This window comes from Gossypium raimondii, chromosome 12, assembly GCF_025698545.1.
Source record: "Gossypium raimondii isolate GPD5lz chromosome 12, ASM2569854v1, whole genome shotgun sequence".
In the NCBI taxonomy this organism is placed as follows: domain Eukaryota; kingdom Viridiplantae; phylum Streptophyta; class Magnoliopsida; order Malvales; family Malvaceae; genus Gossypium; species Gossypium raimondii.
In genome coordinates this window covers 47310656-47454834 of record NC_068576.1, presented here as the reverse complement: position 1 = coordinate 47454834, position 144179 = coordinate 47310656, and the positions used below count along the sequence as shown (strand labels likewise).

At 33.3% G+C, this 144179-nt stretch overlaps 10 protein-coding genes across 11 annotated transcripts; 6 read left to right on the top strand and 4 right to left on the bottom strand.

Moving 5' to 3' along the window:
* The first annotated feature begins 2952 nt into the window (after positions 1-2952).
* Positions 2953-4104, top strand: LOC105764584 (protein MIZU-KUSSEI 1). Its single transcript, XM_012583219.2, has one exon. The coding sequence runs from the start codon at positions 3033-3035 to the stop codon at positions 3828-3830; it is 798 nt and encodes a 265-aa protein (XP_012438673.1). The 5' UTR covers positions 2953-3032; the 3' UTR covers positions 3831-4104.
* Positions 4105-30746: 26642 nt separating this feature from the next.
* Positions 30747-33479, bottom strand: LOC105764583 (piriformospora indica-insensitive protein 2). Its single transcript, XM_012583218.2, has 2 exons — positions 32593-33479; positions 30747-32240 (listed from the first exon to the last, which is right to left on the bottom strand). Exons 1-2 carry the CDS (start codon positions 32800-32802, stop codon positions 31020-31022), a joined length of 1431 nt encoding a protein of 476 aa, XP_012438672.1. The 5' UTR covers positions 32803-33479; the 3' UTR covers positions 30747-31019.
* Positions 33480-34553: 1074 nt separating this feature from the next.
* On the bottom strand, positions 34554-42276 carry LOC105764582 (nuclear matrix constituent protein 1). Its single transcript, XM_012583217.2, has 8 exons — positions 41787-42276; positions 40554-40763; positions 40151-40404; positions 39759-40029; positions 39589-39672; positions 36630-38704; positions 35164-35443; positions 34554-35069 (listed from the first exon to the last, which is right to left on the bottom strand). Exons 1-8 carry the CDS (start codon positions 42105-42107, stop codon positions 34848-34850), a joined length of 3717 nt encoding a protein of 1238 aa, XP_012438671.1. The 5' UTR covers positions 42108-42276; the 3' UTR covers positions 34554-34847.
* Positions 42277-56343: 14067 nt separating this feature from the next.
* On the top strand, positions 56344-60563 carry LOC105764580 (protein decapping 5). Of its 2 annotated transcripts, none has more exons than XR_008191980.1 (8): positions 56344-56595; positions 56783-56883; positions 57044-57115; positions 57189-58124; positions 59366-59437; positions 59729-59923; positions 60071-60125; positions 60214-60307. XR_008191980.1 is itself a non-coding variant. In XM_012583213.2 (8 exons), the coding sequence occupies exons 1-8, from the start codon at positions 56445-56447 to the stop codon at positions 60343-60345; spliced, it is 1770 nt and encodes a 589-aa protein (XP_012438667.1). In that variant the 5' UTR covers positions 56345-56444; the 3' UTR covers positions 60346-60563. The 2 variants fall into 2 exon arrangements, 1 of the variants encoding a protein (XP_012438667.1); XM_012583213.2 differs by having other exon boundaries at positions 56345-56595; positions 60015-60125; positions 60214-60563.
* Positions 60564-61742: 1179 nt separating this feature from the next.
* On the bottom strand, positions 61743-63328 carry LOC105764581 (clavaminate synthase-like protein At3g21360). The gene is made up of 3 exons (XM_012583216.2): positions 62907-63328; positions 62231-62484; positions 61743-62088 (listed from the first exon to the last, which is right to left on the bottom strand). Exons 1-3 carry the CDS (start codon positions 63270-63272, stop codon positions 61743-61745), a joined length of 966 nt encoding a protein of 321 aa, XP_012438670.1. The 5' UTR covers positions 63273-63328.
* A 2572-nt stretch (positions 63329-65900) lies between these two features.
* On the top strand, positions 65901-67722 carry LOC105764578 (probable transmembrane ascorbate ferrireductase 4). The gene is made up of 4 exons (XM_012583212.2): positions 65901-66234; positions 66322-66373; positions 66446-66642; positions 67232-67722. The coding sequence occupies exons 1-4, from the start codon at positions 66061-66063 to the stop codon at positions 67556-67558; spliced, it is 750 nt and encodes a 249-aa protein (XP_012438666.1). The 5' UTR covers positions 65901-66060; the 3' UTR covers positions 67559-67722.
* A 26546-nt stretch (positions 67723-94268) lies between these two features.
* LOC105764577 (uncharacterized) lies at positions 94269-98388 on the top strand. The gene is made up of 11 exons (XM_012583210.2): positions 94269-94858; positions 94947-95033; positions 95179-95349; positions 95558-95673; positions 95768-95856; positions 95971-96074; positions 96186-96279; positions 96362-96437; positions 96553-96667; positions 97474-98005; positions 98086-98388. The coding sequence occupies exons 1-11, from the start codon at positions 94579-94581 to the stop codon at positions 98177-98179; spliced, it is 1758 nt and encodes a 585-aa protein (XP_012438664.1). The 5' UTR covers positions 94269-94578; the 3' UTR covers positions 98180-98388.
* A 1810-nt stretch (positions 98389-100198) lies between these two features.
* On the top strand, positions 100199-105271 carry LOC105764576 (protein CHUP1, chloroplastic). Its single transcript, XM_012583205.2, has 9 exons — positions 100199-100586; positions 100779-100867; positions 101023-101772; positions 101901-103232; positions 103338-103469; positions 103809-103990; positions 104168-104279; positions 104714-104857; positions 104988-105271. The coding sequence occupies exons 3-9, from the start codon at positions 101386-101388 to the stop codon at positions 105084-105086; spliced, it is 2388 nt and encodes a 795-aa protein (XP_012438659.2). The 5' UTR covers positions 100199-100586; positions 100779-100867; positions 101023-101385; the 3' UTR covers positions 105087-105271.
* A 1146-nt stretch (positions 105272-106417) lies between these two features.
* Positions 106418-109193, top strand: LOC105764575 (uncharacterized). The gene is made up of 7 exons (XM_012583203.2): positions 106418-106514; positions 107027-107089; positions 107215-107294; positions 107626-107734; positions 107902-108061; positions 108359-108522; positions 108608-109193. The coding sequence occupies exons 1-7, from the start codon at positions 106512-106514 to the stop codon at positions 108956-108958; spliced, it is 930 nt and encodes a 309-aa protein (XP_012438657.1). The 5' UTR covers positions 106418-106511; the 3' UTR covers positions 108959-109193.
* A 17314-nt stretch (positions 109194-126507) lies between these two features.
* LOC105764573 (transcription factor TCP12) lies at positions 126508-128698 on the bottom strand. The gene has a single exon (XM_012583201.2). It carries the CDS (start codon positions 128220-128222, stop codon positions 126717-126719), a length of 1506 nt encoding a protein of 501 aa, XP_012438655.1. The 5' UTR covers positions 128223-128698; the 3' UTR covers positions 126508-126716.
* Positions 128699-144179: the final 15481 nt, after the last annotated feature.

The window sequence follows — 144179 nt, the reverse complement described above, 5'->3', positions numbered from 1 at the left end:
AATTTATCTTTAAATCGGATTTGTGGTTACGAAACCACTATTCCGATAACTTTGAATTTGGGCCATTACAGCCTTCCACGTAATGGGTCTCCAAAACTTCATCCTCACCTATACACCCATCAATAATGTCCACCCTCAAGCACAACCTCAAACGCAACAAATCCATTTTGAACAACCTAAAGACATCATTTCTCACCCCTTTTCGACCTCAAATTACAGTTGTTGACCCAACTTGAATATGACAGTTGTTAATATTGAAAAAATGAAAATGTTGAATATGCGCAAGTCTTCTTCATGGTTTGTTTTCCCTTAAATTATTTTATTTATAAGATTATGATTTTATTTATAAAATTGTTATTTTAATAAATAAATTTCATGTTAGAAAATGAGAAAAGCAATATTTATTTATAAATATTTTTATAATTTTGTATTTATTTTACAAAATCTTATATATTTTATCACAAAGATTTCAAATTTGCAAAACAAACTCCAAGTTTTCTTGCAAAATTATCCTTCAAAAAGTAAAATTAAAATCCTTTCAAAAATTTAATACAATTAATATATAAATATTTAATATCACAATAAAAACATAAGACTTGTACAACGGAGATTATTTGACACACTACTACTAGAGTTTTTATATTTCACAAGTAAGATAAGGGATTGACAATGTCCTATAAGAGTATAGTAAAATATTAAAATATAAATGTTTAAATGAAAAGAAAAACATGCTAATTTTTAAGATTACTTGTGAAATATAAAAAAAACATATCGCCAATATACCAAATACTCATCGTTGTATAATATTATAATGTTTACTTTTTGTTTGGAATGAATAATATTAATTTAATAATTAATATAAATATACATTCATTAAAAATTGAAGAAAAGAATTTAACTAATATATATTAATATCAATGAGGGTTATACCAAAAATTTTATCAAATATATAAGGTTATTATTTAAGATGATTAAATTTTAAATATAATTCAAAGAACACTTATAATGATTTAACTCGAGTTTGTGGAATTTTTTTTCCACTAATAATGCACTAAATATAATATCAAATTTCCTATTTCATAATGTAACTTAGGATATTTAAAAAAAAATTTGAGAGGCCGCCAATTATACATTTGATTATTTCTTAGGTAATTGAATTGGATGTACATATTAAGGTAAGCATTATAAATTTCGAATTCACTAATTGGAGCAGCTGATTAGGACCCGGTCAGCCCATCTGGCTTCCGTCTCTGCTGAACGTTTTACATCTTTGGCTAGTGACCTATTTTCTCCTGCTTTGATTGATAAATTATCCTCATGGCTTATGCTCAAGACCTTTTGGTTGGTCATCTATCCACATAGGTCTCTGTTTTTTTTTCTTTTCTTTTTTTTGTATTGTTAATTTATACTACATTTAATGCATTATTTGTTGCTTAAACTTTGACTTCCTAAGCTGTTGAGTAAGATCATTTTATATATATCTAAATAAAGTGGTTAGGGGTGGTACAGGAAAAACCTTCATACTTCAGATTTAATTAGGTCAACTTCAACTTAAGGATCTTGATGGGATCCTGGTTAGTTGGTCCGTGAATTAGGTCGGTCCCATAAATTAGAAAAAAAAGGTTAAACAAGCCATTTTCTAACAATTTGCATGTGGATGGGACTTAATCATGGTGATCCAAAATTCAACCGGTCTTGACCCTAACCTAAGGACTGTCTGTGGCTATAGTGGAGAGAGACAACCCTAAATCAGTTTTTTAAGCTCAAATTTCAAACATATGTACCAAAAAAAGATGGTTGCCTTGGTTGTAACCTATCTTATTCTTAGCTCATTCTTTTGCATGAAATTTATTGGCTCAATGGTCACAATAGTCATTATGAGTAGGTTCAAACTTTTTTGACATTTGATACTCCACCATACAACTTAACAAATCATAGGAGCTTCCTTTCGTTTGCTTTCTGGAGACCTGATATCTGCTAATTTGCTAGTGGGTGATGGTTTGGCAGCATTACATCAAGTTCCATATTCTACCTTTTTCAATATTTTTATATTAAACAACAAAATAGAATTATAATATTCGTAGTATTAGTTCTGTTCTGTGGAGTATTATATACACTATTTTTTATTTCCAGATGGTATTGAAAATTTGAAAGGAAGGAATAATTGTAATGATATGTGGACTGAGAATTAAAAGGTAAAAGAAGAGTTAGCTTTAACCTAGACAGAGCGTAGACAATGCTGAATCGATAAAGACCATGCGCCAGCTGCTTTATTTGAAACAGCGAGTCGGGCTAATCATTTTTTCAAATTCAGAAAAAGACATTAAAGGATGCAAAACACGGAGTCTGGCTGGATCATAAGTTATAGGTGGTAGCATTAGCATAGAATAGAAGGGGGATTGAGGTTGGGGCTACGGCGGGCTACTGTTGTATTGCAATTGCAAATGAAGACAGGAGCTGAAAGAACCCAAAGGTGGAATACTGGAGATGGTGGGTAAGGTTGGTGTGGTTTTACCTATCCTTTTAACACTTTCCAATGCAAGTCAGAGTAGACAGTCAATTCTCCTTTTCACTCTCTGGTCTTTACCCCACACTGCCCTTATTTTCAGCCTATTCTTCCCCCACATGAAAAAGAAATCACACTCAGCTATTGTCTCCTCAGATTCCCGCTATTCTCCTCTACTTGTTTTCAAGTCTCTTTCTCTCTCTATTAGCTTCTCCATCTTCTTTTATATATATATATATATATATATATATATATATATATTTTTTTTTTTACTACTGTTACAGTTAGGTGGGGCTGCTCAACCTCCCTTGTCAGGATTTCCTTGCAAGTCCCCCCTCAATCCTACAATGCTGACAAAAAAGGCATTAAGACGCAAAGAATAAATCCACCCCACAACTACTGAAAAGTTAATAGATACATAGTCACACTCTTTTATTTATATATACCTGTTTCTCTCTTTACTCACCGAAACTTGACTATCAAAGGCTCTAGGAGTTGCTTAGTTCCTTCTTTCTTTCCTTCCCATATGAAGACAATCACAGCCAAGAGCCCCCACGATTCTTCTTTCTCCTTCTCCAGGAGATATTTCAACTGGAAAAAGAAGGTGGAAGATGATGATGACAACGAGGAAGAAATCCTAACCTTCAGCTCCTCCTCGCATTTTTGTGAGGAAGCTAAGGAAGCAGAGGAGCTCCGAATCCCAGTGGCCAGTCGAGTTTCTTTAGTTCCACCACCAAGAAAGAAGCTTCCAATTGTGTCAGTTTCCAGACTTCGGTCGGCTCTCAGTGTGTTTGGGAAGAATACATCAGCATATCGTTCAGGTTTAGGCACCAGAGTGGTAGGAACCCTGTTTGGATATCGGCGTGGTCACGTCCACTTTGCATTTCAAGAAGAAGCAAAAGTAAGTCCAGCATTTTTAATCCAACTTGCAACACCGACTAGTGTTTTAGTTCGGGAAATGGCTTCTGGATTGGTTCGAATTGCCTTAGAGTGTGAAAAGACGATGGGGAAGAAAGGGGTGAAGTTGCTGAATGAGCCTGTTTGGAGGACTTACTGCAATGGAAAGAAATGTGGGTTCGCAATGAGGCGCGAGTGCGGAGCCGAAGAGTGGAAAGTGTTAAAGGCGGTGGAGCCAATTTCAATGGGTGCGGGTGTGCTACCAGGAAACTGCAATGACAATGGAGCTGGGTCCGAAGGTGAGCTGATGTACATGAGAGCCAAGTTCGAGAGGGTTGTTGGGTCTAAAGACTCGGAAGCCTTTTACATGATGAATCCTGATGGTTCCGGAGGCCCTGAGCTCAGTGTTTACCTGCTTAGAGTTTAGTTATGCGTTTTTGGAAAAAGGAAAGGATCTTTTGTTTTGGTCCACAACTGCGCTTTAGATTTTGTTGTTAAGCTATGAAGACGTGCGTACAGTGGAGGTTCGGTTTTCCTTTCCATGTAATTTGCCCACATTAATGGAAATGGGGAGCATGTTTTGGTATCATGCTAATTTATATTATATAAATCAACCTCTGTGGCTATGGTGGGGGTTATATCCATGTATGTATGTATAGCTTCTTTCTCTCTTCTGGGAAGTGGAACCAAAGTTGCAAGTATCTCTCCTCTTTTAAGTTATTTGGTCTCTGTTTCCATTGCGAAATATTCTTTCATGAACATTATGTATGTATGTATGTTTGCTGAATTTCGAATTTAAAACCAGGAGAAGCGAAACGTTGTTGATTACAGCTGGCAAAAGCAAAGCCGATACCCCATCGGGACCAGAGAGATTGATATTTGAGTCGCAGTTTTCATACAGAAAGAGACGAATGACGATCATGCTTTTGCTATATTCTCCAATATATGGCTATATACGTAGGACTATATTTTACGATTTGGTGCATTAATTTGTCTTATTTACAAACCATTTTGTTTCACATGTTGGGAGATTTGAGTTCTCCCAAGCCCATCGTATCAATGCAACTTCCCCTTCCAAGGCAGAATGCTTTTATCTCTTATTTTATATTTAAACCAAAATATTCCTCCAAACATTCTTTTCTTCATCTTTTTTTTATTTTTGTTTCAAGAATTCGGAACAGAACAATGCGACGTACTCTTAAGGAAAATTTTATAAGTATGCAAGATAAAATATATTTATACTAAATCAAAATCCAAAATATCAAACATCTCTAGAAAACTTTAAATCTCTCTAAATTATGATCGTATATTAAATATTTATATTATCATTCTTCCGAAAGTTACGAGTGATGAATACTTTTGGGGAAGCATATTTTAATATCTTCAAGAGTTCCAACAATAATCTTAGTAAACTTTGATCATGATCCTCTATACATGCTAAAGTTGGATTATAATCTTACTTTAACTATTATTCACTAAGTCGAATTTATCACATATGTTCAAATCAATTTAATTCATATAAATATTTACTCAAATGTATCAAATAATTTCACGAGAATTTCTATATACTTCCAGGTGTTCTAAATCCTTCAAGGAGTTTAATATAAACTTCCACTATATAGTGATTCGCATAAATATTGTAACAACAATCATAAGACCCATGTCAAATATTTCATAATTTGCTAGACTTAATAATATATATATATATAAGTTATTGCATCAACCACAAAAGAATATTATATCTTCTCATAATTTGAACCCCACTAACTTTCTACATTTAAATGTTTGGACTACTGGTCCACAAACTTCACAAATTTAATACTACATGAATTGCGTTTTTGTTTTTTGTTTTTTTTTTTGGCCAATCTACACATGTCTATGTTTCTTGACAATTTTATTCAAGATCCCCCTCATTGTCTCAACAATAATATTGCATCTCCTCATTGTCTCAACAATAATATTGCATGCAAAATCATTATCGACAATTTTCTATTTTCCACGATTCTATACTTTCTCGTATTGACATAACTTATTGAGATCTCTTTTTTTTTCATTGTTTTCATATTTAGATTTTAAATAATTAGTTATGTCTTGAGTCTCTTCAGGAGCACCCGCCTCCATTATTAACCATATTGATTTTTTTTTTGCAAGAATTTTCATATTTGAAACCAATAGGTTTACCATACTTCAAGCGTGCATTATTTTCAATTATTCTAGCAGATTGTTCTAATGAGACTTTGGTTCAAATAAAAACATTTGTTGGTATATAACACTTGATTATTCTCATCAGGTCAATAAATTCATCTAACGGTTAACTTGCTATAAAATGAATTATCCTTTTAAACTTCTAGTTCAAATTACTTTCTACGAGAATCTATATAATGATAATTCTTTCCAAGTAATTATTTCATCCACTATTATTTCGCTCTCCTTGATATTAAAAAATTGTCAAATCAAAATAGTAATAAACTCGTATCATAATTAAATCTCTAATTCATTCATAACATCTAATAATACAAGAAGATATATAATTAATATATATTCCCAACATTCTTTAAATACTTATTTGCGCATTGTAGTGGAGCAACTTAAACATATACGCACATTAAAAACTTCTAATTTTAAAATGGGTTATATTTGGATCTTCACCAAAAGCCAATTGTAATGGGGAGTTTTTAGCATAATTTATTGGCATGATACGTACAAGTGACGCTTCATGTAAAATATCATATCCTTATTTATATACAAAAGTTTTGTTCTCAAAAGATATGATTTAGTTACTAGTTAGAGACATTTACTTCATAAATTTTGCTAAACCATACGTATAAACAACAGATCTTTTGCGATTGTTACTCGCACTAAAAATCTAACATTCAATAATCATTGAAAGCCTGAGAAATAAACTTACCAACGTTAGCAAAAATTATCTCGATTGCATTTCTTAAAGTTTTGTTCTTAAACAAACCATTAAACAAGTAATCTCGCAAACTACAAGTTGCAAGTTAATAACTCACATGAGATTAACTTGTATATGCATCTACCAAAATTATGTCAAAACATCCACTTATTAGATAAATGAGCCCATATTTCTTTCAGAAATACTAGAGATTCAATCTCAACTTTTATTAGAGAGGTTCTAATAATTCATGTTCTTTGAGAAAAAACAACACTTGAAAATCTTTAAAACAAAGAATCTTGAGTTCCTTAATAAACTTTCATCTAAATTCTTATTTTGGCGTATCATTATTTATTGAGATGGTCTAACCGATCATGTCAATTAATTAGTATATTTGGACTAATAATAACTTTGATTTACTATGCACGTGATTCAACAATACTAAGATAAACTTCTAGTTTACCATTACATGTGATTTGACCATACAAGTAGATATACTAGTATTGTATTGAAGAAAACACCAAATTAATAAGTTGAGAGGTAATTATAAATTTTGTCTTTGAAGCATCCAAATATAAAACATTAAACTCAATACAATAAAATCATAGCCTAAACCATGTGCATTTATATTGCAAATGAAATCTATCAATTTTCAAAATTCGCACAAACAAATTTTCATTTGTATATATATGTGCAAAATTAAGCAAAGCTGTAGTATAAACATATCATAAATGAACAACAATTAAAAGTTGGAATATAGGATGAAACCACTAAACTTAATTTTAGCAGAATCTTATTATCAGTCTCCACATTATCTTCATTTTCTAGTCCTAGTGGTGAGAAGAATTATTATGGCCATCTTTTTACGATTATTATAAAACCACTTACCATTTCCACTTCAAAGATTGCATCTTTATATATTGCTACATTCACTTCATAAAATGGAGCATATCTAATACAACAGCTTAATGTTTTCATTTAATAACTCGTTATTTAAATCAATCATAAGTAAACATGACATTAATTCATAATATATCTTTAAACATTTTATTTTCATGGTATCGCTAATGTAGGAGCACATTTGAGCACGAGCAGTTGAAAAGGTTTTCTCTAATAAGTTCTCAATAGTAATATTATTCCAACATAATTGAGAACTCATCATAAATACTTAAAAGTTATACCCACTTACAAATTTAAAATATTGTAACTTCAAGTACATCCAATCATAACGAGCTTTAGATAAATTTATCATATTTCGATGGTTATATATTTCTCTTAAATTAATCCACAGTTCAAGTGGATCTTTGACAATCAAAACTCAATATTTCTCTATCATTTTCAAAATAAAGATAGGTATCCAAGTATCGTGCATAATATAATTCAATAACTTAATCTTTCTCTATCAAAAGATGTAGATATTTATAGCAAGAGTGATTCATACTAAATATTTTTTCTCATTCACAATCTCAATATAAGATACAATCTCAATTTGAGATCCATCAATGAGAATATATTTTAAAACAAAATAATTTTTTGAGACCGACTAGAACATGATACATTAACCATTATTTTGTTTGTTCGGATAACAACGTATTAACTCTTCTAGAGCCTTGAATTAATTTTGTAATACATAATATTAACGTGTTTCATTGCCTTATTGAACATAGGGTAACATTATATTAGCTCTTCCAAGCTTTAAATTAATTTTGTACTACTAAAGTTTAGTTTGTTTCATTACGGAACAATAAAAATGTTTTTTTATCCTTAAAATAGTATGCATTGTTGTATTGTCTACGAGACATATGTTCGTTCTTTTTAAGGAATAGGATTAAATATAAAATTGGTTCCCAAACTTGTCCACTTCTGTCATATTGGTACTTATGATTTTTTTTGTCCCAAATTGGTACTCGAACTTTTTTTCCATTCACTATATTGGTACTTGAGCCTAACGCCGTTACTTTTTTACTAACGTGGCAACGCTGACCATTCGCATGTCGCCACGTGTCACCTATTTGCACCTTTTTTTATTCTTTTTCATTTTCCCTTTTTCTTCTTTTGTTTTTTTCTTCCCTTTTTTTTTCTTTTTCTTTTCCTACCCTAGTCATCTGCTTCTACACTACTTCTAGGCCATTGTTTAGCCTCCTCCGGTGAGCTAACGACAACACCGGATGACTCATTTCCTCCCTCTTTAGTTTTCTTCTAAGTTTTACGTTTCATTCATTTTGGATGTGAAGCTTTAAATGTGAAATCATTAAAAATTAAAGCTGGTGCTTACAAGAGGAAGGAAATGAGTATTTTGCTATCATTGTTGGTCGAAGAGCTTACCAGAGTAAAAAAGTCTTATAAGCTTGCTCCCTCTGCCAAATCTGAAGTTTTGGTGTCAGATTCCGCTACTTTCAACGTCCTCGACGGTTCTTTGACTCCAAAACATGGTTGAAGGCATCCTCTTAAGGCTAAACCATGAGCGAGAAAGGGAAGAGGAGTCAAAGCCAGAGACAGAAGGAGAACGATGACCTCTCATTGGCTTCGCCATTAGCAGAATCCAAAGAGAGAAACGACAAAGAGAGAATGGCGGCCTCTTGTCAACTTCGTTCTCCTAGATTTTTTTAGATTTTTATTTGCTTTGTGGCTCTTGCCACTGCTATGGCGGCTGAGGCATTGTTGCCTCCATGTCAGTGTTATTGCTTGAATTGAAAGTTGTTATTGATTTTACAATGCTTGTTAGACATTGCGGCTAGGGTAGGAAAAAGTAAAAGAAGAAAAGAAAATAGAGGGAAAATGAAAAAAAATAAAAAGGAAAAAGTACAAACAGGGTGACACATTGCGGTGTGCGAATGGTTAGCGCTGCCACGTCAGTAAAAAGTAATGGAATTAGGCTCAGGTACCAATATAGTGGACGAAAATAAACTCTAGTTTGAAAGAAACTGTGAAGTAATTTTTTTTCATAAAACAATTTACCAAAAAAAATAGGAAAGAAAACATACCAGATAAGATGAATTGGTTTTTATAAATTTCTTGGCACCAAAAATTTAAAAATCTTTGAGTGCTTGAATGTTAAAAAAGTTAATAGGTGTTACTAGTGGCTACACGTTTGATTTTGTAACAGCCCGTTTTTAGTAAAATCAGAATAGTGGTTTTGGGGCCACAAATCCGAGGTCGGAAGAAAATTTATTTTAATATTATTTTATGGTCTATAGTATGATAGGAATATTGTAGGAAAATTTTGTAAAGAAATTTTACTGATTTCATGTCTAATCTGATAAAAAAAGACCAAATTGCATAAAAATGCAAAAGTTGAGTTCTAATAGCTATAGGTGTCAAATAGCTATGGAATTCAAAATTTGAGGTCCTTATATGGCAAATAGACCATTAGGAGGAGTTAGTAGATAAGTATGATGATTCATCCTTGGAAAATTAAATAAAGAAAAGGACTAAATTGGAAAGTAAATAAAAAAAGATGATAAATAAAATAAAAATCTAATATCATTATTTTATATCATCTTTCTCAAATAAAAGACATGGAAACCCTAGTTAGAAGAGCTTGAAGTTAGCAAGCTTATTTGGCTCAATTGGGTTACTATTCTTGTCTCGTTTTTAATGATTTTTATATTTCTGATATCGTAATAGCTTAATCTAGCTATCTCGGGGATAATTTGCAAAGCTATCAAAGTACTAGGGCTTTTCCATGAATGAATATAGTTGAATTATGAAGTTTTATGGTAGAAATTGAAAGGTTGTTGATAGATAAACAACTTTTGTAAAGGGAATTTTGATGAAATTATGATTTAGGGACTAAATCAAAAAGATGTAAAATTTATGAAAAATTCTAAATTTTGTGAAATACATGGGATGTTAATGTTATATGTAAAAATTGGCTAGGCTTGGAATAAGGATTAGATTGCATGAATTTCATTTTTTCGAGCCTAGGACGAAATTGTAATTAAATAAAAATATAGGGGCAAAATGGTAATTTTTCCAAAGATGTGGATTGAATTGAATTGAATATAAATTGATGTTAAAATTCATTCGTATAGATCCGGATGGACCTAATACAGAGCTAGATTGAGGTAAAGAAAAAGTATTGGATTAATAGCTTACAAGTTCACGAATATTGTCGAGGTAAGTTTGTGTAACTAAATTGTATAATTATATGTTTAAATTGAATGTTATGTATGTGAATTATGTAATTTTCATATATGAAAATCAATCACATATCCGACAATGTCTGACAAGAATTAAGTTCCGTTTGTACAAATGAAATTCGATGGATACAGGGTTCCTAAATTGGTTGTGGTCCTGCATGTGTTGTGGACACACCATAGCTCTTACGAGTGTCTCGATATTTGGCTTTCACGAGTTTCTCGTTAATAGCTCTTCGGAGCATCCTAATTGGTTGTGATCCTGCATATGTTGTGGACATACCACAACTCTTATGAGCGTCCTGATATATGGCTCTCCAAAGCTACCCCTTATATGGTTCTTACGAGATTCCCGTTTATGGCTCTTATGAGCTTTTTGATAATTAGCTCTTCAAAGCATCCCGATAACTGGCTCTCATGAACTTCCCGATTAATGGCTCTCCGGAGCTTCTCGATATTGGCTCGCTTGAACTTCCCGTTAATGGCTCTCCAGAGCTTTCCGTTACACGACTCACTTGAGCTTCCCATTATATGGCTCGAAAGAGCTTCTCGTTTATGTGCTTGTATGAGCATTCCCGAATATGAATTGACGGATTTCAGATTTGTACACTTCATGTGTACTACCCGTGTATCCATCGATATTTTAAATGATTCAACGGGTAAAATCCTTATATGAGAAAATATATGAATTCAAAGTGAATCATTATCTATATATACACAGAATACATGGAAATTTGATATTTGATGAGCTCATACATGTTTCTTGATATTCATGTGAAATAAATGACTAACATATTTGATGAAGTTATGTGTTTGGGCTATTAGCCAATTTACTTTGGATGTATTTTGTATACTTAAATGTAAATGAATGGTAAGTTAATTTCCCGTTATACAAACTTACTAAGCATTAAATGTTTACTCTGTTTTATTTCCTCTATTTTATAGTACTTTAAAAGCTCGTTGGGTTGGAAGCTTGGCGGAGATATCTCACACTATCCATCAGCCCATTTCGGTATATATAGAAAACTAATTTTGGTTATAATGGCATGTATAGGGTAATTTGGCCAATTTTGGCTTTAAAATATTTTGTTGTTAAATAGCCATTAGAATGGCTTGAGTTGGACATATTTTGATATGTAAATATGTGTGTCCTTATCATGTTAGTTGTGTTTGATATGGTTAAGAATGGATAATTTATGGGTATATTGATGAATGGTTTGAGATAACATGATTGGAGAAATATGCATATATATTTATATGGTCATCTAGGTAAGATTGAATACTTGGACATATGGGGTGTTATGATATGTGTTAAACTTGGTTTTGACTTGAGTTAAATGTCTTGCATTGGATGGTGAAAGTGTTGAAGTGTTAATGTAGGTAAAAGACAAATTGGGTGAGAAAAGTGGCCTTAGAAATGACCTATTTTCGTCCACATGGGCAGAGACATGGGCGTGTGTCTCAGCTATTTGTGACATTCAAAATAAGGGCACACGGCCGTGTGTCTCACACGGTCAAGAGAAACGCATGTGTCTCAGGCCGTGTGGACATTCGAAATAGGGGCACACGGTTGTGTCCCAGCCCGTGTCCAAATTAGGGTGCTTACTGACTTGGGTCACACGGTCAAGCCACATGCCCATGTCCAAATTAGGGTGCTTACTGACTTGGGTCACACGGCCAAGTCACACGCTCATGTGCTAAGCCGTGTGTCCCGTGCATCTTTAAAATTTCAAAACAGAATACCCAAAATTTTTCACATGGCCTAGCACACGGGTGTGTGACTTGGCCGTGTGACCCCTGCACCTATTTATTGCAAGTTAGTATGCTCACACGGCCTAGCACACAGGCGTGTGGCTTGGCCGTGTAACCCAAGTCAGTAAGCACCCTAATTTGGACACGGGCTGGGACACGGCCATGTGCCCCTATTTTGAATGTCCACACGGCCTGAGACACAGACGTGTCTCTTGACTGTGTGAGACACACAGCCGTGTGCCCCTATTTCGAATGTCCACATGGCTTGAGACACAGGCGTGTCTCTTGACCATGTGAGACACACGGCCTGACCACACGGGCATGTGTCCCCTGTACCTTAAAATTTTTTTTGATATTTGGTGAAAAATTCTTTGAGTACCCGATTTAGTCTCGACTTGTTTCTAATACATATTTTGGGCCTCGAGGGCTCATATAAGGGACAATATGATTGATTATGATTAGATTCTGATATGAATATTTAAATGATATTAAATGACTAAAATTGATCTGTAAATTTTGGTAATGCTCGTAACCCTGTTCTGGCAAAGGATATGGGTTAGGGGTATTACAGATTCCCTTGTATAGCGATCTTTCTTTCTTTTCTTCTCTGACAGCAATTGATTTTATAAGTTTCTTAAAATAAACTAGTAATGGTTCGTGCGTAGATAAGTGGTTAAACGACCATGGAGACTTGGGACCTAAGCTCAACTCTCTTTAGTAACAGTAGGTTTCTTTTCCCTGACAAATTTTGACAAAAAATCTCAAACGACTAACGCTTAAAGAAGCTAAAAAAGTTTTTTCTCGTGGGCGAGTTTTTAGACAGTATTTTTTTTATCGAGTATCGTGATGATAATATGTTATGAAATAAATAATGAATAGAGAACAAGAAATAGGAGTGCAAAAGAGAACGATTTTTATTGATCAATAAGTTATTTACAATGTTTCTCTAAAGTCTATATTTATAAATGTAAGAAATATAAATAAAATAAAATTCTACTTCTAATGAATATTAGAGTCCTAAAGTACACTAAGCTTATATTGATCTTGATGGACATCCACTTAATAATAAGATATTCATAACAAATGACCTAATACATATTTATCCCCAAAATAATTTTAATGACACAAGTGGTTAAAAATTAATCATTCGCAGTCATTTTTTTTATAAAATATTAAGGTAAGGGATGAGGGTAACACGACTCAAACCCGTACCAAATAGGTGTTTCACAAAAGTTTTAACAACCGCTCCATAAAAATTATCTCATGCATTTAGATAACTTTTATTTAAGTATACAAATATATATTATATGCATTAATTTAACTTCTAAGTTTATAAATTTAGAATCAAAATGAATTACTATGTAAGATAGATATGAAGTATGCAATATATGATATACCGACACAAATACACAATTTAATTTTCTAAATTGAACTAACATAATAAATTATGCAAAATATAAAATAAATTAAAACACAATATATAAAACTAAAAATAATAACTATAACATAATAATTACAATAATACTTCGCTTACTCTCAAAAATACTCAAGTAAAGAAATTAAAAATAAAAATCCTTGTGGTTAGCATCTGCCTTCTTAATAAGCCTATAAAATATGAAGTATTAGTTATTAGGCTCACTCCGATGGATACCTCTAATGACGTACCTGAGCAGTAATTAAATTCCTTTTTTGAAATCTGGTTGAGCAGTGTTAATGTAATCTTCTCCCCTAATTTTTAACATATATAACAAAATAATTTTTTATAATAAAACTTTTAACTTACAAAGAAAGAATGGAAAACTTTATCTGTTAACTACCCTTTCAATCATATTTCCCCACTGCTTAGCTGCTTAATCAAACACCCTCAAATCAAAATTCCGAAATTCTATTGGTTTAGGAGATGGCTTTTAGTTAAGGTATAGATATCCTGCTAGTAGGTGCCATCTTAGTAGTTTCGTCTACGAAATCTAAAATATTTATTAACATTCACATTAGCCTTTCCAGATCATCAATGGTATTAAAGCATAATTAGTTAGAACAAGTACATCATTGGTTAATTTCACCTAATAATCATTGTATCATTAGGAAGTACTTATCTAAACAAACATCAGTTATCGATTGAGTTTTAATTTGATTAGTATGAGTATAGTTGTCAATGTAAGAAGACGTGGGTTTGAGTGCGTTGAAACGAGTTATCTTCCTATTTATAGGTTGAGAAGGGACTATGAATAATTCTAGACATTATGTTAAAAAGATTAGATATAATTAAAATCTATAATAAAATTATTGAAAAAATAATAATAAACCGCAGTTAACTCCAATCCCAAGCAAAATCAATCATTATTGTCCAAGTACATAGTGTTATGAAAATATTGCAACTCTGATAAGATAACTTTCATACATAATAAGCCAGTAGCACATTATTATCTTATACAAAGTTCTTGAAAAGTCAGATTAACATGCATGTGACTCTAAACTTACTATTATTTTAGTTAGAGGCCCAGACCGACACCCAAAGGAAACAATTAAAATACCCAACTTCCGTATGACCGAGTCAAGCCCCTTGGGCCCTTAGAACTCACAAAAACAAAATGGAGTAAAGCCCACTCAAACAGAAACTATGATGATGGACAGACGTCCAAACCACAAAACAACCACTACTCCCCAAGTCCCACAACACTACCGCAGCAAGATATCAACACAGCATCACGTCCCTTACCTATCTATCCATCTCTCCATCCATTTACGTGTGAATTTTAATATTATTAATTCTTTTTTAATAACATTAAGAGGTGATTGGATATTCTAAAAATATTTTTAAATCTATAATTAAAATTATAGAAAATTTTAAAAGTTTTGGAATTCAAAATAGAAATTTATAAAAATGATAAAATTAATCAAAAATGTTGAAAGTTATAGAATATATAAAAAATATTTTAAAATATATATAAAATCATAAAATTTTAAAATTTTAAAACTTATTTTAATTTTTTAAATGAAGAAAAATGTAAAAGAATATTGAAAAGTGCATAATCATAATTAACCTGAACAAATGGACACCTAAGTTCATCTCCTCAAAATTCAAAAAATTTTATAAGGTGAGAGTTTATTTGAAATTATTATTTTATAAAATTATAAAAATATATATATAAAATTATTTAAAATATCGCGTTTAAAATTAATCTAGATAAATGATTATTTAGACTTGGATGAACTTGAACGTTCATTTGTCCAAGTTCATTATAAACATGCATTCATAAAAAATTTTTAATTTTTATATAATTCTTTCTTTAGAAAAGCATGTAATTATGTGACACTATTTTAAAATGTCACATTATCATCACTTAAACGATATAAAAAAAAAAGATTAAATTGTTATTGGAACCATTTCTTACAACTCCTCTCTCCGTTGGATCATTCTTTCATTACTTACTAGGAGATGTACATGCCTATAACGACTATTTTGTACGCCTATGGTCATGAAGGTGATGAGATCACAAGCTTTAATCCTTGACTACTAGGATTCTTTGCAAGAAGGGTATTGATGTGAGCCTAATTCTATGTATGGGCTAGAATTGTAAATATGGGTCATTAAAGGCAATATTGGGTTAACATTGTAAAGTCATTTATAAAACCCTAATTTTTTCCAAAATCGGAAAAAGATCGATTTTGAATCGAAATTATGAATTGAGCTATTCTTGAATGAGCCTTAGGTTGAGTTGTGAGTCAAGTAGTAAATATTTAGTGCATTTATTATGTTTTAATTGATATTAATTAGTGGGTAGTGAAGTGAGGACTTGATCACAAGGGTTGTAAAATTCTTTGGGTCAATATCTAAATTCATTTAAATTAGATTTAGAGCTTTATAAGGGTTTATATAAGAATTAGATTAGGGAATAAATAGAAATTGGCCCATTAGTCTAGAGTGGTTGGAGGGAACAATATAACATTTCTCATTTCACCATTCAAATTATTTTCTCATAAACAAGACTTCAAGGATGCAAGCTTTGTTGAGTAGATTTCTATCCAAACATTTTAACATTTTATCTTTTGAAAATCATATTTTCCAAAAAAAAAAATTCTAACTTTCGTGTAAAATTCTCCGTTGAAGGAAAAAGTTGATTCTTGAGTTTTCTTGGATCCAAGCATTGATGTTTAGCAAGGTAATACGATTTTCAAACCTTATTAATTGACTTTAGCTTTGAAAGATTTGATTTAAGCATTTACCCTCTTTTCTCTTTATTTACGTTATTTTTTCTATAATGAGAGTAGGCTTGATTCAATGGTTTTTGGTTGTTTTCAAGTTAGATTCTTGATGTTCTTTAGTTTAGAATACCTTTAGAATGTCAAATCTCAAGTTTGATTGAAGTCTTAGGTGCGTTGTCAAGTTTTGTCATTGTTGAAAGGAATGTGTTGTAATCTTGAGTTCTCAGTATAGGTTTTAGTGTTCTAAACTTAGTTTTAGGTTCTTAAAGTATGAATTTAAGGTTAGATTTAAGTTTCGGATAAAGTTATCTAGAGAGGAATTTAGAAGTGAGAAGGAGTTTCGCTTGATTGCAACGCATGCTTTTTTTTAGCGACTTTGATTTTTGTTTATTGTTATGCTAACTTGTTATGTTGATAATGATTTTGAAGCAAAAGAGGTCGATGAAAATTCAAAATCGAAGGGAAGGAGAAAATCACAGAAGCTTGAGCGATTTCGATTTGTGCAATTTAATTTCCAATTTATTTTATGTTATTATCTAAATTGAAATGCTTAGAATTTGTTCCTACGTTATGTATGGTTGATGATGGTATAATGATGTGATCATATACTTAGTATTATGTTTGATGGAGTGAATGTTCGTGTTAATGACTAAATTCTACTTAAAGGAAAATGGTTACTGGAATTATGATGCTGCTCATTCATGTGCTATAAGTGACTAGATTGTAAATGTCAAATTATGTTTAATATGATAACAACCCATTTAAACGACTTTAGATAGTTTTTGGTATAGTTGGCATGTCATAGGATGTATGTTTGAGTCATTGATATTGTGTTTCAGGTTAGCATTTGTGCATTCATGAGATTTGTTTTGTAGTGTTTTATGCAACCTCAAGATTTTGGTTGGTAATTTATGTTCAACATGTATCGAAGTTTTGTTATTGTGTACCTCTTTATACTTATGCACTATCTTTTCGAAGAATTGGATGAATATCCATATATTCATTTATGAGCTTAATTTCGATTAATTGAGCATTAGAGTTTAGAGTTTAGGACGATCTTGTGATATGATTTCAAACATGTTAATGTTAGTTTTGCTATGAAAATTATATAATTATTAATTAATGTACTTTTAATATGTAATAATGTCATCTTGTGTTCTTATTTGAAGCATGATTAATAGAGTCTGATAATATTTAACTTTAATATTGTTTTAGTATGCTTTACAATATAGTATTAGCATATAATATATTTGGAGATATGTTTTGCACCACTGAACATTGTTTTCGTGCGCAGGTATTGAGGATTCGTATCTTGTGAGGCTCAAGCAACCTTAGCAAAGGGGTACATTCGACTATACTCTGATATGTAATAAGTTTTAGCAGTTTTCTTTTTAGTTTGGGCATGTACAAGGATCTTAGTTGGATTTTATATCGACACTTTTCATTAGTTTGGTCTCTTGACGCTTATATGTCATGTTGTCACAATGATTTGTTTTTATTTGAACTTTTGGATCAAATTTAGAGGTATGTAAAATGATGTGCATGCAAATTTTACTTGGGTGCCTAGATTTTGATTAAGCAGGAATTTTTGTGTTTCAGACATGGATTGATATGTTAATTTGTCTGTATTGTAATAGTTTATTTTTCAGTGATATCGGAAATAGTGATTTTAGAATCTCATTTTCGATATTCGATTCTATAAATATTATTAATTAATATTTGTAAAGTTAATATAATATTTAATTAAAATTTGATCCCTTAATTTTATCAGTTGAATAGCTAATTAAAGTTAATCATTATAGAATTTTAATTAACCGAAAGATCAATTAACCAATTGAACCCTTCTAAATGTATCAAACGATGGTGGTTGACGTCACAATCCACTATGTTTAATTAATTTAGATTGATGTTTAGTTAATTATAATTTAATTCAATAAATTGTAATTAATTAAAGTTAATGAAAGTATATATATTAAATTAAAAGAAAAATAAGACATTCTTGCTCATCTTTTCATTTTCACGAAAAAAAATGGGGTTGAAGCTTTCAAACTTTGGTTCCTTGTTTGATAAACAATTTTAGTTTTTTAAAATTTTATATTTTTGAAATTGTGGGAGTTTGATTTACTTAGTCCGTATATCAATTTGTAAAACTGTTAAAGTTTTAAAAATTATTGAAATTTTGATACTAAATTATTAAATTTTAAGCATACTAAAAAATTAGAGTAAGTCTCTATTTGTATGGTATGAATACTAACCTTCGTACAATTAAAAAAAAAATTGAACACTCATCATTACATACAATAATAGAAAAGGAAGGTGTGGAAATTTCTTCGTTTAGAGATTTGGATTTTATTGCGCGTGGAAACCGCTTAATCCTGTTCTTTAAAGAAGAGCTAAAATCTAGGGGATAGCTTATGGTCAGTCTAAATGCAATTCTGGATACTCTACTATGCATTCTCATGTTTGATTTTAGATTTGGAACAAGTCTGGCAACAGCTTGCTCACCATTCATGTGTATACTGACTTCATTGCCTATTTCCTTTGCTATAAAATTGTCAGGCCCGCCTGTAAATAGCACTAAAATATATCACTAGAGAGCTAGTTACAGAATCTGATAGCTGTTTTTGGAGCTTTGCCAGACAACCAATCCGGCCATTGCAAAAACAGGGGATGATCTTGTACTTGCAGCAGCATCAAGAGTTTTGAACTAAAACGTTTTCAATATGACCGTGCGATACCTATGCCTATATATGCATGAATTTAGAACTTTGGACCCACCAATTAACTAAAATTTAATCCCAAAAGTGAAGTCTGAGATGCTATATATTCCTGCCTATATTTAGCCGCCTACTCAAACCAAACCCATTTCTCATCTCTATTCTTTACGGTTTACAATACTATCATAGCTCCAACTTGTTTAGCATGAAATTATTAGAGAAGTTTTAGTTCAAATTATGCAAATTTGAGTAACGTTGAAATCAAGTGAAAAAAGATAGAATAATTATATCTACCAAATTAGCTTAATTAAACTCTAGAAAAGAATTTAATATATAATTACATGAAGATAAATCGGTCCACATCATTTTAAAATGAAGTAAAAGTCAAGGGATATATTTCCATTCTTTTAGTATAACCACAAGTATTTTTATTCATTCTAAACTTTAAGTCTAATCTTGTTCGGATAAGAGGTAGTATTCAGATAAAACACTCTTAATATTAATGACTTCAGATTCAAACTTAATCCAATTACTTGAAAAGAAGTTCACCTCTGTTTTCTCCAATAATTTATTGATTAACTCACTGTAATTAACCTTTAAAAATTAGTAAGAGTGGTTGAAAATGTCTCCAAAATTTAAGCAAGTATATGCCATGATCCATCAACATGAAGGTTCAGATCTTACCTGTCCCCATGAATTAAGGTCAAGGTGGCATTTCCGTACTATTATTATTTTAATTTTGTATAAATCCTCCTTAATTTAATATATATGTATCTTAGATGGTCAAACGTGACAAATATGAAAAGCAAAATTCTTATAGCTGCATGAGGTTCACGGTTACATCTAAAATATTATTTAGGCTTATACTATCATCCTCCTTTCGCAATTTTCAATGAAAATGCCCGAAATCAGAATTCATGAAGTTTCGCCAATTTGCCTTCCACGTGGGGAAGAAATTTGCCATCAACCTCCACTTTTTCCAATACACAGCTTTTGGTCTAAATAAGCAACACACTCAACGTAATTAACAACGTCTGGGGGCGCACACAAGGCCTCATAAAATCTATTTATTCATATCGTAACCTAAATAAACTAGGACAATACTTCTTGATGTTTGTATAAAGAAATAGTGAATATAAAACAAGGCTCCTTTATATTCCTCATTGAATGTACGACCCCAATTAAGTGGGCCAAGAAGGCGCCCAACTCTATAGTCTATACCAATACCAAACGCAACCATTGGAGCTTTCTCCCCTACTGCAATGAAAGTAGATCCCATAGCTGGCTTTTCTTCACAATCTAAAGTCAAAACCAAAAACAGAGAGAGGGAGATAACCATATACTGTCCCTGTTTAGTACAAAGAATATGCAAAAAAAAAAAAAAGCATTTGATTCATTATAATTCATCACAAAATTGAATTCATTTCGACCAAGTGTACATACAGCTGCAATTTTTTTTTTTAATATTGAAACGAATACCAGTAGAAAATTTCAACAAACAAATCATAATTTCTATACAGTATATCTAAGTAAAAATCTCAAAAAGCCTGAAAGGGGTGAGCTCTGTTTTTGACCCGATTTCATTGGGCTTCACATTCAATCACCCCCCCCCCTAAAACAAGCCCTTCGCTGCAAACAATCCTAACAGCTATATTAAGAAAGAAAAAAAACTGAGGAAAGATGAAAAAAGAAGCTTTGAGAGTTGAGACTACAGAAAAAAGGACTGCCTACTCAGTTTCGAGTAGAATCGACTACAGAGTTGTGTCTTTTAGAAGGACCAGAAGGTGGTATAGGGATCCCTTTGGGGAAGAAGTTGAACATCTGTCCTTGGTATCGAAAGCCCGTCTCGTACTTTCTCGGGAACACGGTCATGGAAACTGTATCGTCCACAATTATGGTTTTGCCAGGCCTAGTGGCAGGCCTGGCAAAACTAGAGCCAGCAAGAAGTGTAATCAGAAACACGACATATATGATATTGGAAAGCTGCTGCCTTGTGCATGAAATCTTCTTGGATTGCAAAGGAAGTGCCAATGATAAAGGAGCCATTTGAAAAAGAAGAGAAAACAAATCGCTTTTGATATTTGGGAAGTGGGAGTAGGGTTTTAGAAGAAGAGCTTTTAAAGGTTTGTAGTTTTTTACTGGTATAAGGGGAGACAAGTTAGCATATAAGGTGAAAGATTTTGTTTATATATAACAAGTATAATTATGGCATGGTGATTGGAGGAGGAAAAAACAAAGGTGGCAAATGGGGAAGCAAGGAGGAGGAAATTAAAGAGAGTGAAACGCACGCTAATGAACTGTGGAAATTTTGATTTAAGATTTGTCAACGCTTTGGAAATTTATTTTTGAAAGTCTTTTCATTTTTGGAGTCATGAATTATTGTAAGTATTTGGTGCCGGCATAGACTTTTAGTTTATGATATTTTATTTTTTATTTTTCTCATCTTGTTTAAATTTCTGGTTTCTTGATCTGAAAGTTACTTGGCAGTACGATTTTGTGATTTTAAGCAGGAGAGGCAGAAATTCCTAGAAATTTCTATCACTTCTGCGTGGCTAATTGAAATGTAAACAAGTGGAAGATGAAGCCATTTAAAAAGAAATAACAACATGACCCATTTTTTATAATTATACTGTACAAACTGGTCCACTCTAATCCAAAGCCTGCGATATATGGTGTACCTAACCATTCTGTTTGTTTGGCAGAGAGGAAAGTCTTATATGATTTCTTTTTCTTTTTTTTTTTCAATGTTACTTGTATAAGTTGTATTAATTTTGTTGACAAAAGATAACCTAGTAGCGCACGCAGATAAAGAAAAAAAAAATGGGATTTCATAGACGGTAAGAATGAACATATATGTGTGCATGTATGTAGATGGGCTTTATGACATGCATGATTTGATGGGGAAAGAATGGCTTAAAAAGATAGCAGTCGTGCCAACTCTAGTGAAGGGTACGTTATGGCTGCGTCTAATTTCTAAAAATGAATGCCTCTGTGCTTTGCCTTTGCCTTGTGAAAACGACAGGAGGAGCAATTGTTACTGCTATCTCTTTTGCCTTTTCCAACACTCGAAACTCAAAAGCATGATTTTGTGTATATATGGTCCATTATGTATGAACTTGACCATTCAAAGCTGATGATTAATATGAAGAACAATCTTTTTAGAGGCATAATTTTGAAAGGTTCCTAGAGCTTTCTAACCCAGAATTTAATTTATTTTCATTAGCAGTATAAAGGAATTATGGTCATAGAAATATATTGTGTGGATATAAATAAATCCTTTTTTTAAAGATGAAAATAGTGTGCAGTAGGCGATCATTTGCGTAGGAAGGTCTTATAAGAAAGAAATCAAAGCTACAAATTCAAGCTGACATTGATAGACATCTGTATTCGGCATACAATTCCCAGTAGAAATATATTCAAATCAATAGAAACTTACAAGAAACTCTCTTATCTTAATCTCATGGACAGCCACCGGCTGCATAACGAAATTCCTCAACTGCAACTTTGTCAACTTAACTTGGCTGCATTACATAATCAAGGGAATAAAAACTATTGGAAAAGTCCATGTCATGACTTTGAACTAGCCTAGCCTTGCGCCTTGGGGAATTGAACATGTGCCAAGTGGGTAGGTGCCCATTTCAAGATGTGTCAATTGTCAAATGTCAACGTGCTTTGCGTTCGACTTTAATCCGGGAGCAAAAATTAGGCAAAAATATTAGGATATCATCAACACCCAATGAGACCGACATTCACATCCCACAGCTACAGCCACAGGGCCTAATACCGGAGATCAAGGAAATAGTTTTTATAATTATCACACTCTTCCTGAGCGCTTATTATAAAACTCCTCATTGTCAACTTTGAGGTTTGCCTGAGAGCATGAAATACACGACGGTTTTTGGCTATGTTGACACTTGAAGCAATACATTGCCATATGGCACGACTTTGTTGTGGAACAGATAACTTAAAAAAAATAACTAAATGACCTTTTTTCCCCTTATGTGGCCCTTACACTAGTTGTATAGTTAAATGATCGTCCATTTCACCAACCCAAGCTGATCCCAGATCGAGGATGACTCAGGGTCAAGGTGGCACTTTCTGGTCTCTGTCAGCTTTGCCCTGTCAAAACTACAAAGCAGTTTTCTCATGCCGTGCTTCTAAAATTTCCAAAAGGGACTTGGTTTATGATTTTTTTTTCTTCACTGCCAGCCAATATCAATCTCATATTTTAGTTTACCTTAGTCCTCATTCCTTGAGCTAAAATGTTGTAGTTCATTACAAAAGTTAATCAAATAGAGCAGCTGTGCAAGGAAGGAAGAGCCAACAATCTAACCAACTGCTTTCATACATGGTAGCTCAGGGAGCAGCCAAGTAATATTTTTTCCTACCAAATACACATATAATTAGGAAATTGGTTGTCACAAATGTCAAAGATTAGCTTAGGGAGCAGCTAAATAATAGCTTGGTTTTGTTTTTTTTCTTCCTTTGATGTAAGCTTGAATTGATGTTATTCTAAATTACAGGTTCAATTATTGCGTTTTAACCTATAATCCTCTTTCTTTCCTTCAACAAATTACTATTTCAACTGTCTAACCTGATGTGATAGTATTTGAAAATTTAGTACATGTTTCATTAGTGGGCAGCCTTAGGAATTTTTATAACCTGTTGCAGCAGGGTAGCTATTATAAAGATGAACTGTTATCTATGGTTAGGCTAATATTTCATAGTAGAACACCCGTAATACTTGATTGTTGCGTTTGTGATGTCTGTAATAAAATGCGAATGGAACACTTTCTGTACTTTAATGGATAAGGTTTGCTCCATTAGAGCTTTCATGCATTATTGGGCTTCAGTCTTGTCATGTGAATCCATCTATACCAATTATTATTCGGTTATCCACCTATAAACATGAGAGCAGGTTTGAAAAAAAAATTCAGGCTTACTTTTCAGGTTGAATCAAGTTTGAGCAAATATAAAGTGTATTAATATCATGCTTAAATCTGTATCGAACTCAGCCGGTCCATGAACACCTCTAGTGATATATCTAGGGATATAAATTGGACGAGGCAGGTGCGAGGGGAGCATCCCTGCCCCACCACCCACGTGGATCCCCAAACCCACCTAATTCCTGCTATACCCGCGACCCACTTCATATAATATATTCACAAGTAACGGTGAAATAAATATAAACCAATTTTTTTATGAAAAAAGTATGAAATATCTGTCCTTCGAACTCCCACCACATATGTAACATTATTTCAAATGTCACCATTTAAAAAAAAAAGTCGCGACCCTTTAATTGGTAAATAAAATATCAATATAAGTTTAAAAAATTCAGAAAATAAAGTCGTTACATAATATCCAAATACAAACAATATCTCAAATACATCATAAATGTCTTCAAATGCAACACAAGTGCAAAAATTCCAAATATTAATCAATACATGTCACTCCCATTACTTCTATATCAGATTCATCTTCTAATTCTTCTATCAATTGTGAGCATTGTATCTCTTTAACTTCGCTTGAACCTCCATATAAGAAACTGTGTTGAGTACTCTCTTTTTTTTAAAAATCTGGTGAGAAATTGTGGAGTGCGTTCCTTTTTTTCTAAAATAAATAGCAGTGAATATTAATTGAGTATTGTTATCAAAATTAAATTTTTATAAATGTTTATTTTTTAAATATGCTTATTATATTATGTAGGGCGAGCGGGGATAAGATGGGTACGAGGTCATACCCACGCCTGCCATGCTACCCACGACGGGTCTAATTTTTGTCCCTATCCTTGCCCCACCACTCGTGAAATTTGTACTCATCCTCGCCCAATTGGGTGCGAAGCGGGGCGAGATCCTACGAAACCCGCCCCATTGACGCCCTTAGATATATCATTCGAAAAAAGGATACAATAATTTTACACGAAAATAATGTAACATGTATGTCGAAGCCATTTTTAGTTTGCAAAAAAGGGGGCCGACCTTTAAAGCGAAATTGGGAGTCGCCACCAATCTTTTATTGAAGTGTGATTGGATCACCTAAAAAATGATTTTGGTCTGCGAGTTTTAGAAAAACGGGTTCGGGAGTCAGTTACGTACGAGGAAGGATTAGCACCCTCGTAACGCCCAAAATTGGTACCGAATTAATTATTTAATGTCTTAAGGTCGAATGAAAAAGATTAAAAAATGATTCTCCTTTTAAAATATTTATTGAAATTTATTAATTTGAAAACTAAAAAAAAGTTTGGTCATCTTGTTTCTATGAAGAAATCGAAACATCGTAAGTAACTGACTCCCAAACTCGTTTTTGGGCGTTACGAGGGTGCTAATCCTTCGTATCTGGGTGTACGGAGAAAATATATATAGCTTATAATAAATAATATATAGATGAAATTTAAAATAAAACTTGAATTAAAACCAATAATATATGGATATATAAAATGAATAATAATTTAATATAGTTTAAAATGCATAATATATAAAAAAAAACTAATGTAAATAATAATAGAACAATTTAAAATAAATAATCGGCGAAAATAAATTGAAGTATAACTGGTTTGGGACTAAATCGGGACAAAAAATGAAATTAAAGGGTAAAAATCATAAATAAATAAATAAAGAGGACTAAAGTCAAATGGCGCGCAAGGTTGAGGACAAAATGGGCAAATAGCCCAATTCCTTGGACACATGTCCCTTCTAGCGAGCCAGGGACTAAATTGAAACACGCAAAAGTTTAGTGGCCAAATCAATAAAAAAAGAATAAAGGACTAAATTAAAATAAACCAAAAAAGCGGAAGGACCGAAAGGGTGAATAACCTAAATTTCAAAAACACGCGAATCCTACCCCTGGGTCGGGTCACCACATTGGTCAAGTGCCTGAAACTGCGCCGTTTTTGGCTCTTAAACCCCAAAGTAAAACAACGTCGTTTTGCTTCTCTATATAAATCAAAAGGGTTTTTTTCTTCATTTTCTCATTTCTTCTTCAAAAAACACAAAAAAAAACTCTCAACATTTCTCCCCTCCTCCCAATTTCCGGTCAGGGATTCGGCCATTGGCCACCGTGGCGGCCGCCGGTCACCAGCGACGGTGCCACCGTCCGCGGTGGGCGAAAAATTTTAAAAATGTTTTTTTCGACTCTCGGAACCCAAGAACGCCGATTTTCATCAGAATCGGCACCTCTTTCACAATAAAGGTACAATTTTTACCCTTTTTACTTTCGGTTTCTTTAAAACAAACAAAAATAAATATAAATAAATAAATAAGCCGAAAAATATAAAAAAAAAACTACCTTTGAGAATGACTGATATTTAAATTGCTTTTTTTCTGATTTCTTTTGATTCATTCGTGTGTGTAAAATACATAAATTCGGGCTTTTTATAGCCCGAAATTTCCTATTTTCCCTACTTTTACACTGTTTTTGTTGCTATTGGACTCTCTTAGTCCTTTTACAGGTACGAACGTGGAGGTGCGGCGCGCAAGGCGTGGCGCGCGTGGAGGAGGGCTGGTTTAGAGTCATGCGGCGACTAGATGCTGTGCTGGAGGCTGCTAGATTTTAGGGTTTCGTTGAATTAGGTATATGGGTTATTGGGCCTTAGGTTTAGCGGGCTAGTTTTGATATTACTTGGGTTTGTAAAAACTAGACTGTGGGCATTAGGTTAAATAGTTTATTTTTGGTTTGTGCGGGCGCGGGCTAATTGGACTTGTTACAATGTATAACTCAATTAAAAGTGAGTAACCAAAACTCAATTTAATTAAAATTTTGAAAACATTTTTTTTGAGTTAATTGATTCGAGCTATTAAGTTTTTTGAATAAACTTAAATAAGTAATTCAACTTTTTGAGTTTAAGTCAAATCTAATTTTTACAACACAAAAACTCGAATAAAGAAAAACTAAGTAACTTTTCAAAAATAATTACAAAATAATCCTTAGATTTTCTAAAAAGAAAAAGAAAGAAAGGAGATGAAATTAGAAAAAATTCTATAAGAAAGTTAAAATACGAAAAAATATGCGTTTTTAAAATGATAAATTTAAGGTTTTAATCAACTGAGTTATTAAGTTTTTTTCATTTATTTTATTTTAAAATGTTTTCAAATGTATATGATGTTAAATCTATGGGATCTAGTTAGAATTTAGTCATGCCAACAAAGTTTAAGTTTAGGGGTAAAGTAATATTTAATCTTTGAACTTGAAAACTTTTCCAACCTGGTCTTTAAATCTTTTCTGGTCCCTATTAATCTTGACAAATTTTCTCAATTTGATTCCTAAACTTGGATTGCGTTAAGGTGTAATGATATGGCACTCTTGAAATTTTAAAAATATATTAAATAATTATAAAATTTTCAAGTGGTGAAAAAATCTTATTGAACTATGCCATCACACTTTACCAAATTAAAAAAGCTGTCATGTTTTAGGGAAAAAAAAAGGTCTAGATACTCGTGTGGGAAAGTAACCAAGTTCAAGATCAAATAGTGCATTAACTTTTTAATTTCACATATTTACTTTTTTTAATTTAAATTAAACATAATTATTCAACTTAATTTGGCTCAAACTTCATTTTACTATATTGGATCAAAATTTTTTTAAATTAAATTAGGATCATCATCAATTTAAATAACTTAAAAATTTTCACTAAAGGTTTACCTCTTATTAAAAAAGGGTGCATATATAATGAAATATCTTTCCTCAAAAATTTGGTTGCACTCAGGACCTTTAGAAGGAAGGAGATAATTTGATGGGTATCAAGAGATGTTGTCACGGAAGAGCAAACATGGGCTGTATTCCTTTTTTGCATAGCAGAGGTTTGTCCCATCATTTAATTATGAATATCCAGATAAATAATTTTACTATTACTAATTTAAAATTTTATAAATTATAAAGAGTCTAAATAAAAAATTTCTCATTTTAGGGGAGCCAAGACCCTGCTAATCTCCTGACTCCGCCACTGAGTAAATCATTCATTTATATCTTTTCTTATTTGTCATTATTATTATTATTATTATTATTATTATTATTATTATTATTATTATATTTTATGATTTATATTCAATTTTATAACTTTTAAGGTAAACTATATAAATAATCACTTAATTATAAAAAATTTATTTTAGACATTCAAGCTAAAAAGTTTATAATTTAAGCACACATGCTACATAATTTGATCATTTTAGTCATTCCCGTTCATAATTTGATCATTTTAGTCATTCCCGTTAAAATCAAAAACAGTAAGCTGATGCTAGTTAAAAAATTGGTACGATAATAAATTTATCCCTCAACTTTTACATATTATATCAATTTAATAATAATTTTTAAAAAAATACTCCCAAATTTTACAAATGGTCTCAATTTGATATTAATTCTAAAAAATTCTAAGAAATATATAAAAATAAAAAAATATTTTCAAAACAATATAAAAATAATTTTAATTTTATATTAATATTAAATAAATAAAAATCCCCCACCCTAACCTCTCTCCCTCTCCTCCTCCGGGCCTCCCCCACCACCGTCTCTGTCGCCCCTCCCCCCACCCCCATCATCGATCTTTGGTTATATTTTTTAACAATGGCCCCCATTTGCTCCTCCAAAAGGGTAGGATTATACTCATCACAATTCCACAACCCAAAGTTTCCAGCACAAAAACTCAAATACATCATTTCTTTCCTTGTTTATTTGTAAAATAAAAGGGAAAAATAATGGTAGATAAAACTAATCAGGATCTGAAGGTCCTGATCCAACACTGCAACACACGACCAGGTTGTTGTCCCTGTCTGTATTTAGCAACCTAAGACCAATGCTCAGTGGTTGCAGATTCTAGTTCCTTAGAACCTACGTTTTTTTTCCTTGTGTTTTTTATGTCACCGAGAAATGACTTAAACGTATAATGAGAGGCTGAAATTTGCATGACGATGGCATTTGAAGTTTGCATGGAAAGATGGGGGAGGGGGACGAGGGTGGGGAGTGGGGAGTGGGGGATTCTTATTTTATTTAATAGTATATAATTATATTTATTTAATATTAATATTAATATTATATATAATTTAATTTTATTATATTTTTATGAAAATATTTATGTATTTTTATATATTTCTTTAAACTTTTTAGAATTAGAATAAATTGAAATTAATTGTAAATTTTGAGGATTAATTTTTAAAATTATAACTAAATTCATATAATGTAATAGGATTAAATTTATTATTATATCAATTTTTAACTATAATGCTGTTTATTATCATTATTCTTTTAGTTTGTAACAAAGTAAAATTTTGCATAATTCTTTTCCACCCGAGTGTGTGAATATATCAAATTTCATTGTAAAAATGTAATCAATTCATGCATGTGAGGTTTGAATCTCTACCTTTATAAAACTGAGATTTGGAAAATAAGCTTAGGTTAAGAGTCCTGATATCGTGAAATAAAAAAAGGCTAAAAGTAGAAGAGGAGGGTCCATGGAACTAAAGAGGTGGAGTAAGGTTGGGTTTAGGGTTAAGAGATTGAGATCAGAATGCTGTCTGCCTCTCTCCATAGTCTATAGGCAGAAGAAGAAAGGAAGCAGAACAGATAACGGTCTCAGCTGGCAGAAGGTTTGCATTATTATATGTGGATGTTTTAAGAGTAAAATGTAGTCTGGTCCCAACTCTCGTATCATCGTTAAAAATAACAACGTAGGATAGAGCACTGCAACTCTACCCACACTAGCCTTTGCTCACCCTACACTTTCCCCCTTACTTCACTTTCAATCTATTAAAGCTCCTAACCGCCCCATGCCTTGGAATACCAATTACTTTTCAGTTTCTCTATCAACAACCAAAATCAGACTTTCTGGTTATCATTCACAATTAATTTTCTTTTTCATGCTTTTGGTTAATAGTCACTTACTTGATTTAATCCATATATTCAGTCTTGTTACAAGAAACAATATATTCAATTTATCCAATTCTAGTAAACTAAACATATATCACCTACAAACAACTAATGGTTGACATGAGGGGCAACTGGTTTTGGGTTCAACTCCAAACACTTCCAACCAATATAACCGAGTTTTAGTTCGATTGGCATAAGCATTGTCCTCCCCATTTATGGTTGTTATAGGAAAAGGATTTATCCCTCCAATCATTTTGTTAATAAAAGAATCAATAATTAGTGGGCCAATTTATTTCGTTAACAAAAGGGAAAGGTTTTTTTTTAGCAAAAAAAAAAGACAAATTCATAAACTAAATTGACTGATCCATTTGGTGTATTTTATAACAAAAGGGATATCAAATAACTTATCGTTCTAAGCCAATGATTGAGTAAGCTCTTTTGCATAATCTGACAAATAAAATGAAAAGCCTAATTTTGAATTTTAAAAACTATTTATATCCATTTGATTAACAAGTCACAATAATAAATTGTTGTTTCGATTAATAACTACGTAATTAAATTCACCAATAACTTCTAGTGATTAATAACTTGAAAATTAAATTACGTTATAACTAACAATAAAACATTAAAATGGACACAATAACATTGCAAATACTCCAATCCTACACCACGATATTTAATATCGTTATTATATCACACGAGGAAAAAGAATGTTGCAAAATTTAATTGTTGGATTAAAAAATGATTAAAATCTAAATCAATAAATTAGTTGGTTATAATTGGAATTTGTTAATTAAATGACATATCTATAAAATAAAAATCGACTTACCTGATCTCATTTACAAATTAAAACGAAAGTATATATATATACTTCCCAAAAGAAAATGACCTTACTTGAGAATGAAGACATGGGCATTAGGGCTTTCTAGCAAGTATGGAGGGTGAAACGATATCAGCTTGATGTTTGGATTACAAGATGGGAAAAAGAAAAAGAAGCATGTGAAAAGGTGAATGATGAGGCCTACCTAGCTTCTCTTTTTCAAAATAGGGATCTATAGGAAAAGATTCAATAGTAGTACTGTTATCGATGTATCTACCCAAATTAACTGCCGCAGCCCATCAATGCCATTGCTTGAGAATCCCAATGAGGCGACGAAATGGGAATTGTTGTTCAAGTTTCCATCCCCCAACTTAGCCCCAGAATTAGGGTCGAGCAAAGTCACACCTCGTTGGCATGGCTTTACTCCATATGGACCATTCCTTGTTGTCATTGACCCAATTGGATAGCAGAGTTCTGGATTATTCCAAGCCCCAAAACGCTTTCCCATTTTCCCATAAAATATTTCAGAGAATTTAAGCACTCCTGTCAGATTGTTCCCATTTAGATACAGTGCGTTAAGATTAGGCAAAGATGCTAGCTTTGCTGGGGGATTGCCCGCCAGATTGTTGTTACCAAGTCCCAGATACCTCAGTCTCTTCAATCCAGATAGGGATTCAGGAATTTCACCTTTCAATCCTACATTACTGAGATCCAACACCACAAGACTTTGTAAACTTTGCCAATCTAGCCTCATAATATCTCCACCTAATGGGTTGCAAGACAGCATCAACTCTTCCAAAGAATGCATGTCTAGAATTGGCTGGTTTAACCCACCTGAGAACTTGTTGTTTCTCACATCTAAAAGGGTCAAATTCTTCAGATATGCATTACGTGCAAACAGCTTCCCCTTCAATTGATTGTTACTCAAATCAAACTTCAAGAGTGATGCCAGACCACCAAGACCTAGAGGTAAATGGCCGGAGAGTGAATTTCTACTTAAATCCAAGATTAACAGCTTCTTTAACCTTCCGAAACTATCTGGGATTCGACCTGTAAACCTGTTTCCAGCCAGGACTAGTCGATTCAGGTTGGTTAAGTTGCCGATATTAGTTGGTACTTGTCCTGTTAACCCATTTTCTAGTAAGACTAAAGATTGGAGCTTTTTGAGGTAACCAAAGCTAGTAGGAACTTGGCCAATGAGACCTGGATTGGACCGAAACTCTATTGACTGCAAGCTGCCAGCAAGTTTTTCCCATTTATCACCAGGGATGGTAATTGGATGTCTAAGAGATACGAAACAATTGAAAAAGCTGAGAGATTTTAGGTGCTTGAGCTGGAAGAGCTGTGGCCTAAACTCCACATTAGTGGCACAAGCAAGTGAGTTTTCATAAAAGGGACCAATGCTCAAAGCAGTGATATACCATAGGCCACCTACGATATCACAGGAGACCCCCTGCAGAAAAAAATAATATATATTACCACATTATCAATTAGCAACACTAATAATTTCTTTTCTATCAATTTACTGAGAAAAGTGATAAACGTGTATAGTTTTGGAGTCTGGAGGAAGAGACTTTTTACACCCTCTTCTTTTTTCTTTTTTTTTTTTTTGCTTAAATAAAGGAGAACCCTAACTATATATGTATCAAATAATTAATGTGAACCAATCAAGATAAATAAGCAAAGCAGACTACATCCGCCTCGGTCATATATTATGATATACATGCGAACATTGACCTTAAAGAGTGAGATGGTAAATGCAATTGCGACAAGGTTACTACTTAAAACCAAGAGGTGAACCATGCCTGTATTGGAGTCCAACCACAAGGATCCGGATAGAGATCTGAGCCATTCCACCAATTACCTACAAAGCCTTGTATGGCAGAGTACAGAGCGGCTTGCTCAGCTTTCTCCATGGGAGCTGCTTCTTCAGTATTGTATGCTTGGCCACAGCACCAAATACCCAAACATAGAATGCAAACAGCCAAAGTAAAACGATTGCTTCTCATAAGCATCCTCCTTGTTAGATATTTCAAAACTCAGAAAGAGAACAAAGTATAGCTGTTGGTTTTTGGAAAACAACCTAGAAAAAGGAATACAAATGTATAGAGAGATTGTAAACAAGGCTTTTCAAAGTGAAAGAGCTTCCAGTGTCAAGATAAGGTAAAGAAGAGAGACAGAAGAAGAGGAAGAGATAAAAAGGGGGTGGAACTGGAAGCAATCAACATAGAAGCAAAGGAAGCATGGGACAGCTTCGAAAGGCATACCGTGTTCTGGAGAAAGCTTAGGATAGTAAGGAGAGTTGAGAGTGAAAGGAACAAAAAAGATAGTTAAGTGAGCAAGGAAAGGGAAAGGGAAAAAGAAAAGGAGAGAGATGAGAAGCACAGCAAGGGAGTAGAGAAATTTGCTTCCATGTTGGTAATAGGAAAGCTAAGGTAAGTAATATAGCAGAAAGAACACAAAGATCCATACAAGCACAGTAGTCCAAGCCAAGAAAGTAATGGCAGTAATAGCAGTAGTAACAAGATTAAAGGCAGTAAAAAATAGAAACTGAAGGGGGGCTTTTGCTTTGCTTTGAGTACTGAAATCTGAAACTGAAAGCGAAAGGAAGAACGACCCCTTTTAATTTTATGCTATTATTATGCGGCTGTCTACTTTGGCATGCACTTTGCAGCTCCTTGTGATTCTTTTCGCAGACTACTTTTGGGTATTGTATTGCATTATATATAGTATTTAAAGTTAAAGAGTGTGGTAGTTGAGGGATTTATTTCTGGAGACGGCTGACGAGAGAGGGTTAAGGTCTGTAGCATTAGTTAGTCCTTTGGGTTTGGGAAGGCAGGGGACCATTTGTCCCCTCTCAAATGAAAGATGGAAGGGAGCACGTCAAATTGTAAATGCAATGCAATAAGACAAAGTTGAGTTTTTTATCTCTGCTTTGCTTTTTTGCTATTGATTTTGTGCTTAGCCGGTGGGGTTTCTCAACTCAAACAGTACTGTTGCTGCTGCTGAGACTCAGACGCTCAGAATCAGAGAAAGACGTAGTGCAAAAGTGCAAAAACAAAATTAGCATTCAACTTTATGGTAAAAAAGGATTTGGCTCCACTTCATTATTTTTTCATTCATTAATATCTAACACATATTTGATCATTATTGCAAATTAATTTTTTTATTTAATAAATAAATCTTATATGGATTCTATGTATTTGAATGGTGATAATCATTGTATTGAATATTAAGGGATGAAAAAGTAATAAAATAGATCTTAACCTGTAAGAGAAAATCTCTCTCTTGGAAATTAAGAGGCAATACCAGCCAAATATGTGTGCTACATTTCAATGTTACTATCATACCAACTTTCTAGTTCATTTTCAATTTCATTGTAGCGATTCATCCTAAGACCGGTTCAATGGAATTGGTTTAGACGATTGATCTTTGCATGAAAATGACACTAGAGAAAGAAAGACATGTTCGTAAATTAAAATATACAATGACATGTCGTAGTCAAACTCTGACCAACTTCGAAAATTTGTGGCCTCTCTTGACCTGCAGGCAATGCAATGTAAAGCAAAGCAAAAAAAAAAACAAGAGTTGATTCTGGTCTTACAAGTCCTATGCATCCATCTAAACCTAATCAAATAAACATGCACAGGTGAGAGAGGCGGCTATGCTTCATTGTCAATGCATTGCATTCAATTTCCAAAATGATTTCCAGCAACTGGGAAGAAGGCAAAAGCAGGATGTGCAGTAATTTTTGCAACTAGGAATATGATAAAAATGAAGCAAAACATACTTGCAACTAAAGAATATAGTGTACAAAACGAACTAGAAATCAATTGTTGTTACCACTTCCACATCACTTTCCCGGGGAATCCACAGACAGGAAACATTCCTATATAAGCCATACACAAGATACAATGCAAAGCTCAGAAGCTGAAGCTAAAACTAAAGCTAAAGTTAAAGCATCCTAGTTACACAACTTATTGTGCCAAAGTGTAGCATAGCAACGTCCCTCAGTCTCAAAGAAAATTAAAAAACAAAAACAAAATAGGAGCCTTATGACTTATGAGGTAAAAAATGTCCAGATTTTCTTTCCAATTGACACATCACCCGGATTTTCCATCTCATCATCACCCTCGTCCTCTTCATCCTCCTCATGGAATCTGCCCCAACTCTCATCTTCATCACCATTTTCAGCTGTAACATCTACTTCTTCAATCAAATCCACACTTTTGACTGTCTTTGCTGCTATTTCATTGCCACCAACATCCACGCTTGTTTTGAGCTGGCATAACAAGGTTTGGGGTAGAGTAAGAAGAAAACGCATGATGGAAATCATAACATAGCATCCCAACACAAATGGTTTAGTCAGGACTTACCTTAACCACCTCGCTTTCTAAGATCTCCACATTTTTTATTGTTGTAACCTGCACCAAGTTAGATCTTCTGTTCTCACCATCCTCAGGTTCCTTCCTAGTATGCACTCCTCCCTCCAACCCACCATCCTCAGGCTCCTTCCTTGTATGCACTCCTCCCTCCAACCCACCATCCTCAGGCTCCTTCCTAGTATGCACTCCTCCCTCCAACCCACCATCCTCAGGCTCCTTCCTAGTCTTCAGGACATCAGATGAGGCCTGTGCTGCTGTGGCTGTGACTGTACTGTAAAAATATTTTTTTTTTAAAGTATATTTAGAATAATCAAGTGTTTTCACCTCTTGTGAACCTTAATCATATCCTAGACAATAACCTAAGACCACGAAAAACTATCCAGTTATAGAAAACCCTGGTTAAATAGAAGAAATGGTTTCCTCCACTGGAGATATTTTCCATTTCACACACACACAAAACAAAAATAAAAGAATAACGGACCACTATATCCCCCAAAAATATTTCCTTTCTATGCTACATAATTAAAGATACATAAATGGTTCCCTTATATGCAATTAGGCCTTCCAGTATCTGTCAACATTCTCCAACATCTGAAACACAGATCTTAACATATTTTTAGTACCCTTCTATGTGGTGGAGCATATTTTTTCATATTTAGTTTTGCATGTACCATTCTATTCAAATTTGAACAATATATTTGTCCTTGCATCACAGTCCAACACACAAATATGAACTGACCTCCAAACATTAACATAAATTGTCATTCAAGCAGTAATTAAAATGTTTGGAAACACCCTCTTCTAAAAATTTGAAAACAACTTTTTCAACAATAATGCAACCAAAAAGGTTTTTTTCTTTTCACCATTTTTTAATCCATTAATTCCACTTCTAACACTATTATATGCAGCTAAATAGTATGAAACCAAATCCGTATGCTTTGATTGTTTTATTTGAAATCCTAAATCTTGTTTTAAATCATTACAATGTAATCCTGCTGATACATAGTTCTTTAGAAAGGATTGGAAAGTATTGATGAGAGAATTAACTTAATTTATTTGTAGTTATTTACTTATTGTGTTGAGTACTTCTCATTCCGAACATATATTTTCTGGTCCAAGAAAGAAGGGGTAGTCGTCGCAGCATCTGATATGCAAAAGACCATCAAAAAGGCTCATAAACCCATTTCCGTTTCAATATTAATGGCAAATTCAGTTACAGGCTAAGCACAAGCAAAAACTCCACAAAGGCAAATTTAGAACTTAAAAGGGTTCTGAATAAATTTCTTCTAAAAGAGAATCCTACAATACAACAAATCAGCATTTCTTACCTTTCAATCAAAATTAGAAGGGCAACTTATGTGAATCTAGTCAAAGCACCACACCACATAAAAAGCAACATTGTACAATTTATTACCAGAAGTCATTGAGAATATTACATATAATAAGATGGAACTTACGTCTTGGGTCGCCTGAGATTGTATCGGTTTTGTCCTGGGGTTTGGAGGCCTGGAGTAACTGTTTGTTGCCTCTTCCTTCTCCCACCAGCCGTGACACTATCAGAGTGTCCTTCACTATCTGCAGCATCCAACTCACTGTCTCTAACTTGGGAATTTTGTTGGCGTTGCCGTTTTCTTGCATTACTCCGTGGTCCTGCCCCCTCAACAGTATGACTAGAAACACCAGCACTTTCTTCATTGACATGACTGGTTTCATGTGACTGCACCCTATTACTAGGCTCAGGTCCTTCAGGGCTTTCACCAAGGAATAGTTTTGCATCTTCAACTACAGCCTTCACGGAGCGTGTTCGATTCAGTCCAGATTTAGGTTTTCTTCTAGGTTTGCGGTGATCACTCTTCTGCTCTGATTGCTGAGAATCTTCAGGAACATCTTGCACCTTACTCTCACCAAAGCTATGATCAGCAGATGGGACAGATCCATCACCCACCTCCCTAATTGTATTAGATTGGAGCAATTGGTTACGGACAGTGTCACCTGTAATCCCTAAATATGGCTCTCCTGCCTCTCCTTGAATACTCACTCCTGCTTCTGTAGCGGTAAGCATGCTAGGCCTTTCAGCTTTACTTTCATTTCTCTTAGTTGGCGAAATGCTAAAAATCTTAGTACATTTGCGAAGCCAGGACATGCGTCCAGCAGACTCTGGATATTGCGCATCAGCTTCAGGAGATCTATTGATATTTGTAGCACCAGAACCACCTACATAACGTTGATGATGGCTTAAGGTTTCACCAGCTAGCTGTGGAAGAGGAAGGATTTTCCTATCCTGCAAATCAGGAATTTCGAAGTTAGAGAGTACAAAGTCCCTTGTTACTTCTCCGCAGTTCTTACAAGACTTGTGCTTCTCTACAAATTCAAGGAAGCTATGTCTTTCACGGATAAACTGTTGCCGCTGGTCTTTGAGCTTACTGCTAAGGATACCAAGTTCTTCAATGTCTTTTCGCATTTCTAGCTGCTGCTCTTTCAGCTTATCCCTGTTCATTGCAACTTCTTGTTTTTCCCTTTCTACAGCACACCTTGCAGATTTTAGTTCTTCCAGTTGACTCTCAGCATCTTCTTTTGAGCATCTCAAATTAGCAAGTTCTCTCTCCTTCACCTCCTCAAATGCAACAATCCTTTCTTGCAGATCTTTCTGCATTTGATCAAATCTATTCTTCATATCAGTTTCAAGATTCATTTTCCTCTCTTCAAAATCTTGAAGCATTCTAGTTCGCTCATTCTGAGCTTCTTCCAGCAAATTTGATTTCTCATGCTTCATTGTGGCTTCAAATGATTCTTTCTGCAGCCTGAGAGATTCCATCTCCCTACAAGCATAATTTTGCATGGCAGCTTCTTCTTTCTTCAATCTTTCTTCTTCTGAATGTTGCAATTTTTCGAACTTTTCCTTTTCTTCATCAATTTCCTTTTGTTTCATAATGATTTCAGCTCTTTTATCATCCAAAGCATCCCACTCTTTCTCAAAATTTTCCCTTTGCTGTTTGAGGTCCTCATGTTCCTTCAAAAGTAACTCCTCCTGATGTCTGCAGTTGACTATCTGCTGCTTCAATTCAGACTGCAAGCGGATATGTTCAGCTCTGTCCTTTTCAGTAATTTTAAGCTTTTCAGACTCTTCTTGAATTCGTAACTCTTGTTGACTGGTTTCAGAACCTATCTTATCAATCTCATCTTTGAGAGCCTGTAAGTTCTCTTTAGCAGCATACAGCTGCTGCCTTTCCAGCTCCAACTTCTTCTCCTCAGTTTTCACAAATTTCTCTTTGTCCTTGACTGCTTTCAACCTCACCTCAAGGTCCTTTTCTTTCTCCTTCATTCTCTCTGACTTCTTATCCAGTGCCTGTTCTTGTTTCCTCAACTTTTCTTCTTTGTGATTAATTTCGGCTTCCTGCTGGTTTATTTCATGTATCTTGCCTTCCAGTTCCTCATCAACAGACTTCCTCTTTTCTTCAAGTTCCAATTCAAACTCCTGCCTTTTAGCATCCAGAATAACCCTTTGCTCATCGACAAGTTTCTGAATCTCCACCTATAAAAACCCAAGGAATTAAGAACTTGAGGCTGCGAAATAAAAGCTATTAAATAATTACAAGCTGATTCTCAGCAAAAGGAAAAGAAAGGGATTATTCTCACCCTATTTAACATATTCGCATAGTCTATCACCATATGCATAGATTTCTACCAACCAAACAAGCCAAAGAAAAGGAGCATAGACATGGAGAGCGGGATCATAAAATCATGCACATACATACAATAAAATACTGACAAATTCAAGAATGAATCAGTATATAGAGGAAAAGAAAAAAGAAAGACATAAGAATCTCTGCTTTAGAGAACTTAGCAATTTCTCAAACTCCATTGCTTACTTCCAAAAAGAGAAGGAACATTGCAACTTGCACTGTAATAAAGTGCATGTGACGCAAATATACAATCATTTTATCAAATTTGTAGCGCCTACTTCCAATTCTTCACATTTATCAGGAAAAAAAGTTTACCTACAATCATTATGGAAACCATTCAACCTTGAGTGAACTTAAGTGTGAAGAAAGTGTCGGCATCATTATCATAACTTTCACATCTTGTTCTTATGAATGCAAACAGGACACTGCAATCTAGTCATGACACCAAGCTCTTCATGATCAAATCAATAGCATGCCAATTTTCTCAAAAGATGCTTACCTTAAAAAGATAATGTCTTACAACCATCAAAGAAATATATATGCTGGTGTGTTTCTTATGCATGGAAAGTGCAAAACACAATACAAGGTGCCGTTAGAAATTGTAAACACCACAGTTATTGAAGCAAAAGAATAAAAACAAGAAAAGAAACAACCAGAAAAAGAGTATCAAGGAAATACAGCCTTTTTTGCATTATTTACAATCCAAACTAAAACAGAACGTAGTTTATCTCACCCTTTCTCTAGCAGTAAGCATTTCTTCCAGTGCAACTAGATCCTTCTCTTTTGCCTCTAGAGTACTTCTAATGGACTCAGCTTCCTACAATATTTAACATAATGAAATAATCAGAATTCAAGAACAAAATCAAAATAAACTAATCACTAAATTAGGCATAAAATATCCACCTTCTCTTTTGAAACCAAGTCTGTCAAACGTTTGCCTATATCATCTTCCATCTCCTTTAACTTCAATGTGGATAAATCAATCTTATTTTGCAGCTCTTCAAGGCTCCTCTCTTTCTGCTTGAAATGCCTATCGTTCTCATTCACCTTTTCCTCCCTCTGGTTGAGCATTCTCCTCAGTTCAGTCAGCTTCTCTTCTCCTTTGTTTAGTCTCTTCTCCCACTCATTCAAGTCTTCCCTCTGTTTGTAAAAAGTTGCCTGATATGCTTCTCGTCTAGAAGTAGTAGAACAAATGCATAACAAGAACAATATGTCATGAGATGTGAGCAAATCCAAGAAAGTTCAAGTCAAAACGACCATCTTAACATATATTAAAAAGTTTATTAAGAGAATACTCTGCAACAAAGGAAAGACGCTCTCTTTGAAGCACACTTTCACGAGCCTCCATCTCTTGCAGTTTCCTTTCCAATTCTGAACTTTTTCTATTCACCTCTGCAAGCCTACCATCAGCAGCACGCAGCTTTTCTTCCACCTCTAAGGATTTTCCTTCAATTCCAGCAACCAATGCATTTGCATTAGCCAACTTTGTATCAGAACTAAGCTTAACCTGGACATGTTCTTCTTGAATATCACGCAATGCTTTTTCAAGCTGCAACAAGAGATATAGCCATAATATCAATTTCAGTAAGTTAGACAAACAGCAGGTTAAACAGGTAATCAATGATGAACATTAAGGATGCTTCTGAACAGAAACATTACATGCAGTTATATAAGAAAAAAATGGAAGAAAAAGCATACATCAGCCACACACTGTTTTTCAGCAGCTAAGGCTTTTGCCAAGTTCTCCTCTCGCTTTTCAACTTCAGATAATGCAATCAAGTGGGCTGCCTGCTCACGTCTGAGAATCTCCTCAACTTCAGCAAGTTCTTGCTTTAATTCTTCACACTTTGATGTCCATTCTTTTTTCTCAATGAGGAGGAGCCCCATATTGTACTGGTAGTTAAAAAGCTAAACAGAAATAGACACATCAAGCAACGAAAAAGTATTTAGCAAACTTTATAGGTGCAGCTTCAATCAGGAACTTAACATAATCCCACAACAGAAAGAACAAAGGCCAACCATAAAAGGTGATCAGCATTCTTAATCTTGGGATGACGGCATTTAATAATAATATGCAACTAAATAACTAATAAAGTGAAGAACAAAAATGATTAATGTTTCACCAATTTAAATGAAGCACAATGATCTATTTCATTCATTTGAATTACTAAAGAGGGAAGCCAAATGAAATTCAACAGAAAGATTCATGTTTCACCAGTACAGCAATGAAGCATTGTTGCATGATTAAACTGTTTGAGTTGCTAAAGAGGGAAGCCTAGTGCTGGGCATTAGACTCCTACATCACAAGTATGGAAATGTTCATATGCATAACCCTTAACGTGTGTTTGAAAATGTACTGATTCCACAACATTAACACATAAACTCGAGGATCCCAATGGAGCAACCTAAATGTCGCATTCAAAAAACTAAACAACTTTTCATATATACAGCGAAAGAAGAAACAAAGTAATTCAACATTCACACGAAAATTAAAACGGTTAGCACCTAATAGAAGACCACTTGAGGAGTGATCGAATGATGGCAAAGCAGAAACGACCAAATAAGAGCAGACAATGAAGGCCAAAACAAATGAACCCAGTACAAAGCCAGTGTAGTACTGAACTACATGCATTTGATTGATTTAAAAGCAAATAGTCAAACAAAATATGACAAAGAATTTTCCTGTAAGCAGCAGTAAGTTCCAAATCAAACTTTAATTTCAACAAAAATATATAAACATGTAAACTTTAATATTCTTCATATTGATTGTTTTGTCACGAATCTTCAACTTATTTGGGATCAAACTTAAACATCTAAGTTCAAATTTCTTTGAGAAAAAAGTGCCCTTCAAAACTTTGGTTATGTAGCGGATGATTCCAACTAAGAAATTTAAACTAACAGCAAAAGTTATAAAAATTAATGACGACTCACCTCCCCTTCGAGGTTGGAGAGCCTTTCGGCAAGGGCCTCGTGGTCCCGCCTTTCCAAGGCCGCTTCATCTAACAACCCAGCTTCCTTGAACCGCCTCCAATCCTCCATGTCCTCCTCTTCCACCTCAACATTCAGAGGCCCCTTGCCACTAAGAGAGGCAACAGGAGGCGGTGGCAGTTTCCTAGTATCATGGGCAAAAGCAACAGCTTTTCCCTTACCCCGAATGCCACCGCTGCTAGTGTTCGGAACCCCCGCCATCTGCGGCTCAGTAGGCGGAGTTAGAGTTAGTGGAGACCACGCCTTCCTTCGCGGCGTGATCATATCGCCAAGAACCAGAGCAAAGAAAACAAAGAAATTTAATGGGAATGATTTGTTGGAAACCCTAGAGGGGCAGATTTCACTTTGATTGTTAGCTTTTGTGGTTTTTCTCCTTTAAGGAAAATATTATCGGATTCTTTCTTGGGTTCACGTTCGAGCCGTAGTACCGTACATACTAATGACAATTTTTATTTAAATTTGTAAAGAAAATAGCCACATACTATTAACAGGGTGATTGAGACAGTCTCATCAATCAACTAAATACTGATGTCAATTTAGTGAAAATTTTATTAAAATAATAGTTTTTTCTTTTTGTTGATCATAAGCTTAGAATATTAAACGAACATAGTCTTAATCAATCACCAGTAACTGTCTAATATCTTCTTCAAGCTAGCATCTTACATATTACGGAGGATCTTTCAGGATGACCAATTGCTCAATTACGCCTCCATCTGCCTTAGCTATCAACAACTTTATTGGCATTTTGCTAAATATGTCGAAATTTAACTTTCTAATTTTTGGAACACCAATCGTGAATCTGTCTGACTTCAACAACACTACTTACTGTAGCCAACCCGTTACGAATAGTTTCAATCAACATTGCATTGTCACTTTCCAACTCAACACACTTGAATCCTGTAGCCCAAGCCAATTTTAGTCCTTTAAGAATCGCTTTGGCCTCTAAAAGATATCATTCATACCTAATATCATTTTGAATCCTACCAACCATCCTCCACTAGGCCCTCTCATTGCCCCTCCTACAAATGCTTTTGGGTTATTTCTTAACATTGAACCATCAACGTTAACTTTAACCCAATTAGCCATCGAGGGTTGCCATATTCCAACGTTAACTTTAACTCATTTCTCTAACTTCATCACTTCCATTCATTTTTTTTTTATCATTTGGTTCTACATGCAATTCGTTTATAGTTTAAACGAGCTAGCAGATGGACTAATTGGACATATATAATCAGGGCTCAAATAATTTATAATTAAGTTTTAACTTTTCTCTTATTAATTATAAACTTATTTAGTTATGAAGTCATTCTACTATAGTATCACGACTGAATTTTTCCTAACTACATACCATTATGAAAATTGCTTAATCAATACTCGTCTAATGACCTTGTCATAAGTGGGTTACCATCATAAGATATTATTAATCTATTTGAAATAAATATGTTCTCCCAATATGATCTTATTTTATCTCATGGTAGTCATTCATATTCTTTCATGAGAAATCAATTACTATCAAATAATAATTAAGTCATTTGTCACAAAGAAAAACATCTCATGGCCACGTTTAATTTTCATCTATCACGTAATGACAATGAGAGGATATCATTTACACATTAATTGAGTTATGAATTCAATTATTGAGAACGATGCTACATACTACAAAAGTCATATACCCAACTTACCAACTTTCGGTTCTTTATCTATTTGAACTCAAATTTTTACCTACATCAAAGTGTACAAGTCACGAATTAAGGATTCAATTACTGATATGTCACACTCTGAACGTTCCAAGTAAATAAATCCATAAATGGTGATGCGGAATCTCGGATCTAGACACAAGAGAAACACAAATTAGAAATAAAACGAGAATAAATAAAATTAGTTAAATAATAATAATAAAAGAAAAAAAAAGGATAGATTTACCTTATGGAACCCTTGGTTAACTTGTAACCAAAAACGCAATTGATTGAGCGGCTCCCTACGAAACCCCTAGAAGAAGCACCTCTAGAAACACCGATGAACGGGAAAGAAATTTGAATATTTGTAACTCTGAAATACCCTCGAAAGTAACAAACTCCAAACTAAATAGCAAGAGAAGAATCACTCTACTCTTAAAAATTTGCCTCACACAAATTTGGAAGACAACAAAATACTCTCTTTTTATTCCCCCGCCCAATGTGTAGAAAGCAAGCCTATTTATAGGCAAATTACAAGAGTAATTGAATCCTAATAAAACTCTTTAAAATTATCTAAGAAAATAAATAAATAATAACCTAACCAATAAAATTACTTAACTCTTAAGTGATGTGTCCCAACCAATGAGAATTAAGTAAATAATAATAAGATACATAAAAGATTAATCCACCAATTTATGGGCTTTCACTATTCCAAGATTGGTCCAGTGAATTACATTCCCATATTTGTCAACGTCACGAACATGATGACTTAAATTTGTAGCAACAAAGTCTTGGACAAAAGCATTTATCTTTGATTTTAATTGTCGTACCTTGCTTCGAGTGATTGGACCACTAGGAAAAATAACCCCTTGAGTGTCACCTCATTGGCTCGTATCATTCTCCCCCTCTTCAAGAAGATTCATCCTCGAATCTGAACCTACATCAAATTCAAAAGGAGAAAGATCAGAAACATTGAAAGTAGCACTAACACTATACTCACCAGGAAGATCAATGCGATAAGCATTGTCATTTATTTTCTCGAGTACTTGGAATGGTCCATCCCCTCGTGTATCAAGTTTATTCTTTCTCTTAGAAGGAAATCGTTCATTCCTCATATGTACCCATACCCAATCTCCAAATTCAAACAAGACTTGCTTTCGCCCTTTATTAGCTCGATGTGTATTGGACTCATTCTTTTTCTCAATGGCTTTACGAGCCTTCTCATGGATCTCTTCCACTAAATCAGCTTTCCTTTCACCATCTAAATTAGCAATCTCATTCAAAGGTAAAGGAAGCAAATCTAAAACAGTAAGTGGATTAAAGCCATATACAATCTCAAAAGGAGTAAAACCTGTGGAAGAATGAACAGAACGATTATAAGCAAACTCAACATAGGGTATCCATTCTTCCTAAGATTTAACATTCTTACCTATTATGGCTCTAAGCAAAGATCCCAAAACTCGATTTACCACCTCGGTTTGACCATCAGTTTGAGGGTGGCATGTAGTAGAGTAAAGTAGTTTAGTACCTAACTTACCCCATAACACCTTCCAAAAGTGACTAAGAAATTTTGCATCTCTATCGGAAACGATAGTCCTTGGGATTCCATGTAATCTCACAACTTCACGGAAAAATAGATCGGCAACATGCGTTGTATCATCAGTCTTATGGCATGGAATGAAATGAGCCATTTTAGAAAATCGATCCACAACCATAAAGATGCTATCTCGTCCACGCTTTGTCCTTGGTAAACCTATTACAAAATCCATTGAAATGTCAGTCCAATGTGAACTAGGAACAAGAAGAGGAGTATATAGACCATGAGGCATCACAGTGGATTTAGCTTATTTACAAGTAATGCAAGTAGAGCAAATTTTCTCAACAAGTTTTCGCATGTTAGGCCAATAAAAATGCTCATGTAAAACATCATAAGTCTTAGTGACTCCAAAATGACCCATAAGACCACCACTATGAGCCTCTCGAACCAACAATTCTCGCATTGAACACTTTGGTAAGCATAGTCTATTATTTCAAAAAAGATAGCCATCATGCTTATAAATTTATGAAATGCACCATGTTCACATGCGTCATAAATGCTTGCAAAATCAGAATCAGTGGCATATAAATCTTTGAGATACTCAAAACCTAATAACTTAGTATGTAAAGTACTAAGTAAAGTGTACCTCCTTGATAGAGCATCAGCCACAATATTATCTTTACATTTCTTATACCTTATAACATAATGAAAAGATTTAATGAATTCAACCCACCTCGCATGTCGCTTGTTCAACTTACCTTGTCCCTTTAAGTGCTTAAGTGATTCATGGTCAGTGTGAATCACAAAATCCTTTGGTAAAAGGTAATGTTGCCAAACTTCTAATGCCCTTACCAAGGCATACAACTCTTTATCATAGGTCGAATAGTTCAAATGTGCTCCACCAAGTTTCTCACTAAAGTAGGCTAGTGGTTTACAATCTTGCATGAGGACGGCACCTATACCTACACCAGAAGCATCACATTCAATCTCAAAGGTCTTTTCAAAATTAGGTAAAACAAGAATAGGAGCATTACACAATTTATCTTTAAGTTCATTAAATGCTAATTCTTGCTTATCTGTCTAATGAAAAGATAAATCCTTTTTAATAAGTGCAGTCAAAGGCGAAGCAATTGTGGAAAAGTTACGAACAAACCTGTGGTAAAAACCGGCTAACCCAAGGAAAGACCTTACCTCGTAAATGCTTTTAGGATAGGCCATTCTTTAATTGCCTTTACCTTCTCCTCATCCACATGGATTCCTGTAGAACTTATCACAAAACCCAAAAAAAACAAGCTTATCCATACAAAAGGTACATTTTTCAAGATTAGCAAAGAGTCGTTCATGCCTTAACACATCCAATACTAATTTAACATGCCCAACATGATCATTCAAAGTTTTGCTATAAATCAGTATGTCATCAAAATACACAACGACAAATTTTCCTAAAAAAGGTCTAAGTATGTGGTTCATTAATCTCATGAATGTGCTAGGAGCATTAGTTAAGCCAAATGGCATGATTAACCACTCATACAGGCCATACTTAGTCTTAAAAGTAGTTTTCCATTCATCACATTGTTTCATTCTTATTTAATGGTAACCAATTTTTAAGTCAATTTTAGAGAAAATGCATGCACCATTAAGCTCATCCAACATATCATGTAATCGAAGAATTGGATATCGATACTTTACCGTAATCTTGTTGACAGCACGACAATCAATACACATTCTCCAAGAACCATCTTTTTTTGGGACGAGAAGTACAGGGACCACACAAGGGCTTAGACTCTCATGAATCCACCATTTCTCTAAGAGATATTCAACTTGCCTTTGCAACTCCTTAGTTTCTTCAGGATTGCTTCGATAGACTGGTCTATTCGGAATACTCGAACTAGGCACAAAGTCAATTTGATGTTCAATCCCTCGTAAAGGAGGTAATCCCTTAGGCATTTCAGAAGGAAATACATCTTCAAAATCCTGTAAAAGATCAACAAAACAACTAGGTAAATGTGTATTAGAGTTAGTCAAAACAAAGTTTTCCCTAAACCTAACAATTACAAATGTTTGTTTTGTACAAAGAGCAAATTTGATATCTCGAAACCTAGCGAATAAACTCACTTTCTCATCTCGTGACTTGTGTGTGCAATCACTCACCAATGCTGGGCCTTTAAGTTGGCTTTTAACACTAAGGGCCTCTTTACTCTCAGCCTTTTTCAATGATTTTACCTCACTTCTCTTACCCATCTCACTAGCAAGTTTGAGTTGATCATTTTAGACTTCTTGAGGCGGAAGTAGAGCCAAAGTAAACTTCTTTCCAAGGAACACAAAGGTATATTGGTTAAGGAAACCATCATGATTTACTCGTCGATCAAACTGCCATGGCCGTCCAAGTAATATGTGCCCAGCTTGCATTGGAACAACATCACACAAAACTTTATTAGAGTATCTACCAATGGAAAATGAAACTAAGCATTGTTTAGATACTTTTACCTCTCCACTATCATTCAGTCATTGCAAACGGTATGGCCTTGGATGCTTCATACAAGGTAGGGCAAGTTTCTCAACAAGGGAAGAATTTACCACATTGGTGCAACTTCCACTATCGATGATCAATGAACTAGGTTGTCCACCAATCAAACATCTCGTGTGGAAAATGTTATCTCTTTGTTCGCGCCCTTCCTCTTTAAACTGGACATTTAAAGCCCTTCGAGCAACAAGTGCTTTCTCACCATACTCCAAGTATTCTTCATACTCATCATGAGTATGCACATCATCAGCATCTTCCAAATGAGGCATTTCATCTTCATTATCAGACTCAAAATCAACCTCGCCATCTTTTCGAATCACCAATGACTTTTTATTAGGGCATTTTCGAGCATAGTGACCCATTCCTTGACATTTGAAGCAGGTAATATCTTTTGGCTGCTTAATGACACTAGGAGAAGTAGAAGAAGAAGATGGAGCTCGATTAGTAGAAGTAGAACCTTTAAATGAATTAGGCATACCTCTATCTTTGGAGTAAGTTCTAGGCTCATTTGGCTTGAACCGTGCATCTCTCCCATTCCACAATCTATCATCTTGTTTTTGCCAATTTCCTCTCCAAGCAGGATTAGAAACTGAACTAGCACCCTTCGTTGTCCCTTTCTTTCGTAATTGCTTTTCAATGGTGAGTGCGGTTTGAAGCATCTCTTCAACATCCATGTAGTGTTGTAACTCAAGCCGGCAAGGAATCTAGCCATAGTCACCTCAGCCTCTTTAACAAGATTGGCTCTAATCTGAATAATTTCCATCTCTTTGTAGTAGTCATCCACAGATCTATCTCCTTGAACAAGATGTTGGAGTCTTTGATGGAGGTCTCGATAATAGTATGGTGGAACAAACCATTTTCGCAAGATGCACTTCATTTCAACCCAAATAGTAACAGGTTGCTCTCTATAAAGAATCCTGCTTTTACATAATTGATTCCACCATGTTAGTGCATAATTAATGAACTCAGCGACAGCGTATGTTACGTTTTTCTCATCAGAGTAATTGTAACAAGCAAAGATTGCTTCCATCTTTTCCTTCCAATCAAGGTAAGCATCAGGATCATTCTTCCTTGAGAAAGAAAGAAATTTTGGTTTGGGGGTGTCATTGTTTCGTTCCAACCTTTCTCTAGGTACATACTTAGACTCAAAGTCATCATCAAAAACATGGTCCTCCCTTCGTTTAAAAGTTCGATCTCGCAAATTTGATCGGCTTATAAAGGTTTCGTTCAACTTCTTGTAATTATCGGCAATGTATCTCTCTTGAGTTGTAAGTTTTGTATCAAGATACTCCCTTTGCTCTTGTAACATCTGGGTCATGCGATGTTCGAATTGAGTTTGCAACTTTTTCATCTCTTTTTGTAACAACTCGACCAAATGATCGTTCTCTCTTTTTTGCTCATCCTCTTCATTTTTACTAGTTTGGAATCTAGTAAGCGGCATGGTATCTGTGAAAGATCAAACAAACAGGAACAAGAAAAAAATAATAATAACCTCACTCGTTAGCTCTCAAAAGAATAACTCTCTGAATGATTCAAAACTTGTAAATATGTTTAGAGAGGGTTACTAATCAAGATCAAATAACGGAGGTGCAAACTTCAAAGAAACAATGAAGACCCTAATTGCTCTAAGAGGCCAATAAACTTCACAAGGCAATTTGTAATGGAGGCTACACGGATGAAGGAATTGTGCGTGCCTTTAATATCTGCTAACACAAGAAGAAACAAAGTGTTGGAAAGCGTAAGAGAAACAAAAAAAATAAAAATCAGAAACGTTTGGTGTCTTAAGATTTTCAAAAATTGAAGATTTAATTATACTTGAGTCAAGAAAAGAAGAAGGAAAAGAAATTCAATTTTGGGAAAAATAAAAATAAAAATAATAACAATAACAATAATAGGAAAAGAAGAAACCTACGTATGAAAGGTAGGCAACTTTTTTTTCGATTTTTTTTGCGCTTTTTGTTTTTTTTTTGTTTTTTTTAAAGAATAATAGGAGAATAAACACAAACTTTTTTTAAAAAAAAAGAGAATCGACGAAACCGATGAAAAGTGTTTTTGGTATTTTGACTCGTTTCAGATTTGATTTTAGCTTCAAAATAACACCGAATGGTCAAATCGATACCAACCGATCTTTGAATCCGGATCTAGACACAAGAGAAACATAAATTAGAAATAAAACGAGAATAAATAAAATTAGTTAAATAATAATAATAAAAGAAAAAAAAGGATAGATTTGCCCTATGGAACCCTTGGTTAACTTGTAACCAAAAACGCAATTGATTGAGCGCCCTCACTGAAACCCCTAGAAGAAGCACCTCTAGAAACACCGATGAACGGGAAAGAAATTTGAATATTTGTAACTCTGAAATACCCTCGAAAGTAACAAACTCCAAACTAAATAGCAAGAGAAGAATCACTCTACTCTTAAAAATTTGCCTCACACAAATTTGGAAGACAACAAAATACTCTCTTTTTATTCCCCCGCCCAATGTGTAGAAAGCAAGCCTATTTATAGGCAAATTACAAGAGTAATTGAATCCTAATAAAACTCTTTCAAGAGTAATTGAATCCTAATAAAAATCTTTAAAATTATCTAAGAAAATAAATAAATAATAACCTAACCAATAAAATTACTTAACTCATAAGTGATGTGTCTCAACCAATGAGAATTAAGTAAATAATAATAATATACATAAAAGATTAATCCACCAATTTATGGGCTTTCACTATTCCAAGATTGGTCCAGTGAATTGCATTCCCGTATTTGTCAATGTCATGAACATGATGACTTAAATTTGTAGCAACAAAGTCTTGGACAAAAGCATTCATCTTTGATTTTAATTGTCGTGCCTTGCTTCGAGTGATTGGACCACTAGGAAAAACAACCCCTTAAGTGTCACCTCCTTGGCTCGTATCAAATGGATCTAGGATCTATACTACTTGGGTTATGTCTGATATATTGTTAGTTCAGTTAGTCACATATATGTCTCTATCTTTTGAGAGTCATCCGCTTCGATGATCAGGACAAAACATCTCATCGATTGAACTTGATAGACGACTTATTAGTTTTAGGGGTGAGCAAAACTCGATTCGACTCGAAAAAATCGAAAAAAATTCGAATTTCGAGTTAAACGAATTGAGTTAATCGAGTTATTCGAATCAACTCGAATTTTTTTTCAAATTTCGAATTCGAATCGAGTTGAGTTTTCAATTGAATAACTCGAATAATTCAATAATTCAATATCAAACTATAATATTTTGCATTTTCCCAAACTCCCAAACCTTTTATTTTTCCTCAAAACTTTTACTCCTTCCCACTTTCCCCAAAACTTTTACTCCTCCTCCCAACCCCAATCTACCCAAAATCCATTTCCCACCAAAATTTTACTCTCCCATTTATTTTTCTCAAAATTTTACTCCCAAAACCCTCAAAACATTTTATTTTCCCCAAAATTTTTACTCCTCCCACTTTTCCCTAAAACTTTTATTCCTTCCCATCCCACCTCCCATTTATCCCAAACCCTCCCCTCCAATTTTTTTAATATTTTCCTCCAAAATTTTACTCCCCTATTTACTTTCCTCAAACTTTTATTCCCCAAAACTTTTATTTTTCCCTAAACTTTTACTTCTCACCCTTTACTCAAATAAAAATCAAAATTATCCAAAAAATCACTAAACATAAATAGTAATAATTTTATTTATATCTACTATTTATATTATTAAATTAAATTTCACATTTTATATTATTTATATTATTGAATTGTTTAGTCATATTGAATATTTATATTAAAATTGAATTATTAATTATGCCATAAAATATTCGTGTTAAAATTTTATATTGGTATTAATTTCACATTTAATTTTTAAAATAACTTTTATTAAAAATCATATTTTTACATTTAATATATTTTTAATTCTAAAATATATAGTGACAAGAATCAAGATAATTGAATCAACTAAGCAAGCAAAGAAGCTAACCAATATATAAAAAATTAATAAATAAATTATGAAGTGATGAAAGTTAATAAAAAATTTGATTAATGTGGACAAATTTTATTACGATGGGTGACAATGATTACAAAGACCCAATATTATTTTTTTAAATTTAACTCGAACAAATATATTCGATTCGATTCGAATTCCATCTCACTCGACTCGATTCGAAAAAACTTCAAATAAAGTTAGGATGATAAAATGAGATTCGAAAACTCGATTAACTCGAAAATTTTTGATTCGATTCGATTCGATCGAATGCTCACCCCTAATTAGTTTTTCAACCAATTTGCTCATTTCCAATTAGCCCAATGATATGTTTAGGTCCATCTATTAATACAAGTTGTCTTTTGGTATTACAATCCATCCAGATAATACCACTTAATATTAGTTAAATGTTAGATAACCAGTGAGCTAATATTTGCTTCTATTTTGCTTATCGTGCAAAAAACTAAGAACAATATACAAAGAGTATTAATGTAATTAATAGGTATTATTATTGAACCAACTTGTTCAAAAATTATAAGCATGCATAAACAAAATATTATACTTGCACCATATCCAACATAAAAAATATTAAAATGAAGTTTTGGTTGAGTGGTAAATTTAAAGTTTTATTAATGCAATTGACATGGATTTAAATTCCATTGTATACATATTTCTATTGATTTTTTATAAAATAAAAGATTAAAGTACTATCAAATAATATAACTTAATTTAATTAAGAAATATAAAAGGATATTTCGTAATTTTTCTAACCGAATTTGTTCTCGCTTGACTCGTGACACCAACTCAATAAAGGGTTTGAATAATAGTATGGAAGTTTATATATAAAATTGATAGTGATAATAAAATGTGCACAATAAATTTTGGTTAAGTGATAAAAGGATATTACAATGAGGTTTTGGTTAAGTGATAAGTTGAAGACATTATTTGTAATGGCTTGATTTTTCAGTGGTGTCGAAACGGTGATTCGAGATCACTAAATCCGACAAGTGAGTAGAAAAAATTATTAATTTAGTGAGTATAAGTTAAATGTGAAGTTAGGAAAATTTTTTGAAATAGTGAATAGCGTACTAGGAATAAATATTAAAATAATTAGAATAGAAAATAAGGTATCGAAACCCCAAATTCATAAACTGAGCCATAAATATTTTTAGAAATATTTATAGAGTGTCATTGAGTTGATATTAAAGTTTCATTAGAAAATTCTAACGTTTGGGTGGTCAATTAATTAAAAAGACCGAATTGAAAATAATGTAAATTTTGTTAAAAGTGATTAAATAGATTAAGTGATAAATAAGAAGGGACTTAAGGCATAAATATGCCAATATGGGATAGTTGAGACGGCATATCAGAAGAAAAATCTGAAAAGTGATGTAATAAGGAAAAATTGGAAATTTTATAAAATTAACAAATAAAAATCTTGATAAAAGAGTTTCTAGGTAATTCTTCATATTTCTCAGCCAAAACGCCATATAAGAGTCCCTCCAAACTGTTTTTTCATATATTTGAATAATGTAAGTTTAATTCTTGATTATTTCTTATAATTTTGTGATTTTGATACTTTACAATTAGGTCCAATTAATTATTTCATTAGTTTTTGATTTCATGGCTGATTTTGAGAGTTACCGTTGATGAGTACTGAATTTTTATGATGAATGAAAATGGAATTAAAGCTTTAATTTTATTATAAGATAATTTTATTAAGTGATTTTGATAGAAATTGATTTTAGGGACCTAATTGTGAAAAAGTTTAGAATTAGGGTTTGGTGTTGCCGTTTTGAAAATCAAAGGCCATATGGTAGTTTAAAATAGTTGGAAAAGGTGTTAATTGAGAAAAATTAGATCAATTGAGGGGTTAATTGAGAAAGGACTGAATTGTATAAACTGTGAAATTTGGGGCAAAATGAAATCAACATTTTTCACTAAAGCAGTTTTGGACAGCAGCAGTAGTCTAACTTTGAAAAATCACCAAAAATTTTGGGAATTGAATTAGAGGATGAATAAAATATGAAATTAAAGCTTATTGAGTCTAGTTTCTCAAAGAAGAAACGGTGTAAGCAATGGAATTGTAAATCATGAGATATAATAAATTTTGTGAGACAATATCAGAATGATTTCGGGTTCCCCTGTTCTGACTTTGGAAAATCATCAAAAATTTAATAAAAATAATTAGGGAATTAAATTAATATATTTAAACTCCTGAATGAGTCTATTTTCAAGATAAACAAACGAGAACATCATTCAAATCCCGTACGAGGAGATAATTCATTTTTAGTGAAGAAGGGTCGGAACTGTCAGACAGCAGAACAGGGGTGACTTTAAAGAATAAACTGTACTTATTGGCTAAACCAAAAATTCTGAAAATTTTATGGTAAGAAGATATGTGAGTCTAGTTTCAGGGAAAATTTGCGGATCCTGATTGGAGTTCTGTAGTTCAAGATAAAAATAATTTAGTGACTATGACACGAATGGACAACATTGAATATACATAAGTAAATAGTGAAATTATAGATAATGTTACTTATAAGCGGGTTATAAACATTAAGGATGTGAAAGAGAGTGAATGTGAAATAAATACTGATAAGTGAATGATTTTACAATGATAGATCGAGAACCCAAAGCAAGCTGAGGAAAAGAAAAAGTAGCTGATTAGTCCCAGAACTTTTACAAATTCTACAAATCGACCCAGGTAAGTTCATATGGCTGAAATTTAATGATTAAATGTTAATTTCATGAATTATATAATGTATGATGAAATATATTTATTGTTGAAATGATAATAAAATTGCGAAAACTGAATAAATGATCAAATTGAGTGGAACGCCGGATTTGAGTATTTTTGATCAGTGACAAGTGATAAGTAGTAGCTTCAGCTACAGTTATCTGATCAGTGACAAGTGACAAGTGATAAGTGATAGCTTCAGCTGCACTTATCTGATCAGTGAAAAGTGATAAGTGGTAGCTTTAGCTACACTTATCTGATCAGTGACAAGTGGCAAGTGATAAGTGGTAACTTAGCTACACTTATCTGATCAGGGACAAGTGATAAGTGATCATACATAAGACCATAGTTATACAATGACAAAGTGGAAATGAAGTACTCAATTTTCCGTAACCATTCCCTAATTTTGATTGAGGATGGTAAGTGACAAATAGGCCCAAAAGAATTATAGTAAAAGGATAAGTAGTAGTGAGTTTATACCAAGGGACTCACCAGTGATTGTGGTTGACAGGTAAACTTAGTAATGGTGTATAATGTATAAGTGTATGAATGTTTGGTAAGATTTATGTTTTATGCCTATGAACTTACTAAGTTTCTATAAGCTTACTTGAGTGTATTCAATGTCTCTTATAGATTGACGTGAAAATATACGGAGGATTGGATCAACACTGAGGATCACAGTATCCAGATTATCCCTCGTAGCTTTTGTAAACTTCCTTTTTGATTTATATGGCATGTATACAGTTTGATGATAATATAAATACTAAAACTTGTTTAATGAATATGTATTAAAGTAAAGTGAGATGAATATGCTAAATAGTATAATTATAATTGAAGTATGATTTGGTATCAAATTAATTGAAATAGATTGGTTGGTTTGGGATTGATCTTCGTTTTTAAAAATTGCAGGGAAGGTTGAAAATTTATAAAGGGATTATATTGAGTTTTTTTTAAATAAAAATAAAAATAAAAATTCGGGACTTTGCGAAAAATTCCCTATGGTTTTGATTAAATCCAGGTTTGGACCCGAAATATGTTTTGGGCTTTGGAGACCTATCTAAAGGACGTCATGACATGTTTCAGTAAATGAATAGTAATTAACTTGTAATAACGGGAAAAAAATTAATTAGGTAAACTTCGGTAATGCCTCGTACACTATTCCGGCGACGAATACGGGTAGGGGGTGTTACACTATTAATGCATTTAATATCGGTTCAAATCCCATTATATGTAGTGACAAATCCAGAAATACGACTTAGGAGTAAGGGTGAAGTCAAGTTTTTTTTTTGAGGGGGTGAAATTAAATTATATATTTTTACGATAGTAAAAATGTAATTTCGACATATTAATAATAGCCTATGTCTTTATATTTTTTAGACGATTAAATAATTTTTTTATCATTTTTGGGAGTCAAAGTGCAATTTTACTATTACTAATTTAAAATTTTATAAATTATAAAGGTGCGACATGAAAAATTTTCTATTTTAGTGGGGCTAGGGCCCCTGCCAACCCCTTAGATTCGCTTATGATAATATGCATATTTTAATATTTTTTCAATAAAAGCAACTAAAGTACCATTAAATAATATAACTTAATTTAATTACGAAAGAATATTTTTATAATTTTCCTAATCGAATTGGTACTCGATTGACTCATGACATCAACACACCTTATTGAGTTGATGTCATGAATCAATTTGACACTAACTCAATTATAAAATTACTAAAATACTTTTAATTTAAAATATAATTAATATTATTATAAGAATATTTTTCTTAACGCTTTTATATAACATTCCAGTTAAAATAACTAAAAATATTATTTAGTAATGAAACACAAAGTAAACAAATTCAAATAAGAAGACAAAATAAACAAATTCAAATAAAAATCTGTTATGCTCCATCCATAAAAAATTGTTAAATATATTTTAATATAAAATATTTTTAGAGAGTATTGTAAAATATAGTAATAAAAAATAATAAAATAATAAAATAATAAAATAATAAAATAATAAGATGATGATATTTATTATGATGATATTTATTATGATGAGAAAGAAAGAAAAAGAAGGGGTCGTCCGTTTCACAATCTAAAAACCTAAGAAATCCCTGATCCCTCTCTTTCCGAAGAAAGAAGAGATCGGGTAATGGCGGCGGAGAATTCAAGTTCGAAATCGGCTTCAACGGCTGATTCCTACATAGGGAGCTTAATAAGCTTGACTTCCAAGAGTGAGATCAGATACGAGGGCGTTCTTTACAACATCAACCCGGACGAGTCCAGTATTGGATTAAGAAACGGTAATTCCTGTTCTCTTCTCTTTACTTTCTCTCCTATTTTTGTTTTCATCATACAACATAGACTTAGCTTTTTCTAGGACCTGATTTGCATGTTTTACCCTTAAAATTAAATTTAGCAATTTAGCATCGTTCATCCCTTCCAAGTGCTACTATTTACCGTTCTTTTTTTTTTTCTCGGTACGGGCAGTACGATCATTTGGAACTGAAGGAAGGAAAAAGGATGGTCCGCAAGTACCCCCGAGTGACAAAGTCTATGAATACATATTGTTCCGTGGGAGTGACATTAAGGTATTCATTTTTATGCTTACTAGATTTTATTCCCCCCGAACTTAATGTGCTCAGTGCTGAGATTTGTTACTGTGTTTCTTCACTTGCACGGTAATCGAGTATATCGTGATGTTAATATATTTACTAACTAGTGAAATTTCTTTTTCCTTGGTTTTTGCAGGATTTACAGGTTAAATCTTCACCACCTACACAGCCTACCCCACCCATAAACAATGATCCTGCAATTATCCAGGTTAAGAATAAAAAATGAAATATTGATTCAAAGTTTGACATATCAAATCCTGAAGCTTTTCATATCCTTGCAGTCTCACTTTCCACACTCAGTTTCAACAACTACAAGCATGCCATCTGCTGCTAGTGGACCTTTGACTGATCTTACTTCACACAACACTCAAATGGGATTAGCGGGGTTTAATTTTCAAGCAGCACTACCTCTATATCAACCTGGTGGGAACATAGGGTCATGGGGTGCATCACCTCAACCTCCAACTGCTAATGGTAGTGGGCTTGCTATGCCCATGTATTGGCAAGGATACTATGCCCCCCCAAATGCGCTTCCACATTTGCACCAGCAAACTTTGCTTCGGCCATCACCAGGACTGTCAGTGCCTCCTTCAATGCCGCAACCAATGCAATATCCTAATTTTAATGCTTCTTTGCCTGCTGGCTCTGCTAACTTACATAGTTCAAGCTTGCCTGAAATTCCTCCTTCTTTACTTCCTACCAGTACGAGTTCCCACATGTTAACATCTTCTTTATCATTTGCCACTTCATCTTCTCTGCCTCCTGCACCCTCTGCTACGCTGGCATCAGAAACCTTGTCTGCTTCCTTGACGAGTCCCTCACCTCCTCCAGCTACACTCAGTGCCAGCTCGCCAGCACTTGCTCCTTTGACGAGTTCTAGTCCAGAATTAAATTCCATTGCACCACCAATTGCCAACAAACGAAGTGAAATTCCTACTTTGCCATATCAAAGTGCTTCTGAGGTTGCATCCTCTGTCATCGGGGTTTCAAATTCTATTCATGTGGAAACATCTACACCATCATTGGTAACCCCTGGTCAGCTCTTGCAGTCAGGATCTACTGTTGTTCCTTCATCTCAGCCTGCAGCAACTGCACATAAAGATGTGGAAGTGGTTCAAGTGTCCTCATCATTATCGCCTGAACCATCAGTACCTGTTGTCTCAGAAGCTCAGCCTCCATTATTGCCATTACCTGTTTCTTCACATGTTGCCCCAAAGGTACTTTGATGCTTCTATTTTAAATAAAGCTCAAAATTAAATAAACATTGATTGTCGGGGACACATTGCCTAATGCTACGAAACAAATTCTTAAGCTAGTTATCTTTTAGAAATTAGCACATTTGCTTTGACCAAACTTTACACCCTTTGTGCCAAAGGGTGTAAAGTTTCTTCACATCAGTACCTGTTGTCTCAGAAGCTCAGCCTCCATTATTGCCATTACCTGTTTCTTCACATGTTGCCCCAAAGGTACTTTGATGCTTCTATTTTAAATAAAGCTCAAAATTAAATAAACATTGATTGTCGGGGACACATTGCCTAATGCTACGAAACAAATTCTTAAGCTAGTTATCTTTTAGAAATTAGCACATTTGCTTTGACCAAACTTTACACCCTTTGTGCCTTGTGTGATGCAAGGTTCTAGTGCCCAGAGTGCATTGCACACTGATGTCTAATAAACTGTTTTGACATTAATATTCTGCATCTGGCTTTGACAACTTTGGTTGCAGTGAAGTGATAAGAATAGTGCGGATGTTAACATTTGCAAATGCTGTTCCTTTTTTACCATATTAAGAAATTTGCTCCTGAAGCTACTTCTTTATGGTGCTGTACTTACCGTACAGAAAGTGCTCCTGGTGTTTTGATTTTTGTTTCACAGGATTTTGAGTTTGAAATTTCCAAATTTTTGTTGCCATGTACTAGTGGTACATATTTTCAATAGTTTTCTTTTCCTTGGGTTGTTGACTGTAGGCTGCTTGAGAAGGTATTAATGTGATTATGAATTGCAAAATGGGAAATTAGAACTGATATGGAAAGTTAAACCAAGTATGGATTCTTAGAATCTGTGATTATCTGGGTCCATTTGAAGGGTTAGCCTCGTGGTTTCATTTGTGAAAGTATGTGTCTCCTTTTGTAAGGATCTTTTTGTAGATATTGAGTAGTTAGTACACGCAAGGTGGGCACTTTTAATGCATAAGGGCAATTATTTTACTTGTTTTCTTCTCTTCTTTTACCCAAGTAGTGCCTGCCCCAAACGAGAAAAAATCATGATGAGCATGAGATATACATTTTTAGGTTTGTTGTGTTGTTTATTGTAGTGTAGAATTTGCTTTGTTGCTTTATATGATATTTGATAAAAAAACCTTTCATGAGTATTAAGTTCATATGACTTTCATTTGCAATAATTTGCTTAACTGAATGTTGTAAGGAGCCTGACAAGTGTTTCAATTTTTTCCCACTAGCCAAATGGAGCTTCCTTTCAACCTCGCTATGGTTATAGAGGATATGAAAGAGGAAGAGGAAGAGGAACTGGGGTAAACTTCGTTTACATTTGTAGTCTAAAGTTGAATTTTCTCAAATTTGAAAAGATGCAGCAAGCTGAATATTGTTGTTGTCTTGTTGAAGCTATGTGATTATAGGCTAAACCATTTCATTTTAGCCTGTAATTATTGTGTGGAATTGACTATTTGGGTTAGTTTGTAGATGTTTTAGAGATTAATTCTTGGCTTATTAAGTTTCATAAATAAAATTTTGAATGCATTTTATTGTTGGTTATAGTTATTCATCAAGACTGACTGTATATTATGGAAAACTCTTATTGGTAGAGTTCACGTCCAGTGACAAAATTTACTGAAGACTTTGATTTTGTGGCAATGAATGAAAAATTCAAGAAAGATGAAGTATGGGGTCATCTTGGTAACAGTAGCAAATCTCATACTAAGGATAAAGAAGCAGATGCCGTTGAAGAATATGGTTCTCAAGATGAAGATGATGCTGAAATATCTAAGATTCAAACGAAGGTTATCTTGCCACCTTATATTTAACTCATGTAATAATTTGATTACCTTAAAGGCTCTGTACTCACTCTATCAGTCTGGTGGTGTTGTACAGCCTGTTTACAATAAGGATGACTTTTTTGATACTCTCTCCTGCAATGCACTTGATAGTGACTTGCAAAACGGAAGGCCGAGATTCTCTGAGCAAATGAAGTTAGACACAGAGGTGATGATGCATTGCTTGTTTATTCTTCGTATTAACTCTCTGAAATATGTGGACCCTTTTTGATATTGTTGTGGTTTTGGTGGTGCAGACTTTTGGTGATTTTTCAAGACATCGAGGTGGACGTGGACGTGGGCGTGGACCTGGACGTGGACGTGGTGGTCGTTTTCGTGGTGGGTATTATGGAAGAGGGTATGGATATGTGGGGAGGGGTCGTGGGTAAGACATGCATTTGCATGCTCCATAGTTGTGCTTGATGTTTGAAAATCTTTACGGCTGTTAGCGGGCCATGTGAAATTGTTCTCTTTTATTTGAAATGTTACAATGCACGGTCAAAACCATCCGGCCTGGCAAACATCGGATTTAAATAGGGCTATGCTCGGAATTTGTTCTCTTTCTTATTTCTCCAGAAATAAAAAAAAGTAGGCAATATTTTTACTATGTTCTATTTAATTTCTTGCTGTCCGTAACGTCGTCGGATCTAATCTTATTAATACGCTATTGTTTTCCACTTAGCATGACTTAGATATTGTGATTGATTTGTTATATGCATGTCGGGGTCAGTGCATCTTAACGCCCCATCATTCAGGTACTTCCACTATAAGCAATGCGTGCATTGCATGCTGGAGTTGGCCATTATCTAATCGAGTCATCATATTCGTATAAATTGTTAAAATTCAAGTTGGAATGTGAAGTCTGGTGGAATAACTATGACCATATTGGTTACAGGGCTACTCAGGAGCTTCGGAAATCATCAATACCCGACCCTTCTTGCTTTTCTTTTAAGTTCCAATTTTTTTTGTCAAAGAGAAAATAAAACAAACATTAATCTGACACTATTCTTGGAGTTGCATCATGACTGTTAGCATATAGTAAATCAAAAACCCATCAGGTGGAGACATTGCAATGGTTGACCCCAGGCCACCACCGAAGCTAAACCATCAGTAAGCTTATTGCCTTCTCTGTAGACGTATTGTATAATCACCTCTCATTCTTTCTTTATGTACGAGCTTTCCAACCGAAGTTATACTCTCCATTCTTAGCACTCTTGGTCAACATATTAACACCATCAATATTATCAATTCAAGAGCAACTCTTCTTTGTCCATTCCACCAGGCAAGTCGAAAGTCTTCAACACCACCTCGAAGTTTCGCTTCCAATGCCGAAGAGGAACCAATGAATTTGAAAAATCCAAAAATTCATTTCCCATTCCAATATCATTTAACTCCTCCACAAGTGATTATACCTGTAGTTGATTTACGCATGCCATTAGTTTTCAACTTGTACCATCCAGGAGAAGGGCTCCTCCAGCTTACATATTTCTTGAACAAATAATGATAGATTTTTGAACTTTCCATGCATATATAAGTAGATATAAAAGGTATTAATTTAACTATATAGATCTTTATGCTATAATGAAAATATCCAAAAAGGGAAAAAGGTTTACAAAGTTTGTTTTTATTATTTCATTATATTTTAAAGAAACATTTCAAGATACAAATGCTTTCTTATTCCAAATAGGACTGATGACTGATGTCGAAACGAAGCAAAGCTTTTAAATTAAAAAGTGTTGATATAAGATGAAGTGTTTGGATGGATAAAGTTGAGGCAAGGGGAAGCCTACTTGCAAGTGGCAACAAGGACTCTTCTGGGGGGCTTAGAAGGCCTCCGTCCATGGAGCAAAGCCATGTTGTCAAAGATGGCAACATCACCCTTCTCCCACTTGAATTGAATGCTTTCTTCTTCTATGATCTCTCCACATCTCTTAACTACATTCTCTGGAATCTCTGTTCCATCCGCCATGCTAGCTGAGCTTATCTCTTTTCCATGCATACCGACTACAGTGTTAAACCACATTCTCCTCCCCTTCCTTCCATCGAACACCCTAGTTAGAGATCGAGGTCCCAATACAGCCTTCACTCCCCCATTAGGTAGCCACTCCAAGTCCATTCCCAGCGCTTTGGCCCTGTAACATTTTTGCATTTTTGGCTGTGTTTAGAGGCTCAAAGTCTATCTCAGAATTAAGGCTCATAAGCATATATGTATATGTGCTTCAATTTTAAATTTTTAATAAATATTGAATACTAAATGTTCAATCAAATTCGAACCTTCTCTCGGCCTCTTCACGGTCCGATGTTCCAAAAGTATCTTCCCAGCCTCTGCCCCTCATTGATGATGTATCGTTCTTGCTGAGGGCTGTAAATGAGTATTGTAACCCCTTGGCATCCATTTCCTCCACAGCTTCTGGGAATTCCTCTAGCATCCGCTCTGTTACTCGAAAGCTAGGAACAAAGGGCGTCTCTCCACCTTCCGGTGGTGGCACCTCGCAGAATAGTAGTAATGTCTTCGGAGATTCCTTTATCTGGTGAACAATGGCATTGTAAGATCTAGTTAAACACCAATTTCATAGCTGATTCGTGACCTAAGGAGAAGCCATATGTGTCAACTTTTAAAGTGAAGGATATTATCTTATATGTTTTAGCTTCACTGCATCATCAAAATTGTCAGCTATAGACAAAGATTATCAAATTCGAGACCGCAGTAGGATCAAATTTTATGTTTGATTTGTTCTGCCGTTCCTTTTTGTGTAAATCAATCATAATCATGGCCAATTTTACAGCTCCATATGCAGCCTTCCAAACATTAATATATTTATTGAAGTTGATTAAAAACTAAGAAATAGCTAAATAAGTAATTGATTCCGTAATTTGGGTTGCATTTTGTAAAAGCATGGAGTTATGTCTTTGTTTCCAGAAGAAATTATAGTAGCGAGTAGGGACATACCAGAACCATTTCATGATGGTAATATATGAACTCAGAGAGAGGTCCTTCGTTAGCTGTCCAGACACGTTTATGCACATGCGTCCGAGGTGCTGGTCCGACATAACGAATATCATCCCAACCAAAGGCTTCAACGATGTCATTGAAGTCTTGTGCATTCTTGACATCAAAACCCCGGAGGAGGACAGCACTGTTTTTCATGATCAATTCCTCAAACCAATCCTTGTTTGTCTTCAAAGCCAACAGAAGCGACTCCATATCAGCCTTGTCTGCCTCGGGGGGTTGCAGAACCAGTGGCATGGATTCACCATCCACCAGCTTTTGGCCTTGGCATTTCCCTACCTTGAAATCCTTGCAAGAAAATTCCATATCTTCCCTTTGCTGCTTTAAGTTTCTAATTTAGTTGTTCTGAGTCACGCTGATGCTCTCAGTGGAACCGAGGGTAGGTTTAAATAGTAGTAATACTGTGATAGGATATAAGTATTCATCGCAATTGGAATTTACTAGGCAAGGTTTAAATGAATGCGACAGATCATTAGGTGCGCTTTAGATCCATCTTGTGTCTTTCGGGTTGTGGGAAGCTCAGATATAATATATAAATACAAGGTAAGGTAACATCGATGACAACAAGATCATACCGGATTATCATTGTAAGATCCAGTGCCTTCCATGGTTTGTGTAAATAATGAGAGATGTATATGTTTATTTTAATAGATAGCTATCGTAGATTCTTTGGAGTTTTGAGGTCGCATGGCACTAGGTTTCGTTAATGAATAATATTCTCGATGCCTCCCAGATTGGATGGATAAACGAAAATGCCACAAAATGTTGTCCAGATTTTAGAAATCATCGACGTTTTTGCCATTTCATAGGCATCTTAGCTTGGAGGAAAGTTCAAGGGACAAGTTTATATACAGCACAAATTAAATCTAAGTGATATATATATATCCTTTCTCATGCTTATGCATTATCTTAAGCTTGCATGCATAAGCCAGTAGCCAACCATTGCAACTGATATAAGCCACAGCTTCTTTTTTTTTTGATAGAATATAAACCACAATTTGGAAACTGGTTGCAAATAAAATCAAAATAAAGTAAGTTGGCAAGGCATCTTAAACTAGGCATAATTAATTATACTAATTATATAAATTATATTCTTGAAGTTTCGACGTTTGGGTGTCAACCAGGGTGCTCCATTTGTAAATCCCATTTAGATAAACAACAAAATAGAATATATAAATGCTAAATATTGAGTGTTTCGAAGATGCCGTCCCTGCCCCCACCAATTCACATCAATGCAGATTAGGTTTCAACAAAATAGTCAATCCATTCCAGGCCATGTCTATGAATTAGACCATATATATCTATTTTTCCTGTCACTTTTCTGAGCCCTGAATTGCTTGTAAAAAAGGGAATACTATGAATAAAAAGATTATGAAGTGACTGCTTCTGAGTCTATTGCTAGACTAGCTTTCGGTTCGCCATCGACATACTTTTTGTCAACCGCTGATGAAATCATCTTTGACCATTAAATTGGCTTTTTTAGTTTATCATTAATTCCCGTGTCATTTCTTTTATGGGCTATTTTGAAATTTATAATAATTGGGAAGTGATTATGTCACAAGGAAACTCTACTTCCGGACCATGCATGGTTGAATGAGAAGTACCATCTGGTCTACGCTCATACAATATTTTTCTTATTGAGATAGTTAACGAAATATTATAAATAGATGAAAATAAAATTAAAAAAATGCACTTAGAAGTATTAGTTTATTATTATTGACGTATTAAAAAGTCGATTAAATTTTAATTTAGTTAGTGTCGGCATTGTTACTAGTACAAGAGGACGTGAGTTAGAGTGTGTTGAAACATATTATTCTCTTATTTCAAAGTTATAAAGAGAAAATAGATAATTCTAGGCACATTATTCTCTTATTTTTGGCTTTTTTTCTTTTAATTTTATTTTAGAGCCATAACATCAAACAGCAGTTGAAATTACAATGCATGTAGGGTGCTAGAAGCACTTTTACACCTGAGAAGCAATCCCAAACAACATGCTTTTAGAACTAAAAGTACTTTTTTTAGCCAAACTGAAAAGTTGGGTAGGTGGTGTTGTGAGTTTTAGCTTTTGTAGTTTGGGGTGTGAAAATACAAATTGGCCCTTCTCTGTGCTATTTTTGTGTTTTTAATTATCTTTAAGCAAGTCATGATTTAGCTTAATACTTTAAGATGTTTAAGAATGAAAATGTGATGAGTTATGCATAGTTTAAATTGGTTTGATGCATGGGGATAATTTAATAGTATTTGTTATTATTAGCAGTTGTTATTGAATTACTTAAATATCATTTTAGTTAATTAATTTAATAGTAATTGGTATTATCGAGTTAATAGAAATTGTCATACGGATTTTTAATTACCAAAATCATATCTAAAATAAATATTTTAACTTTCGATCACAGTTTTAGACAATAATATTAAATATCTAAAATTAACAAATCACACTTTGTCAACAACAGTATCAAACCAGAAGAAATTTTATGAGTAACAAAAAAAAAACTATTATATATACAAGATTACAAAAACTAACAGTTTACGTAACAACATCAAACAGTATTAACAAAGACAAACTATTGTTGGGGAAGGCAGTTGCTGAGCCACCTACTTGAGCTCAACTGGCTTTTAAGCCATCCTTCTCTGGCAGTTGAACTTGAATGAAGTGGAGTGATCCTAAATTTGTAAGGAAGGTCAAAATGTATATGGATTGGATTTTGAATGCAAGATCAAGAAGCCCAGCAACTGTCCAAAAAAGGAGCCCAACAATAATGAAGATGTTATTATAGATATAGTAGTTCAGGGCTCCAGTCATAATGCAGTAGCAATGCCATTGCCCCACTCTCAGCTCATAGTCCATTTTCCCTTTTTGATCGTTTGATCCATTTATAAATTTCATTGTACTGGTTTATCATACAGGAGGATTACAGGGAATCTTATCAAAGGCAGTAAATAAAATATAAAAACTTTCCATATAAAGTATTGTTAAAGGTGTCATGTCTTTGGTCCTTTACTCTTTGCAGCCTGCTAGATCTGAGAGTGTGTGTCGGTAGCTATCCTCTCGCCACTTCACTCATCAGCTCAGCTCTACTCAAACTGAAGTTGCATGTTTCTAAACAAGCCCATGGCTGCAGTTTCTCCACCTTTGGTTCCACCTCTCTTATTTGCTAGAATATCAGGGATCCTAGTGGCAGCTTTGGTCCTCTCGTGGGCTCTTCTTTTCAAGTCTAGCTTCCTTCCTCACTCTTCTTTACCCTCCCAAGAAGACCTCATCTTTGCAGTGAGTATTTATTTATCACTCCATTCTCTACTTAATTACTTCACATTTCCTTTTGCAGCCTTTGAAAGTTATCTGTGTTGCTTACAGGTCCTCCATCCTTTGCTCATGGTGATTGGCTTCATTCTCATAAGCGGGGAAGGTAAATCAGAAAATGAAGTGAAAATAGATTATTATTTTTTTCAAACAATTAGAGGTTCTTCTTTCTTTTCAGCTATATTGATACACAGATGGTTGCCTGGTTCAAGGAATTTGAAGAAATCTGTGCATTTGTGCCTTCAAGGGGTGGCTTTAGGTTGTGGGGTTTTTGGGGTTTGGACAAAGTTCCATGGACAAGATGGAATTGTGGCTAATTTTTTCAGCCTGCATTCTTGGATGGGTTTGATCTGTGTCAGCTTGTTTGGAGCTCAGGTTCTATTCTTCAACCACCTCAATAATTTTTTGTTCCTATTTCTTTCTTCAAAAATGGTCCCTTAGCTTTTCTTTACTGATAAATACATTCCAGGGGCAAGTTAATTAAACTTACCGGAAACTGAGTTGTAATCACAATTCACAATTCACATTTCTTTTTCTTTTTTCTTTTTTATCCACTGGGTAACATTAAAAAATAACGGAATGCTGAAAGCTGCAATTATTGCAATTCACCCATTAATGTGGCCCCATTTATACGACTCCCTTAGCAAGTTTCAAAAACGTATTTTAGCCCTTTTCAATTATTTATGCTGAGATGATGTATTCCAGCCTTACACGGCATAACTCATAAGCACGGCCTGGAGCCATCCTTAATGGACTTATTTAACTATTGCCTAAGCACGAAAATTTTCAAAGAAAAGACTGATCAATTGTCATGCTCTCATATGCTCAAAATATTCGTTACATTCAGAGCAAGACAACATATTCGGTTTGCTGGTTAATTCAGTCTAATGACAAGGAGATTAGGGGTTTTCGTTTACATGAAAAGATAATTTTTTATATGGTGTGGTTGTGTATTTGAATGCAGTGGTTGGTGGGTTTTCTAAGCTTTTGGCACCGAGGTGAAGTGCGGACGACAAGAGCAAAGGTGTTGCCGTGGCATATCTTCCTTGGTCTCTACACTTATGGCTTAGCAGTGGCAACAGCGGAAACGGGGCTGTTAGAGAAATTGACATTCTTGCAAAGCAGGCGGACTGCATCCAAACACTGTCCGGAGTCCATGATTGTTAATAGTCTAGGTCTGGGGTTGGTTCTCCTCTGTGGCATTGTCATATTGACGGCAGTTTCGCCTAAATATCATGCTCTGCAAACCAAACTTATGTATTCCTCAGATACCAAGTGTTTGTCCTCTTGATCACATGATTAGAGATCCAAAAGAAATAAAAAGTCATTCCTATACTGTTTCTTATACTTATTGTATATAATGTAAAGTGTGGGGATTTGGAGAGGAATGATTTGTGTTTTCTTAAATGGAAAGTCCTATCTACAAGATGAAAGTCCTAAGGGATTTAAACTCTATACATTTTTATCCTTTAGGATTTACAATAATTACCTTGGTAACTCTAATTTTGTTGGAGTGTTTCACTGGGCCACCAAGGCTTCAAGTAGATAGGTTTTTTCGTGTGCTCCACGAATTGGGCCAGTTCAAGTAGGTCAAATGAGCTCCATTTAATTAGTTGACATTCATGGGACGTTCTGTGTGCATTCGTCATGGATTTTAATCCACTGTAACACCCCTAACCCTTATCCTTCGTAAGAATATGGTTACGAAGCATTACCAGACTTTACGGATTAATTATGGATATTTCACAACCTTTAATATTCATATCAAGAATCATTTATAAAACACTCATATTTTCCCTTAGATAGACCATCGAGGCCCAATATACATCTTAGAAGTGAATTGGGACTAAATCGGATACTGAGGGAATTTTTTCCAAAATCTCAAAAGTTTTTTTAGGAGTAGGGGTTACATGCCTATGTGGCCGGCTGTGTGGCTCATGCGGCCAAGTGACACACTCGTGACTTAAGCCGTGTGGTATTTGAAGTAGGGCACACGGTCGTGTCCCCAGCCTGTGTAACTCTCTGACTTGTAATACATTTAAGTGCAGGGGTTACACGGCCAAGCCACACGCCCGTATGCCAGGCCGTGTGATCAATTCTGACCATTCTGTTTTGAAATTTTAAGATGCATGGGACACAAGGCCAGACCACATGCCCATGTGCTAGGCCGTGCGTCACACATGGCTGAGACACACGCCCGTGTCTCTACCCGTGTGGATGAAAATAGGTCATTTTAAGGCCACTTTTCTCACCCTTTTTTATATCAACCTATACACAACATTTCAATACATCAAATAGACTAATCAAGCAATCAATACAAGCCAAAAATCATTTTTTAAACTTAATATATCATCACAAAACTCAATTGCCTAAGCTTACCAAAATAACTTCATTCATTGATTTACCAAAACCTACTACTAAATACATGCATACAAACATATATATAAGTCATTCATAAACATACTTCAAATTTAGCTCTTTTCCAATCTACAGGAGCAAACTGGATAGTGTGGCTCAATGTGTTGATCCGATCCTCCAAACTTCTTGAAAATCTACAAAGAACATTAAACGACACGGTAAGCTTAATGAAGCTTAGTAAGTTCGTTGGCTTTAAATATAAATCTTACCGAACATACTATAATAATTCATTTAGGTAAATCATTTCACAAACATTTCCTGCCAATCACAACTTCAATTGATGAATTCACTTATTTGAGCTCAATATCAATAATAACTTAAATTCTTCCACATTAATTCCATATGGCACTTACCAATCCTTGTCAAATCAAAGAACGTCTTACGGATTTGAGTACATCGTAAACAGAAGCCCAAAGGCTGCACAGAAGCACATAAGTGCTAAAAAGAAACCTATAAGGGTTGAACGGAAGCTCATAAGAGCTGAACGAAAATCCATAAAGGTTAATCTGAAGCTCAGAAGAGCTAAACTAAAACCCATTAGGGTTAAACTGAAACTCAAAAGAGCTAAACAAGCAAATATGAGAATTTGCAACAAATGCTGAACCTTGGTTTACTTGGGTAATTTATCGTCAATTTCTCTTTTGCACTGAATGACTGTACTCAAACCTGCGTTCCGTTCCCCTTCAATACTTGATTCAATATCATAATTTTAACACATAATTTTATTTAAAAAAAAAGTTACGAATAAATACAAAATACCATTGATCAATTAGCATAGAACATTAAAATTTAACCATATGAACTTACCTGGATTTTATTGTAATTTTGTTGTAGTTCAAGGATTATTTAGCTAATTTCCCTTTTTCACATTGATCACATGCTCTTGATCTAAACTGTAAAATTATTCATTAATTAGCACATATTTCAATTCTAATTCATTTCACAATTTATACCCCTCAATTTTTGAAATTGCACAATTACCCCAACTTTTAGAGTTTTTGTAATTTAGTCCCTCACCAATTAGCCCATCAAATAAGCTAATTTTCTCAATTAACACTTTATATAAATATTCTAAGCTATTACACAACCTTTGATAAACAAAATTTAATACCAAACCCTAAGATTTAATCTTTTCACAATTTGGTCCTAAATTTAATTTCTATTAAAATTACTTGATAAAATCATCATATAACAAAATTAAAGCTTCAATTCCATGTTAATTCATCATAAACATCCAGCACTCATCAATGGTAACTTTTAAATTTACCCATCAAATAAAAAACTAATGAATTAGATAGTTGGACCTAATTGCAAAAGTCTTAAAAACATAAAATTTCAAGAGAAAAGAAAGAATTAAACTTACATGAAGTGAAAATATAAAAACCCAGCTTGAGAAGCTCTCTAATGTCTGTTTTTGGCTGAGAATTGAAGAAGAATTGCCTAGGAATCTTTAGATTTCTTTTTATTTAAGCTTAATTTCACAAAATTTACAATTTTGCCCTTATATCACCTAATTTCAATATTTTTTCTGCTTATGCCGCCTCAACCACTCCCTCTGGCCTAATTTCTTCTCAAGTCCTCCCTTATTTACCCTTTATACTATTTAATCATTTTAGCAAGTTTTGCACATTTTTTAATTTAGTCCTTTTTAATTAATTAACTATCAAAATGTTAAAATTTTCTAATGAAATTTTAATACTACCTTAATGACACAACGTAAATATTTATAAAAATATTTTTAGATTGGTTTATAAAATCGAGGTCTCGATACCTCATTTTCAAAACTATTTAAATAAATCATTATAAAACACAAATTACTACGTCAAAAATCATTCTAAAACCACATTTGACTCGTAAATATTAAATAATAAAATTTACGAGCTGACTCATTGAAATTGGTGACTTCGAATTACTATTTTTGTTACCACTAAAAACCAGGCTGTTACATCCACGATCTGTAACATTCTCCTCGACCCATTCTTGTGATGTCCTCGTCACATCCTTGAAATGACATTGGTTTGACTCGTCTCAGAATTGTCTCGATGCCTCAGCCAATTTTCAACTAGTCTCTTTGTCGGGTCGTTCCGTCCCTCGGAACATTTTCCTCGACTTATGTCTCCATTGTCACCTAACTTAAACCATTTCTCTCTTTTGTACAACTCATTCACAAGAGCCCACCGCTCTTACTGGTTTCTATTTGACTTGCCTCGATTGAGATCTCCTTAATCCTCACACATATGTTTATGTATGCTCACATTGAACATTAGGTTAACCTTGAATTTAGTCGCCAACTCTAGTTTGTAAGCCCCTAGGCTTACCTGCTTTGGAACTCTGAAAAGGCCCCTGTGTTTTTGCCAATGTAACAGTAAGTCATAATGTAAAACACTAGATAAGTATTTGATATGTGCCTCTCGCTTGTAGCATTTACTTGATTCAACTGCCTAGTTTGCATCACCATTTCCCCCCCAAAGTCTAATGCACAATGTAACACCCCTAATCCGTATCCATCGCCGAAACAGGGTTACGGAGCATTACCAAAATATACAGATCAAATACAGACATTTCATATTATTTAACATTCATATCAGAAATTATTCGTAAAGTCCCTTATATGAGCATGCTCGGTTTCATCTCGAGAATATACCAGAATATCGTTGATAAATACCACCACAAATCTATCTAGATACGGTCTAAAAATTCTGTTCATCATATCTATAAATACCACAAGTGCATTTGTTAAGAAAAATGACATCACAAGAAATTCATAATGCCCGTACCTGGTTCTGAAGGCTTTTTTGGTACATCTGAGTCTTTTACTTGTAACTAATAATAACTAGAACAAATATCAATATTTAAAAACACGGTGGCACTTTTCAACTGATCAAACAAGTCATCAATGCGGGGCAGTGGATACTTATTCTTGATTGTAACTTTATTGAGCTGACGGTAGTCAATGCATAATCTCAATGATCCATCCTTTTTCCTTGACAAACAGAACCGGTGCACCCCAAGGTGAAAAACTGGGTCAAGCAAAACCTCTATCAGTCAATTCTTGCAACTGTGCTTTTAACTCTTTTAATTCAGTAGGAGCCATTTTGTAAAGTGCTATAGATATCAGTGTTGTTCCCAGTACAAGGTCTATAGAAAATTCCACTTCTCTGACCGGTGGTAATCCAGGTAACTCCTCTGGAAACACATCAGGATATTCATAGACTACTGACACTGACTTAATCTTCGTTTCAAATACTTTAGTATCCAACACATAGGCAAGATAAGCATCATAACCTTTTCTGACATATTTTTGTGCTGACATGGCTGATATCATATTAGACAACCCATTCAAAGTATCAGATTTAATACAAATCATTTCACCATTCTGGCATTTCAACACAATATAATTTTATTTACAATTTACTACGGCATCATGCTGAGTTAACCACTCCATACCCAGAATTACATAAAATTCATCAAACGGTAGTAACATCAAATCAACCAGAAAGTAGAAACATCGTATTATTAACAGACAGTTCTTAAAAATTTTATCCACCATAACATACTAGCCCAATGAGTTCGATACTTTAACCATGAATTCAGTGGACTCAACAGGTAAAATTTTATTATTCACTAAATTCATGCAAATGTATGAATGTGTCGAACCAGGATTAATTAAAACAATTATATCAGTATCAAGAAGAGAAAAAAGTACCAGTAATAACATCGGGTGCAGAGGCATCCTCACATGCACGAATAGCATATGTTCTTGCCGGTGCTTATACTTCAAATTTGACAGTTGAATCTTTTATCGTACCTCGACTACCACTGACATTGCCAAGATTACGAGGTGGTCTACCTCTTGTAGTGAAGTTGTTCAGCTTTGAAGTCTGTATAGTATCTTCCTCAGACTTTTCTGGGCAGTCTCTAAGATAGTGGTCAAAAGAACCACATCTAAAACATGTTCCGCTTCTCATGCGGTACTCACCAAAGTGGAATTTATTACAGTGTTTGCACCTGGGTTTGGTGTTTCTAACACTGCCTACACTCGCTACAGATGTAGCCTCAGATATCAGATTAGAACGTTGAATACTTCTGTCTTTCCCAGAATACCCCGTAAAAGTGGTAAAATGGTCATGATATTTCTTTGATTTCTTTGAAGCCAACTGTTATGATTTTCCCGTAAATCTTTTACTTGAAGTTCTGACTTCCACCTCAGCTTGTCTATTTTCTTTACTCAGTTCTTCAGCTTTATGGACTCGGTCGACTAGTACCACAAATTTTTTTTAATTCCAGAATCCCAACTAATAACTTTATGTCTTCATTTAAACCCTCTTCAAACCGCTTACACATTTCAATTTCAATTGGGAGACATTCTTTGGCATGTTTGTTTAGTTGAAAAAATTCTCTTTCATATTCAGGTACTGTCAGATGCCCCTGGTTAAGCTCTAAAAGTTCCTTCCGCTTCTGATCAATGAATCTCTGACTGATATATTTCTTTTTGAATTCAGTTTGGAAAACTTCCTATGTGACCCTCTCATTTGGTATAACAGAAATCAGTGTATTCCACCACTAGTATGCCAAGTCTTTTAGCAAAGATATAGCACATTTCAAGCATTCAACTAGTGTACAAGATAGTTCGTCAAGAACTCTGATATTGTTTTTTTACCAGAACTCAGCTCTTTCAGGATCATCTTCAACTATAGCTTGAAATTCTTCTGCCACATATTTACAGATTTTATCTATAGGAGGCTTACCAGATCTAACAAGTTTTATACCTTGTAGCATATCGACAACCAATTGAGAGACAAGAGGGGGTGAAGGTTGTTGTACAACGGGGTTTGTTCTTACAAACTCTGTAAACCACTCATTCATCATTTAGAAGAAGGCTTCTTTAGCCTCTTCTCCTCGGCCCTCAGATACAGGTTTCTACTACTAGATGTTGCTCTTTGTACTGAAGCTTGAGCATTGCTCTCAGCTTCTTCAGATTCAGCTCGGTTGGACGGCATTACTATATGAAAAATATGTTTAAAATGGTTAGAAGATATTACACTATCACATATTATATGATGGAATGTATAGCTAGACTCGTATACGCTATGTTAGTTCGGGAATCGACTAAACTGCAACTCTGATACCAAAAAATGCAACACCTCTAACCCGTATCCGTCGTCGGAACAGGGTTACGCAGTATTACAAGAATATATAGATCAAATACAGGCATTTCATATTATTTAACATTTATATCAGAAATTATTCATAAAGTCCCTTATATGAGCCTTCGAAGCCCAAAATATTCATTATAAACAAGTCAGGACTAAACCGAGTACTCAGTGATTTTTTTTTAAAATTTTAAAACTTTTCTAGGTGCAGGGGACACACGCCCGTTTGGCCAGGCCGTGTGGCTCACATGGCCAAGAGACACGCCCGTGTCTGAAGCCGTGTGGACATTCGGAATAAGGCACACAGCCGTGTCCCAGCCCGTGTCCAAATTAGGGAGGTTACTAACTTGGGTCACACGGCCATGCCACACGTCCGTGTGCTAGGCCGTGTAAACATACTAACTTATAAAAATAAGGTACAGGGGTCACACGGCCAAGCCACACGCCCGCGTGAAAAATTTTGAGCATTCTGTTTTGAATTTTAAAGATGCAGGGGACACACGGTGAAAACACACGCCCATGTGCTAGGTCGTGTGTCACACATAGCTGAGACACACGCCCGTACCTCTACCCGTATGGACAAAATAAGATAATTTCTAAGCCTTATTTCTCACCTAAACATGTCTTCCACCTACATTAACACTTAAACATATTCTCAATCCAATATAAAACATTTGAATCAAACCAAAACCAAGTCATATACATAACATTTCATCTTATATAATCAGGTATCCATGCTTAACAATTTGATTACTTACATATATATATATATTCATATTTGTACCAACTCAAGCCATGTTACAATTTGCCTATTAGTTAACCATTAATCAATTATACCAAAACACACATCAACCATTGATAAGGCCATATACTTATTTATATATATATATCAAAATGTATCAAACATAAGCCATACCAATGGCAATTAACAACTAAACACATACATGCCATCATTTATCAACTTTAGCCTATACATACCATTATACCCAAAAGAAATTTTGCTGTTTATACTGAAACGAGCTGAAGGATAGTGTGATGTAGCTCTGACTAGCTTCCAACTTTTACGAGCTTTCGAATATCATAAACAAGAGAAATAAAACAGAGTAAGCATTTAAGCTTAGTAAGTTCGTACAACATTGAATTTAACTTACCAATTAATTCACATTTAAGGTAAGCAAATAAACATGCTCAAATCAATTTGGCCAATTGCCTAACACATATCCTCATCAAGCAATTTAGTCATGTAATTCACATAAATACTAAGAAACATAAATGAGCTCATCAATATTCAATTTCCACATACATGTATTTATCACTTCAAGTATCCAAAAACATGTACATATCATATCTTTCTATTTCAAGTATTTCTCATAGTAATTCATCTTGATTTCATATCATCTCATATCAGAACTTTACCCGTTGAATGATTTAAAATATTAATGGATACTGTAACACCCCGATTTTGGGGGTTAGAAGATTTGAGATTTGTAGGTAGGGTCAGTGGTTAGATCAATCAATTGGGTTAGCTTCCTTGTTTTGATGTCAGAATGGGTTTGCTGGTCTGGTGGTTGGTTGTGTGTTAGTTTAGCTTGGGGTCTTGGGTTCGAATCCTCATATGTGTTTAGGAGAATTTGTTTTGTTTTTATTGTTTTTAAGTTTTAAGTATTTATTTAGTTATTTAGTTATTTATTTTGATTTTTAATTTATTTTATTTTTGGAAGTAAAAGGGAAAAAATTCCCAAAAAAAATCTATTTCACGTTTTTTTCTTTCCTCTATATTTTCTTTCCTCTATATTTTCTTCACATCAGTTTTTTTTCTTTTCTTCTTAGCTCTTCTTTTGAGATTGCACAAAAATATATTTTTATGTTCCTCTGCCATTGATATCTCCTAGCTGTCACTTCTATTGGTTTTTCCTTTTAATTTTGTTTGAAATTGTTAGGTTCCGTTGGACTTCATTTTTTTAATGTTTGGGTAACTCAAGGAATTGAGTGGGGAGAAATTTTGTTGAGGAGGTGTTTTGATCTTCATTGGTGCTTGGAATCGCGAATTCAGGTGTGTGGTCGAAACCCTTTCTGTTCTTTTAACAAATTACTGCTTGGGTTCTGTGATATTCGACAATTTTGGTGTGTTTCCGCAATTGTTTGTTATAGGTGTTGTTTTGTTTTGAGTTTATGGTGAATCATAGGAAAATCTTTAATTTCTGGTATACCTTTGAGTTTAGGTAATTGAAGGGTCGATTTGGTGATGAATTAGGTGTTATTCAGGCTGTTTCGGTGTGGTTTCATGACCACACGGGTGGCCACATTGTAATACCCCAAAAATTACTACAGTAAGAAAGTAAGATAACATTTCTGATATTGTAAAATAAGGAAATAAAGTGATAAAAAAAGGTAATTTTGAGTTATGTCAACATTGGGAAGTATATTATGACATTTTAATTCAAGAAATGATTAAATTGCAAAAGTGAGAAAATTTTATTGCCCAATAATAAATACTCAAATTTTGAGGGTTAAAGTATAAATACAAAAATTTGAAGGACCAATAGTGTAAATATTTTAAGGATGGAATAATCTAGAAACTAAGGAAATGGATGAATTAGGACCAAATTGAAAATGTGAAGAATTTTGAGAGACTAAATTGCAATTTTATCAAATTAAGTGATGACTCAAGGATGAAATTTTAAAAGATTATAAAAGGAAAATGGTCAATTAGAGAGAGAGAGAGAATTCTAGAAGGTAATGATGATGTTGGTGATATTTTTAATTAATTAATTAGATAAAAGTTATTTAGTTAATATTTTATTAAGATTTTTAGTATTATTTTATTATTAAATGATTAATATAAAAGGGAGGAAAGATGAAGAGAAATCATCATCTTTCCCATGCATTTCACGTTAGGAGAGAAGAGGAGAAAGAAAGTTTTGCTTTCTTTACAATTTTGTCCTTCCACCAAAAATTTACCATTTTCACCTAGAAATCAAAAGAATTTCCATAGCTATCAAGAGAGAAAGATAACAAGAAGACTATGGAGAGCTAGAATATCAAGTTAGATTCAAGTAATAGAAGCTTCAGGAGAGAGAAAATTAAGTTAAAGATTGAAACCAATAGGACAAGGTAAGAACATCAAGATTTCAACATATTTTTAAGTGTGATATTATTGAAAAAGTATGGAAATGATGTTATAGTAGAGTTTTCTTATATAAGGCATTATATTTTGATATATTAGTGAAGGAAAATAAGAGAAAGTGATGAGAAATATTATAGAGAAAGGGAATAAGGGTGTTATAAATTTAGTAATCAACATTTTGCACTAAAATAGTTTTGGACAGCAGCAGTAGGTAAAATTTGAAAAATCACCATAAATCGTGGAAATCGAATTAGAGTATGAATAAAATATGGCATTAAATATTATTGAGTCTAGTTTCTCATAGAAGAAACGATGTAAGTAATGGAATTGTAAATCATGAGATATACTAAATTTTGTGAGATAAGGTCAGAATGAATTTGGGTTCCCTATTTTGAATTGGAAAAATCATTAAAAATTGTATAAAAATAATTATGGGTTATAATTTATATTTTAAAATCCTTGATGAGTCTATTTTAATAGAAACAAACAAAGACATTATCCAAATTCTGTACAAAGAGATAATTAATTTTTAGTGAAGAGGGTCAGAACTGTCAAACAGTGAAATAGGACAAATTTAAAGAATAAACTGTACTTATTAGATAAACAAAAATTCTGAAAATTTTATAGTAAGAATATATGTGAGTTTATTTTGGATAAAATTGACGGATCTCAATTTGGAGTTACGTAGCTCAAGATATAAATAATTTTGTGACTATGACTTAAGTGGACATCTTTGAATGAGCAAATATATAAATAGTGAAATTATAGATAATGTTACATATAAGCATGTTATATACATTAAGGATGTGGAATGGAGAGGGAGGAGGAGGAAAATATATGATTATTCAACTAGCATGAGTTTTCATTAAAATGGCTAATTTGCATGTTTTTGGTTCAGGACTAAATTGAATAAAAATAATATTTTAAGGGTAAATTTGTAAAATATCAAAAAGTGACCAAATTACATGAAATGAATTGTTTTATTATTTAAATTAATAAAATGAATGAAATATTAATTTAGAACAAGATTGGGTGGAAATTCAAGGAAAATAGAAAATTACCAAAATGTCCCTGAATTCTGGTATTTTTGCAATTTAGCCTGATAAGTTCATGTAACTTGAATTATATTCTTAAATGCTTGAAATGTTTGTTATTGATGTGAATATGGTTTGAATGTTCATTGTATGAAAATTGATGAAACATTGATATATTTGATAAAAAGGGGGAAGAAATTCCGATCGAATGGAAGGAAAATTCGATGGATATTTGAAAAGGAATTGACGGTAAAAAAGATCTAGCTCAGATGGGTGATCCTATCCTGATATAGCCCTCCCGAAGAATATGTGGAAAATGGATTTAGCCCGGATGGGTAATCTGAATTAGGGTCTGAATTTAGCCTGGACTAGTAATTCAGATCCATGCTCATTAGAGTAATTGTCATTGCAGGGGATTTGGCCTGGACTGGTAATCCCGACAATACTCTATGATTTTATATTACAGGGGATTTAGCCTGGACTGGTAGTCTCGCTGTAAGGATGAGGTTCGCGGGAGTGTGCTCTCTAAAATGGAAATGTGCACACATGAATATGAATTGAAGGACCCAGATTTGTACACTTAGGTGTACCCCTGAAAACCCATCGAAATTCCAAGTAGTTCAACAAGATAAATATGGAAAAATAACAAGGGAATGGAAATCATGGAATTGATGAGCTCATTAATCATGGTATATATATTATTGATACATGGAAATTATTGAACTAACTTGAATGTTGAGTTTGTGCATGTTAGGGGAATAATGCATTGAATGGCATGTATAAGTTAAATTGGCCAACGTTAGCTCATTAATGTTTTGATTTTGATTGATTTTAAATATGAATGCTTGATGAAATGAAATGTCTGTAAATTAATTTGTAAACTCCCGTAATGCTCTATAACCCTATTCTGGCAATAAATACGGGTTAGGGGTGTTACACACATGGCCGTGAGTCCCCACACGGCTTGGGCACTTCCACACAACCGTGTGGCCTTATGTCACCAATTTTTGTACTATGTCTGTTTTTGACTTGTTTGTGATCCTATGTATTTTGACTCACGATTAGGCCTTAGAAAGGTTGGCTGGGACTTTGTTTTGACTCAGATATATCTGTTATATGCAATCGTTGCATTAGTTAAGTGACTCGTTAATGTGATATTGTCTAATAAATGAGTATCTACTTCAGTGGTTAAGTGATGTGGGTGTGTGTGTAACTGTCTGGAAATTGTGTACATCGATTCTATAATTAATTGACTGATTATGAGCTTCTACGTCTATGTAATTTTCAGTGTTTGGTGTGCATTCTTGCATTTGCATTATGATTTCGAGTTTGGGATATGAAGAGAAGGAAGTGTGATTTGATTTGGCAGTTTCAACTGCAATACGTTTGTATAGCGGTTTACCACACATTATGATACTTCTGACAGCTCAGCTGCATACTGTTATTTATGTGGCTTTGTCCACATGCATGGTGTGTAGGGTTGGATGGGCATTTCGAGGTCCTATGTGGTGGGCAGGACTGGTTGAGTTTCTTATAGCTCAATTGTGGTGTAAATGGGCTAACTGGATTACCAATAATACTTTGGTTCCACCTTTCTTATCACGACTCACCGACACAACACATTACCGTTGGCAAGTATCTAAGATACATATACAATTGAAAAAAGAAACCAATAGAGCATTACACTATGTTTGGTTGGGTGTAATGGCATAGCCATTACACCCCTATTCTGTGGGCCCCACTTATGCATACGTTTGGTTGAATGTAATGCCCTATTACGGGTCTATTACATTACGTCTGTATTCCTATTTTGGGGGTGTTTTCTATTCCCTTCCAAAAGTCACGATTAGCTCCATTTAACCTCGTTTGCCCTGTTTTACCCTCTCAATACAAGAGCCATCTCCAGCCTCTCCCTTCTAACATCAAACAGAAGCTCCCGATTTCTATTCCTGTTTCACTTTCATTTCTATTCCTGTTTCATTTCTTACTTTCAATTGTTTTGTCGACCAAGAACAGATTGCTTTCTTCAAATGCAGTGAGTAGGGGAGTCTCTTGACATTGTCTGCCAATTATCTCCAAATACAGTGACTTCAAATGCAGTGAATCCCAATTCAATCAAGGTAAACATTGTCTGCCCTAACATTCTTTCAACATGTTTTCCCTTTTATGTTTTTTTAGATGAAAGATTCAACATTTGTAGAAATTGAATCTCTTCTCCCTAACCTTGTCTGCCCTAACCTTCGAATCTTTATTTGCTGATATGAGGTTTAATGTTTGTATTTGTAAATCTCTTCTCCCTTCTAATTACATTTTCTTATGAAAAAAAACCACCTTTAAAAAGGAATAGAATAAAGGGATAAAAGAAGAGAGAACATCCTCTGAGTAAATGCTGGGCAACGAGTGTGGTAGAGGTCTACACAGTTCCACCTAAAATGGGAGTGGTTTATTAAGAGCTAATATTATGCTATATTTCAATCTATGCGCTTGCACAACACACATGCATACATACAGCTACTGTATTGTATTCAAATGAAAAACTGGACTACTTGGATCATCAATTTATATAATGAATGCCTCAATTTGTATGTATTGAGCAAAGAAAGATGAGAACCAGGAACTGAGGGTATCCCTTTATAAATTCGTCAAATTACATCCACATTGGGGGAATTTATCAATTATTTTCTGCAAGTCCAAGGATAATCCAAAAATATGCTAATGCCAATCTGTAGGTTTCAAATTGATGATATGAGGTTTAATATTTGTATTTGTAAATCTCTTCTCCATTCTAATTACATTTTCTTATGAAAAAAAAACCACCTTGATGCTCATTCATTGATGTTACTTAAAAAAAAGAGTTGTTGTAGGGGAGACCAAAGTCCATTTTCTAATTACATTCGTATATATGCTAATGCTCATTTTCTACATCCTTGTCTCGTTGAAGCAGTCCCCTAATACTGGGGTTTGATTGAAAATTAGTATATGTGATCTCATATACTTTACCAGGAAATATAGGTTCGATTGAAAATTACAAAGCTTTATCATGGAGCTTATATTCCACGTACTGAGTTTTCACTCCTAGCTTGTTGCTTGATGAATTTTAGTTCAGGTATTAGTTACAGATATTATGAAATGTTACACATCACATATATGATCTTGTTTGTGGTTGAAACTTTAATAGCAATAGAAATTACTGATAAGATAGGATATTGTAATTGCACCAGCCGAGCTGTTGCTTTTATGTTATTATGGAGGCGCTAGGCCATGTTACTTGACCATGTCCTAATCATTTTGGCAACCTGAACAATCGAATGGATCTTCGATAGCAACTTCATCTGGTATTATACTTTGGGTGGAATTGCAATAAAAATTTTATTGCTGCTGTAGTAGTTTGTATTAATGATCTTTTTCCAGTTTCATGTTGTCCCTGAACTGTTCTCAAGTCATAGTAGCGGTAGGAAGGATCAATCTCCTAACCTTGTCACCAACAAGGTGCAAACATGAGATTCTGATGGATAGGACGACCCAAAATGTTAAAATGAACTGAACGCAGCAACGGAGAATCCAAGGCAAGAAGGATGTGTTAGTTGCAACTGATGTTGCATCTAAAGGTTTGGATTTTCCTGATATTCAACACGTGATCAATTATGATATGCCTGCAGAAATTGAAAACTATGTCCACAGAATAGGACGAACAGGAAGATGTGGTAAAACGGGAATTGCAACCACATTTATAAACAAGAATCAAAGTGAGACAACCCTGCTTGATTTGAAACACCTATTGCAAGAAGCCAAACAGAGGATCCCTGTAATAGCCCGATTTTGGGTCTAGTCGGAACAGTGGTTTCGGGACCACAAATCCGATGAGGAAAAAAATGTAATGGCCTGAATTTTCAAAGGTGTCGGAATGGTGATTCGAGATCACTAAATTCGAAAAATGAGTAGAAAATATTATTAATTTAGTGAATATAAGTTAAATGTGAAGTTAGGAAAAATTTTGAAATAGTGAATAGTGCACTAGGAATAAGTATTAAAATAATTAGAATAAAAAAACGAGGTATTGAGACCTCGAAGATTTTAGACCGAGCCATAAATATTTTTATAAATATTTATGGAGTGTTAAAAGTTAGTATTAAAGTTTCACAAGAAATTTTAAAGTTCGATAATTAATTGAACAAAAAGGACTAAATTGTAACAAATGCAAAATTATAGTAAATGATTAAATAGCTTAAATGATAAAAGGAGGAGGGCTTAAAAGGACAATAGACCCAAGGTCTATTTGGGCTGGACGGCAAAGGCAGAAAATCAGGAGAATTCAGGGAAAAATTGGAATATTGCAAAATTTACTTAATAAAGTTAGGACCAAAGTGGAATTATCTAGATTTCTCTTCAATTTTTCTGCATTCTCATCAGCTAAAACACCATGGAAGGGTTTCTTCAAGCTGGTTCTTCATATTTTTACTGCAATTAAGTTCAATTCTTGATCATTTCTTGAAATTTTTGTATTTTTATGACTTTTACAACTAGGCCCACTTGTTGAATTCATTAGTTTTTGATTTTATGAAAGAAGTTGAAAGTTGATATGAATATGTGCTGGAAGTATATTATGATTTGTCATGAAATTAGAGCTTTAAATTGTTCATATGCTGATTTTATTGAAAGAATTGAATAGAAAGTGAATGTTTGGGACCTAATAGTAAAAGAGTTTGAAGTTAGAGCTATATGTGGAAATTCTGAATTTCAATAGTTGTGAAATAACTTATAATGTCTAGATAAAGTATTAATTGAGAGAATTAGATCAATTGAGGGGTTAATTGAGAAAGGACTGAATTGTATAAACTGTGAAATTTGGGGCAAAATAGAAATCAACATTTTGCACTAAAACAGTTTTGGACAGCAGCAGCAGTCTAACTTTGAAAAATCAGAAAAAATTGTAGAGATTGAATTAGAGGATGAATAAAATATGAAATTAAAGCTTATTGAGTCTAGTTTCTTATAAAAGAAACAGTGTAAGTAATGGAATTGTAAATCATGAGATATAATGGATTTTGTGAGACAAGGTCAGAATGAATTCGGGTTCCCCTGTTCTGACTTTGGAAAATCATTAAAAATTGTACAAAAATTATTATGATTTATATTTTATATGGTTAGAATCTTTAATGAGTCTATTTTCAGAAGAAATAAACAGAAACATTATCCAAATTCTGTACAGTGAGACAATTAATTTTTAGTGAAGAGTGGTCGGAACTATCAGACAGCAAAACAGGGGAAACTTTAAAGAATAAACTGTACTATTTTGATAAACCAAATATTCTGAAAATTTTATGGTAAATGACTATTAATATAATAAAATATTCTTTTTTTTCAAAATTATGTATCCTTTAACAGATTAACTACGAGTCTAAGAATATATGTGAATTTAGTTTCGGGGAAAATTTACGGATCTTAATTTGGAGCTCTGTAGCTCTAGATAAAAATAATTTAGTGACTCTGACTCGGATAAACAGTTTTGAATAGACATGTGAGTGAATAGTGAAATTATAGTTAATGTTGTTTAAGTGTATTATACACATTAAGGATGTGGAATGGAGAGGAGGAGGAGGAAAATTGGGAAATGTATGAATGATTTGTGTATAATTGGTCATATGCTTGATTATAATTGATAAACGATAAAATAGAAATGATGCTTATATTTGTGCATTATTGGATATGGTTTAAGCTCATGTGTGAAAATAAAGTTTCATAGTACGTGTGAATAGTATATTTGGTATATGATTGGGCATGAAGTAATGTCATGAATGGTTTATGAATTAACATCTGTTAGTAAATGTGGCACATTAATAAATGTTGTGCTCATCCATGCTTATAATGCTTATGTTATATGTGTATTTGGCTAACATATTTGGTATACATGCTTAGGCTTTGGCCAAGTAGTGGCTGAATTATGGCCAAGTAGTGGCTGAATTATGTCACGTTAAATTTATAAGTTATGCATTGAAATGTGATTATTGAATAGAAATTGAAATGGTTTGAATTGAATTATTGAATTAAATTGGAATATTGAAATTGGTGATTGATATGGATTTTATTGGAATTGAAACTGAGAAAGTGGAAATTGATATGTGAGACTAATACTAAACTGAATTACGAAATACTGAATATTGTTATGTATACTGCATTGAACTGTGAAAATCTTGAAATAATGAATTACCGCAATCTCGTGAAACTGATTGAAATAAGAAATTATAATTGATACTGAACTAAGATGGAAATTTATACTGGAAAGTGAATTAACTACCCTATTAACTAGTCGGGCTAGTCGGATATAGTTGGCATGCCATAGGATATGGAAGAGTACGGTATTTGCTTGGCCATCGATTAGGCACTTATGTGCCGACCATCGTTATCTTATCGATTCGACTTGGTGTGTCGAATAATGTTATCACATTATTACCGACTCGACACTTTGTGTGTCGAATCACATCGTTATCTTATCGATTCGCACTTTGTGTGTCGAATATTGTTATCATCATCATATCGACTCGGCACTTTGTGTGTTGAATATCATTATCGTTATCATTATCGATTCGACACTTTGTGTGTCGAATATCGTTATCATATCATTATGATTCAGCACTTTGTGTGTTGAATATCGTTATTGCTACTACATTCATCGATTCATCGATATTGGTGTGTTTGGTTGGAATCGTATCCGTCGAGTCCGAGTTAAGTTAATAGGGCAAATGAAATAAATTTATGATATAGCTAAATCAATGATAAGACATATGTGAAAAGTGAAATTTGAAATAAAGAAATAATAATGATAGTTATATATAATTAGTTGATAATATTAAAAGATTGAATTTTTTATTAGTAGTAATAATTGTAATGAAAAGTATGTGTGTGATTTAATGTCGATAATGATAAATTTTATGAAATAGATTTTGATAATATAAAATGATGTAAAATGAGAAGTGAAAATGAAATAATTTGAAATAGTGAAATAATATTTGAATTTAATTGAATACAAGTTATTGAAAAATATTTATGGATTTAGTGTATGAAGTGAGTATTTAAAGACTCTAATCGTAAATTGATTACAAAAAAACGAATTGACAATGGAAATTGATGATGGATAAATTATTAAAATGGAATGGGAAATTGAAATGAATGTGAAATAATTACTAAAAACGAATGTTATAAGGTTTAGATATGAAATAGAATAAGTTATTGAATTGAGAATTTCATAAACGTGTTAATGAATGGTATAGTCAATAAACATTGAATTAAATGGTAATTACGTATTAGTGTTAAACTTAGTGGCATTGAATTGTACGTGAATTAAATGGAAAATTGCTAGTTATATGATTTAAATTGTGAGCATGAGAAATTGCAAATTGAATGAAATGGAAATGAAACATTGACTTGCATGAGTATGTATCGGGTCTCATAGGTCATATTTATTAAGATTATAATATTTTGAGGATATATTGTGAAAAGTTATAAAAGCATGTTAATAATTTTAAAGTTTTTAATTTAGATGAAATTTTATAACTCGGTTAAATACATTTACAAGTGTATGTGTTCTGGTAATGCCTCGCACCCTATTCCGGTGTTGGATACGGGTAAGGGGTGTTACAATCCCGCCCTTCTTAGCTTAGCTCAGTGATCTAATGGAAGATGTGGATGCAATCACCAATGCAAGTGGCGTAAAGGGGTGTGCTTATTGTGGTGGATTGGGCCATCGTATCCGAGATTGCCCCAAGTTAGAGCATCAGAAAAGCATGGCTATTGCAAATTCCAGAAGGGATTATTTTGGGTCTGGTGGTTACAGAGGAGATATTTGATTTATGTTTGTAAGTGCTCTGAATTCGTTTTGGTTTATATCAAACATAAAGAATGTAGGAATGAAGCCCATTTGCATCTTGAGTTGTGGGGCCGTAATGCAAATTGTGTTTCTTTCTTTGACGTGAATTAATCTACGTTCAATTATGGCGAAAATAGAATCATGTCATGTGCCTTCTTGTTTGTTTAGTAATTTTTTTACATCTCATCATTGAGATTTTTGTTTTGGGATACTTCGCCTCCAGTTTGTTTTTATTTTTTATGGATTATCTTTATGTTCTAGTATAGTGATCTATGAATTGAAATTTAAATGAAGCCTGTAGTCAGGCAAAAAGGATATAATTTCCATTGGCCGGTAGTGTAAGGGATAAAGATAAGGTGAAATAGGGGAAAAATCTTAAATTCAACTCATTGTCACTCTTGACATAGGGTTTCTCAAGATTGTAAATTACTTGAGCATTGAAACTTGGAAAGTCCTTTAAAATGAACTGAATGGGTCAGAAGATTTCTTTCTGACCATTAAAAATAAATGTTCAAAATTTTGATGTTGTAAAACTATATAACATATGGATTATGATGTAGAATTTCATTTTCATCTAACATTTTGTTAATATAAGTTAATTATGTTTATGCAGATTATCAAGTTATATTATGATTTTAGTAAATTCATATAAGAAAATTTATTAGTAAGAATTTTGTAAAATTATATATTATTATTAAATTATATTTAATAATAATTATTTTAAATTATACAAATTAGTATAAGAAAATTTATTAGTAAGAATTTTATGAAATTATATATTATTATTAAATTATATTTAATAATAAATATTTTAAATTATACAAATTGTATAAGAAAATTTATTAGTAAGAATTTTATTAAATTATATATTATTATTAAATTATATTTAATAATAATTATTTTAAATTATACAAATTCATATAAGAATATTTATTACTAAATTTTTTATTAAATTATATATTTTATTAAATTATATTTAATAAAACTAATTAAATTATATTTTATAGTATTATATATTATGATTTTAGTAAATTCATATAAGAATATTTATTATTAAGAATTTTATTAAATTATATATTTTATTAAATTATATTTAATAAAAACTAATTAAATTTTATTTTATAGTATTATATATTATGATTTTAGTAAATTCATATAAGAATATTTATTATTAAGAATTTTATTAAATTATATATTTTATTAAATTATATTTAATAATACTTATTTTAAATTATATTTTATAGTATTATATATTATGATTTTAGTAAATTCATATAAGAATATTTATTATTAAGAATTTTATTAAATTATATATTTTATTAAATTATATTTAATAATAATTATGTTAAAATATGATTAAATTATTTATTATTTATATTAATAATCTTATTAAAATTTAATAACAATAACAATAATCATCTACCTAACAAAAATTCTGCAAAGGGTATTTTAGTCATTTCAGTTTTTTCCTTATGCTATTACACCTCTATTACATTCAACCAAACACAAGAATACCATTACGCCTCTATTCCATTCCATTCAACGAAACAAAAGAATTACCTATTACGCCTCTATTCCATTACGCATCTATTCTATTACACCTCTATTCCATTACAGCGAACCAAACGTGCCCTTAATCTTGTCAAGGAAATTTAAACCAATAACAAAGTTGTAATCATCTAAGTGAATTACCTCAAAGTTATCATTGTTTTTCCAATCCCCAATTTGTACCTTAACTTCTTGTGCTACTCCCACGGTTGAGACCTATTTGGAATTTGCAGTATTGATCTTTTTAGTCGATTTGCTAACCGAGAGACCAAGTTTACCTATGACCTTCTCTCATATGAAAAATTTTGATGCCCCGTATCAACAAGAGCACTCTTTTTATGGCATGCGATGTCGATGTCCACAAACATCAACTCATTTTGCTTGTGATCCCTCTTTACTTTGACAAAATCGAGTATCGTTGACTCAAGCTTTAAATCCTCACTCTCTAGCTCTACTTCATCTCCTCTATGGACCACAGACAGCTTAGGTTGCTCTGGACGGTCTCGCATCCTATGCGTACCATAACATAATAAGCACTTCACTGGTTTCTTTTCATTCTCTTTGACCCTCTTTTTTGGAAAAAAATTTGGTTCAAAAACAGTTTTCTTGCACAGCAAAAAAATAAAATTTTGAATATCGAGTCAGTTTGTGATATTTATAATAATAAACTTTTCTTGAAATCGCATCTATGTTTTGGGCTAGATGGATCCTTGTCATTTCCAGCTTTCAATCGAACGACCTTCTTTTCTATTCTCGTACTACGAACTATTTCGAGTGTGGGCTCGAATAAATTCGAATCAAACACAAAACCATAAATTATTTACTTTACTTTCATTGGGAAAGTAAAACTTTCTCTCAAATATAAACCGATAGAATTACAATTCTCAAAAAATAAAATTTATTCTAGAAAATAAATTTTGACTGCTTTTTGGCAAAATAACAATATTGAAGACTTGAGAGACTTGTGTTTCTCTCTTTTCCGAGGTGTGATTTGAAGCCTACTAGTACTATCTATTTATAGTGAGAGTTGGGAGAATCTTGATTTGTAACACCCCTATACCCAGTTCGACCCAAAGAACCTGATATCAGAATATTACATTTAGTGCCAAAGTGATTTTGGCTAATCACTAATATTTTTGAACATTAATATTTTTTTTCACTAAATTAACTTATATTTTAGTCCCTACTACTTGGAACACACTTGATCTTCCTAGTTACATGTCATTCTATTCAAAATTTTGAAACATACCCTCTTGGCACTTGGAGATGTGATGAGATGGATGCTCACAACCTCAACTACAACTCTTCAAAATCACTGTACCTGCGCGTTGAAAATAAACGCGTTAAGCTGGTGAAGACTTTGTAAGTACAGATGATATTCAAATTCTATTAAATTTCTTAATTCCCAATATCTCATTTCTTTGTTTATTTATCATATTCATTTGTAACTTTTTACTTATTTCACAATTTAGTCATTAAGTCCTCAAATCAACCTATAAAAATTACTACTCTTTTTATACATGTATCATATTTCACCATTTAGTGTAAATTTTCATAATTTCCTCACTATTTCTTTCACAATTTATTTTTACATATTTAACTTACTTGTCATCGTCTTTCTTATACTTCCTCAAATACATTCAAATTACTTACATCTTCACTTTACTAATTCAATATTTGAAACATGAATCGAAGATAAACCTTTACCTTGTAACGAAAATTGTTTACCTTTTTAGCAGAGGCCCAGTAGACTAAATATTATATACGGAATTGATTTAGAGGTGCATTATTATGCACTATTAAACAGAGAGCACTAAAGTGCTATACAGAGAGCACAAATGTGCTAAACGGATAGCACTAATGTGCTAATAATCTGAGAGCGCGCTAGGGCCCCTTAATGACATGCCACTAATATCCTAGTAGTTCTAATCTCGTCTACTTGGGCAAATTATGTCATGCACACATATCACTTTTACACTTTACACATAATGCTTTTACATACTTTACAATTTAATCCTTGTACCAATAATCCGTATACTTATATCTTCACTATCTTTAATACATCTAATATATTTCTAAATTCGATATTCATCTATAATTCATTAATAATCCTTATCATGCATTTTACATATCACTTTTATATATTTTGTAATTTATTCATTAGCACAATATTTCATGTAGCAATATATTTTACTTTTAATAACACATATAACATAATTCAATACTTATTAATATTCCAAAATTCATTACAACATCAATTTTTCTCATTCTAAGTGTTATGCACTTCACTTTTCTATTTCTAATATAAATTTTTCCAAATTTATGATTTAACCCTTAATTTCCACAACTTAAGAATTAATTGCGCTTTGATTACAAAATTCATATATTAAATAAAATTTTCACATAATTAATTCCACCATCTCATTTTCCATATCAAATTTCTATGTATTTCACTTGTATTATTTCCACCATATATATTTCTCAAGTCTTTCAATTTAGTCCTTATTTCCATAAAATTTCACATTTTCCCATAATTTCACTTATCCAATACTTTGTATATTTTTCGCTAGCACATAACCCAACTATTATCGTTTACTATAAATTCCTACTTCACATAATAAATTATTTCATACTATTTTTATTTTTTATTACTTAATTACCACTTACTTTACAAATATCACATTTTAATCCTTAAATAACAAGGAAGTTCATGGGTACTTACCTCTTTTCTATCAAAATCTCTTGTTTTGCTTTTCTCCTACCACTTGATTCACTTACTCAACTTCTCTCCTCATCAACATGTCAAAAACACAATATTTTCCTCATGAGAAATCTTTACTTTAACACCATTTTTATGCTTTTCTATCACTACTAAACTTAAAAATAACATAAAACCTTAACATCCATACATTATTCTCTTAAAACCAAACTTTAACTTGACTTTCTTTCTCCTCCAACTTCTATTCTCTTGAATTTAACTTGATATTCTAGCTCCCCAAAGTCTCCTTATTATTTTTCTCTCTTGATGGCTATGGAAATTCTTTTGATTTCTAAGTGAAAATGGTGAATTTTTTTTGTAAAGAACCAAATTGTAAAGAAAAGAATTTTTTATTTCTTTTCTTCTTCTCACGTTAGTAGCATGGAAAAATGAAGAGAATTCTTCATATTTCTTTCCTTATATACTAAGTAAAATTTAATAAAATATAAATAAATATCAAATCAAAATATTAATAAACTAATATTTATTTATTTATTTATTTAATTTAAAATATCACCAATATCATCATTACTCTTCAAAATATCTTTCTTGCTAGATGATCATTTTGTCCTTTATGATCTTTCAAAATTCTTCCATTGAATCATCACTAATTTTAGTAAAATTGTATTTAACCCCTCATACTTTTTTCACTTATTCAATTTGGTCCCAATTCATCCATTTTCCTTAGTCCCTTAAAATATTTTCACTATTGGTTCTTTAACTATTTATATTTACACTTCAACCCCTCAAAATTTGAGTATTTACTCTTGGGCCACAAAACTTTTCTCACTTTTGTGATTGATGGGTGTCGAGTCCACCAATATAAACCTATGCCTAGTTTGCAATTTGAGCAGTATAAGGAGTAGGGTCGATCCCTCAGAGAATGGGTTTACTTCAAATTGTTGCTCTCTTAACCAGATTTATGTCGGGGCAGTTGTCGTGCCCAAGATATTAGGGGGAGAATAAAATCGAAAACTTGGAACCTGAAATAAATAAATAAAACGCGTAAAAAGTAAAAGTTGAAAATGAAATAATAAAATGCAGTTAAATAAGTTTGAAGAAAAATTAATTAGAATAAGCTCAGCCTTAGGCACGGATTTTTCCTCGTCTTAGAACCGATCCTCGAAATTAGATGAACTCCTCCTATCCAATAAGCTAGTTATAGCTACCAAGGACGCCTCGGACACCAAGTCTTCCTCGTGTAAATTAGTTATGGAACGTCCAATAACTAACCCTTACCGATCGAACAACCACGAAACGTTCGTGATTTAGAACTCCGGCAGCTTTACGTTTTAGAAGAGCCTAGCTCGAACCAATGTCCTCAACCGCGTGGGACATTTAAATCTGGTTACTACTTCTCTTGACGGAACCAAACAGCTATCTCCACTTGGCACGCCAATGTGTTCACAGAAAACCAATTAGAAACGTTCCTTTCAGAATTCCAACTGTACGTCTAACCACACTAAATCAAATGATGTCTTTTTGACTTAATGTTGGTCTGACTTTGTGAGTTGACAAAATCATACTCTTAATCCGGAGAAATAATAAGTACTAGAATTTAGGAGTTAAATCGCTCGAGTTTGTAACTCACGGGTTTTGACGAGGCTAATTCCGGCCTAAAGCTGAAAATGAGTTTAGTTGGCTAAGGTTTGAGGCATGTTGGTATTGGAATAATTAAATAAGGTAAAATGGATGAAAGGAATGAGAAGCATGATTTAATTTGGGGGGGGCTGAAATTTTGGTGGTGAAATAAAGTAATAAAGTGAATTAGCTACTGGAGATGGAAAGAAAGTTTGAAAAGGAAATTGAAAATGGTTTAAGTGGTAACAAGTTGGAAAATTAGGAATTGAAAGTAAAGGAAACTAAAGACAACAAATAAATTTGTGAGAAAAGAGAGAATGTATTGAAAGATGAATGCTTGATATTTCAATTGATGATTAAAATGAACAAATGTAGCCTCTATTTATACTAGTGGTCTTGCTAAATTAAGAGCCAACTAGTATAGAAAATCAAGGAAAATATTCCATAATATAAAAAATATCCCAAAATAATCTCCCCCTAAGTCAACAATTTCAGCTAATTATTCTTGGAAAAATTCTGCTTTGGCCCTCCTTCTTTGCTTCTTTCTTCCATCTAGCCCAATTGTTTCCTTTTTCTTCTATTTAGCCCCAAATTGCATTCCTGCACAAAATTCAATAAATATGGCAAAATTAGTTGTGCATTCTCATAAATTAACCAAATTAATTATATAAAATATGTAACTTTAGCATTTAATCGGTGATTAGTCCTTTCTTGAATTAATATATCATAATATACTTCCTAAATATATTTTGTTGACATAACTCAAAATTTCCCTTTTTGTCACTTTATTTCCTTATTTTACTATATCAAGGACAATATCTCACTTTCTTACTGTAGCAACTTTCGGGGTGTTACATGATTGAATCGATAGAAGCCAAATAATATTAATTTAATAGAAAAAACCTAGCTCTCTATTATTTAGGGAGAGGGGGTGGCAATCCTAGGTAAAAATAATAGGGTTTTTTAGTACACTGAAGTGATTACAAATGAAGGGAGAGGGCTCTAATTATAGTTGAGCTCTCCCGAGTCCAACAATACATATTGAATTACATCAATGGTTGAGATTAGTGATAATCTACAAGATGAGAGTACTAAAGGATTTAAGCTTTATACATCTTTATTCTTTAGGATTTACAATAATTACTCTGGTAACTCTAGTTTTACTAAAGTTTCACTGAGCCACCAAGGTTTCAAGTAGATGGGGTTCTCCATGTGTTCCAAGAATCGGTTTAGTTCAAATGGATCAAATGAGCCCTATTTAATCAGTTGACCTCCATGGGATGTTCTGTGTGCATTCATCACGGGCTTTGATCCGTTGCCCGTGACACAAGTACCTTCTTATGTACCTAATGATCTTCCCTTTTTCTTTTCAATTTGAGATTAGTAGGCTCCTATGTCATGATTGGTCCATTTGACCTACCTAAATGTGGGATTAACGGGCTCCTTTGTCATAATTGGTCTACTCGACCCACCCACTTGTTGGGGCGCTTATATAACAAGGATTTTTCCTTTTATTTCTGACTCATTGGAACACTTATATACACAAGGATATTCCCTTTTCTTTCCAAAGTGGGATTAAGAGGCTCCTCCATCATCGTCATGATTGGTCCACTCGACCTACCCTACTTATTAGGATGTTTTTCATGACTATCACAATTGATCCACCCTGACTTACCCTACCTCTTAGGGTGCTCGACATACAATTAGGTAATCAAAAGTCGCGAGGATATTACCCTTTTCCCAGAACACATGTTTGACAGGATGCGTAGCGCACTTGCTTATATACCCTAAATATGTTCTTTTTTCTTTTATCACGTGGGCGTAACATACCTACCTACTTTTATAAAGCATTTTGCATGACACATCTACAAGATTCATCTTATCAAGCACTCAAAGAGGCATTGTAACTTATAAAAGTTAACTAAAAATTTTAATTATTATAGGATAATATTGTTTTGGACGAATAATAATTATAATATAGGATAGTATTATTCTTTCATTTAAAACTCTTTAATAAATAAGCTTTAGGATTAGTGTATTTTTCATCCTTAACGTTTAACCTTTTGATCACTTTGGCCATTATTTTTGTTATCACTTTTGTCCTTAATGGAAAAATTGATTAAATTATTAAAATTTTCATGGTATTTCCTTGCTCATATGAATAAATAATTTAAATAATTAAATTTTTTTGAATTTTGTGAATTATCAGGCGATGGACTACATTAATGTTGTTAAATTTTTACAATTTAGTCAAGTTGAGGATGAAAGTGGTTAAAAATAAAGGCAAAAAAGTAAAAATTGATAAACAATAAAAGCTGAATTTTTAATTATGGCTTGTTAAAAAATGTCGAAAATTAATTCTCCAACAATCCTATTAGGAGAATAAAGAAAGGGTAATAAATAAGAAAATTCTAAATATCTGCTTCACAATTGGTATAATGGAGCTAGTAGCAATGGATCAATGATCCACACAAAGGAAAAAAACCATAAGGAAGAAAATAAAGAATTATTAATTGTTAACAGGACTGGTAGTTTCCAGTAAGTAGTAAGTTTTGAAGGGTTAATCCATGGATCGAGTAATTACTTTTTTGGAGGAAAAAAAATGAAGGAAAACCCTCGCGGTGGCACTGACAGACAAAATGAAAGAGGAACAAGGTACTCAAGGGTTGAGACAAGTGGTGCGCGGCAGCAGCTGAGCCCGAGAGCAAAACGTAGACCCCAAAGCTCACGTCCTATCTTCCAATTCCAATTCAGTCCAATGCTTGCTGTTCTTTGCTTCATCGTCTCTGGTTTCGTTTTAGTACCCCAATTTTGTTAATCGATCAAGGATGGGCTCATCCACCGCATTTCCATCGTCTCGGTTCATCGCATCTGAACCCCCCTCCTTTCTTCCTCGCCGTAGCGGCTGCTTCTCCTCCTTCACATCTCCAACTTCATTTGTCTCTTATCGCAGATCCTCCAACTCCCGAATTCTGCATATCTCTGCTTCTCTTCTGCACTCAAACGTTGACGTTTCCTGGTTCCCTCCCGACCCCAATTCTCTACCTAACAACTATGGGGGTTGGGCCGTTGTTCAAGCTCCTCCGACTCCGAAAACAAATAAAAAAGGTTTCTTTTTCTTTTTCATTTACTGAAGAATTATTATTTTTATATAAAATTTGGGTCCAATCAGAAATGCGTTTTTGCTGTTCTCCAGGATTGTCTTCTATTTTTGTTGGGAGTCTTATTGGGTCTTCACTTGCTATTGCAATTTCCATTTCATACTTGTTATTCTACAAAAAAGGTGGGTTCTTTCTTTATTTGAATAATTTATCTGCTTTTATCGAGACTTGCATTCACATGCAATTCTCGACTTAACAACGCCATTTGGTTTTCTCCAATGTGTATGTTTGAACTCATGTTTAGTGCATTTTTGTTGATATTTACAGGGTTTAAGTTTCAGTTCAGGGGTCCATTGAATACTTTTCACGAGGTCTTTAGCTGGAGAGAAACAAGAGATGATCAAACCGAAGCTAGACACTATCTTGAATCTGATGAACAGGCTGCTGAGGCAACACCCGACCATGCATCTCTTGCAGTTACCGAAACTGTTCCTTCAGGTGCAGCAGTCACTTATAGATCCTTCTTAATTTTCTGTTTAGTTTATGTTTCAGCATTTTAGATTGCCATTTGTTGAGCCTAACAAAAGCTAAACTAAACTTTATTATGTTGGTGAGGCCGATGTTTCATACTATATTATAATGTTTAATCCATTTGATTTAACCCAATTCTTTAGAAAATTTGATTTCTGTTTCTTGGAATTTTCAGCACCTTCACATAAGCAGAATCTTTCAGCACCTACATATAAGCATGAACGCATTGTGGTACCTGTTGCTGTGGATTCTACTCAACAGGAAGCTTTGTCGATTCTAAAGAAGCTGAAGGTTTTTTATTTTTGAAGCTTCTTTTATGTAAAATCATCTAACTGTTTTTTCAAATGAACTGCTTATGATTGTATTGAGTAACCAAGGCTTGCAGATCATTGAAGATGATTTAAGAGCTGATGAATTATGCACGAGAAGGGAATATGCTAGATGGCTTGTTCGTACAAGTTCGTTATTAGAAAGGTAGTAATTGCCATGTATTCACTCTTTTGGGAATAGGTTGAAATTGAAAATAGGAAGTTCTAAGCATTTTCTTTTGCATGATCTGATCTGACATGGAAGCTTACTTTCTTGTAGGAACCCTAGGCACAGGATTGTTCCATGCATTGCACTTTCTGGGTCAGAAACTTCAGCATTTGACGATATTGGTGCTAATGACCCAGATTTTGAGTCCATTCAAGGTAAAGTCCGCTTTGACATTTTCATGTAAATTCAGGCTTGAGTATGTTTTTTCTTTTGTTAATTTTCTAAAGATGACAATTAAGAGTTTTTCTCCTTGGAACTTTGATTAGCTTTGGCAGAGGCAGGCATCATTCCCAGCAAGCTTTCTGGTAGGAACACTGCTTCTGATGGTTCAAAAGGAGAAATCAACTTCTTTCCTGACCGGTAAAGCTGCAAAGTCATTAACGAATTTCATCAATTCTTGAAAAGTACTCTTTGACTCAGTGAAACATACATGGTTTTCTAGATTCATTTCTCGAGAGGATCTTATAAATTGGAAAGCCTTGGTAGAGTATGACTTTGAGCCAGGAGTAATAGAGCAGGTAGAATAATTCTCCCTAAATTTGCTCGAATTTCTTGTATTCACTTTGGAACTATTAGATTGATGCTTCACTAGTCTTTTCGTAGCTCTTAAAACCTAACTTATGTACAGTCCAGATATCAAGGACAAAGGCAGATTTTATGGATTTGAAGGAGATCAGTCCAGATTCATCACCTGGACTTTTTATAGACATGTTGGCTGGGGAAAAGAGCATACTCAGAAAAGTTTTTGGTACAATTCTTATCTTGGTTTGTTATTTGCATACATATGCAGTATTGCCTTCCTCTTTTCTTCTTCATGCTTCATTTCCCTTCCTTTCAGATAAGCATTTAACATGTAAATGGTAGCAATGTTCGTGACTGGTGCCACTTCTAGATAGAAACACTCAAAACTGACATCCATGTCATATATTAGAAGATAAATTTTAGGAATTCAAGAGTGGTTTTGGCCAAGAAAGTGCAAAGAGCTAGTGCTAAGCTAACATAAAGATAAGAATGAATAGAATGTGCAGAGTTATTCTTGTGATGCTGTCATTAATGTAAATAAGATAATGAATAGAATGTTCTAAGTGGATACTTTTTTTTTTATTGATTAAAAGAAAGAAACACTTGTGCTTTCCAAAGGGAGAAGTTGTCGCTGCCACTAAGTTTGATTGGTAGCTGAGTAACTGGATTAAACTGAACTATAGAAGTTGTTGCATCAGAATTGTTAACAGACAGACGTGTCCATGACTTCTGGGTGGGTAACAGGAGTTTAAAGCTCGGTGAAGTGACAAGAGGCTCTTATACCATGGAAAGGTTTAAGAATGCAGGAAATGGAACATACTTTGTTAATGACCAATGATGCTCAATTTATAGAGCTGATACATAGCAAACAACTAGATCATGGGAACTACCAGATAACAAATTGAATTCAAAATAATAAATTGACATAAAAGAGATAAGGATGCAGCTGTAACAAATTGAAATAAATCAAACTAACAACTAAATCCTAGAACGGAGGAGATATGATTATGATTCTATTTCTAAATTTTGTAGGACAAATCAAGCGATTTCAATCAAATAAACCTTCAACAAAAGCACAAGTAGCAGTGGCTTTGACAAGTGGCAGGATGGCAGAAGCAATCTCCAATGAGTTGTTGAAGCTAGAAATGGAGAGTTGTTCAAAGAGAGCTCAAATGAAAGAGATCAAGTCCGAATTGCTTGAAAAGGGAGAAATACAGAGGTTTTGGAATGAAAAGCTGGATGAAGAAAGAACTCGAGGCTTTGAGGTGGAGAAGCTTTACTTTTCTGCAGTCCTGGATGTGGAAGAGGAGAAGATTGTTCAGGAGAAATGTAGTGCTGAGTTTTTGAAGGAAAAGGCAGCAATGGCCTGCCAGAGGCAACTGGTTTTGAGTCTGAAAGAAGAGGTTGCTGAGATGTCAGAAAGGCTTGCATCTGAGAGGACTATGTATGTTACTGAGCGTAGTAAGTTGCAAGATACGCTTAGTGGTTTACAGTCCAAACAAGAAGAAATAATTGATGCAAAATCTATACTGGAAGCTGAGATCGAAGCTATCAAGATTCTCAGGTAATTGCTTGTAGTTACTGCTTGTAGAAATTAGTGTGATACATGGTTGTAATTAAGAAAATCATCAAATGCGATTGCAGATCTTGGGTAGAGGATGAAGCGAGAAAAAGCCAAGCCCGAGCTAAGGTCCTTGAGGAGGTGGGACGAAGATGGAAATGGGATGACAAAGCTTGATTGTCAGTCAGCTGAAAATGTTTAACATAGGAAAACCAAATAAGAAATTCCCATGGACATGAAGCGCAGAATGAGAAAATCTGTATTATTTTTGTTGAGCATTGGTCGGAGTGTTGATATTTGTTTTGTATCATCTTCTCATTCATGTTCTTACCTTTTCATATTGGTTCACTGTTGATGAAACTAAATGGGATGAAAGAATTGGGGAACCAGCTCTTTGATGTGTGCAATCAAATCATATTCACACCTAAAAGCCAATCCAACTATGCTACTAGGCCGCGGGGGTTATATGTCAAGTTTGGTTTAGTTAATGTATTATTGTGTGATGTTTGAGTAAAAAAATTAAAAAATATTTAAATGGAGAATATGGATTAAATTCATGCCTTATATGTTATTAATTATAACATAATTAAAATTTTTGAATAAATATCTTGCATGATTATTACATAATCTAATTGATAATAATGAAATGAGGGTTATTTTATCTTTTCCTTTTGTTGTTAAAGAGGGTTAAGATTTAATTGGATTTAAGCGGGATAGAGCACAAAAAGTTAATCCCGCCCAGCCGTCGGGCAACTTATGAACTTTCCTTTCTTCAATGGACGCTCAGCTGTCCTGTTCCGTGCATTGTTTACTAATAGTAACAGCGGAGAGCCAGGTATGTTATGTTTGCTCTCTAATTAGTTGCTGTTTTCATTATTTCTGTTCTCTTCAATATTCTTCAACTACCAAGTCGCCGTAAAATGTTGGGGTTTATTTATATCCAAATCAAAATTCTCACTTTACTAAACCATGGCCAAGGCCTTGGTATATTTCAATCCACAAAGATTCACAAGAGAGCTGTGAACCACCGGCTGTTTTAGATAATAAATTGTCTGCTATTGCCTACTTGATCCCACTATAATCTCACCATGAAAATGACTTTCTTCTGCGTTTTTTTCCTCTAATTTTTCCCTTTTATTTCTTTCCCCCGGGATGAATTTGGCGTTGATTAGTTAACACCAAAAATTTCCTCAGCCAGGAAAAAAAAAGAATCTTCTGGGTTTATTTATCCATTACCATCTATAAAGTTGTCTGCTCCTGAACTCCTCATTATTACCATATAAATAGAACTCAATTACTCACTTCCCATCTTTTTTCTTTACCAATAAAGCTAAGTGCAGAATGCTTACTTTAATTTTCAACTCTACAAAATTCGCCAAAACCCCACCACTTGGCTGTGAAAATTTTGGATAAATATATGTAGTCTGGTATAATTGAGACATGTTTTGATGTATATTATCTTATAGTTTATCAGAGCTACAGATAATATTGTTTTTGTGTGGCCCAGAAAGAGAGACAGAGATGTCTTTCATCATATAAAACCTAGCAAAACTAAAAGAAAAGCCAAAAAGTCCAACCATTTCAATCATCAGAAAGAAAAGTTGGGTTTATTGGCTTTTGCTTGGATGCACCTCTGCATTCGCTTCGGTCCATTAAGCAAACAGCTGGGAATTAAGTTTCAGCCTTACTATGGTCAATGAATGAGGGGTCCAAGGCTGGTTAGTGAATGATTGATCAGACGGTTGCAATTCTGTCATGCGTCCTTTAATCTTAAAAGCTTCGTATTAGAAATTTAATTGGACAAACACCTACCAATTAGTTGGGACAGAAACATTCAAGTAAATGCATTAGAGACAAGAGGTTTCTCTTGCCCACATCTTATCTTACTTGCTAATAGAATAGATACGTAGTCCTTAAATAAAACAGGCAAGATATTCGGGCAGGCTTGCTTTTTGTTTAAATTTACAGTTTCTGGTAACTTTTTCAGCTTCAGTTTCGGCCCTGTTTTCACAGTACAACATTTTCCTCAGGAAAATCTCAAGGTTTTAGTCCTACCCTTAAGTAAAATTTCATTCCTTTTCGGAGCAAAACTGGCCACTAGTTTATTGGTGGTTTCTGTAGCTCTTAGCATGACAGTTGTTCTGTATTCTACTTACGTGTGTGCACTATAAAGTTTTTCATTGAAAGGTCTACAAAACTGATAACATGATAATGTTAATGGATTAGGAACGTTTTGTATCTGGATATGGCTATTATGGTTCAACCATATATTCAACTCTCTAACTAGGGTTCTGCTTGAATTTGCAACAGGATTGTATTTACAATTGTTGCTGGCGAACTCTTGCGTTCTTGGTAGCTGTATTTACATTTAAATGGTCATAATGGTTTAAGATGATAATGATGGGGGATGAGGAGACGTGGAGTAGGGATGTCAGTGGAGTATTTCTTTGCTGTTGATGAGAGGAGGAAAAGGGTTTTTATATCAACAAATCCTACATGATAGTTAGGGTCCTTCTTGCCGCTTCAATTGCGGCTTTAGCAGTTAAGCGGCTCAATCTCAAAAACTCAAAGCCATCACCTTCAGGTACCCAATTTTTTAATCTCTTAGTTCATCAATTTTTAGATCCCAAGTCATATTTCAATAAAAGAAAAAAAAATTGAAAGTTTGCTTGTTTTCATTGTCTGATATTTTTCCCATTAGAGATATCTGCTTTTACTCATCTCCTGGGCTTCATTTTGTTATGTTAACTTCTTCTCTGACAACACTTAAATTCAGAAAATGGCAAAGCAGGCTTTGAGCAACATCCAAATAAGGACAATAAGAAGCAGTTTAGATATCCTAATGATAGCCTCAAAGAAAAGGATGTAAGTATATCTCTAATTCTTTAATCAAAATTTAAATGTCCTATTGTGAACTTCTGATACGATTTGCTCTTATTAACTTACCGTCTAAGAAAATATTTGCTGGTTTCGTAGTAATTATTTTCTACCAATGATTGAGATGTGATAACATATTACAGGGTGAGGAAGAAGAAGAGGAAGAAGAGGTTAAATTGATTAGCAGCATATTTGATCGAGCTAATGATAGCCGACCAGATATTGGTGATGAAGATTTTCTACCTGAATTTGAAGACCTTCTTTCTGGGGAAATCGAATATCCGTTACCAACTGACAAATTTGACAGGGCAGAGAAAGAAAAAATATATGAAACTGAGATGGCAAACAATGCAAGTGAACTGGAAAGGTTAGCAATTTAGTAAAGGAACTGGAGGAGAGGAAGTGAAGCTTGAGGCTAATTGCTTGAGTACTATGGTTTAAAAGAGCAGGAATCAGATATTGCTGAACTACAAAAGCAGCTTAAGATCAAGACAGTTGAAATTGACATGCTGAATATTACCATAAACTCTTTGCAAACCGAGAGGAAGAAGCTTCAAGAAGAGATTGCGCATGGAGCTTCTATAAAGAAGGAGCTGGAGGTGGCTAGGAACAAAATCAAGGAGCTACAAAGGCAAATTCAACTTGATGCTAACCAAACAAAAGCTCAGTTATTGTTTCTCAAGCAACAAGTTTCTGGTCTTCAAGCAAAAGAGCAAGAAGCCATCAAAAGTGATGCTGAGATTGAGAAGAAATTGAAAGCTTTAAAGGATTTAGAAATTGAAGTTGTGGAGCTTAGGAGAAAGAATAAAGAGCTTCAACACGAAAAGAGGGAGTTAACTGTTAAACTGGATGCTGCTGAAGCAAAAATAGTCTCCCTTTCCAACATGACAGAGGTAAGTCCCACAGACATCTCTTATTTATCATATTCTGAACTATTGTAATTAGTCCTTGGCTGTATCACCGGTAATAGCATAAATGTTCTGGTTTGTAGATTGTTCTTATACGTGATTCTTTCTTTCAGAATGAAATTGCAGCCACGGCAAGAGAAGAGGTCAATAATTTAAAACATGCAAATGAAGATCTGCTAAAGCAAGTGGAAGGACTTCAGATGAACAGATTTAGTGAAGTTGAAGAGCTAGTGTATCTTCGTTGGGTCAATGCATGCTTGAGATATGAACTCCGGAATTACCAGACACCTGGAGGAAAAATATCTGCTCGTGATCTCAATAAAAGTCTGAGCCCTAAGTCCCAAGAGAAGGCTAAAAGGTTACTATTAGAATATGCAGGGTCTGAACGTGGGCAAGGGGACACAGATCTTGAAAGCAACTACTCTCATCCATCCTCTCCTGGAAGTGAGGATTTTGATAATGCTTCTATTGACAGTTCCATGAGTAGATACAGCAGTCTCAGTAAGAAACCTGGCTTAATCCAAAAGCTGAAGAAATGGGGCAAGAGCAAAGATGATTCAAGTGCTCTTTCGTCACCAGCCAGATCCTTCTCTGGTGGCTCTCCAAGCAGGACTAGCATGAGCCTCCGTCAGCGGGGTCCATTAGAATCACTTATGCTGAGGAATGCAGGTGATGGTGTTGCAATCACAACTTTTGGTAAAATGGAGCAGGAACTCACTGGTTCCCCTGAAACTTCCACTCTTCCAAACATTAGAACACAGCCTTCTTCTGGTGACTCTTTGAATAATGTTGCAGCATCATTCCAATTAATGTCTAAATCAGTAGAAGGAACTCTAGAGGAAAAATATCCTGCTTTTAAGGACCGCCATAAGTTGGCCATGGAGAGGGAGAAACAAATTAAGAAAAAAGCAGAACAAGCAAGGGCAGAGAGGTTTGGCGAAAAGACTGAACGAGAGAAACCTGTAAATCTACCCCCAAAACTTGCTCAAATAAAGGAGAAGACAGTTGTTTCTGGTAACTCAAATGAGCAATCCAATGACGATAAGGCTGTAGACTCTCAAACTATCAGCAAGATGAAACTTGCCCACATTGAAAAGAGACCACCTAGGGTGGCCAGACCACCACCAAAGCCATCCAGTGGCATTTCTGCTGATGCAAATACCACTGCAGCAGGACAACCTCCACCACCTGGTGCGCCACCACCGCCACCGCCACCTCCTGGTGGACGACCACCTCCGCCTCCTCCTCCAGGCAGCCTACCTAGAGGGGCAGGCAGTGGCGATAAAGTTCACCGAGCTCCTGAACTTGTTGAATTCTATCAGACATTGATGAAACGAGAAGCAAAGAAAGACACATCAAGTTTGCTTTCTACAACTTCTAATACATCAGATGCTAGGAGCAACATGATTGGAGAGATTGAGAATAGATCGACATTCCTCTTAGCTGTGTGTTAAACTTTTCCTTTCCTTTCATTTTTCTGCTTATCATCAGATCTAGGTAGGTGTTCTTTAATCAAACTTAACAATATGAGATTATATGAATTGATCCAGGTAAAAGCTGATGTGGAAACTCAAGGTGACTTTGTTCAGTCCTTGGCAGCTGAAATTCGGGCAGCTTCCTTCACCAACGTAGAAGACCTGGTGGCTTTTGTAAATTGGCTAGATGAGGAGCTTTCCTTCTTGGTATGCAATAAAATATTCACGATATAATATATGTTTTTATTTGTAAAAGGGAGTTATAGTTTGAATTTGAAAGAGGTCTTATTGCACGAAAGAAGCATAGATTTTTGAGGTAATATGGCAGAAGATGCATCTTGGAACTAAACCATGGGTCTAAGACATGCACGATGTTGCTCTCCATTGTCAGCTCTATTATATTACCAGTTATTAAGAAAGACCTACTGTCATGGTGGCAAGATATACTATATATGAACCCCATTGTTCATTTGCTAACAGATTCACTAGAAATTGTCTGTCTATTGTCTACTATATTTGCTGAATTATCTTTCTGCACCCATCTAGGTTGATGAACGAGCAGTTCTCAAGCACTTTGATTGGCCTGAAGGAAAGGCTGATGCATTAAGAGAGGCAGCTTTTGAATACCAGGACCTAATGAAGTTGGAGAAGCTGGTCTCTTCCTTTGTTGATGATCCAAACCTTCCATGTGAAGCTGCTCTGAAGAAGATGTACAAGTTGCTTGAGAAGTAAGTCAGTTTTGATTCATTTAGTTTAATTTCTGAGCCTGTGGGTAATAAAACCTGAGTAGGATTCTTCTAGTTTTCCTTCCGGAGCATTTCAGTATTAATTAACAATCTTAAGATGGTAGAGATGCACTTCCTCTTGCCATATTCTGATTTCCCATTTCATTTTTTGTTTCTCAGAGTGGAACAAAGTGTATATGCCCTCTTGCGTACAAGAGATATGGCTATTTCACGATACAGGGAGTTTGGAATTCCAGTGAATTGGTTATTAGATTCTGGGATTGTTGGCAAGGTATGAACCAAAACAATTAATTAAAAGGTTTGGTTTGGTATGGTAATTTTATGCAGTGGTAGTTTTAATACATGGAACTTCCACTTTGGTAAATAGTATGATACATGGAACATAGTTCATTAAGTGGCACGCCATTATGATGAACTGATGATGTAGTTGTAAGTTGATCAACACTACTGTGTTATGCTAATTGTTCAGCAAGTTATTGCTTAGTTAACGACTTGGATTATTAGAAGGGCCATACCAGAAATTTTAGATTCTTGTCAGTTCTGCATACTTTTCTAGATGAAACTACTGTGTTCTAAGTTGCATAATCTGCTATATGTAATTAAGTACCGATGAAACTACCTCCACGAATATAACAGTAGTATGTAAAATTGTTTTCCTACTACACAATGTAATTATAGATTTCTGTTTCCTTTTACATATTGCAGATCAAGCTTTCATCTGTACAATTGGCAAGGAAATATATGAAACGTGTAGCATCAGAACTTGATGCACTGAGTGGACCGGAGAAAGAACCAAATCGAGAGTTTATACTTCTGCAAGGGGTCCGTTTTGCTTTCCGTGTTCATCAGGTATTTAGCGTCGCACTTGGATCCCTTGGTCTTAACCACTAGGGTAAAGGTTATAAAAATTCTACTTGTACTGCGGTAATGCTGTTTGAAATGTTGAAATAAATCACAAATTGATTTCCTTTTCTGCCAGTTCGCGGGTGGTTTTGATGCAGAAAGCATGAAGGCTTTCGAAGAGCTCAGGAGCCGCATGCATACACAAACTGGAGAAGACAATAAGCCGGAAGCATGATAAATATATACTATTTTTGGCCTTATCTTTTCCTTGTTTCTCCACTGCTCTGTTGTATATTGCTTTTATACTACTTGACAATATTCAACTAGAACTTACTCCATACAGATTGGATATTGTACAATGAAGCTGTCCAGACACAGAAAAGGGAAATATTAATATGACTACATGAGTATTAATTGTGAGGCTGTGGTTCAAGTTTTATGAACATATGATTAGTTATGTTGATACAAGATGAAACCTTTCTTTTTTCAACAATGAAATATCATTTGAACACTTCAAACTCTTGGTTGAAGCTAGACTGGCCATATGGGATGAAAATATTGTCAATATATAGAATAATGTATGACATCAAAGATTTAAATCTCTTATGATATAATTTTTTATATGAATTCTGTTTGGAGGATGGCTAGCATAACTAGTAAACTTCTTTGAGATTTACGGTTAAAAGACAATAAAATTTTAGAAAAATTTATTTTCTAGTGATTCTCAGTATTGCTATCAATGGTCCAATATTATTTAAATTTTAATAATTAGAGAAGAACAAGCATGGAGCTCAAAATTTTTACGCCAAAATAAAGAATTTAGTTCACAAAGTATCAGGCTATAATAGCTAAAATCAACCCAACATATCATCGTATCGATTTTCATTTGCCGATGATAGGGCAATGCTAAGCCCAAGCTGCCTTTGCCTTCTAAAACTATTTTTCTCATCCACACTTAACAATAAAAACATTAATTCCACTATATATCTCGAATTATGAGAATAATATTGCAGCATCATTCTAATTAAATCTATGTTTAATAAACTGAAAAATTAAGTGTTGAATTTAAGTTATAAATAGGTCCATTATTATTTTTATATTTCTTATTCTTTCTTTTTTCCATTTTATCTATTTATAAATAAATAAAAAACTAGGTAACAGTTTATAATAGTTAGTATAAATTTTATTTGCGCTGATTTAGCTATGAAATAAATAAATTTTATATTTCAGAAATAATTTATTTCCATAAAAATATTTTATTCATAGAAAATAAATAAGAAAATTAATGTAATTGAATATATTTAATAAGTTATTTATTAAAACATTTAAATTAGTCTATAAATTGATTTATTGTATTGATTTATAAAATGAAAAGAGGAAAAATAATATTTATATACAACTAATTGATTTTGTTGTTAGATATACAATTAATTGATAGTTTGAGAGTTAATTAGAATTTCTTGAAGTTTGACGATTAATTTAAAACTAGCTTATAATTTGAGGACTTGTATGCAATTATTCTAAAACAAAATTAAGAAAATACGAAGCAATATATATCATAATTCATATAGGGCCATAATAAAGTAGGGCAAAATCTCAATTTCCAGTATCCAAATCAGAAGAAGAGAGGAGGAAGAAGAAGCCAGACCGAGAAGAAATTATGGTAAGCAAATTATACCCTCTAACTTCTGATTAGATTAAATAGAAAAAGTTCTTTTAGTTTTTCCCGATAATTAGGGTTTTGTGTTTTTCAACGCTTCGTTTTAGATCTTACAATCCCTAGTAAGTGAGACGGGTTTAGTTATATCATTATGATTAGTTTATATTTAATTGTATTGGTTTCATTCATTACCCCTCCCAATTTTCCATTTTTTATTGCAGAATTCATGCGGTTATGTTGATTTCGCGATATTTATGTGTGGCTTAATTGCATATGGCTGAATAGATTTTATACGATTCGTTAAAAAAATTATATCTTTTAGAGCAATGTTTCAAGAGGAATATATTTTAAGCTGATTGCTAATATAAGTTGTCGCATTAACTAGTTATTTTATGGTGGCTGTCGATTAATGCCCTTAAGTTTTTCTGCTGTTCAACATTTGTCTAAAGCTTGTTTCTCCCCCTACATTGAAAAGTTATTAGAGGACTTAACTCACTTTGTTTGTGCTTTTGCAGTCTTCGCTTGCAGCTGCTAGAGCAGATAACTTTTACTATCCTCCAGAATGGGATCCAAGTCAGGTATGTATAATTTAGACTTATTTGCTTTATGCATTTTTTGGGGGGTTTCAAGGAAACCTTTGCTGAAGCTGGTTATGATTTATGACATTTCTATCTTTAAATTTTGCCACTGCTCTTCTTTTCAGGGCTCCTTGAACAAGTTTCATGGACAACATGCTTTGAGAGAGAGGGCGAGGAAAATAGATCAAGGCATTTTGATTATAAGGTAAGATCACATTCTTTTCGGATTTTTTATATCATCTCTTTTTTTAGAGTGTCTCAGATATGTTCTTTTGTCAACTTCAAAATATTATGTGATGGGCTTCAATGTGGCTAGTGTTGAAAGAGCATGACAGCTTTTTTCAGGTTTAGTTCAGTAAGGATTTCTTCAACATATTCTGACAAGATTGGTTGGCAACTGGGCTCTGGCTTGCCATTTTCTTGACCCAAAGTTCTTTATTATTTGGTTTAATCCTTGCTAATTTTACTTTTGGTGTGGGAAGTTTCTCTGTAAATGGTAATTGTAGGTCTAATTTTCGTTCTTGTTTTGCTTTAAGGTTCGAAATGCCTTTCAATATATGGTGTGGGGGGTGCAATTCTATGATAGCAAAAGGTGTACGGTTCAATGCTGAGAAAAAGCAAGTGGGAAATTATTATTCTACAAAGGTATCTTCTTTTTACTAATAGCATAATCTACTCAGTAAGGTTCATTTTAATCTGTCTTGTGCAAGTGTTTTCCTATGATTTTGTTTTTGTTAAAGGGGACCTATTCTGTTAATTAATTTTAGCTCATCATTTATTTGGTATTCCTAACAATTACTTGTTTCTTTTAGATATGGAGCTTTACCATGAAGTCTGCGTGCTGCAAACATGAGATAGTCATTCAGACGGACCCCAAAAATTGTGAGTATGTGATCATTAGTGGGGCTCAGCGGAAAACTGAAGTGTTTGATGTTGAGGACGCAGAGACATTAGAACTCCCTGCTGATGAAGGTATGTAGTAAGTTCCATAGATTTTTTTATTCATGATAATTGCTTTTAACTATAGGGCTGTCTTTGCTTGAATATGAAGTATTCTGGAGAACTTTGCACCAATGTCATGGACTAATTTCTTGACAAAATGTGAATCTCTGTATAACTTCCAGTCAAAAGCATGGGGTGACTCCCAAGTCTCAATAAGGGTTAAACCCATAGGCTCATGCATCTTGCTTAATGAGAATAAACTTTTTGCTAACTTTTTTTTTTGTGTGTGTGTGTGTGTTGGTTTTGACGGTTATATTTGTTCTGCAGAAAGAGGCAAGCTTGCTGATCCATTTTATCGTCTTGAACACCAGGAGGAGGATTTGCAGAAGAAGAAAGAAGCTGAGCCAGTACTGGTTCGCCTTCAGCGTGTATCTGATGCCAGGCATTCAGATGACTATGCCCTCAACAAAGCTCTGCGTGCCAAACTTAGAGTATGTTACTAAGCTTAGTTTGGCTTGTTAGTTACATATCGTTATGGGCTTGCTTCCTAGTTTTACTCCTTTTTTCTGTTGTCAGAGTCAAAAGAAGAGGGTTTTTGAAGAAGAATCTGCTTCAAGGAAAATGGGCCTAAGCATTCGACTACTTCCGGCAAGTGAAGAAGATGGTGCTACTGCTGCAGGAGTCAAATTTTCTTCCAAGTTTGAGAGAAACAGGAAAGATAAGAGAGCATTGATTAAAGCTGCTTCAATCTTCCCTGGATCATCTGGGTCGTCCTCGTCCAATAAGAAGAGGTTGGAGCTCGAGTCCAAGAGAAGAAAAATCTGTGCAGCTGCAGCTTCTAACTTGCTGACACAGGGGTTCAAACCATCATCATGGTCACAAGATGCTGTGAAGAAGAGTGCTTCCTTGAATGCACGGAAATTTTAGCTCGAGTTTTCTGACTGCTGTTTCTATTCACATATAAGATAGCTGGAATGGATGGATTCCAATCTCTGATGTTTCTTGTGAAAGATTGTGGTGGTGGATCATGTATATAGTTACACATTTACTGCTAGATAACTGTTCTCTTTGGTCATAACAAATCTGTTATATGTCTCATAGGTGTTGCATATGACTTGATTCTGCTGAGAATTTGGAATGAACTAGATATTTTTGCCCCCAATTTAGCATGTTTTGTTCGAGTTTTTATCGGCACCTGGCACCGTACATCGATTCTCCTTGCAAGACTTGATCATGTTGTTGATTCTTAACTTTGTCCGGTTTTTTCGTGCTACGAAATTCTCTTTTGAGGTGGTATATTTGGGGTTAAATTATTTAGTGCTTGAATTTTTTTAATTTATTCTCGTACAATTATTTTTGGGGCTTGAATTTTGTCCAAGTTGGTCACTGAATTTAGATGAACTTGATAATTGTTTTCATATTGGGGTTTGAATTTTAAGGCTTTCAAGAAAATATTAAGGACTTGAAAAAATAAAAGTTCATGTTCCAATGTCAAAATAATTGTTAAGTTCAAGTTTTAACTTGGATAAAAAAAAAGGGTTATGGCCCTAATATGAAAATGATTGTCAAATTTAGATCCCAAAAGTAATTTAATTTTTTTATTTTGAATTTTATATATTTAAATTCATTTTATCAAAAATGGTATTTAAATTATTGTTCATTACATAATTTAGTACTTTTGACTAATAACGTGTTGGCCAATTGATAGTCAATGATGATGTAGTTCAATAAAGGAACTCACATGTCATACAAGAGTGATGTTGGAGGCTTGGTAGGGACTTGAACTCTTAAAATGAAAATTTTTAAAATTTGGCCCTTTATAAATTATAAAAATTTTAAGTTAGTATTTGTAAAATTGTACTTTCACACTTAAAAATCAGAATTTTAATTTAATTCTTTAAAAATATAAACATATAAACTATTTAAATAAAAAATTGTATTTTAAAATTTTAACTCTTATAAAAATATATAATTTAATTTTGATACTCCTCCTCAAAATTTTTTGGCTCACCTTTGATGTCATAATTGTCATATAAATATATAATCTATAAAGACTAAGAAAATGTATTTTAGAAAAAATTAAAGTAAAAACAATTTAGTAGGTTTGATAAATGTTAAAGTCTCTAGGAGTTCTCTGTATTGTAGGGATTGAACAAAATTAGCCCTTTATCATTAAATAGATCAATTTAGTCCCTATATTATTAAAAAGATTCAAATAAATTTAAATTGTAATAGAGTTTACATTTATCAGTATAAAATGTATTGAAAAATATTTTTTCAATTGCGTTAAACTTCAAACTAAAGATTTTATTTACAAAACCATAAAAATTTTAAAATATTAATTCTATTAAATTGTAAATGATATTTTTAAACACTAAATGTTAATTTTATTTCAGTTTGACCTTAATTGATTCTTTTAATAATACAAAGACTAAATAAAAGACTATTTTGATCAAGTTTTTATAATAAAGACAACTCTCAAATGCATTTACCGTTTGATAAATATTCATTGGCATTAATCAACAATATTGACCGTCATTTATTGGTGAAAATTTTCGGCATTGATCAATGTTGATTAATTGCATTGGTTAAACCTATAGATATTTTTGTAATTTTTAAAAGTTTAACTAAAAACTTTTAACTTTTTAGAAAATATATTTTTATTATTTTGTAGAATCTTATTTCGTTTGTATTTATTTGTCTCTATATAATTTTATATAATTTTGTATAATTTATAATAAAAATATTTTTTGTTGATTGAGTCTTAATTCAGTTGGAATCAGTTTTATTGTCAATATAGGAGGACATGAGTTTGAACGCTACTGAAACTTATTTATCCTCCTATTTAAAGGTTGAGAATAAGTTATAAGGAGTTTTAGACATTGTAATAAAAATATTTTTAAAACTATTATTAATTTAAATAAATTGATATAATTAATGACATGACCGAGTTTGTGGACATTTTGTGTCACATGCCATTATTTGATCATATCATCATTAAGTAACATTGTTAATCAAGAGTATCAATTGAGTACTAAATAATAATTTAGCCGTTATTTAAAAAAAATTAAATGTCTATAAAAAGAAGTCGGGAAAAGAAAAAAGGAGAAAACGAAATCTCAGAAAATTTCTTTCTGATACAAAACCAAAATTTAATTTTGAGGGATGGAATTACATCAATAAGATTGAAGTTGATAGTATGAAATTGAAACATTTGTGATTTGTGAATGATGGTTTTTTAAGGTGTTCCAGCGAGAATGGACTCCATTTCCCCTTCTCATCATATCTTGCGGTGGACGTTGGGCCTGGCTATGTCCATAATTAGGCCGAGACCCGTCCAGCCTGCATCCTCATTTGAAGAAAATGTTTGACCAAGCCTTCTCATACATATTTATTGCAGCAAGGATGGTGAGGCAGATGCAACAGGGGAGTCATAAGATGGCAATAATTTGGGTTGCACATGGCTCTGTATCTATAGAATATAGAAATAGATTTTATATGCACACTTCCTTTTTCATTTTCATATATAAATAATGGGGATGGGTGGTGAAAGTGAATGGATTATATGGAAATCCGAAAGAGGAAAAAGATGAAAATTGCAGTCGCAGAAGTTGCGCTGCTGATGATCATCAATGGTACAGGCAGCAGCAGGGACTGATCATCAAAAGGCTTAAATTCCGGCTCAGACACACCTTAATTATTATATATAAAAATAAATAAATATGCCACTCTTTAACTGTACTTTAAAAAGTAAATGTAACACTATAAGTTGTAAGATCTTCATGTCTCTGCTTTGTTTTTATAGCCTTCCACTTTTTCTTTCTGCGGTGTCAAGGGGATTCATTCATTTGATGATGAGCATTGAGCTTTGAGAAACTAATATCCATATATATATACATGTATATTATTTTTAGGAGTTCCGTACTTGCCTTTAATTGGTAGGGCCATATATGTTCATCTTTCTTGCAGCCTATAACACCTAACACTGCCATAAAAAGATCACGCAAAACTGACCCCAAAACAACCAAATCCAAGGTAACTAATCCCCTTATAAAGTAATACTACTAATACCTGCATGCCGATGCATTAAGCATAAAAGTTTTCACTGCCTTGTCTGCAGCATGTTTCATCTCTTTCATCAATTTTCTTTTATTAGTATTAATAAGATTTCAGTGTCAGAACAAAAGCCATCCATCGGATCCATATATATGGCTCTGGGATTTCTTTAATTTCTTTTGCTTTCTTTCCACCCTCCTCCTCCTCCTCTCTCTCTCTCTCTCTATATATATATGTATATATTTATTTTGTGGTGTATAAGTATATATACTCTTTCTTTCTCAAAAAATGAGAAAAAGAAACAACTAGTGTTTCTCGTTGCAGGAGACTCTCTTTTCCGGGTTTGTCGCTAAAATAGTCGAGCCTCTTCATTATGAGTATTTGTTTCCTCTGTGTAGTCCCTTTCTTTGGCTTTTTTTTTTTTGATTTGGCCTCATCTTTGTTTTGGCATTTTAAGTGTAGCTTTCGTTGGCTGTTTTCGGGTGTCGGTTAGTGAGCATACTATTAAATCTGAAATGATTGTTTTGGCAATATGCATTGCTCCCATATAATTAATAAGCTTTATTCAGTTGCCGGTAGTATTCTAGTCTACAGCTGTGGCTTTTGGCAGTGCCACAATTTGCACTTTGCTTCGTGTACTTTGAAATTGAAGCATTCAAGAAATTAACCCGGGGGTGTAGATAGAGGTACATCATTGCAACCAACCAAGCATTTCAGGTCAGTTATTTTCTCTCTTTGTTAGTCTTTACTTTTGTAATATTGTAATGGAGCACGCATTTACATGTTAAGAATTGGAGACCCAACATCAACACTGAGAAAATTATGGTGTAAGAAAGTGAGTGTTGTTGATTCAAGTAAACATCTGGCAACTGGCCACTGGCAACCCGTGTTTGCTTTGCATTTTCATTATCGGGAATCTTTGTTTCGAGCACAATTGCAATTTGCATGAAAATGTTTGCTTCAGATTTAGACAATTGTTTGATGCTGCTGCTGCTGCATGTTAAGCATGCATGGATAGGGAAACATCGACTGTCGTACCCACTCGCCCACCCACTACATCATCTCCTCCACATTCCTTCGGGGTCCCACAGTAGATGATCTCTCTCTCTCTCTTTGATCCGTTGGATCCACCTTCAAAACAATGGATGCAATCATGCAATCCAAGACATATGAGTTCATTAAGATGTTCATTTTCTCTTTCTTAGAAAACCCAAAATCATCATTCTTTTCTTTCTTTGGGTTACTCTAGCTAGGTTAGCTACTTCATCTTGTTTAAAGATAAGAGGTATCAGTAATCCCGTAAGTAGTAGAAAAGGGAAAAAAGGAAAGAATAATAATGGTCCGCTTTACGTACATGTCTGTGGGAATACAAATACTCAGAGACAAACCATTAAAACAAGCAAAAACTAAAGTTCTTGACTTTTGGCACTATTCTACTTTTTACGATTAACTGCATTCTGAGACTCTGTGAACTGCAGTTGCTTTCATTACTCCCGGCCACCCGCTACCAATGCAGTACTTCTACTCTTAACTCTTAGCTTTTTCTTGAGTTTCTTTCTTTCCCTTAAATCTTTGTTTTTATCTTAAATATATATTTAATTAGTACCTGCAGCTGATCAATTGCATTAGTGGCCTTGGCTGTGCTGTGAACATAAAGAGAAATAAACACACAAAATTAAATCAGTCAACAATGATATAGCATTGATATACCTTTTCATAAGCAAAATTATTGGTTGATCAGTAGCTAGACATTTGTAGTGGTTGGGGTTCACTTCAGTTATGTTCGACTCTCTGAATTCTGCACAAAAGTAATGATTAGGGTTTGGACCCCAAGTCTATCTGTCCGGCTGCTATTTGACTGTTGACATTTCCTATAATTTATGATGGTAGTAATTCCATTACTGTTAAGACTAAAAGACAAAGTGGAATGAGGTAGCCCAATATATCCTTCTACAGTCTGAAAGCATGTCGAAAATGGGCCCCGTCAGCCCATTTCTCATTAATATGTATTGGAGGAGGTTGATTACTTTTCTGTTTCAATAATTAAATAGATAATTAAAAATTATTAATTGGTTCAACCGGTTTAATTGTCAATTTACTCCAAACCTAATTTAATTTTTTTGTTTGAACTGTTATATCAAATGGATTTTTAATCCAACTAGTTCTAACAAAATTGTTTGAAAGAGTTGCTTATAAAGATTTAAGTATTAGATAACAGTGTGTAGATACTTATTTTTTTTATTACTAATGGTTTTGGAAATTCTTAGTTGGAGAACTTGTTCTTATGTAACATTATTTGTCGACAACAATGCTCCTTACCAACATCATTCCATATTGGAAAGGCCATGGAACTAATTTTGGGGATGACATTCCATATTAAAGCTAAACTTGACGAATAATGGCAGGATTTTTAGATTTACTCTCGCAGTAAAATGTCTTAGAGAGCATAATTTTAGGTTTAAATATGAGCTGGATATTGATAAGAAATTTATTTATATTTTTACAAGTCTCTTCTTGTTAAGCAAACAACGCATTTACACTTAAGTTTGTTAGTACTTTCCAGCATCACTTGTAACATGTTCTTATTAACTAGCTTACCTCTCTCTCGCCTTCTTTAAAACACGTCACTTCTTTTGTAACTCTCTTAGAAAGGCTATAACATTTTGGGCGATTTGGTAAATTTAAGCATTTTATATTCTCTTTTGCAATCATTATAATCACTAAAAACACTACAACTTTTACCATCCTCAGCCACTTATTGCCTTCACCACTACTACATGCCACAACTCTTGTATTTTTAGAGTCTATTCCGATCTTCATCTCTATCATCTCTTCACGACATCTAGTTTTACAAGTTTGTAACGTCCATTCATCTTAATAAAAGAATTCTTTACAAATACATGTTAGTATTAAGTTTGTCTAGGATATTGTTTATGTTAGTTCAAAACTTCGGTAAAGAAAATCTCGAACACACGATCGAAACTCGAACAGAAAAAGAAGACATAGGACAGGCTCCAAGGCGTGTATCAAGCCACTATCTTTAAGGTTATATTCGCCCACACCTACCTTCGGTGTGCAAATGAGTTCCAAGCAAATTAACCTCGAGGATACAATGAAGCCAATGACTATTTGCGTTTTGCACTGACAAGAATAGTCCACTATGCACTAAGCAATGTATAACAAAAAAAAAACTCAATTTCTACAAAGGATTTCTGCAGTAATACTTTATAGAATAATCTAATAATATTAGAAAATGAAGGAAGGAAAGAAAGAAAGAATATTAGAATTTGTTGATATGATTTCCAAATGAAATCCTATTCCTATTTATAGGAATTTTCATGTCTCTTCATAGAGACATCTTTCAATAGGTGTCTTTATGAATAAATAAATAATAATTATTCATTTAATTTTGTAACTATTCAAATAATATTTTTGAATAGTTATAATTTAAAAAAAATCAAATGATATAACTTTTGACTAATAACCAAAAGATTTATCTTTTGATTAATTACACCCATTCATTTATAGTTATTGGGATACTATAAATATTTGAAAATATTCCAACAATCTTCTCCCATTTTCAACATATTTAGATTTTGATATTCTTGAAAATCAAATTGCATAAATAAAGGTGTCTTACGATTAAACCTTCACTTTGTGAAAACATGTTAAAGTTAATCGAAATTGCATGGTAGACTAAGCTTTGAACCAACTATTTCATTTGATTAACTGAACACATCTCACACAATGATTTCAACATCGGTCAATGCATAGTATCTAGGGACACTATTATAGCCATGTGTCTATGTCTTCTTTTCATGAGTGCTGTCAGAGCCAAGCCCTTGAGCTCCTAGAAGCGACCACACTTCCACTTACATAGGTGGATCCCATCAAAAGTGTTCCCGTAATTATAACACTCTAACATATTTATTATGTTATGGGTCCATTAAGAGTACATTACTCATCATTCCCTTATCATTACGGGTACCTAGCACTTTAATCTTAGGATGTATTTATTTATAGTGCTAACAGTCACATACTAATGATGTACTTTGTCTCATTGAACTCAAGACTTGACATTATACCAAGCGTTGAGTCGAGTTTCCATCATGGGTGACTCTAATTAATAGGCTTGAGTCCCATCCCTTTTGAGGTCCTTTTTACTGCATCTCTAGCAAGACTTTTTGTCAAATGATCTGCCAAAATTTTTACTTGACCTCACATAATTAATAGTGATCACTCTATCAGAGATTAATTGTCGGACATAACTATGTCTTAATTCAATGTGTCTAAACTTTCCATTATATACTTGGCTATATGCCTTTGCTAGAGTAGCCTCACTATCACAACAGATAGAAATAGGTGAAATTGGCTTAGGCCATAAAGGTACATCATAAAGCAAATTTCTTAACCATTCTGCTTCTTTAGATGCAACGGCTAATGCAATAAATTCTGCTGCCATGGTGGAATCAGTAATACATGTTTGTTTCTTGGAACCCTAAGAAATGACTCCTCCACCAAGAATGAAGATCCATCCACTAGTAGATGCATGATCTTCCAAACTTGTAATCCAACTAGCATCCGAATACCCTTCTAAAACTGGAGGATATCCATTATAACACAATCCATAGTTAATAGTTTTCTCTAAAACTGGAGGATATCCATTATAACACAATCCATAGTTAATAGTTTTCTTTAAGTACATAAGTACTCTATTCAAAGCTTGCCAATGCAAACTACTTGGATTACTTGTGTACCTACTCAATTTTCCAACAGCATATGCAATATCTGGTCTTGTACAAGTCATTATGTACATAAGACAACCAATTAGACTTGCATATTTCAATTGATCAATTTTCCTACCAGCATTAGATACTAATTTTAATTGAAGATCCATGGGTGTAGATGTTGGTATACAGTTGAAAAGATCAAACTTTTTAAGCATATTTTCAATGTAATGCGATTGTGATAAAGCTATAGTGCTTTCATCTCGGGTTATTTTAATCTCAAGAATAACATCTGCTACACCCATATCCTTCATAGCAAAGTTGTTTGACAAAAATTTCTTTGTGTTTTCTATTTGTTCCAAATCCGTGCCAAAAATGAGCATGTCATCTACATATAAGCAAATTATGACACCTTTTCCATTTTCAAATTTGCTATATATGCACTTATCAGATTCATTTATTTTATAGCCATTAGCTAAAACAACCTTGTCGAACTTTTGGTGCCATTGTTTTGGTGCTTGTTTAAGCCCATATAAAGATTTAACAAGCTTACATACCTTATGCTTTTGTCCTGGAACAACAAATCCTTCCGGTTGCTCCATGTACACTTCCTCTTCCTATTCACCATTTAAATATACAGTTTTAACATCCATTTGGTGAACAACCAAATTTTATATAGAGGTAAGTGATATTAAGAGTCTAATTGTAGCAATTCTTGCTACTGGAGCATAGGTATCAAAGTAATCAATACCTTGTCTTTGTGTAAAACCTTTTGCTACCAACCTTGCTTTAAATTTATCAATGGTTACATCGACCTTCATTTTCTTTTTGAAGATCCATTTACAACCTATTGGTTTGGAACCTGGTGGAAGATCAACTAAGATCCAAGTTTGATTTCCTATTATTGAATCTATCTCATCATTTATTGCTTCTTTCCAAAAAGCAGAGTCTTGAGATTTTACTGCCTCTTCAAATGTAATAGGATCAGATTCAGTATTATAACAATAAGGTACCTTATTGCATATACTTTCACCTTTTCCTTCTACAAGAAACATAATGAAATCTGGTCCAAAATCTTTGACCTTTTTAATCCTCTTACTTCTTAATTCTTGACAAGATTCATCATTATTATCAATTTGTTTCAATGGAATCTCATTCTCATTTGAAGAATGAATCAATTGTTGTGGTTGTAATTGTCTTGATATAGAATTAAATATATTTTCATCAAAAATAGCATCTCTTGATTCAATAATAGTATTAATTGAAATTGAATCATTTGGTTCAATTACCATGAACCTATATGCCTTGCTATTATGTGCATAACCTATAAATATGCATTCAATTCCTCTTTCACCTAACTTTTTACGTTTAGGTGTTGGAACTTTTACAATAGCTCTACAACCCCAAACTTTCAAATAATTAAAGTTTGGTTTCCTTTTCTTCTATTGTTCATAGGGGGTTATTTTAGTTTCCTTATTAGGAACTCTATTAGAACAGCTTCTCCCAAAAAACCTTGTCCAAGACCTGAATATGATATCATTGAATTTACCATTTCAGTCAAGACTCTATTTTTTCTTTCAGCTACACCATTTTGTTGTGGTGTGTAAGGGGCTAAAACTTGATGGACAATTCCAGTGAGTTCAAAATAAGTTGGATTATAGTATTCTCCACCTCTATCCGATCTTAAGCACTTGATAAATGATTCACACTGAAGTTCAACTTCAGATTGATAAACTTTAAATTTATCAAGCGCTTCATCTTTTGAATGCAATAAATATACATAATAATATCTAGAACAATCATCAATAAAAGTAACAAAATATTTCTTTCCACCTAATGTAGGAGTATTATGCAAGTCACATAAATCACTATGTATCAAATCAAGCAATTTTGTTTTTCTTTTAACCTTAGGGAAAGGATTTCTTGTAATTTTGGTCAACATACATGTATCGCATTTTCAATATTATTATTAAAAAAGGAATTAAATCTAATTTATACATGTCATTCAATTTTCTATAATTCAAATGTCCTAATCTATAATGCCACAAATAAAAGATTCAACCATATAAGCGAAATAGTATTTTTATTCTTATTAATAATATTAAGTTTGAACATGCTCTCATGCATATACCCTTTCCTCACAAAAATTCCTCCCTTAGACAAAATAAACTTATTTGCCTTAAAAACAAGTTTGAAACCAAACTTATTCAACAGACTTCCAGGCACTAAATTCTTCCTAACTTCTGGTACATAATATACATCATTTAAGGTTAAAACCTTTCCAAAAGTGAATTGTAGTTCAATGCCCTTTGCCTTTAATTGTCAAGGTGGAAGAATTTCTCATGTACAAGACATTGTCATTTTCACATTGTGTGAACTTTGTGAACATGCTTTTATCTTTGCACACATGTTTGGTTGCTCCGGTATCAATCCATCATGTATTATCATCTTGTGCCATATTAATTTCAGATATCATTGCAACGAACTTTTCGTTATTATCAGCCTTAGAAGATGATTTCTTCTTTAAAAATTGACATTCATTCTTGAAATGTCCCGGCTTTCCACAATGATAGTATGAGCCCTTTTGTTTCTTTTTGAACTTAGGTGCTCTATCAGTCTGATTGAACTTTCTCTTGAATGGTTTAGTAGTCTGTACTTCCTCCGTAACATGTACTTTGGCATTTTTAGAATTTAGGTTCTGATCTTGTTTTCGATACTCTTCTTTAATACGAAGATGATTTGCCAAAGCCTCAAGAGATATTTCCTCTTTTTTATGTTTTAGACTTCTTTTAAAGTCTTTCCAAGATGGAGGAAGTTTGTCTATTATGGAGGATACCACAATCATTTCATCCATTTTCATATCATATTGCTTAAATTGATTCAAAGATCTTTTCAATATCACGAAATTGTTCCATAATGAACGACCATCAACCATTTGATAATTATTGAAACGACTGACAAGAAATTTCTTACTTGTAACATCTTCAGTCATGTATCTTGCCTCCAATTTGTCCCATAATTCTTTAGCGGTGACCTCGTTTTGGTAGGTGTCGAACAAACCATCAGATAAACCATTCAATATGTGGCCCATGCACATGTAGTCAGCATTGTCCCATTTTTGTCTTTCTCGGGTTGCAGCAACAGATTCGTTTTCATTCTCTTCAGGTCTTGGAGTATCCAAAACATAAGCAATCTTCAAAGTTGATAATAAGAAGTGCATCTTTTTCTGCCATCGTCGAAAATTGCCACCATCGAACCGATCAAGTTTAACAAAGTTGGAAGCCAACTCTCTTAGTGTTCCACTTTCATGTGTTGTGGTAGTCATAATGAAATATAACCTTAAAATTGTTAGTTCAAAACTCCGGTAAGGAAAATCTCGAACACACGATCGAAACTCGAACAGAAAAAAAAGTAATAGGACAGGCTCCAAGGCGTGTATCAAGCCACTATCTTTAAGATTATATTCGCCCCAACCTACCTTCGGTGTGCAAATGAGTTCCAAGCAAATTAACCTCGAGGATACAATGAAGCCAATGACTATTTGCGTTTTGCACTGACGAGAATAGTCCACTATGCACTGAGCAATGTATAACAAAAAAAACTCAATTTCTACAAAGGATTTTTGCAGTAATACTTTATAGAATAATCTAATAATATTAGAAAATGAAGGAAGGAAAGAAAGAGTATTAGAATTTGTTGATATGATTTCCAAATGAAATCCCATTCCTATTTAGAGGAATTTTCATGTCTCTTCATAGAGATATCTTTCAATAGGTGTCTTTATGAATAAATAAATAATAATAATTATTCATTTAATTTTGTAACTATTCAAATAATATTTTTGAATAGTTATAATTCTTTTAAAAAAATCAAATGATATAACTTTTGACCAATGACCAAAAGATTTATCTTTTGGTTAATTACACCCATTCATTTATAGTTATTGGGATACTATAAATATTTGAAAATATTCCAACAGTTTATTCTAAGACTTGAAAGTTACAATTTAGTTTAGATGTTGTAATGATATAACAAATTTTTTTTTGGATATATTGTGTTTTATTGATCCAAGTAGCCAAAACTTTGCTACAAAATTACAATGAAACACTTTTATATGTTCATATCTTCATCCTATACATGTGTGATATGTTGTGTTGTACAATAAGTTCCTTTCTTGAACAAAAAAGTATTTTTTCAATCTCGTACATAATGCAATAATAAGCTTCACTTAAAGAGACATTTAATGGCTTGCTAAAGTACAACAAATGTGAATTGTTATCTCCTCAAAAATACCTTTCAACTAAGTCTTCAGTATGAATAAAATGATGAAGATCTTCTTAATATGAACTTCCTTGGAGATCATATCTCTTCAAATATGGAAGCTTCGATCCCATAAAAAATATTCATAGCATCATTTCTTAACATGATTTACCCACATTATGTCTTTAGTATAGGGTCAGTAAAGATCCTTAAAGATATGCTATTAAAAGGTCCAACAATTTTGATCAAAGGATGCCAACTAAATATGGCAAGTTACACTGGTTTGCTAGATGCACATTAAGTTACATCTGGAGTTGTATCACATAAAGAACACCTTATTTGAAAGGTGATTTTTAATCCATCGTTTAAAGAGCCAAAATCAATTAAAATATAATTTTTAAATAAAATTACATACTTATTTTTATCGAAAGCAAGGAACATAAATTAAATTTCAAGAGAATGTGATTTGATAAATGTAACCTATAGCATGTGTCAAGAATAATTCTATAGGTTCCAAAAGATTAAACTTTAGAAATGGATTTATTTCCCATGAAAATAGTCTTTTCTCTGTTAATGGAACCCTTTTGTAAAGAACTTCTTTATGGAATTAGAGGAGGAGCATCTATAAAATATGCTTTATTCATGAAAGAATGTAGATTAACTCTCTTTGCAAACTATTCCTCTTGTTATCTTTTTTGGTATGCCATTTCTTTTCATAGAAGTAGAAAATTCTCCACTTACATATGTGCTACTTAATGTGCTTTTTCCATTTTGTGTTTTGTTCGTGCTTATAATTTTTTCCCTTTATTACCCTATAATATCAAGAGGACATGTTATAATAATGGTTTCTTTACTTTCTTCCTTTTGTAAGTTTGTTTAGCCTTAAATATGTTATAACTTACTTTTAAATGCACCTAATTAAGGAGACAGAGAGGTGAGAATGAAGTACACTATAAATTGACCCCAAAATGATTAAAGGATTTGAGTTGATTTACCAGGTTGTTCATTTTCATTATGTGCTCATGGACACCTCTTGACCCTTGACCACTAACTTAATTGTATACCTTAATAGTTGAAGTTGTTATGAGCATACTTGCTAGTGCTTTATCATAAGTTTTTATAATCATGATTACGATTGAAAAGCTCCTAGATTACACATAGATTTTCTCTTATCATCCTTAGGCTTCTATGGTGTATCTATCCTTAAGCAAAATCCAAGTCTAAGTATTCCAATATAATGAGTATTTGTTCATTCCAATAAAATAAATTGGAATCAATCGAGTCGAGAATGCTAGGCATATAGTTTTATGGAGAAGCTATGCTAATAGCTGTAACATAGCGTGAACTATAAAAATAATTAAGTGATCATTAGTGTCATATATTGAGTAATATAACACATTATTAAGACGTTAAGGTAATGTAATGCTCTTGATTCACTCTCAAATGTGTGACCATAATATCTCATAATGAGAAATCTATTACATCATCATAACCAATCTTTGGGTTAAGGTAATGGCATGCTATTAATTCACTTTCAAAGTTTTGATTTGAGATATTAATGCTTTTAGTTATCACAACTCGATTTCTTTTTTATTCTAATTTCATAGTCATTTACTTATAAAACTTGTTTCATCTACCAATAATAATGTCATTGTGAATGAGTCACTTTGAAGACAACCAATTTGACCAAATTAAAAATTTTAGTGAATGGTCAAACTTTAATTTTATAAGCTCTCAAGATACAACAAATTAAAAAATTATGATTTTTTATTAAATTGTGAACTATAAAATATAATAGCTTTTATAAAATAAAATTTACACAATATACTTTTACGAATCAAATAATATATACCTTGAGTAATTTTAAGTTTGGAACTTGAACTATGATTTATATGGTACAAATTCAATCATAAAATAGTAGAATTTAAGATAAAACTTATTGGTTTTTATTATTATGAAAAGAGGGATGCTTGATATTTTTTCTCTTTTACTGTTTTTGATGTTCGATTTTAAATGATGAGAAAATTATTAACTTTTTTTTTTTAATGGAGAGGAACTAAGGGCTTTTATTTCCTATTTTCATAATTACTCAAATTATCACAGAATATGTACGATTACTCCTTTAGTGTATGAATTGTACAAATACATGACTGGTGTTAATTTGAAACATTAACATTGTAAGATTAAGCTTAATAAGATTAAATATGTAAGAATTTGGTGAATGTATCATTCATTGAATAATTATGGTCACAAATCTCATAAATTCCAGCAACCCAATCACAGTTAGAAACATAACGGAGGGATAGCGTGACACGTTAAGATATTGAAAACTGACAGAAGTGTGGCTTATTACTCTTGCTAGACAATACGATGTGGTACTAATGAAGGTTTAGTAATTTCGATGTTTAGGAAATTTTTTAGCATTTGAGGAAGCTTCATGATTTTTTGTTTTTTATTTGCAAGCTGGTTTAGGTTAAAAGTAGAATAATAAAAGAATGAAGTTGTTTTGGTGGAACTAATTTGTTTTCGCTTGTGGAATTCATATAAATGGTTTAGCATTTAACCCATGAGGCGGCGGCCAGGCTGGGGTACAACAGTTGGGTAGAGGGTGATCATTGATGAGCTAGTACTTGGTGTGTGTATCTAATGTACCTAATTTGTTTTCTTGCAGGTTTTGGTTTGGGAAACATTAAAGTTTGAGTTTGGAGATACGTAGTTATCAGCATTAGTTGGCAGATAACATTGTCCCAGAGCAGGTTGCAGGTGTTCCCCTCTCCACCCATCAAACATAATCTTCTTGGGTGTGTTATCCTTTTTAATTTCTCGGCCCAATTTTTCCGCATTTCCCATATTGTAACTTTGATATATTCTTCATCCATCATTTCGCCTAACCACAAGTTTCAACTTGCTATGTCCACCTCTATCTGTCACCCTCATCACAGTTTAGTTACGTCTTACTTACACTTGTTGAGCAATAAAGTATTAAAGGTAAATGCAGCCTTGGCTAGTTTTCCCAATATTCTCACATCGACCGTCACAAAGATTTTCTGATCCTTCCTTCAGTTAGACACCAAACTCCAATACCTAGTAGAGACCAGAATTAATGGTTGTCTTTTTAGTCTTCGATCACTATCACATAAGGAGCTTGATATTGAAAAACAGAAGCATAATGCTTGGTGATATGAATGCATTAGAGTTTATCTTTTGATCGTTCGTACCTCTAAGAATTCATTATGTACTTCTGATTGTTGCATAAATGGAATGCAGAAATTTTATTAGGAAACTACATAGGATTGAAGATTGAGATAACATTCAAAAATATGATGTGATAGCCAAGAAAAGTTTATGAAAACAGGCAGGAAAGCCATCTAACTTGACATTTAGATCAATCACGAAAGCTGGCTGTTCTTCCTTGTGGCCTGTACGTTCATATACAGAAAAGGTGCATATGTTGCAACTTATGCATTAGTTCTCAATATATCACCTAGATAAAATATAACTGTTAGATATTGAGGAAGGGATTGGTATATGGATTAATTTGCAGTAAACTGTTATAGAAAGAGTTTAGTTTCTGTTCAGATCGATTGAGTTGGGAGAAATCAATTGAAAAGTATTGTTTGATTAATTTTTCAGCATGATGTGCTTTATTTCTTATTATACATGACCAGGAAAAACTATTATTGATATAATTGTTTACATAGGCAAAGCAGCTAGGAAATACTACGACCAAAATTTCAAGTTCTTTATTCCTGGTTAATCTGTATGTGCTTTCTTGAGTAAATAATCAAGAAGTAACAGTACAGTTCAAAAGAAAAAATCAGGAAGTAAAGGGTATGAAGAGACAGAGAGAAGACGAAGTAGCTTTAACTCCTTTTGCAAAAGTTTATTGGTAGGAATGAATTCTTGGGTAATTAGCAAAATAAATGCATACCTGCCTTTCAGTCTTCAATGGTATTGATGCATATGCTCCCCAACCAACCAAGCTTCTCCGAATGATTTTACAATGTCATCATTTGCTTTCTTGCTATGCCTATTTATGCATGGTTTCTGTTTTTCTTTTTTTAGAACAACACAATATATGATTGGACATTTAGACCCTGATGATGATTTGGCTTACTAGCTTAATATAGATATTAAGAACCCGGAAAGCATGAGCGACTAATACAAATGGTAAAATCAATTAAGATACTATAGGTTTGTCCTGTGTTCCATAGGGCTTATGTGATCTTATAGGTTTTAAGTGCAATACGTTTACAGCTAAAAATCAACAAAATAAGGCTACAAACAGTTCGTCAAAGGACCAAAGAAATAAAGTTGGAGCAGATGGACCATTAAGATTGTCAGACATTAAGGTGAGGAAATAAACTCTACAGATTAACTGTATTCATAATATTTGAAAAAAAAAAAAAGGAATCTGCAATGCTACAGCATGCAATGGTAAGTAGAGTGTCTGCCGAAGTATAGGCCAGTAATAGAAATCACCTTGGGGTAATCTAACTTACTGAAATCTGAAGTTCAACAGAAGCATGTCATGACACGATAACAAACAAATTTCCTATACATAATTTTTTTTCTTGATTTATTTATGTGTTCTTGTTACTGTAAAATTACACTCTTCACTTGCACTAAAAAGGCACGACTTGTTACTTTTCAGTAACTCCTTTGTGATCAATAATCATGCTGGGTTTTCAGTTATCTAAGACATGTTTTTGACAGAAAAGTGTTGAAGGTTAGAACCATAAATGTTCTATTAAAGGTTAGCCCTTTAATTACCTCTGTTGTATTCTATATCTAATGAATAGATATGGTCAGAATTTCATCATTGATTTGTAATATTATGATGTATATATTATATACGCTATATATTGTTATTGAGAAAAAAATTCATCAGGATAAAAGAAGATAGTTTTGAAAAATATAAATATTTCTATATGAGATTACTAACAGCACGTACGCCCTTGTATAGGAATTCTTGTTGCAACCTGTAACTGAGATGGCGAAAACTACATATAAATAACCATGCCTGCAGTGCATTGAATCTCAAATTATGTTTGGTGATAACAATGTCTTGTCCATAGCTATTATAAGGTGCTTTTGAACAAATTAACTCTACAAGGAAAGAAAATGAAGAGTCCCACGGTTCAAATTAAGCCTAGCTAGTTATGACACAGATTGAGTCCTTGCTAGGCTCCTAGCTAGCTAATGCAATACATGCAAAAGGCACTAAAAAACTTGAGCACTCCTTTTCATCAATGATTATTTATATTCCTTTTTCTTCTTTTCACCCTAAATCATATACCTACATATATATATATAATGTGAACATTCATCTTCCTCACCAGTGGAAGATAAACATGATATTAATTTCATTGTCTTGATTAGTTCAATAATATACAATTTGTCTCTGATTTAGGGGGCTACTTTATATCATAGTGACGAGAAAAAACACATTCAGATATACGAGAATGGCAAACCACAAAGTCAAATTCTGATAAATTTGATAGAAGAAATACAACAATATTTAGTCCATTCCACCATTACTTAGCGGAGAGGATTCATCACACGGAAATCAAATTGAAGATAGCCGAACAATTTTTGTTTAACATAATCAGGAAACAGGAAAGGGTTTATGAAAACAATTTTCATAAGTAAAAATGGTGGAATTTACTGGCAACAGCGGGATTTTCGTGGTAATCTGAATGCAAGCCAATGTGCGAGGAGGACATGAGAATTGAAGTAGGGTTTCTTCCTTCATGGGCATTTGAGGGGTTCGTCAAGTCTGAATTATGGTTCATCATTTTTGCATATGAGTTGGCAATGAGATTGGTGGTAGAATTTTCCGCTTGAGTATTTGAGTTGGACATAAAACTTGAACTAAACTTTTGCTCTTGCTCATTAGGGTCCGTCATGAAAATTATACTAGGGTTTTGTTCTTGGGTAATACCTGTTGAATCCTTGATGTTTGTCATCGCACAGTAACTGTAATGGATCCTCTCATTGTTCATGCCCCAATTTCCTGAAAATACTGGACAGTTTTCCGCTGAGTTTTCTTCCCTTGAGTCTGCAATGTTGTTTGAGTAATTAAACATGGATGACGATCTTGTGATGCCCAGGAATTTCTCAACGGTGCTTACAAAATCCATTTGATGTTCTATCGAGTCCGAGTCCGCAGTATTACGGTGGGGTTTTTCTGTCACAACCTTGAGACTATAGTTTGTTTCAGTAGAGGGGCCCGAATTTTCGCCAATTTCAAGAGGACTCGAGGACTGCAATTCTTCCAATTCATTAGGGTTGGACTCATCTGAACATTTATTTGTTTTTTCAAGATCTCTCATCCTCATTTTCTCTCTTGTTCTCTCCCTTGCTCTTGCTCTTGCCTTGTCCCTGGATTCTCTTGCAACAATATGATTGAATGAAACTTTACGTGATTTTCTTTCCTTTGTCACTCTAGCTGTAGTCGTACTTCTCATGGCTTCTCCACTTGCTATAATACCTTGCTGGTCTCCCATATTGTCTTGACACTCTTTGGCTGCCGACACTACTTCGCTTTCAGAGGTAGATGACACGCTCTTTCCTCCCTCACTGCATCTGTGCTTCAGTGCTGGGAGGTTTTCCGTGAGTTCCTTGATAGCAGCCTTGGATTTAGAGAAGAGCCATTCAATAGTTTTGCTTGCTTTGTCGAAGCCTAGCATGTCCTGAAGATCAAAAAACTTACGGGCAATTTGAAGTGACAATCTCATTCGCCGATCTCTTGGACCATGAGCTGTATAGATCTTGCTGTGCCTGTCTTTCTTTCCGGTTCTCTTTCGAGGAATCCCCTGCTTTGCACCGTTGCTACTACTTCTCTTCCGGTTGGGCGGCACCTTTTTGGTCTCCTTTATTGGAGGAGCTGCATTAATCTCGGAATCCGGTGGTGCCGTGTTGCTACTGGACCCCAAGATTTGTTGCTGTGCTTGGGATAAAAGGTGACTCATAAGCAACCCATCATCATCGTCATCGTCAAAAAAAGATGCAGGAAAGTTAAAAAAAGGAGGGGGGTGATCCTCCAGTGAAGAGTCTGCTGGGTGTTGATCAGCTGAAATAGAGTTTCCAGGCATGGCATGGATGGTCGAGGGACAAGGGTTGTAACTGTTGCTGGAAGGAAACATGGGTCTGCATACAGATCGTGTTCTTGAATCTAGGGGAAGCTGAAATATCACGCTAGTAGATGGTATTTATTGGAGACAAAAGTAGTTGTCCATCTTTTTTTTTTAAAAGGGGGAGGAGGAACTGAACTGGGGCAGCTTGAAAAAGAAAAGAAAGAGGGAACTACGGAAGTGAGTGGATACGAAGCACAGCACAGGTGGTGGGAGGCAGAGAAGCTATGAAAGCGAGGGGATATATTGATTAATTGAATGTGAAGCATAGCAATTAGCAAGCCCCAAGTTCCGGTGTTGTGACACTTCACGTGGGTGCTGGTAGTTGCTTGATGGCAACCCTTCCTATTTCTTTCTTATTATCTTTCTTATTTTTCAGATTAGATGAGAGAAAGAGTATCAGCAGAACTAACACCAGAGAGAGAGGCCACCTCTATTAAACCTAGCTAACTAGGGCTAAGGGTGAGAAGAAAAAAGCAAGCAAAGAAACACAAGGACAATAATTCAGTATAGCGCAGCTGAAGAAAGAGAAGCATATGTAGAGAGGGGGTAGAGTCTGCTTTTACAGCCCATGGATGGGTATTGCAAAGGCCTTTCTTTGACTGGGTGACCAAATGTCGCTTTCCCGGTTTCATTTCCCTCTGACTACTGTCTATGCCTTCATTGTTCATTGGTATCCTTCTTTCATTTTCTTCCTCCTTAATCTTCCTACCTCCTAATTAATTATTTCCATATCAACTAACTCTATTCTATGACCTCATTTGTTCATGCCCTTTCTTTCCTTCCTTCTTCCTTGGAACTCCTCTCACCTAATTCCTCTCGTTTTCTCCCCCAATATTCCTGTCTACGGTCACCAAATATTCTGAAATGTTAGATTAAAATTAGTTACTTCATAATTAAAAAAAAAAAAAGGTTCTCAACTCAAAAAATGGTATTAATGCATGGTAGAAATATTCATACGCAATACTACAAGTTAATCCAATGTGTGTATGTATCTCGCAGGGGCTTTTTCTTTATTGTTCTTAGTAATTAGTCCATCAGTCATGACAAACATTAATGGAAATTAAGTTTAGCTAATTTCAAATAAATATATCATCTAAAGATGTATGAATCATGAGTAACATATCTAGTCAATAGTCATAGTGGCAATTAAGTTCCTGCGCTCATTTTCTTGCAAACTATTTGCAGTTGCAGCCTTGGCTTTGCACATATGCAGCCTGTAGGTATGAGTGAGAAAAAGGAAAACTTGGTTATTTAATTTCCACCGATAGTTATATAATATAAATGTCTGCATGTCTAGTTAGTAGTAGTAGAAGTAGTACAACCCTATATCCATATCCATAAAGAGAGTTTCTGAAAACCCTAGTGCACGTGGGCTGATAAATTTAAGCAAATATTTCCATCGGAACAACATCATGATCTGCTAGTTGAAAGCCAGGTTACCAGTGCACTTTCTCATATATGCTAAATAACTTGTACCATTACTACATGAAGTTGTTTGCACAGTTAACCAAAAAAAAAACAAATAGCTAGCTTCAACTCTCCCACTTTGCATCGCATTCTAATTTCTTTATTTTTCCAAGCAGAAGATTTCAGTAAATAAACAATAATCGAGGTTAGTGCCATTTACTACGTAAAGTTTTGAACGTTGCCACTTGTCTGGATTGCGGGTGCTCTCAAATAATGGGACAGAGGTTGGTTACTCATAACAAGAGATAGGAAGGTAATTATCATTAAGTGTCAGGGAATAAACTACTTTGTCTTGAAAAGTTAAAAAAAGAAGAAAAGAAATCTCCAGTTTTGGAATTTGGATGCTCCGTTTATTCATTTATGGTATAGACACAACATTGTTTTATTTACCAACAAAATTGTTTTGTAAGTACCTCATCACGCTTGCTTTATATTACACCATATTTGGCAACCACACAAACTGCATATTTTTTTGCCCTCAAAATCATTTACTTTCTTCATGATGAGGTCTCCACTTTAATACCAACAATACATACAAATTTTATATAAGAATAAATAATTGTGTATATATAAAAATTCTTTTTTCATTATTTTAGTTTAAATTTACATTTTTAACAAATATATATTTACTTTTCAGAATATATAATCCATCTAAAATGAACAAGTTTATGTGAGATTTTGCAAAAAATTTTAAAAAAAAGTAAAATTTTAAAATTACTATAAAATAAATTATGCTTTTTAAATTGTTACATGTACAGTTAGAGGAACTATAAGTATCAAACTATTATAACATAAACTGTCCGTAGTATCACAAAGTAAAAATAAACCATTATAGCACAATCGAAATAAGAATTGGTACAATCCGGTTAAGGCCAACACAAACTGGATTAACTAAACTTAAGCCTACACATAACCGTACATGATGAAATTAAGACACTCACGTTTATAATTAAAATAAGTTATATGTTGGATTCATTGATTATTTAACACATATAAATTAACTTTGCCATAAAATTTTCAAACCTTTTCAACAATTTAATTTAATGTTGTTTCTAGTAAAATATTTTTGTTAACAATTATTTATGAAGTCAGTATTAAATTTAAGAAACCATTCAAATTCAATATTTTACCTCCTCAATCACATCAAAGCAAGTTTGTTAACTATTAAATTACAATTAAAAGTTTATTAATTATTTAATTAAATACAATCATAGCAAAAATTTTAGATTGAAAATGCAAGTTAATTCTAACTACTTAATTTCATCAATTAGAAAAAAAGTTACACACATTGTTAAAACCGTAAAACTCCGATGTGAGCTTAAAATTGTAAATCGAGATTTATCATGTCAAATCATTAAGAACAAAACTAGATGTAGAAGCGTAACTGAATCCACTGTTAAAGATTGCCTAGAAGGTTTTGATCTTCTAAGAAAATAGTTTCTCTCTTTGTATAACTCTTTTATGGGAATGAAATAAAATATGACAGAACCCTATTTCTTGGGAACCACTACTTATTATTAAATCAAATTTGGGTATTTATAATTTAACCCTCATCAAATTATAAATATAACTTATGGTATCTATATATTATTTCCATGACATTTTAATACCTATGGTAGCGTGCTTTATAATAGCTTTATATATTATACATATGTACTCATAATTGAGAAATTTAATCCAACGTCCATTTCCTTTTAAAATTGAATTAATTATTTATATATTTAAATTAGTTTACACACAATTCTAACTACTTATTTCCTCAATTAGAAAAAGTTAAACAATTCTATAGGAAATGTGATTGTAATGTAAAGATGTTTATTAATTATTACAACTTTTTATCACGCATGTGTAAATCACAAATATAAAATATAAATATGTATTTAAAAGAATATATAATAAATAATAAAGTGTATGACTTGAAACTAATTAATAATAACACATGAAATATGTACCATATTAAAATTTTAAAAAATATATTAAATTCTTTATGAGTTAATGTTAAGTTAACCCGTGACACCAACTAAATCAAGAGTTTTATTAATAGTATAGATAAAAGGATTAACTATGAAGAAAACAAATTTCATTAACACAAAATTGCATTTAGATAAAAACATTTAAAAGTAATCATCAAAATCATATAAATAAGGATTACAAAAGAAAAACAAAAGTAAATGGGTATATAAGCTCTTAAACTATGATAAAAAATTCAATTAAATTCCTCTACGAAAAACGTACTTAACTAAATCCTTAAATTCCCAAATTATAGTAATTAAATTTTTTGACCAATATTTTCCATCTTTGACCATTGCAGTACTAACGTGACTGTTAACGACGTTGATGTGGTGCTCCATGTTGCTTAGTTTCTAACATGGAAGTGCCATGTCAGTAAAAAATACAAAAATACAAAAAATTAAAAATTAAAAATATATTTGAAAAATATTTATTTTTTACTTGAATTAACCTATGGTTGTAATGTTTATTTCAAATTTATTTTTTTAAATTATTTTTTAATTGATACACATTTTAATTAGATATATTCACCTTTTTCATAAAAAAACTTTAAAATTAGAATTTATATACATTATTTCTAAAATATTTTTTATATATCCTAAAATCTACCAATAGAATTAAAATAAATAAATATGCATCATATTTTTAAATAAATATATTTTTAATATTTGAATAATTCAGAAAATCATCTTGAATGAACCTGGACATATAGTTGCCTAGATTCATTTCTTAACTTTTAAATGGTTTTATTACTTTTTAATTTTTGAACTTTTGAATTTTATTTAATATTTTTTATAAATTTTAATAATGTTTTACAAATTATAGGTTTTTTGAAAATACCTTTTATAAATTTAAAAATTTTAAGTTTGAAATGAACTTGGACAACCATTTGTCCATGTTTATTCCAATAAAAAATATAAATATTTTTAAAATATTAACAATAATTTAATAATACTGTTTTTAAACTATTTTAAAATTTTAACATGATTTAAAAACTAAAAACATAAATTTAAAAATTTACAAACAATACTAAAAACAATATCTAAAATTGCTAAAAATATAACTGTTTTAAAAACAATATTTAGAATCAATATTCTAAAAGCAGTTGAAACAGATTTTTAACCTAAGTATTGTTTTAAAAATATTTTATATTGTTAAAAGGTTAGTACACTTTTTATTCACAAACATTTAAAATTTACTATGTGTCTTCTTTTAAATATTTTATTATATTTTAAAAAGTTAAAACAATATATTTATAAAGCAATAAAACAATGTTTTACAATAAAAAAATCTGTAAAAACATAAGAGAGTGAGTAAATTTTCAAAAAATGACATTTTTTTAAAAAGTACTAGATTAGGTTGTTTTTTTGAAAAATTATGGGACTAAGTCAAAATAACAAAAATACTTCCAATTAGAAACGTTTTCAACGGATTTACAAGAAAGCGCTTTTCAGAGTATTGACAAAAAAACGCTTCCATGCGCTTTTCAACGGACTAAGAGTTTTATTTACAAGAAAGCGCTTCAATGTCTTTTTTTTTTAATCATTGGTGTCACCTCAAAACATGTATTTATATAGACCCCAAGTCTTATTTCCCTTGTTTTCTTAAGCGGTGTGGGATATGAATCTACATAGACTCATATTGTAGCTTGTTCCTAGACAATGTGAGATTGTTTACTTGTTTAATTAACAACATAACATTAAAGGCTACAACATTAAACTCTAACAGAATATATTTTGTTATCTTTAAATGTTATCCTTTTGTTTGAGATTTTTCAAATTATAATTTGAGGTTGGTCATTAGACAACTAATTATTATCTTTAAATTATTTTTGGGATAATTCGGGTAAATAATTAATGTTATTTATTTTATAATTTTTTATTTTCTTTCATTTTTTATCATGAAAATTTTATACATTCGCATCCGTATTTGTGTTATTTTTCGTTTTATAATCACATATTAATTTATATTTAAAATATTATTTACACTTCCAAATTTTTATCTTTTTTAAATAAGAAAAATAAAATATTCTCATAATAATTTTTTAAATATGTAAAATTATTTAAGTAATTTTCTTGATTGATTTAGTCTCAACTTGACACTAAATTTACATTATTCTTTTATTTTACTTTTTATAGGAAGAGAGGAGAGTTGATTCATGTCGAATCTAAAATTATGTGTTAATAGAAGACTAAATAATAATACAAATTCTTTTCAATGAATTATTTATTAACTAATGTACTTTTTACTTCTAGAAATATAGAGAAATGAATAAACATAACGGGTTAATACAATAATATCTATATTTAACATATTCAAAAATAAAAACTAAAATAGGTGTCACTATTATTATCTCTATTAAATTTCACACTTTAATATCTATATATAAAATATTATGTGTCACTATATGTGTAAGTTTGTCTTTCTTTTTTATTGGACTTTTTTACAAAGATAATATTTGTATAAGAGTTTATAATGTTTTCTTTGATTACAGTTTAATGTTGTATAAAATTTTTCTTTAATTTTAAAAATTAAATATAGTCTTTAATCTTATGTTGTTAGTTAAAAGAGTAAGCAATCCCACATTATTTAGAAACAAACTGCAAATGGATTGTGAGTGTATATAGATCCATATCCCACATCACTTAAGAAAATAAGGGAAAGGAGATTTGGGGTTTATATAAAGATCTGTTTTGTAAGTTTTATTTTCACAAGATGTGGCATCAAAAAATTAGAAATAAAAAGATATTAAGTGTAGAAAGTGCTTCTAACTGAAAGCGTTTTTTTTGTCAATACGCTTGAAACGCTTCTAGCTACAAGTATTTTTGTTGTTTCGGCCTAATCCCATGACTTTTAGAAAATACATCCTAATCCAATATTTAAAAAAAAAACAGCATTTGGGAAATTTACTCTAAAAGAACATTTTAAAATTTTTTTGTTATAATTAAAACTTATTTGTATGATTTTTCTAAATAAAATTAAATGTGCAATAAAATATTTCTTTTTAAAAATGTTTTATTTTTTACAGTATACTAAAATTATTCAATCTATTTGTAACTGTAATTTTAAATTTCATTTTAATTTTTAATTATGGTTTTTAATAACATCCATAATTGAATATCAAAATTTTATTTTTCTAATTATTCTTTACATGTGTTTGCAATTTTTAAAATTTTAATAATAAGTTTAAGGGTGAATATTTGGTACGTAGTCAGTGTACTCTTTTTTATTCTACAAGCAACTTTAAAAATTTGTCATGTGTCTTTTTCTTTAAATATTTATTTTTTTACTATATCTTTATAGGATACTTGCCAGCCTCTAACCTTAACACTAACATGCTAATGGAGTCTAGCAGTGTACCACATATTTTCCCTAAGTTTAATAATTTTTATTGAGAGTTTTTTTAAGAGTAATTATTTTGTCCACTGGTAGTGGAATAAAAAAAAGTCCACAACCACTACAGCCAAACAGGATTTTAGCGGCGTTTGAACCACAAACGCCGCAACAAAACGAGCATTCGCGACGAATTTTAAAAAATACCGCAATAGGTAAGCAATAGTGGCGCTTCTACTAAAACGCTGCAAAAGATCAAGCATTAGCGGCGTATTTGGGAAAGCGCCGCAAAAAAGTTAAGTCAAACTTACAGACATTAGCGACGTTTTTTAACAAACGCCGCAATATATCGAGCATTAGCGGCGCTTATAGAGAAACGCCGCTAAAGATCGAGAAATAGTGACGCTTTATGTCAAACGCCACTAAAGGTCAGTCATTAGCGGCGCATTTTGAAAAATGCCGCAAATAAGTTCAGCAAAACGACCTCGTTTTCTTTTTACGCTTTACTGGAATTAGAGGCGATTATTAACAAACGCCGCAATAGATCGAGCGGTAGCGGCGCTTTTAGTTAAATGCCGCAAAATGTTAATCAAAACGACGTTGTTTTTTTGAGCTTTAGGGATATTAGCGGCACTTTTTAATAAATGTCGTAATAGATTGAGCATTAGCGGCGCGTATTGGGAAACGCCGCAAAAAAGTTGAGCAAAACAACCTCTTTCACTACACCAAATGAGGCTTTTAGCGGCATATTTTGTGGCGTTTGCACTACAAACGCCGCTAATAATCTCGCATTAGCGGCGCAAAAAATAAACCGCCGCTAAATATCAGGAATTAGCGGCGCATCATGAGAAGCGCCGTAAAAGAACACCATTAGCGGCGTTTATCGTCACACGCCGCAAGATCTGAAGACCAAAACGCATCGTTTTGGTCTTAATGTATACAAGAATTAGTGGCATTTATAGTAAATCGCCGCTAAAGCAATTATTAGCGGCGTAATGGCCAAAGCGCCGCAAAAATCTAAACAAAAACGCACCGTTTTGTCTCGCTGTATATTAGCGTTAGTGGCGCTTTAACAAAACACGCCGCTAAAGCAAGTATTAGCGGCGCTTACTAAAAGCGCCGCAATATATGTTAACCAAAACGCAGAGTTTGGCCTAGAGGTATGTTACAATTTATGGCGCTTATGGGGAAATGCCGCAAAAATATCCTAACCAAAGTGCACCGTTTTGGTCTTGGTGTATGTTACAGTTAGTGGCGCTTAATATAAAACGCCGGTAAAGTATAATATTAGCGGCGTGTTGTGGTAAGCGCCGCAAAACCTCTTAACCAAAACGCAGAGTTTGGTATTGAGGTATACTAGAATTAGTGGCGCAGAGCGAACACGCCACTAATGCATACTATTAGCGGCGCTTTCGTATAAGCGCCGCAAAATTTGACAACAAAAATGCAACGTTTTTGTCTCGATGTATACAGTTGCTAGTGGCGCATATAAAGAAACGCCGCTAAATCATAGTATTAGCGGCGCTTGTGCAGAAGCGCCGCAAAATATACTCACCAAAACGCTGCGTTTTTACATGAGGTATATTAGAATTAGTGGCGCTTTTTGGATATCGCCGCTAAAGTATATTATTAGCGGCGCTTTTTTATAAGCGCCGCAAAAGATATTAACAAAAACGCAGTGTTTAAGTCTTGATGTATACTGGAATTAGTGGCGTTCACGAGAAATCGCCGCTAAAGCATTGTATTAGCGGCGCTTTTTGATAAGCGCCGGAAAATGTATTAACCAAAACGCAGAGTTTTGGTCTTAACCTTGCATTATATAATGTAGGTTATTATATATGTTTAGTTTATCGTATTTGGTCTATGGTTTATGGTTTAAAGGTTGGGGTTTAAGGTTAGGATAATATATGTGTTAAAGATTTATGATTTAATTTAGGGTTTATAGTTTACAATTTAGATTAACTAGTGTTTTGTAATTTATATATTAATTAATTTCTTATATAATTGTAAAAAATATAATATTAATTTCGATCTTTAAAATTGTGTGAAGATTTGGTTATTCAAAATCGATATAAGCTATATCCAGAAGGATATCCCCATCTTATCCCATCTCGGTTCAGTATTTTTAGTGCTCTGTTCAGTATAATATATATGTATATATATGATTATTAATTTAAGATTTTAGCTAGGTCATATTTAGGGCCGGGTTACTATTTTAAGGTTATTGTAATTGATCAGGAGTACTATATATATATATATATTATGTAATAGCTGATCAGATTTAATGTTTAGGTGTTAGGAGCTGGGTTAGACGTTATGGGCCGGTTAGGAGTTAGGGATTTATGGTTTAGCCAGGGATTTAGGCGGGTCGGGTTAGGGTATTAGGTTTAGATCTTTTACATATGTAAATGGAATAACAAATTAAGCTTGGTGGACACTTGTATATATGAATTTAGGGTTATGGTTATAGGGTTAGGGGTTAGAAGTTAACAGTTAAGGACTTAGGGTTTAGATCTTATTTAGTTTTTTTTAATTTATATTTTAAATATGTTCTTACATTTTTAACATAAATAAAATTATATATTAACCAACCAAATCTGAAATAATTAATAAAACACCACATTAAAGCACGATAAAATAATAATTCTTAGAGAAATAGCAAAAAAAATCAATTGGCTGGAATAAAAATCAGATTAATTAATTGTATTTAAATTTACATATGTTAATGGGATAGCAATGCTTGGTGGACACTTGTATGGATTTAGGGTTTGGGATTTAAGGTTTAGAAATTTTGGGGTCAGATCAGGGTTTTGGGTTTAGAGTACTAATTAGTATTTTTAAAATATATTTTAAAAATTTAATCTAAACCAATTGATGTCTTTAATTAATATTAGTGTAAATGGAATTAAAAATTAAGTTAAAATATTGGCTTAAATTAGCATTTTCTCTATATTAAGTAAACGGCGCCGTTTATGTTAGTTTTTTATGGCGTTTGTGTTTGAAACGCCGGAAAAGTGACTTGATATATTGGCTAAACGTCGACGTATAACTTAAGGAAATTAATTTTTAGTGGCGCTTTAGAAGAAAGCGCCAGAAATGTGCAATAAATCCGAGCAAAACGGCGCTGTTTCAGATGTTAAACCTTCATTATTTGTGGCGCTTGTTAAGAAACGCCGCAAATACACAAGCTATAGCGGCGTTTTTTCAATAAACGCCGAGAAAGTGTCTTCAATTTTTTGCTAAACGGCGTCGTCTCTGTACACGCATTTATACTTAGCATTTTCTATATACTAATTCAACGGCGCCGTTTCTATTAATTTTTTGTGGCGTTTATTGAGAAAACGTCAGAATTGTGCATTACAGTTTACTAAAACGGCGCCGTTTCTATTTCAACTTTAAAATTTAGTGGCGTTTTTTCAAAAACGCCGCAAATGTTTCTTAAAATTTCGACGAAACGTCGTCGTTTCTGTACCGTGTTTTAACTTATGCCAATTTATGTGTATCTCAGTGGCCAGAATTCTACATTGCAGAAACAAAATTGGGGGAGAAACGAAAGCAGTGAAATTGAAAGAGAAAAAACGACGGAAGAAACGGAGAGGAGAAATCTTTCTGTGGAAACGAAGGCTTCAGAGGATACTATCAAAGCTGCGTCATCTGTGTTTAAAAGGTAAGCTTTTTTCGAAACAGTGTATCTTGATTTAGGGTTTAGGTTCAGAGTAAATTAGGAATTTGGGGTTTAGGGTCCTAGTTCAGTCACGAAGCAATTCTTACAAATTTGGTTTGGAATTTGGGGAATTTGGGAATTTTTGTGTGTCTAGGGTTTGGTTCCGATCCTGTCGAGCTTTTTTATTTCTTCTACTTTTTTCCTTACACTGTTCGATAATCATGTCTTGTTCCCCAGGAGTGAGTCTGCATTTGCCCAATTGTTGAAGGAAGGAGAACTGAAAATTGTGTACTTAGGTAAGTTTGCTGATTTGGTCATTTATCAATAGTTGAATGGATGTAAAATTTTTCCTGCATTTCTTACTGCTCGATTGCTGAAGGGTACTGCATTTAATTCGGTTTTTTTGGAATTTTTGGTGCATTCCTTACTGCTCGTTTTTAGGGTAGTTTGCTGATTTGTTCAAACAATATTTTTCATTGTTTGAAAATTAGAAGCATTTTAGTAAACAAACACTATAATTAGAAATGTATATTCAATATTTGATGTTAAATTGTAATTTTAGAACTAAATTCAAAATTTGTTACTGTTAAAAGTACTCATACTTGAAATTAAAATTAGAACTAAATTCCAACTATTTTATATGTCTTTGGTGCTAGATGTAAAAAAAATGGATTGGTCTAATTTACAAATTCCAGTTGGTGCTTATAAAATTTACTGATATTAAGCCTTGACTTTAAATTTGATTTTAAAAGTAAAATAAAATATATATATATATATATTTGTTTAATAAATTATTGCTATTGTGTAGGTGTAATTCCACAATAAATTGGTAATCTACCACAGTTGAGATATCTTTATTTATCTACCACAGTTGATAATTGCTCAGTTTCATGACTGTTATTTTTTACTATAAAGATTGAATGTTTATTAAAATATGTAATTAAAATATCTAATTAAAAATGTTTCCATGGAGGAAACTTGACAAGAGCTAGGATTCCATGCTTGTAAAACAAAGCAAAGGGTTCATCTTTTTTCTTTTTCAAACAGTTTGTTTCATAAGTAGGGAAATTGATGGAAAAGGTTTGGATTTTGATCGAAGGAATTGGATGAGACAAAGAAGGAAAAATTGATGCAGTTCCTGTGAAAAGAGAAAAAGAAGGAAAAATTGAAGTTAAATGCTTTATGGTTGTGTGTTTTTTTTGACTTTGGGGGTGTTTGATTGATGGGACAATAATATGGGAAAAGCATGTGCCACTTGACGGGGAGACGTGGCTCCATTGACATGTCACCATTACACCATAATTTAGGTCTTCCAATTTTCTTTGACATTCATCAGCCCTCTTCTATATTTATTGTAAATTTTCATGTCTGTTCTAAATTTATAATTTATATAAAATTTATATTTCCGATTAAATTATTAATTTTTTATTTCATACAATTTTATTCAAAATGTAATTAAAAATGTCATATTACAGTATGAGATTATTTACAGTAGCCAACAATTTTAATAATCCCTGTTATGACATTTAGACTAAAAATCATAATTGAATAATAGTTTAGGTATCAGAAATTAAATAACATTTGGTTAATTACATAACTTACATAAATTAAATAACTTACATAACTTACATAAATTAAGTAATTCTTGGTAACTTACATAAATTAAATATCTTGCATAACTTACATAAATTAAGTTAATTAAATAACTTACATAAATTAAGTTAATTAAATAACTTACATAAATTAAGTAAATTAAACAACTTACATAACTTACATAAATTAAGTAATTTACATAACTTACATAACTTAAATATCTTGAATAACTTACATAAATTAAGTAAATTAAATATCTTACATAACTTACATAAATTAAGTAATTTACATAACTTACATAAATTAAATATCTTGAATAACTTACATAAATTAAGTAAATTAAATATCTTACATAACTTACATAAATTAAGTAATTTACATAACTTACATAAATTAAATATCTTGAATAACTTACATAAATTAAGTAAATTAAATATCTTACATAACTTACATAAATTAAGTAATTTACATAACTTACATAAATTAAATATCTTGCATAACTTACATAAATTAAGTTAATTAAATAACTTACATAAATTAAGTAAATTAAATATCTTGCATAATTTACATAAATTAAATATCTTACATAACTTACATAAATTAAATATCTTACATTACTTACATAGCTTACATTACTTACATGGGGCATACATAATACATAATACAGAACTTACATAACTTACATAATACATAAAAATATATCCATCACAACTTTCTAAAATTCATTTATAGTTATAACTGGCGTTTTGACTAACCCGAGCAAATTATTGTCAACGTCAGACTTCAAGATTTAAGAAATGGACCGGTCTTGGATGAATTTGTCAAGGGTTAGCAACGGTTATCGAAATGGGGTGCAGAGTTTCTAAATTTTGCATTTCAATATGCAAGCCAAGAGAACATGATTCTTTGCCCATGTAAGAAGTGTGTCAACATGAACTGGCATCATCGTGAGGTTGTATACGAGCATCTAATTGTTGATGGGTTTGTTAAGGGTTATAAGCAATGGCTTTTTCATGGAGAATGCCCTAGAAGTACTTCCTCTTCAACGATGGAGGTATCTTATCCTGTTATTGCTTACCATCAGTCTGATAGAGGAGATGACATGGAAGGTATGTTGCGGGATGCATTTAATATGCACAGTCATGGTGTGCAATCGTTCCCAGGGGATTTTATGGCATCTGATCATTGTAATATTGGTGGAACTGCGTTTACCGAACCGGGAAGTAGTGTACCTCATGAAGAGCCAAATGGAGAAGCGGCGAAGTTCTACGCTCTACTTAATGACATGAACGAAGAACTGTATGAGGATCAAAATTTTCAAAATGGCCTTCGTGTTCGTCTTTTTCGATTAAAATGTTTGGGAGGGTGGACCGCAACTCGTTGACAATGCTATTAGAGTTTTGAGAGAGATGTTCCGTTTGCAAAAATCCTCACCATGCAAGGATATGAAGAAAATGATAAAAGATTTAGGCCTTGGGTACAACAAAATCCATAGTTGCCCAAATGACTGCATGTTGTATTAGGGCGATCGGAAAAACCAACAGTGTTGTCATGTATGCGGCCAATCCCGTTGGATAAATAGAAACACAGAAGACGGGAACGACGATGAAAATGATGCACAGTCGAGGAAGAAGCCAGTTAAGATTTTACGGTATTTTCCGTTGATACCAAGGCTTCAAAAGCTTTTCATGTCATCGAAGACAGCGGAGTCAATGACGTGGCACCATGATGGACGAACCGATGATGGATTACTAAGGCATCCGGCAGATTCTTTAGCTTGGAAAGCATTTGACAATAAATTTCCAAGCTTTGCAGGCGATCCTAGGAGTGTGAGGCTTGGGCTAGCATCTGATGGATTTAATCCTTTCAAGATCATGAGCATTGCCTACAGTACTTGGCCAGTAGTGCTTGTTCCTTACAATCTGCCTCCGTGGATTTGCATGAAGCAATCTTCCCTTATCTTATCTATGATTATCCCTAGAGAGAAAGGGCCCGGGAATGATATCGACATTTATTTACAGCCACTTATTGAAGAGTTAAAATAATTATGGGCTGGTGTCGAGACATACGATGTGCTGAGAAAGGAGAACTTTAATTTACGTGCAGCTTTGATGTGGACCATTAATGACTTTCCCGCTTATGCCAATTTATCCGGTTGGAGTACTAAGGGTCGTTATGCGTGTCCTTGTTGTGCTGCACAAACATGCTCGCAATGGTTGTACAATAGGAAGAAGTTCTCTTACATGGGGCATCGTCGGTGGTTACCGAAAAATCATAGATTTAGATTTCAGAGTTCTGTATTTGACGGCACTGAAGAGTTCAGAGAAGCTCCTTCCCAGACTAGTGGCTCTGAAATCTGCTTCATGTTGGAAGATATGAATTTCATTTATGCGAAGATGAACCAACCGCCAAACATGCAGAGAAACAGAAGATCAATGATGAAGCCGATGAAAGCTCCGACGAAGAGGACGATCCTAATGAGGCGGACTTGTGGAAAAAAAGAAGTATTTTTTTTGAGTTACCTTATTGGGAGCATCACCTTTTACGACACAATCTTGATGTTATGCACATTGAGAAAAATGTCTGCGAGAACATTGTGAGTACAATTTTGAACGTCGACGGAAAATCAAAAGACAATCTTCAGAGTCGACTTGATTTAGTCCAAATGGGAATTCGGCCTGGTCTTCATCCCAAGCCACTTCCGAATGGGAAATATCGGTTGCTGGCTTCTATTTTCTCAATGTCCAAGACGGAGAAAGAATTGTTTTGCATGGTGTTGAAGGATATAAAGGTTCCGGATGCGTATGCATCAAATATATCTCGATGTGTTAGTGTTAAAGATCGAAGGTTATATTCGCTAAAATCACATGACTATCACATCTTGATGCAAGATTTAATGCCGCTTGCTTCTACGATGTTGTATGTCCAAGAAGGTGACGTCTTGTATCATTGAACTATCCAACATAATGAAAGCCATTTGTGGCAAAGTTTTGGATGTTCAAGAACTTCAGAAGGTACAGGATCGAGCCGCTTTGACTTTATGCAACATGGAAAAAATCTTCCCACCTTTCTTCTTCACCATTATGGTTCACTTGATAATTCATCTCCCGTACGAAGCAATTCTTGGCGGACCCGTTTCCTATCGATGGATGTATCCCATAGAAAGGTTTTGGGGAATTATTTTTAAAATTTTTAATTATTCACCTCAATGCCTTTAGTTACAACTTTTGATAATGTTGTATATTATGTTTAGGTTCCTATCCAAATTAAAGTCTTACTGCCGCAACAAGCGATATCCAGAAGGATCGATTCTTGGAAGGCTACTTAGCGAAGGAATGTATGACCTTCGCTCGAGATATTTGGAAGATGTGGAAACAAGGTTGAATGACCAAATAGGAATCTTTGGACTCACGGACTATGACTTAGCCGATACTTATTTGTTCCAAAGTTTTGGACAACGAATCGGCAAAGTTGAAATTGCGGAATTAGATAATTTATCGTGGGTACAAGCACATCGATATGTTCTGTTTCACCACGAATCATTGAAACCTTTACAGAAGTAAGTTCTACAAATTTTATAAATATTTATCAAACTAAAAATTGTTTATCTTCTAACAAATATCTTACATTTTTTTAACATAGTGAGTACAAACAAATATTAAGATCTCGTGCGCGCTCCCGAAGAACACAACATCGAGATATCAATAAGTTGTTTTCAGAATCTTTTTATGAATGGTTAAGCCAAACGGTATGTGGTTGGAGCTTTCGCTTACAAATTATAATGCTTTCTCATAACATTTTTAATTACTTAGTTTACTTTCCATTCAATAGGTTTGGAATGGGAAGAGCGTAAACGACGAAGTTAAATGGCTCTCCCAAGGTCCAAATCGAGTGGTTAA

Coding starts and splice junctions, on each gene's coding strand:
- LOC105764582 (XM_012583217.2), bottom strand. CDS start 42,107: ATGATCACGCCGCGAAGGAAGGCGTGGTCTCCACTAACTCTAACTCCG. Junction 40,405..40,553: donor AAAAACAGTGTGTGGCTGAT/GTATGCTTTTTC, acceptor CTCTTGTTGCAG/CTTGAAAAAGCATTGCGTGA. Junction 39,673..39,758: donor ACTTGGTTTCAAAAGAGAAG/GTGGATATTTTA, acceptor TAAATATTGTAG/GAAGCTGAGTCCATTAGAAG.
- LOC105764577 (XM_012583210.2), top strand. CDS start 94,579: ATGGGCTCATCCACCGCATTTCCATCGTCTCGGTTCATCGCATCTGAA. Junction 96,280..96,361: donor ATCAACTTCTTTCCTGACCG/GTAAAGCTGCAA, acceptor ATGGTTTTCTAG/ATTCATTTCTCGAGAGGATC. Junction 96,668..97,473: donor CATACTCAGAAAAGTTTTTG/GTACAATTCTTA, acceptor TAAATTTTGTAG/GACAAATCAAGCGATTTCAA.
- LOC105764580 (XM_012583213.2), top strand. CDS start 56,445: ATGGCGGCGGAGAATTCAAGTTCGAAATCGGCTTCAACGGCTGATTCC. Junction 57,116..57,188: donor ATGATCCTGCAATTATCCAG/GTTAAGAATAAA, acceptor ATATCCTTGCAG/TCTCACTTTCCACACTCAGT. Junction 60,126..60,213: donor AAATGAAGTTAGACACAGAG/GTGATGATGCAT, acceptor TTGGTGGTGCAG/ACTTTTGGTGATTTTTCAAG.
- LOC105764576 (XM_012583205.2), top strand. CDS start 101,386: ATGCTGAATATTACCATAAACTCTTTGCAAACCGAGAGGAAGAAGCTT. Junction 101,773..101,900: donor CCCTTTCCAACATGACAGAG/GTAAGTCCCACA, acceptor TCTTTCTTTCAG/AATGAAATTGCAGCCACGGC. Junction 104,858..104,987: donor TTGCTTTCCGTGTTCATCAG/GTATTTAGCGTC, acceptor CTTTTCTGCCAG/TTCGCGGGTGGTTTTGATGC.
- LOC105764578 (XM_012583212.2), top strand. CDS start 66,061: ATGTTTCTAAACAAGCCCATGGCTGCAGTTTCTCCACCTTTGGTTCCA. Junction 66,235..66,321: donor AAGAAGACCTCATCTTTGCA/GTGAGTATTTAT, acceptor TGTTGCTTACAG/GTCCTCCATCCTTTGCTCAT. Junction 66,643..67,231: donor TCAGCTTGTTTGGAGCTCAG/GTTCTATTCTTC, acceptor ATTTGAATGCAG/TGGTTGGTGGGTTTTCTAAG.
- LOC105764581 (XM_012583216.2), bottom strand. CDS start 63,272: ATGGAATTTTCTTGCAAGGATTTCAAGGTAGGGAAATGCCAAGGCCAA. Junction 62,485..62,906: donor ACCATCATGAAATGGTTCTG/GTATGTCCCTAC, acceptor ATTGTTCACCAG/ATAAAGGAATCTCCGAAGAC. Junction 62,089..62,230: donor CGTGAAGAGGCCGAGAGAAG/GTTCGAATTTGA, acceptor AAAATGTTACAG/GGCCAAAGCGCTGGGAATGG.
- LOC105764573 (XM_012583201.2), bottom strand. CDS start 128,222: ATGTTTCCTTCCAGCAACAGTTACAACCCTTGTCCCTCGACCATCCAT.
- LOC105764575 (XM_012583203.2), top strand. Junction 107,295..107,625: donor CAAGGCATTTTGATTATAAG/GTAAGATCACAT, acceptor TTTTGCTTTAAG/GTTCGAAATGCCTTTCAATA. Junction 108,523..108,607: donor CTCTGCGTGCCAAACTTAGA/GTATGTTACTAA, acceptor TTCTGTTGTCAG/AGTCAAAAGAAGAGGGTTTT.
- LOC105764584 (XM_012583219.2), top strand. CDS start 3,033: ATGAAGACAATCACAGCCAAGAGCCCCCACGATTCTTCTTTCTCCTTC.
- LOC105764583 (XM_012583218.2), bottom strand. CDS start 32,802: ATGCTTATGAGAAGCAATCGTTTTACTTTGGCTGTTTGCATTCTATGT. Junction 32,241..32,592: donor GTGGTTGGACTCCAATACAG/GCATGGTTCACC, acceptor TTTTTTCTGCAG/GGGGTCTCCTGTGATATCGT.